The following is a 144,179-nucleotide window of genomic DNA, read 5'->3' as shown; positions in this document are numbered from 1 at the left end:
TCTCTAGTTTTCACAACTGAGTGTTATAATACTGTATATTTCAGGTGTACCTTGAATAAAATTGAATCTTAAATATATTACTCAGAAAAAAAAAAACAGTGGGTATGTATTAGCACATTTCTGATAATATATATGTTAACTCTCATTTACATTTTCTAGAAGGAACAATGGTTTATTTTCTAAGAGTTTGTGATATGGATTTTTAATTCCAGCATAAAATAGATAAAGGTATTGCATTTTGCAATCTGCACAGGAACAGAAATTTAATGTGTGTGAGCCGTCTACTCATTTACCAGAATAATATATCCTAAATGGCTTCAATGTGTTCATAGACAGTGAACATTGAAAGCAGTAATTGGAAAAATACATCACCAGTCCAAATGTTCTTGCAATCTTGAGTTGGAGTCTGGTGATCCTTCTAAATTCTTTGTTGAGTCAGGTTAGAGCATGCTAGAATTATTGACTGAAATTCACACTGTAAGAAATTTAAGCTATAAAAATACAAAGGATGTAGATTAACCCATAGTTTAGTTAAACTGAGGCCAGACAAATAATCGTTGGAAGTCCCTAAACTCAGAGTTTTATATGTGTCATGTTATTTATCTAAAAATAGCTCTTGAGTGAGTAACAAAACTTTGATGGTAGAAATTCAAATTTCTAGCATAAGATAGAACATTTGAGCAACTGTAGTAAACAATTATATTTGTTTTGGAATGAACAGGTATTTTGTTCCAATGATTCAAACTTATCAAAACCATGAACAATGTGACAACTAATTGTGGTAGTTCAATAATCTGAGATGTTGTCATAGAGAATACCCCAAACTAATGGCTTAACATAAAATATTGCGTCTTGCTCATGAAAACACCAACGCAGTTTTCCTTGATTGATTGCAGAAGGTATTGTGCTCCATTTGAATTGCTTGGAATTGTGTAGAAGGGGCTGTGTTTTTTTTCAACATTTGATGTCACATATGTATGTGTGTATGCATTTATGCATGCATATATATCATTCAATATTTGGGGGGTCTTATGGATCTCATAAAACTTTATTGCTGTCAGGTTTTCTGTGAGGGACACCAGATTTCCTCCATGTTACAGAACCTCTGGAAAATTTAGTGCAAAATCTATGGCTTCGACCTGAACCTGAAAAGCGTTTGGCCAATAACCACCACTTTGATGTCAATTTGGATCCTGCTAGTGTTGTTGCCACACATTTGCATAAAGTGTACAAAATGCATGGAAGGTATGGAGATATAAAAATTCCGTAAATATTGACCAATGGAGAAGTACATATATATTTTTACTATTATACATCTATTTTAGTTGCCGCAGCATAGTAAGACAATAGAAATTCACAGGAGTTTTTAATGACTAAATAACACTGTCGATGCCAGGTAGGGATTTGGTTAAACTCTTTTTGCTGTGCTGCTTATTGCTTTTCACATCCATCTGGAAAGTGCTGTCCTCCACTATTCCTCACTTCCCCCAAAAAACCTCATACCCAACATTACTTTCTTATCCACAACCTATGCTTGTAATAGAAAATCTCACACATAACACTGAAGAACAAAGCAAGTAATCATGGCAGAAAGAACACAAAATGGACACAGAAATATTAACTAATAAACCAGGAGGGAAAGAACAAAGGAAATTTTAGAACTCACCTTTTCCAAAGGTATATATCACTTCTCTCACCCCATTTCATTGGCTAGGATAGTCATATGGTCACAACTAACTGCAGGAGAGCCTGACAAAGAGAGGGCTAATTATGTGACCATGAAGAACAGGTTATTAGTTCACTAATTACTTACAAATGTTGCCATATAAGCCATCAGTAGAGAGTCAATATTGGAAAAATTTCATTTTTTAACTTTTAGTATTATATTTGCATGGAAATACATGCATGTGTACAGAAATGGTATAATTGAGACTTTCATAAGTAAATTGAAATATATTGAAGCCTAAGAAATAAACATTGAAATAATATTATTGAAATTGGGTTTGCAACTTAATTTTCCTTTAAATGCATATACGTATGTATGCACATGTGTGTTTATATATATATCATTGAATTCATACATACATGTATATAAATATCTATGTATATATATCATTTGTATGCATATATGCATATGTTCATATATATCTTATTTAATCTTTATAATAGTCATATGAAATAGGGACTATTTATTAAATACACTTTACAGATGAGATAAATTAAGCTCAGACAATCTAATTTGTCTAGTAAAGTGGTGAACTGGAAAACTGATCATAGACATTGTAGATTCAGAATCTACAATCTAAATCAGTAGGAGAAGAAAAGACAATACTACACAGAACCTGAGGGTTTACTCTCTAAAGCTTTTTGTAAAACAATGTACTTTGTATAAGTAGAGCTTCCATATATAAGATATGGTGAAACTTCAAAATATGTTGTTTATATTTACATGCATATTTTCAGGTTCACTATGCTGATCCACATGGATGACAATTCTAACTTCAATATCTCCTTAAGATATCAAAAAGCTGTATTTCCCACTTAAAATGAAGAATCTGTAAGGATATTGATTCATCACTAATGACCTTCCAAGTTATATTTTTTTGTTGTTCTAATTAGTTATACATGATAGGATAGTAGAATGCATTTTGGCACATCATACATAAATGGAGTATAATTTCTCATTCTTCTGATTATATATGATGTAGAATCACACCAGTAATGGAGTCGTGTATGCACATATATATGCACAGTTAATAATGTTCAATTTATTCTATCCTTTATACACTCACACCCCTTAACTTTTTTATTTGTTTTCATTAGTTATACATAACAATAGAATGTACTTGGATACATCATATATAGATGGAGCATAATTTCTCATTGTTCTGACTGTACATGATGTAGAATCCCACTGGTTGTAGAGTTATGTACATACACAGGGTAATGATGTTTGTGATTCATTCTACTATCCTCCATACCCCCACAACCCCCATCCTTCATTCTCCTCTACCTAATCTAAAGTAATTCTATTCTTACCTAGCCGCCCCCCTTATTGTAAATTAGCATCCACATATCAGAAAAAAAAACATTCAGTCTTATTTTTTTGGGGGGAGGATTGGCTTATTTCACTTAGCATGATGCTGGATGCACTGGATGCTACGATGCTGTAATTTATACAGTAGTCTTGATTGTTCTCAGCGTCTTTATTTTTCAACGGGAAATAAGCAATGGCACAGCCCAGAGACATTATAAGTATAGGCTTATGTACTCCTGCTTATATTGAGTTAGATTTTGAGTTCTTATTCTAGGACAAGCATAGTATTAAGGGTTTTGGATTCATTGGCTCATTTAATTCTCATAAGAACTGTACACATTGGTATTATTTTTATCTGCACATGGGGAGATTGAGACTGAAAGTTTACATAGTATGATTAGTTGGTAAGTGAATGAGTCTGGGTTTGAATCAAGAAATTGTGACTCTAGCAGCAATCCATAACTACACTACTCCTTTCTGTAACTCCACTGTTGAGTCAGGCATATCCCAAGGTCATTGCATCTTTCATCATTGATTCTTATAGGATTTACACTTAAATACATACTTGTTATCTTTAAAACCATTATTTGCCTTACTAATTAATGAGTACAGTAGGACTTAGATGGTCAAGACATGAATGATATAGATCATGAAAGGAAATACTAAGTACTTGCCATGTGCTAGGCTTTGGGCCAAGCATCTTATTTAAATATGACATGTAAATCCTCAAAATTCTCAAGTACATAGTAGCAGTGACATATTGAAGATGATACAACTGAATCTCACTGAGAATAACTTTTCCTAGAACAATAAATTCTTAAGTTCATATCTACATTCCAATTTCAGATTTGAACCCTATTCATTAAATTTGAGAATCTTTAAGTACTTTAATAAATAGTGGATTATTTTACAAAAAAATGTTTTCTAAAAATTTATTACCACTTCAGTTTAAATTATTATGGAATTTTAATACAGAGATAAGGGGCAATTTTTAAAAATCACTATTAAGTGTTGCAGCTGGCATAAAAACCTAGGATCTTTTTGACTATTTGACCTAAATCTTTCCCATACCTTATTTCCTCAGGGGCATCTCCCCAGAACCACATTTACCATATTTTTTCATTAATTTATTCGGTCATTCATATATTCATTCAGTACATTTTCACTGTGTACTCACTCTTTTCTAGACACTGCTGTGCCTACATGCACATTAGCGGCTGGAATACTTCCTCTCTCTTGGAGCTTTTGATTTAATGAGGGAGGCAGATATTAATCATCTCATACAAATATATAATTGGAAATTGTAATCAAGAACTGATTTATTTTGAAGTGGAGAGGTCATAAAGGCTCTTTCTGCAGGAGTAGCATTTAAGTTAAGATCTGAAGTGAGAGTAATTTAAATATGACCAGTGGAAGGTAGAACTATGGCGAGCATCCCAAAGAGCTTGTTTTATTAAATCCTGATAAATTATTTGCACAAACTATTTCATTGGCTTATGAGACTCTATTTTAGTGAACTTTCTTGAAAAACAACTCGTGGTTTGGATTTGTAAATATCTACAGGTATTCAGCATCTGGTATTTGGATACATGACATAAATATTTAGAGTCTACTTATTCAGCAATCTTAATTTTCAGGTATCTTAGTCTGTTTGGGCTGCTACTACAAAAATACCATAAACTGGGTAATTTATGAGTAATGCAAACTTATTTCTTACAGTTTGGGAAACTGGAAACTCCAGGATTATGGTGCCAGGACATTTGGTGCTTGATGATGGTCTACTCCATTGTTTATGGATATCACCTTCTTGCTGTGTCCTCAAATGGCAGAGTGTGCACAGTGCAGCCCACTCAGGTCTCTTTTATATAAACACTGATGCCAATAATAAGGCCTTTGCCCTTGACCTAATCACCTCCCAATGGCCTTATCTCCTAGTTGATATTGGTAATTTGATTTCAACATATGTATTTGGGGGAAATATAAATGTTCAATCCATAGCATCTGGAGTGCACTTTTCCACTTGGAAAAAATTCAGTATGATTTATATTATTCATAAAGTAATTGATGAGATTAAGAGTTTAAAATATAGCCTCTGAATCTTAAAAACTTCATCATATATGAACAAATTTTAGGGGGCAAATAGCCCTTTATATTTCAAGAAACATTGAAATATTACTCTTTAATAAAGATATTGACATTTTCTAAATCACATTAATTATCAACAATGTTGAGTATCATACTGAATATATTTATATAATATGTTAGATAAATATTTAATACAAAGGTTTAATATACTAAAATATACATATATTGTTTTTAATTAGTACTTTAAAGCATGTTTTTATGCAGAATTCACTAGGTGAGAGCTTTTATGTTTGTAGCTACAATATTTATCAACATTCTCTGATATAAAAATGCTTTTATATGTAATTCATAATGTGACATTGCATTTGATTTGGAGTGAATTTTTGAAAATTTTTAAAGGAAAACTTGTAACATAACTTTAGGTATATTATTCCCAAATGCATAAGAACTAAAAGTGTACACACATACACATATATATGTATACACACACACACATATATATATATATATATATATATATATATATATATATATATAATATATTCTAAAGTTAAAAGACAGCAAATTGGGGTTGTAACTTAGTGTTGTAGAGCGCTAGCATGTGTGAGGGACTGGGTTTGATTCTCAGCACCAATAAAAATAAGTAAGTAAGTAAATGTATAAAAAAGTTATCTCTGAAAAAACCTCAGAAAACTATGATTACAGATACCTCAAGAGAATGCTTAACACTGAGATGCTATTGTAGTCAGCCCTCTTTATCTTGGGGCTCCATGTCTTTGTTTTTAACCAACTTTGGATAGAAAATATTAGGGAAAAAATTGCATCTGTATTTATACAGCCCTGTGAGGCATTTCTTTTTTTCTTATCATTTTTACATAAATAATATAACAACTATTTGAGTTGCATAGATAATTATATTGGACATTTACTTATAATCTAGAGAAAATTTAAGTAGATGAGATAGTGTGTATTGGTTACTTGTAGAAACTGCACATTTTATATAGGGAACTGGAGCACCTACCAATTTTGGTGTCTGTAGTTGTCTTGAGGTAACCAACTCCCCCCACCCCCTGCACAAGAATACTGAAGTACAGTTATGTAAGCAAACTGTAATTTTCATTTTGGCATCAAGGAAGTCAGCATCTAAAATCATATTCCACAGCATTCAGTTAGCACAATCCAACATGGCATTCTTCAACTGAGAGTTTGAAATATAAGCCTCTTCATTAGCACTAATAATAACTAAGCTCATGTTAGCAGGAGCTTCTTAACTGCTATTCCTGTGGTCACTAAGGAGGCTATATTTTCTGCTATAAAAATAGAAACAAACTTTTCCCAGGCTTCTGCAGAACATCCAACAGACCATCTGTGTTAGAACTCTTGAGGGCATAAGAAAATATGACATTTGGGATACATGGTCAGTAGTTTTGATGTTTGCTTTGCCTAATTGATGGCAGCAGGATTTTCCATATCATAAATTTATGAAGACATATGATATGTTGGTTGTATATGGACAAAAAACCAAAAGTATATGGTATAGAGCAGGTCTGAAGACATCGCTAATTTAAACATGTATAGCTATAGCCAAATGGGAGATAGCTTAGAACAAGGAGAAGGCCCCAGTTTGTCCCTGAACACTTGATGTGCACAATGGCTGATGTGAAGGCAGTGACATGAAGGAACACTCTGAACCTGGGTATTTAGAAGGACTGGCTGACCAAACTGAGCTCCTCCATTATTCCACATGGACTAGTTCATCCCTGCTCACTAGTATTACTATCCCACTGGAGGAGGATTAGCCAAGTTCTCCTTCCCAAAATGAGCATATCAGTTTTACAGTTCATACTAAAATGATTAGCCCTGAAGCTCCATACATGTATGCAGAGAAAAAGCAGCGCTAAATCAGACATTCAAAAATGGTCATGGTAGGCATGTCCATGAGAAATCTATAAAGATCAAACCAATAATGCAAAACTCTTCACATAGTGAACAAAAGAGCTTTTCTTGTATATACCTAAGTTATATGTGAGGCATATGGAAAAGGCATGCTTATTTTTATTCTCTGAATATTCATGTTTTAGTCGCTTTCTGTGCCTTGTAGTATACTAAAGAATATATCTTTTCATATTTCTAGACATTACTGCCTCTGTCATAAACCTTCAAATTGTATGCTACCTTGATACTTGTTATGGAGTGTGGTTATTCTTATTGTCACACAATACCACATCCGCCAATCTTTATTTCAAAGTTCACTTTTCTTGACATGGAAATGTGAATTTTGTTTACTTGAAATAGGGGAAGTAAAAAAAATACATAAAGAACATTTCATTAGGTTTTTATTCCTGACTCCTTGTTTCCATTTCCATCTATTCTATTTACTTAATAGTGAATAATTCCAGTGCAATTTCAGTTACAGCATTTTCTCATTGAGGCACATTCTGACAAAATCCCATTTTCCAAATGTGTGTATTTTAATTGGGCTTCCATGTGGTGATATATGTAGGACTCCTGCTAGTCTCTTTCTGACTTCTATAATTCTCAGAACAGATGGTTTTCATTACACGTCTTCTTCCTGCAACCCTCTACCACCCCAAAAATACAAACTATGACAGCCCCCTGAGGTATCCATTCACTGCTCAGGCCTCCAGACAGACCAGACAGCCTCTCCTGATTGGCAAGAGTGACAGTGGAAGACAGAATCATTACAAGACAGTTGAGCAGACCGAGTCACCACCCTTGGGAATATAAAACAGATAGTGTAAGACAAAAATGGACCAGTTTTCACTGTAGTTTAATTTTAAGAATAGTGCTCCTTACAGTTTTATTTTTATTTTAAATTATCCAGTGTAGAGATGAGATAGAATATGTAAATTAACTTTGAAAGATTCACATAATATGTGCCTTTCAGGTGGGCTGATGGAGAATATGGAAGCTATGCAATTCTAGAAGAATCTGTGCTTTTATCTAGTGGCTTATTGGGAAACACTGACCCTGGGAAAAATATGAAGTCTGACTTCAGGTGTTTTTCATCTCTTATGCTGTGTCTCTCTTTATTCCCATAGCTATCTATCACCATATTAGGGCCCTCGAGGTTAGTTGACTGGCAGATACGATGATTTCATAAGACACCTTAGTGTCAATATTCTGCAAATATTGATTTATCACTCTTTCCTTCCCAAGGCTGAGTATTTCGGAACATAGTGGTGAGCAAAAGCATTCACCACACTTGTGGAATAGTGGTGAGCAAAAGCATTCACCACACTTGTGGAATTTTCATAGCAAGTCATCAAACTTTATCAAATCATAGTTACAAACCAAGATAAATATTTTGACTGTAGAGAGTATATTTCTCATAAGAACACGCGGTCAATGATTTGAGTGGGAGGGATGGTTAATTAAGGTTTTTTTTTTTTTTTTTCCTGAAATCCGAAGGATCAGTGGAAATAACTATATGTGTTTATTTGGCAAAGTTTGGGAAATAGTTTTAGTTATAGAAACCTTTAGAGGCATACTTTTAGGTAAAAAGCAGATAAGAACATTGTAGGTAATGTAGCATTAGAACCAGTAGTCTAAGAAACTAAATATTAAGCAAGGTAAAATGGTTTCTCATATGTATACACGCTCCAAATCAAAACACAGTAGATGAATGATATAAAAAAGTGTGAGGTGCAGACAGTATAGAAAGCAGCATGGAGATTCCTTGGAAATCTGGGAATAGAACCACCATTTGACCCAGGTATCCCTCTCCTCTGTCTATACCCAAAGGACTTAAAAACAGCATACTACAGGGATACAGCCACATCAATGTTTATAGAAGCACAATTCACAATAGTTAAACTGTGCAGCCAACTTAGATGCCCTTCAGTGGATGAATGGATAAAAAAAAAATGTGCCATATCTACACAATAGAATTTTACTCAGCAATAAAAGAGAATAAAATCATGGCATTTGCAGGTAAATGAAGGGTGTTGGAGAAGATAATGCTAAGTGAAGTTAGCCAATCCCCCCCCAAAAAAAAACAAATACTGAATGTTTCTCTGATATAAGGAGGCTGAGTCATAGTGGAGGGAGAGGGAGCATGGGAGGAATAGATGAATTCTAGATAGGGAAGAGGGGAGGGAGGGAAAGGGAGGGGGCAGAGGATTAGCCAGGATGGTGGAATGTGATAGAAATCATCATCCAAAGTACATGTATGAAGATATGAATTGGTGTCAACATACTTTATATACAACAGAGATATGAAAAATTGTGCTGTATATGTGTAATAAGAATTGTAATGCATTCCACTGTCATTTATTTTTAAAAAAATAAAAAAAAAGTGTGAGGAACAAAGATGACTAGCCTAGTAACAGAGTATCCCCAACAATGCTTTGTAGAAAAGGGGATTGTTCACCCTAACATATTTCTGTGTGAAGGAAATTGTTCTATTTGGTAGGGGTGTGGGGTAGATGGAAGTATGGTATTGCATCAGTATCACAAAGAAAAGAAGACTCTTCCTATTTTAAGGCTCCAAAAGATAATTTAAACTTGTACTAGGTAAAATAACACAGAGAATTTTATTTATTTATTATTATTTTTAGTTTTGTGAGGCTGTTTGTTATATGAGAAGCTAATCCTTGAACAGTTAATCCTGAGTAATGCTAATCATTCTTGAATATTGTGTTCCTTGCCTTCACATCCAAATATGAAAAGTATTATGAATAAGTTAATTTTTGTAACACCATCTTTGTGCTAGAAAATGTCTCTGAGAACTTATCTTTTATGAATCATAACCATTCCAATAACTGTTATTTACATTTTCATTAAAATGTTCTTTATTGTTTAATGAAAGAGTCATTTCATGCATTCAGGAGCACTATTTGAAAACAGCCTTAAGAAAGGCAGATAAAAAAATTAGGAAAAGAGAGTAGATTGACACTGAGCCAGTTTAGGAAGAACTGTTATATCTTCAAAGCTATAAATATATGCATGCTTCCCAGCATGATATTATAAATACAAACATTAATGGTATATGGAGTATTTGCAAATGTTATTCATTGTTTGAGAAAAGAAGACTGAGTTTCTGATTCCAGGAGTCTGGAAGTTGCCACTCCACCCTAACAACAAATAAAGCTGATGAAACTGGGGGGAAAAAAAAAAGAAAAATAAATCGATGACTATATAGATGTGTCAGAAATATAAAATCACAGAGTAAACTAATGCCCCCAGAATTGGAGAGACAGCTGGACACAGAGAATCACAACTTATTGGAGCAGAAACCTCCCTTGTAACTGGAGTCTGGTAGGAAAACCTCAATTGTAGTTGAAAATTGCTGGAGGGTTGGTGAGGACAAGTCAGGATTAAAATCTCCAGGGTTCCTACTCAAAAAGGAGCTCTAGCATTTTTGTGAGTTTTACACACAAGATCTTTATTGGGTTTTCACAATGAAGATCAGAGAAAAAATCCTTTCTGCTTTAAGCAGGAAGAGGAGGGGAAAGTAACCATTTTGAAGTACTTCATCTCATTCTGTTCTCATTAGCATTGTCTTCCTTCAGGAAAAACCCTTTTACCAGCACCTAATCTATTGGCATTTTAGCAGATTCCATCTGTTCCAGGGGAAATGAAATACCCAACTCTAGTTTTCTTTTGCCTTTTTTGTTAAGAAGAAAAATAAGAAAGCCCAGGCCCTCTAGCGATTCTTTTCCACTAAAGGGGAAGAGGTAATATGAAATATTTGTGAAGTGCCGAGTCCAGGGGCACATGTTCACTGTGATAGTAGAACTTTAGGACTATAACCATAGGGTTATAATTCCCATTCCCCAACATCCTATCACCTAATTGCTGCAGTTTCTTTTATGAAATGCGTCATGTATGACTAGTAAGAAAAATAAATTACAAGGCATACTAAAAAAGAAAGAATATAGCTTGAAGAAACTGAGAAAACATTAGAACTAGAGCCTAATTTAGCAAGAACTTATCAGCCCAGGTATTTTTATTTAAACCATCCATATTATGCTTGAGATTCTAAGTGACAAAGTAGACAATTTGGGACAGATGGGATATAAGAGAGAGCAGAGCGCTGTGGCACATGCCTGTAATCCTAGTGGCTGGGCAGGCTGAGGCAGGAAGATCATGAGTTCATAGCCAGCCTCAGCAAAAGCGAGGCACTAAGCAATTCAGTGAGACCCTGTTTCTAAATAAAATACAAAATACTGCTGGGGATGTGGCTCAGTGGTTGAGTGCTCCTGAGTTCAATCCTGAGTAATGCCCCCACAAAAAAAGGGAGGGGGGTGGAATTCTAAGAATTTAATAAAGATAAAGATGAAAAACCCTAACATAAATGAACAGTACATTTGTTTGGGCCCATATGTAGACAAGTTATAGCTGAAGAAAAGTATCTCAGCCTCTGCTTGAAATTGTTAAAACAGAAACTTCCAAGCAAGAATTTCGAATAAAACATAGCAAAAAATCTGGAATATCCAAGAACTGTGGGACAATTATAAAAGGTAAAATATTTGCATAAAGAAAATACCAGAAGGAGATGAAAGAAAAAAAGAAAGAAAGAAATGTTTGAAGCAATGATAATTGAGACTTTTTCCCCCAAAATTAATATCAGACATTGAGCCATAAACTCAGGAGGCACAGAAAATAATACATCACTAAAGGCCTGTTTTATAGGTCAAGCTGAATAAATGCAAACAAAACAAAAATACCACCTCCACCAAAGAAATTAAACCCTACATCTATACATATATTTGAATTGCAGGATATCAAGATATGAGACAAAATCTTGAAAAATGCCAGGAGTAAGAGAAAGACCAGAGAAGCCAAGATAAGAAGTGCATCAGGGCTGGGCACAGTGGTGCAGGCCTGTAATTCTGGCTCTGGAGGCTGAGACAAGAGGATCGTGAGTTTAAAGCCAGCCTTAGAAATGGGGCACTAAGCAACTCAGTGAGACTCTTATCTCTAAATAAAATACAAAAAATAGGGCTGGTGCTGGGGCTGGGGCTCAGTGGTCAAGTGCCCTAGAGTTCAATCCCTGGTACAAAAAAAAAAAAAAAAAAAATCATATTTACCATCAAGAACTCAGAAGAGAGTGAAGTAACTATGTAAAATGTTGGGAGATAAAAGATAAAAGAAACCACATTAAACCAGAATTCCATATCCTGTGAAATTATTCTTCAAAAATGAAGAAGGAATGAAAATTTTTCTAGACAAGTAAAAATTGTGGAATGTATTGAGAATGTGTTACAAGGAATATTTCAAAATATTCTTCAGAATCAAAGAGAATGAAATAGAAAGTCTCATCTACGTAACAAAGGAAGTATATTCTATATAAAAGAAAGTAAAATAAAGGCATATATTTCTTATTCTTAATTGATATTAATAGTTTATTCAAAATAATAACAAATACATATTCCATGACTTTTGCATGTGTGTAAGTGAAATCAGTGACAGAAATAATACAAGAGATGGAAAAGAAAAACAAGAGATACTTTATGTAACTTTAAGGTAACCAATCAAAAAGTATAAAGATAAAATAAAGTGGAAAAAAATCAAAGGAAATTGAATTACTATGAAATGCTCATATTCTTAAGTCAGAAATGGACATATTCAGCAGAAAATAATAAAATTGCTTTTTTGCATATGATTTCATTGTCAATGTAGACAATCTGAATAATCAACAATAGCAACAGCAACAAAATTCTTGGAAATAATATGTGAGTTTGCAGAATATAAAAGAAAATTTCTTTCCTATATACCATTGATTGAAAAAAATGAAATTTGATTTTTAAAACCCATTACCCATTATGCTAGTGTCGATATGAGGAAAATTATAAAACTATGATAAAAAAAATCAGAGATTCTATGCTCATGGCTAGGAAGACTCAGTATTGTCAAAATGTCAGATATTCCCAACTTGATTTATAGATTCAATGCAATCTCAGTCAAATTCCAGCAAGTTATTTTGTGGCTATTGAAAACCTGATTTTAAGTTTATATTGGAAAAGAAAAAGACTCAGAACAGGCAACAAAGTATTTAAAAAAAAAAAAAGAACAAATTCAAAGAATGGACCTTACCCAACTTTAAGGTTAGAGTAACCAGTGGGATTTTGGAGAAATAACAAGAAATGTATCAATGGAATAGAAAGGAGAGAACAGAAATATATCACATAAATATATTCCACTATTACGTGTCAATGGAGTAAATGGAATAAAATGGATGCACAATAGTCTCTTCAACAAATGGTGCTTGAACAACTGGACATCAATATGTTAAAAATTTTATCTAGACAACACTATAGTTTTCACAAAAGCTAATTATAATAAATTATTGGCCCAAACACAAAATAGAAAGTTATAAAGCGCATAGAAGAAAACTTATGAGATAATTTATTTGACTTGTGTATGGTAATGACTTTTTTTAGATATAACAACAAAGGCATGACCTGTGAAAGGAAGAATTAATAAGCTGGACTTCATTAAAATTAAAACTTTATACTCTGGGAAATCCAGTCAAGAGAATAAGAATGTAAGCCATAGGCTAACAGAAAATATTTGAAAAGAGAATCTAATAAAATACCTGAATTAAAACAGAGAATTCTTGAATTTCAACACAAAAGAATGAGCCCGATTTAAAAATATGTAAATACTGGAACATGAGTTCATCAAAGTTATACAGTTAGCAAATGAGCATATGGAAAGATCTTTTTCCTCATATGTTACTACAGAATTGAAATGCTTAGTGGAATAGCCATAATGTAAAACAGAAACCTCATCAAATGGGGGTGAAGATACAGAGCAACAGTAACTCTCATTCATTTCTGTTGGGAATGCAAATGGTGCAGCCACTTTGGAAGACAGTTTGGCAGTTTCTTATATATAAAAAAAAAAAAAAAACGTTTTCCTTAACATAAAATCTATCAATTGTGCTCTTTTGTATTTATCCAGAGAAGTTTTTGTTTGTTTGTCTGTTTGTTTTATATCATGGATTGAACCCAGGAGTGCTAAACCACAGAGCCTCATCATCAGCCCTTTTTTATATATTTTATTTTGAGACATATTCTTAAGTCAGAAATGAACTACTTAGAGCCTTGTTAAGTTGCTGAGACTGGCTTTGAACCTGCAGTGTCCTGCCTCAGCCTCCTGAGCTGCTGGGATTACATATCCAGAGAAGTCTAAACCATGTATGCATCAAAAACAAGCCATATGAATATTTTCAGCAGGAAGCAACTGGGAAGCAACCAAGATGTCCAATATTAGGTAAATGGATTTATAAATTGTGGTTCATCCATTCAATGGAGTATTATTCAGTACTAAAAATAAATGGGCTTTCAAAAGATGTAAAATAAATGGAATATGCCATTTTGAAAAGGCTACATTCTGTATTATTCACCTACCTGATATGCCATTCTGGAAAAGGCAAAAACTGCAGAAACAGTACAAAGAGTAGTGGTTGCTGGGCCCTAATGGAGAAAGAAAAGGATGAAGAGGTGGAGCACAGATTCTTAGGACAGTAAAATAACCTGTATGTTATTATAATGGTAGATAAATGTTATTATACATTAGTCAAAACCTGTAGAATATATAACATCAAGAGTGATCCTCAGAGTATTGATTTTGGATAATGATGATAATGATTTGTTAATATATCTTTATCGACTATAAATAATGCCCCTCTCTGGTGTCGAATGTTGATAGTTGTATTTTCTGCTTAATTTTCCTGTGAACCTAAACCCAAAGTGCTCTAAAAAAATTTTTTTTTCAAAAAAATAAAAAAATAAAAATTTTGGAACCAGTCAAGAATTTGATGTGGAAGATTTCATTGTGTTCCTAAGAATTCACACCTACAAACTGACAAAATCTAACTCCAAATGACCTGAAATCACAGAGATTTGGAGGTGTTCCCGATTACAGAACAGTCTGAATATGGTTAAACATTTGATGCTATGTTAGTAGTTGGAAATTAGGATCTCTAGTTTCATTAAAATGGTATGATCATGTTTTGAATAACAGAATCCAAATTTAGAAAGATGTATAAAGACCTTGTACAAGTGTCTTATTATGTGTTTTATAATAAATGCATTTATATTATAAATAAAAAAGCAATGCAAATACTATACTTCCGCCCAATACTATGATGAAAACACATTGGGCGAATTTTATGAAGGTAAGTCAAATCATGAAGAGCCAAAACCCAAGTCATCAACATCGCAGATCTCCTGAAGTTTAACCTTCACATACATGTGTGTATTGACTAAATATGTAGTATCTTCCTGACATCACAAATATCAGCTTAAGAGCCTCCATTCTAAGTAATTAAACACCATGCCACATTTTTCAGATTTCACTCATTATCAAATTTTAGTAATAATACAATTGATAAAGTTGTAACTGAGTTTGACAGAATTTTGCATCCAAATTTCACATTTTTTTTTTGTTTTTAAGCTGTTAAAGCCATGTTATGAAATGGTGTAGAGAAAATGTTGACTGCTTCTTTGAAAGATATAAGACTGTATTTCATCTAAAGTCAGAGAAATCTGACAAAATACTGCAGCAATAAGAAATGCTCTCAGGTTTCTTAAACTGATTATCTTTTTACGGTTAGTTTGATAATATGGATTCCACTTGATAAAAAGACCAGCAGAAGTTACAACGAGGCTGGAACATGACTCCTCAACATGTTGTGTATCTTTTATCTTCCCCCAGTGTTCCTTAATAGTAGTTCTGCTTCTGTAAATGTGGGAAAATATGTCTCCTGGAAGTTTTCTTTTAAGAAGGACCTCTGCTGGAGGTCATTTTGTTAATAAAGAGCTGAACATTTGGATATGAAATCAGCTATGTTTTGGAAAGAGGTGATACCAAATTTTTAATAACTGCTAAAACTCTATGATTTTCCTGACACAGTTTGGAAAAAAAAATCTAAGCACTAGGTAAACTCATTGTTTTAAAAGTAGATTTTTATTGTGTAATGTGAAATTTCAAATTTCATAGATATATTTAGTAAAAATAGGCTATTCCAAGAAGATATGCTGACCGGAAATGCTGGGGTGCTGTGTTCAAGCAAGTAAATGGGAAGCAGGTCTAGACAGAACACCACAAAGAGAGGAAATGAAGGTAGGACTAGGGATCATTGTCTTATATCAAGGTCTCTGATTTTAAATTGAATTTCTTCTCTAGTTGCCTTGGGGGTTCACATGGGGTTCTAATCACTCTGGGAATAAAAGGCTACTTGAATAGACAGAAGTAACATACTGTTCATAAAATTTTGAAAGAATATGAAATCCCACTTCTGCATCCCAGAAGCTTAAGTATGAAGATTATGCAGATTATTTCTTGGCTTCTCTTGAGCATTAAACAAACAAACAAAATCAAGGATATCCAATCAAAATAAATTATAGAAGGAAGTTATTATGCAAATAAATAATGTGAACATGTTACTTTTATTATGAGAAGCCTTTATCACGTCTGACAGGACAGTCATCCTTGTGAGCTCACCTTAATTCTTTTTCAATGAAGTCACACATTTAATTAGTTAAGTAGTTTTCTGACTTGGCATTAATGGTGTCTGACTTCCTATAACCTATATGGCATCATCAATCCCACGTACAGTGAACATTCTCTAGTTATATTTTAAATATACTTCATCTCTGCCTGTCATCTTTTCTTCATAGTATGAATACTAATTTGGTTATTCTTTTATTAAAGAGAAAGCTCATAGAAAACAGGCTCCATGCATTGAAGTATCATCCAAGTTTTACTGATTCCTATTAGTTGCTCAGAAATGATTTCATTGTTTAATGAAGAAAAGATGGAGTCTTCTAGAAGCTGCATTGGATACTTTGAATTTGGAAGTGTAAGTTTGGAATAAATGTAAGAGAACCTTCCACATTTAATAATTCTGCTAGTACCTTCGCAAGTGTTATTCATGTGTAACTTCACATAAACCTAATGTGGGATAACAGAAATATAGCATAATTGCTGTCATTCCATTGCCACCACTTACTACAAGCTATAATGATGGTCCTCCCTAAACTTTGAATCCAGACAATGGAATTTTTATGAGTATTTGTTACAAATGGTTTGGTTTCAAAGTACTGTTTTAATTGCTAGCTGAGAACAGAAGGATAGAAAAGGCTTGTTTACCTTAGAATACAATTGAAAAAAAATAATAACTAAAAAGAAAGAGAGTGAGGTGCAAGAAAGCTGGAGTATGTTATGCAAAGAGAATTAAATTCACAGGTTCACAATAAAAAAAAAATCAAACAAACAAACAGGAAAACAAGAAAAAAAATATTTGTCCCTACTACTTTTTTTTAAAACAAGATGTTTTAGGAGTAAAAATATGCATACATAAAGAAAAAAATAGTGGAAAGAAAAGAGATTCTGATATTGTGTCAATATTTGTTTCTTCTATTGAAAGGAATCAAGTAGTTTATGTATCATCAAATATATATACTGTTGGGAAAAAATGGTATCAGTCGGTGAGGTTATGCTTTTTTATGTTTTTAATTACAAAATAGCAAATGATTCAGAAATATATATGTGTATATATTATAATATAAATATATGTTATATATATACATATATATATATATATATATATATATATATATATATATATTTAGTATATGTTTATTTAAGGGTAGTATCCTCTCTTCTAGAGACTATCTTTTTGAAACGGAAATAAATGATTTTGATACTGCACATATTGTTGTGCAATTTTCTGTGTTCATTCAACAACATTGACAGCTTTATAGCATTTTATTATATGGAACTACTGTAATCTACTTAAGTGCCCAGTTATTGGCAGGCATGAGGGCTATTTTCCAAAAATCACTATTGCAAACTATTGACAATGTGTATCTTTTTATCATTTGATTGCTTGATATCTATCTGCTATCTATTTATCAATGTGTTTATGTTAATGTTTTCCTAAGATACATTCCCTGAAGTGGAATTGCTTGTAATAACCTTTTAAAAAGTTAATGGCTATTGACAAATTATCCCATTAAAAGACTGTACTATGAAAATTTTTGCTAAGATTGTGTGGATACCTATTTTTCTACCTCCTTGCACAAACTGAATATTATCATTTAAAAAAAAATCTGCCAGTATGGATATATCAATTTTATATTCCATTTATTTGATACCTAATGAAGTTGAACATTTTTCATATATTTATTGCTTAATGAAGCAAAAAATGCAATGAATATAATAATTATGTTTTCAGAACTCAATGACATCTTATACAATAAGGTTTGCCCTAAGCTAAGCCTGCCAGTTATAAATAGCGCTGTTCACTATCAAGGCAATCATGACAAATTTGAAATGTCTTCTCCTTGTTCTGTCCTTTTATAGGAATGCTTGATTTTCTGCATCAGAGTTTGGAGCACATAAAATGTGCTGACAGTTCGATTGGTACCACTCACCTACAGTAAATTTATAGGCTGCATGAAGAATTATAGACAGAATAAAATCACAAAAACATATTCAAAGGAGACCATATCCTCTCATTTTACTGGGAATCATCCACAAACATCAGCTTATTTTCCTGCAATTTGGGTTATAGAAGGTTTCGTTGAGCAGTCAGAATTTGAACCAGGCTTTGAAGAACAGGTGACTACTACAAAGGGTTGATACTTCAGGGGATGGATATTTTAATTTTTTAAAAAAATTATTGTTCTTTTTAGTTATACATGATAGTAGAATGTATTTTGAGATATTATATATACATGGAGTATAATTTCCCATTCTTGTGGTTGTAACATGATGTGGAGTTACACTGGTCATGTATTCATAAATGAACATAGGAAAGTTATTTCCAATTCATTCTACTGTTTTTCCTACACCTTCCCCTGCTTCCCTTTATTCCCCTTTGTCTAATTCAAAGTACTTGTATTCTTCCCCCTGCCCCTTAGTGTATAATTGTGTATTAACATACACATATCAGAAAGAACATTTGACATTTGGCCCCTTTTTTTTTTTTTTTTTTTTTTAGATTGGCTTATTTCACCTAGCATGATAGGCTCCAGTTCCATCCATTTACCAGCAAATGCCATATTTCATTTTTCTTTATGGCTAAGTAAATTCCATTGTGTGTATATACACCATATTTTCTTCATTCATCTGTTGAAAGACACCTACATTGGTTCCGTTGCTTAGCTGTTGTGAATTGAGCTACTATAATCATTGATGAGGCTACCTCACTGTAGTATACTGATTTTAAGTTCTTTGGGTATATGTGGAGAAGTGGGATAACTGGGTCAAATGGTAGTTCTATTCCAAGATTTCTGAGGAATCTCCACATTGCTCTCCAGTGTGGTTGCACAAATTTGCAATCCCTCCAGCAATGTATGAGAGTACCTTTTCCCTCACATCCTCACCAACATTTATTGTTGCTTGTATTCTTGATAATTGCCATTCTGACTGGACTGAGATGAAATATCAGTGTAGCTTTAATTTGCATTTCTCTAATTGCTAGAGAGGTTGAGTATATTTTCATATACTTGTTTACTGATCTTATTTTTTTCTTCTGTGAAGTGTCTGTTCAGTTCATTCAACCATTTATTGATTGGGTTATGTGTGGTTTTATTTATTTTATTTATTTTTGGGGGGTACTAAGTTTTTTTAGTTCTTTATATATCCTGGAGATTATATTATATTATATCTGAGGTTCTGGTGGCAAAGATTTTCTCTCGTTCCTGTGGGATCTTTCTTTACATTTATTGTTTCCTTTGCTGTGAAGAAGAATTTTTAGTTTGATACCATCCTATTTACTGATTCTTGATTTTACTTCTTGCACTTTAGGAGTCTTGTTGAGAAAGTTGTTCCTAAGCTGATGTTATCTCTTCTTGTAGGCATGGGGTCACTTGTCTAATGCCTAGGTCCTTGATCCACTTTGCATTAAGTCTTATGCAGGATGAGAGATATGACATACTTAAAAGTATGGATGCAGGGAAATAGAGAAGCCTATATTTGACAAGGAAAAGTTTGGACAGAATGTAAAGTTCTTATCAGGGTCTTAAGAAACAACATAGAAAGATGATAGCAATTATTATTGTAGTTCGGAATTTTCTTAGAGGCAAGAAATCAAAGTAATTCAATGACTTTTTTCCCCTCTAAAGATAATAGCATTATTAAGTCTTTTAATGTAGAACCTAGGAACTGATATGAGGATAGTATAGAACAAATATCAGTTATTGTAAATCATTATTCTTTGAATTATTTTTTTTCTGTATTCATTTCATCATAGCATTAAGACATTGACCTGGAGTAATTTAGAATTGTTATCTTGAGAATGAAATTTTGGAAAAATGGCCTAACTCATTCATGAATGTCTGTCAGTCTTGTTTTGGCAGGTATTGAAAAAATATGCCAAAGAAAGAAGAAGTTCTTCGTTTTAATGCAGTGGTTTTCAAACTGTCTGGGCCTGTGGTCCCTCTTTGGTGATGTGGGATGGACATGGTGTGTGCCAAAGTGTACACTAGATGTCAGATCAGCATTACTCCGGGTTCCAAGTGAGCTCCCACTCATGGTGTCCATATCCCTCCACAATGCCATGCACCATCAACCCTGATTTTTTCCTTTCTAAATACTGAATTTCTCTTTTTGTTTTACTTACAGTAATGGCCCACATAATAAGATGTATTTGACAACAGCACGTAGGGAAAAAAAATGAAGAAGAAACGCTCAGGCTGGGATGGAAATGCAGCTATGAACACTTTTTTCTTGGGACTCATTTCTTTTGAGTGATCAGTGATATTGAATTAGCCAGAGAAAATAGCTAGGTTAAAAAGAAAAACAAAACAGAAAAACACCATATGATGGCAGTGTGTCTGTATATGTGTCTTTTTCAGTGCAAATAGAATTATTACAGTCTATTAATCTTAGGAAGTGAGCTGTCATGATAGAATGGGAAGGTTGTGAGTTTCTGAAAGACTCCTTGCTGGGGGAGTGCAGAAGGAAGGAAAAACTAGAAGGCCAGGGAAGGTGGCTGTGTTAGTGGAAATCCAAAGGGATAAAATGGGGGAGCAAGTGAAAGAGATGGAAATTCCAAAGGCAAAGGACATGTTCCTATTTCATAGCCTTTGATAAGGATCTCCCCTAGAAACAACTTTGAAAAATTGAGAAAATTCACATGAAGGGAAAATGAAATGCTCTAGAAGCTAACTACAATTTTTCCTGATGGGAAATGAAGAAGGCCTGACCCAGGGCAAATGGCAATAAGAAGGGATAAAAGGAGTAAAGTAATCAAATGACATTTTAGAGATTAAGTATGGAATTGGAATTGATAAGTAATTGCCTGGGGTCAAGAGGCTTTTGTAGGAAAATGTCTAGTTTGGGCAACAGATAGGTAATGGTACTAATAACTATGGTGATAGTGCCTTATCTTCATATACATTGTCTTATTTTCTATCACCACTTAACAATTTTAGCTATTTAATATAGCATATGTTTTTATCTCACAGCTTCTCTGGGTCAGCAATCTGGGCATAACTGTAGCTGTGCCCTTTGCTCTGGATTACTCAAGGATGTAATCAAAGTGTTGCTTGGGACTGTGCTCTTATCTGAAGGGTCAGATATGGAAGAACCGCCTCCAACCTCACCCAGCTGGCTATGGGATTCATTTCATTGCAGTTGCAATGATTACAGAACCTCAGGGGCCTGTTTTCCTGCAGGTGGTTGCAGAAGGCAGTGATAACTTTCTGTTGACTGCCTTCAGCTCCTAAAGGCTGCTCATAGTTCCTAATGAGCACCTGAAATTCCTTCCCTGGTGTGGCCACTCACCTCACCAAGGCAACAAAGACTAGAACTAGACAGTCTACTATGAGACAAAGGCATGAAGTCATGGAAGTCACATCCCAACACCTTTTCCATTGCTTGTTGGACTCTTATCACAGGTCCCACCCACAATCAAGGGAACAGAGTTTTTGCAAAGGCATGGATGGGCATTAGCAAACAAGGATCATGGAGGACAACCTGGAGTCTGTCCACTACACACATGGACAAATCAAAATGCACTAAGGGGGAAGAGAAAGTAAATAGAGAATTATTGGAGCATATGGCACAAATAGTTGCACGATAGTGATGAAATGACGAAACAGAACCCAAAACAGGGCTTTAATAGCACCTGTGGTGTACCATAAAGGTGACTCACGGTGGAGTTGCCTTTTTATTCTCTGCTTGATTAGTAGTTTACACATATGTTAGTGTATCTGCCTGCCTGTATTTAGTTGTGTTGACAATACATTAATGTGATAATTAGTTCTCATTGTTTAATGAGTTCATTTTTAAATGAAGAACACACCTTTTAGGCTGTTGAATGGCAGATACACCTGCATCCTTCCTCAGGCAATTTCCGTTAGTGAAACCATGTCACCTGAAGCAGTGACACTTTTCCATTTAAAGCAATGTGGTAACAGATAACACTGACAGCATGAGATTTTAGGTCTAGAAAAAGCCTGAGGCGAATAGATTATGTTTAGGCACTGACAAAACACAGGCACATTATTCAGTTTGTGCCCAAGCAAGCTAATTTATTCTAAACTTGTGAAGCTTTGTTTTGATAACTTCTGAGCTTCTTCTTGGCTCAGTGCATGTTTGACTGAGAAGTCTTCCCTTGTAAAGTGTTCCCTTTTGTCACGACAAATTCTATTTAAGGGATTAATGAACTGAGATCATAAAGTGAATTCCTAAAGGAATTTAATAAGGTCATTATGGTATATCCTGCCAGAAGTAACTTATTTGTGCCTTACAGTGGTTACTGTAGCCTGTAGCAACTCTGTATGCAAAGAAAATCAATGTATATCATATGTGTAATTAGAGAAGTGAGCACTCCAACTGTTTTAAGGGATTAGAGTCTGCTTCAGAATTACAGAAGCATATTCAAAGTTGCCTGAACTTTTTATAAGATTTAAAGTCACTTGCTTTATGCAAGGGCCACTTCTTTCTCTTTCCTATTCCCTAAATCCATGTAGATAACTAACTTGGCAGCTTTTCAGTTTGAGATTTTCATTACAATCCTTATGTGATATTACCATAAGCTATGGTAATGTGTAATCTCTAATTCAGGAAATAAGGAATAGCGTTGACATCAAAATGTCAAATCATTGTATGTTTCCATCAACACAAACCAAAATAAACAAAAAAAAATCACCATTATCATTAAGTCATTCGCATACGAAGTCATTTACATTGAGCCTGCATTGACATATTGAAGGTCTATGTACAAAGAGCATGCAAAGATTAATATGATGGATTGAGCAATAAACACATTGTGGTAAGGTATTTGAGAGAGAAAGAGGGAGAAGTGACCTACAAGTATTGTTTATTCACAAGAATAGTGAAGGGGGCTGACTCTGATACCAACCCCCCCCCCCACACACACACACACATAAACCCTCTGTCTTTCCAGAACATGTTATAAGAGAGCCCCTGTCATGATATTCCTCATAAGCTTTCATTTTACATACTTTCTGATGCTGGCATTTTAAGAATGACTAAGGAATTCCATTGGGCATGACTCTTTAATTGTATTTATTGAAAAATCCAAACATAACACTGAAAACTAATTTAGGATCAATTTTAGTTATTGTAAAAATGAAATCCTATCCCCTTAAATCATTTGCTTATAGTGAAGCTATGAAAAGAGTACCAACTCAGGAAATTTAAGAATGCCTCCCTCTCTTCAACAGTATCTTTCATATTCCTTTCCTATAAAAGAGCCACACTCAGTCATAAATACAAGCTGACATGTTGTCTAGGCATAAATAAATCAGGGTTTCTGGCCCTATATAATATATCCCATTTTTCACAGATAGTTTGTTTGTAGGCTGTAATGTTTTCATTTTAATCAAATTTTATTTCAACTATTTTCCAGGTGTATTTTTGTCATCTTCCCTGACCCCCCACTGAATGTGGTGAATGACATAAACACCATGAGAACTAGTGTAAACATAAAGCAACTACCCACCTCTGTTCAACTGGATACTTGCTACAAGTTTGGCATGGAATTTGAAATGATAAACCTTTTAAAGGCATCATTTTCTAATATTCAACCTGAATTCCACTGTTTTATAACTTGATCCTCAATGGAAAATGTCATTTGAACACTGATGACTAGAAATGATTATTGAAATCGATATAATTCAAGCCAGGGAAACATAATATAACAGCAAAATCAAATCATCAGATAAAAATGTTCAATAAGTGTGAAACTGCATTTAGTGGCTTGCTTTTGTCTCTGGAGAGTAGTGAAATGTATGACTAGGTCCAGAAGTTGACTATTTGTTATAGAAGAGCTCAAGATTAAAGGGCAGACATTTTCCTTGTTGCTTTTATATTTATATTTTGAAAACAGTCCCAAGATTGTAGCTATGGAATACAACCTCACTTGAGGACTTTTGAATATTGATACAAATTGTCCACATGGTATTTTAGTCAAATATTTGTAGTGTTAGTGTTCTGGCTAATTTTGAGATATTAAAAGCCCCCCCCCCCCCAAATTAGGTTTCTATTTTAATGAGCTCTTTGCACTATAGTAATTTTAAAATGTCAGTTTAATCAATAATATGTACAGTACCAGAGCCTTTGGGCACATAAAATGTCAGTTGTTTAATTTTGAAAAATGGATATTGCCCTTATAAAACCATCTGGTCAAGCATTTGCATTATATTACACTTAGCACAGAGACTTACATAGTACTTAAAATGTCTTCATCAATTATTTCAAGAAGATGTAAGGCTTTGAGATCTTTTCCTGGGATATCAAATTACCAGATCTTAGGGCCTGATAAATACCCCCAATTTTTGTTCCTCACAGTGCAACAAAGTGGCAGAAAGAAGAAAAATAAGCTTTTTTAAAGTTGCACAATTTACAGTACTAGAACTTGTGTTGCTCTGTCTCCTTCTTTCTTTTTGCTGCTCCTCTCCCTCTTACACACACACACACACACACACACACACACACACACACCTCACATCAACTATAATACATACCACAGGTAAAACTCTATCATGCAGCCACATAACACTCAAATCTTAATGTGTTCTAGAATCTAGGTCTGGCTCTAGTACTGACCCTTCCGGTGATGGGTGAGTTCCCAAGAGAACTTAAGGAGTGATGAGGAAATGTGTATGTCTTGTCTTACATGCCTGCATATGTGTACTTACACACACAATCACTTAAAATAAATTAAAACATGGAAAATAGGGCTGGGGATTTAGCTTAGTTAGTAGAGTGTTTGCCTTGCCTGCACAAGGCCCTGGATTCAATCCCTAGCAACACACACACACACACACACACACACACAGGAAAATAATATGGATGCATTTTTGCCATATCTGCAGATCAATTTTGAAATTATTACTTAGAACATGAGCCAAGTGGAAACTATAAATTTCTCTTTAAGAAGTTCTAGGGAGTACCTCAAAGGGAATCAGTTGCTAAAATGACTAAAACAGGAACAATGAGGGATTGCTGTTAAGGTCAATAATGAGAGACATAACATGATTCTATTGTATTTACTTTTATTTATTTTTTGACATTTTTAATAATAAATCTAATCATTTTCTGATAACTCCAAGTAGAAAATAAAACAGCTTTTTCTCATGAACAGATCTGTAATTTTATGAAAGCAGAAATTTATTTAATGATCACTAAATACTATCTTGGGGAGATTATCTGTCTTTTATGATATAATTCTAGTTAATATATAAAATTACCATTTAAAAATTCACTATTACAAGCACTATGTGTTGACTAGGCATAAATCAATACCTCTTTTATAGCATAATTCCTCATTTGAAGATGAAAACTTTGTAACTTACCACGGTGAATTATTTTGTCAAAATTACACTACTAGTAAACAGTAGAACTGAGGTTCAAACTCAGGTCCATCCTAACCACTGTGCCTACCACCTCTCCTCCTCCAAGTGCTGTACACCTTGGTATTTCACACTTGGTATTCCTGTTTTTTGGTTACTAATATCTACTCACCTATATTTTTTAACAGTTCTGCTAGCCTATTCCTGTGAATTATTTTGTGACATTTTTGTCTCATGGAAAACTTGAGGGAACCATCGAAGAAAAATGGTATTTGGAAGGAAGAGCAAAATTAAAAAGTATGCAAGAATGATAAAAGATAATTTTTTAAGAACCTGATAAATAGTGAAAATGCTTTTTATTCTGTGCATACAGAAAAAAATAAGTTAGTGGGAGCAAAAATGGATTAAAATAATGTAAAGACCAAAAATATGTTTTTATTTCAAAAGGGATGGAATAAAAATTTAGCAAATTATTATACGCATTTAAAAAGTAAGTGGGCTGGGGTTGTAGCTCAGTGGTAAAGCGTTTATATGAGGCACTGGGTTTTATTCTCAGCACCACATGTGAATAAATGAAATAAAGGTTCATTGACAACTAAATTTTTAAAAAAATAAAAGTAAGAGTAAGTAGTAAGAAATGTATTATTTGACTTCATGTGAGAAAAGGCAATGAATTAATATTTTATGAGCATATATTATGTGTAAGGCACACAGGTTATCCCAGTCTGTCTCTACAGAAACTACAGGAGAGTTAGGCATGTTTAGCACATCACAGATTCTGAATGCATCAATGGCAACATGTTATGATAAAACCTGGTTGTATTCCACATCAGATTTTTATTACAATTGTGTAAAGACATTATAAACAGGATCATTTTATTCAGAAAGCGATAATTCAACTCTGGCTGTATGATAGACATTTGGGAGAGAAGCATAATAAATCATGTTTTATGATTAACAATATTGTATAAACAAATAATTACAGTGTGATGAGATGAGTGTAATAATAGAAGCATGTATCAAATTGCTTGGGGACATAGAAAAGAAAATGAGCAATAGTCTTGTTTCTTGGAGTAGGAGGGTTTAAAAGGACTGACTAGAGTAATATTGTGCCAAATTGTGGAAAATACATAGGATTTTTTCTGTGAAAGAACAGTAGAAAAGTATTTTCAGTAGAAAGAACACAACTAGATAGATGTCAAAGATGTGCCAGCTACATATTGGTATGTAGTTATGGACATAGAAGTGGCACAAAACCCAGGTTAAAAAACAAAATCAGATTGGCTTATTTCTCTTGCTTTTTTTTTTTTTTTGTGATTGCCTAGAACACTAAGAAAGGTGATTAACTCATGAAGTCCCTTTCAGTCCTTAAATTCAATAAGAGTAATAAAATATGATTGTAAAAATTGATTTTAAAATGAAGTGTAGGTGCTGGCAAAAGCTTGGGGATACTAGGAAATACATAAAAAATGCATATCTACTAGAAATAGACTATCCTGTATTTAGTTCTGAGTAGGGGTTCTTGCTCTTACAACAGGAGGAGTACTCAAAAGAAGAGTTAAGAATACTCACAAGCATTTTTTAGTTATTCTTCAATTTTAATCACTCTGTCATTTAGCTGTATACTTTATATTAGAGGTCATGTGTTTTGCTATCCTTAATTCAAAGACATTTCATTGTGGGTCTAGTTAAAATTTGAATTTCTTTTCAATTTATTTTTATTTTTATTTTTATTAAGCTGGGCACAGTGGTGAATGCCTGTAATTTCATTGACTCTGGAGGCTAAGGCAGGAAGTTCAAAGTTCAAGACCAGCCTCAGCAACTTAGGGAGGCTCTAAGCAACTTAGCAAGATCCTTTCTCAAAATAAAAAATAAAATAGCCTGGGAATGTGGCTCCATGTGGTTAAACACCCCTGAGTTCAATCACTGATACACTCCATGTGTGATATTTCCACACATGCTTACTGCATTAGTTGGCCAAGTCAAACCACCCTCTTTCACCCTTCTCCACCCTTCTCATTAGTAATTACTGCTCTACTTCAAATTGATGTTTTTAACTTCCACATATGAGAAAGGACATGCAGTATTTTATCTTTCCGTGTATGATTTATTTCACTTAATATATTGACCATTGTATATAATAATAAACACTTACTTGCCATAGAGATGGAAAACATATTCTATAATTATGATTTATTATAAATTTATTCCTACTTTTCATTCTGTATGACTTACTAGTATTAAAATTACCCAAAATAATCTAAAAGCTTATCAATATTCTTTATCAATATAGTTCAGTAGGCCCTTGCAAATTACTTTAATTTTTAGCTAAGTATTTAGAATCACCAAAATTTCCTAATGTTTTATAAGCTTCCAACCATAATGTTGGTAACACGAAATATAGAATTGCATCAAAAATATGAAATCATCTTATAAAAGTATCTGGAAAAAATAAATAATGATATATAGGAAAGTAAATTAAAACCTCCTCAAGATCCCTAAGTAATATTCCATATTAATAAGAACTATGTAAAAAGCCTAAAAGAGGACCTACAAAAATGAAACCCTACTTTGGTTGTGACTCTTTCATTAATAGAATACTTTCCAAAAGTGAAATTTAAAGCAAAGATCTGACAAGGCCATGGCCATGGAAATCAGATACTGTCCAGCAAATTTGGAACAGTTCAGAAAAATCTACTCTAGTTGGGTTGTATGAGCCCTTTCCAACTTCCCCCAGATTGGACTTCAGTGAGATCCTAGTGTTCAAGTGAATGAGTAGCATTATTGACAAAGACTGCCATCAGTCTTCAGACTCTTTTTTTTTTTTTTTAAGAAAAGTTTTTTTATGTTACTTATTTATTTTTGTGTGGTGCTAAGGATCAAACCCAGTGCCTTGCACATGCTAGGCAAATGCTATACTGCTGAGCTACAGCGTTAGTCCCCAGAATTTTTCATTCTTTTTTTTTTTGGTACCAAGAATTGTACCCAGGCATACTTAACCACTGGGCCACATCCCCAGTCCCCCCCCCCTTTTTTTTTTTCTTTTTCTTTTCTTTTCTTTTTTTTTTTTAATTTAGAGACAGGATCTTGCTAAATTATTTAGGGCCCCCCTAAATTGCTAATGCTGGCTTTTAACTTGTAATCCTCCTGCCTCAGCCTCCCAAGCCAGTGAGATTGCAGGCATCACCACTGCAGACTGGTTTCTTATAAAGCATTGCACCTCTGTTTTCTGGGACATCAGCTAGACTAAAATTGTTTTTTGAGTGACAAGTCAAATTTCCTCTATAGAGAGCCTGTTTATCTGTATTCTGCATTCTACTTTCTATTCATCACTGTTGATTTCTCTTTCAGAATGCTTTAAATACTATTTAGGCTAGATTAGTATAGTTAAAAGAATGCATTTGGGGAAGATATCTTCTGCAGAAATATGACTCTGACTCAGGAATTGATTCAGTTAACATAGGTTTTACCCTCTAAATAAGAGTCTCAACTCCAGCAGCCAGATATTCCTTTCGCTGTTGAAGACTTTCTACCCCTTTCCATATTTGTGTCCCCTTCCTACTTTCCACTGTTCCCATTTCCCATTTTCCCTTCTTCTCTGGCTGCATCCTGTAATAGGACTACCTGTGGTAGTGGAGGCTTGATAAGAGACCTTGATAAGAGACTAGTGGAATGCCTATTTTAGGACATCAATATATACTTTCTTTATCTTTTTCCAGAGGAAGAAGATTAAATGGGGTGTCCCTTACAGTCTTTTGGTTAACAACCTTCCAACAACTTTGTAAGGAGACAACTTTCCACTGCATATGATAAAAGAGACTTTGGTATATGAATTTTTCCAGAGTACCAGCTTTCCTTGTTCATCTCTGTAGTCTCAGCCCTTCCCAAAGTATTTCTGTGATAAATATATGATGAATGAACTAATCCTTGAGAAATATTATTCAATATATTTTTAAATATCTTATATAAAGAACACTTGTGTCAGAAAAATCTAGGATCAGTCCATGATTTAAGTTGATTACATAGGTCAAGTTCCTAAATAATACATAATAACATCTCTTTTTTGAAATTCAAAAAAGAAATAGAAAATTAAATACACCTATTGTCAAAAGGTTGTGTATGTTGACTAAAGATTAGCTCTGAGATATTAAAGAACTAAATCCTAAAATTCAAGTGAAATCACAAAAAGACTCTGAACAACCAAAGCAATATTGTGCAAAAGAACAAAGCTGGAGGCATCATAATATCTGACTTCAAAATATCTTACAAAGCTGTAGTAACCAAAATAGCATGGTGCTGGCATGAGAAACTGACATGTAGACCAATGGAACAGAGTAGAAAGCCGGGAAATAAATCATTGCATTTAAAAGCCAACTGATTTCCAATAAATGTACCAAGAACGTGTGATGAAAAGAACAGAGTCTCTTCATGAAGTTGGCACAACTGGGTGTTTACATGCAGAAGAGAGAAAATGGACCATTTATTCACACCACCTATAAAAATCAACTTGAAATAGATTGAAAACATAAAGATAAGGAGCTGAGGGTAGAGTTGAATGGTACAGCTTACACTTAGCAGGTATGAGGCTCTGGGAATAATCCCCAGCCGTAAAAGGTAGGAAAAAAAGTGTAAGATCTGATACTGTAAAACATTTAGGAAAAAAATAGTAGGAAAATCATCATGAGACTGGCCTGGGCAAAAGTTTTTATATGTGACCCTTAGCATGTGCAAGAAATTGGAAAATATACAAGTGAATTACATCAAAAATAGTCAAAGAAAATAATCAACAGAGTGAAGAGTCACACTGTCAAATGGAAGAAAATATTTTCAAACTGTATATCTGATAAGAGGTTAATGTTCAAATTATATAAAGATCTAAAACAACTCATTAATAAGAACATAAACCTATTAAAATTGAGCAAAACATCTGCATAGATATTTCTCAAAAGAAGAAAAATGATCAACCAGTATATGAAAAAGACTCCACTTTACTAATTATCGGAGAAATGCAAAATAAAACCTCAATGTGATATCACGTCACTCTAGTAAGAATGACTATTACCAGGGACTATGGTTGTGGCTCAGTGGCAGAGCGCTTGCCTCGCAAGTATGAAGCACTGGGTTAGATCCTCAGCACCACATAAAAATAAATAAAAATAAAGATATTGTGTCCATCTATGACTAAAAATATTTTTAAAAATGACTATTATCAAAAAGAAGATAACATGTGGTGCAATGATGGGAAGAAAAGTAAATCCTTGCCCACTAGTAGAATAAATGTAAATTGATACAGCCTTTATGGAAAATACTAAGGAGATGCCTCAAGAATAAAAATAGAATTACTATATGATCCAGCATACCTACTATTGTGTATATAATCAAAAGATCTGAAATCAACATGTCAGAGACAGCTGCACTCCTGAATTCCTTCCAATGCCCCTCACAATAGCCAAGATGGAATTATCAAGATAACAACATATGAAAGGACTAATACAATGAAATACTATTTAGTTTTCAAAAGGAAGGAAATGCTGTCATTTGCAACAACATAGATGAACCTGGAGAACATTACACTAAAGAAATAAGGCAGGCACAGAAATACAAATACCATAGGATCTCTCTCTCACAATTGAAATCTTTAAAAGTTGAACTCATACTAGTAAGAGTAGAATGGCAATTATCAGTGGCTTTGATGTGTGCATGGGGTTGGTAAAAGGATTCAAAATTTCAGTTAAATAGGAAGATAAATTCAGGAGATCTAAAGTACAATACTGGGACTATACTTAATGACACTGTATTATATTCTGGCACATTGTGAATGCAGCAGATTTTAAGTGTTCTCACCATAAAAAATGATATGTATGTGAATACAAATATTAATTAACTCAATTTAGCCATTTCACAACACATTTAAAAGCATGCCATACATGATAAAACTATGCAATTTTGTATATTAAAATAAATATTTATATAAGTAAAAATGTTAAAATATAATAAAGGATCAAATAAATATTTCTAAGGAAGTAGAACAAAGCAACTCAATCACTAGACTTTACTATGCAGACTTTTTTTTTCATATTTTTATTCCCAAATATGTGCTATAGTGGAGTTTTCAGGTGGTTATGAATCATCCTTATTATTACTGTTGTGTGTGGGGAGTGATAGTTCCAAACATTATTATATACACAAATGTATACAGCTTTTTTATGTCAACCATATTTCAAAAAAACATTTAAAAATAGGATATGAACCCTAGGTATCTAAAGTTATTCTTGGCTACAAGATTATATGCCTTTCTATGCTTTTTTTTTATTCTAAAGATTAGATTAGGCAGCAATAAGTTCCTGAGAAGCATCAGCAGGACATGCTTATTAATTATGCATTGGAAGATCACATCTTTAAAACAGCAATTCAAGGAAATCAGAACTAAAGTTACAAGATGAATTATGTTGGAATCTGAGTTTTAAGAGTTTCTTGGAGAAAAGTCTAGCCCCAAGGAACCATGTTGTAGCTTCGATAATGGTGAAGAGTTTTTTTTAACTCAGAAAGATTATATCAGAAACTTTTTCTAAGAGTCATCGAAGTTTTTGTATTCATGAATTACCAAATATGCTAATCATGAAAAGAGATAAGAAAGCCTGCCATTTTTTTTAAAGTTTCACAGTCATTTCTCAAATATCTTTGAATGGAGAAACAGCTGAATGGATACAATATGAAGATTTCTGTTATATCTGGTGAATCTTCCCTACAAGTATAGCAAACTGCCACATATTATATAATTTTATGGACATCAAAAACCTACCTTCCCCCAATGGATGATCTATAGTATATACTCTTTTAAAGAGATCTTTCTTTTAACAATTAGGAAACCTGCATTTAATCAACCAAATCACTAAATAAATATTTTCCTAGTTTTTTTTTTAAGCAGAGTACTGTTAGAGGCACAAAGTTTTTCATAGTAACAATATGGCTGTGGTTCCTGTTCACCTTGTGGTTGCAAATTTATGAGAAAGGCATAAACATAATCAAATAATTATTCAGGTAAATATAATTTTTCTGAATCATGACTGCCACATTTCTTGGACACTTGATGTGTTCCGAGTGCTTAGGCATGTTAATTTGTCTAGTCCTCATAACCATCTCTTAAGGTATACCATTTTCTATCTTTTTTATACATAAGGGAACGGGAGCACAGCAAGGATAAGCAGCTTCCCCACAGGCAAGCAGTCTGGCAGGTGTTTCCTTCAGGATTCACATATAGTACGTCCGGGTAGAAGTCTTAGGCTCAAAACCATGATGTTATTCTGATAAACAACATGGAGAAAAAATCCAGGAAGCCATAGTAGAATATAGAAAGGGCCTTCCAACTAAAAGGAGGTATGAAGCTGAAACCTAAAGAAGGGTGGAAATGACAAGGCAGAATTGAGGAAAGGATTGCTCTAACAAAGACAGCCGACAAGTAAGGGCCTTGAAATAGAGGGAAGATGTCAGCACAGATGGGCACTGGTGAAGAAGAACATGGTGCTGAAAGATTGACTGTGAACACACCAGGCAGGGCCTTTTAGGTCAGGGATAAAATAGAAAGAATAAAAAAATACATAAAGCCTTTATATCCATATATATATATATATATATATATATATATATATATATATATATATATATATATATATCTCCATATATATTCATATATATATCTCCATATATATTCATATATATATATCCATATATAATGGGAAAAAATCATGGAGATTTATGTTTCAACTGATGGTTTTAAGATAATTCTGACTGGAATGTAGAGAATGGATTGGAAAGACAATATGACAAGCAGAAAGACTATCTAGGAGACTTTGGGAGTAATCCAAGAGAAAGAGAATAGATTGTACTGCAGCCAACAGGGAAACGGTTAACAGATAGATGGATTCAGGATGCATCTGGGGAGATGAGAGAGGAGGAGGGACACAGAACAGCTCAGGACATTGGTTTCTGGATTTTTGTCTTCTTGCCTGATGTTCCCAGCGTTAGAATTAATATCAACAGTTTCTCTCAAAATCCTCTGTCAAAATGGACCTATAGTAAATGTAATTACAATAGATTTTTTTCTTTACTGTTATAATTTATTAAATGACTCTTGCATAGAATAAGACTTGAATGAATATGCATATAGGCAGTTTTAGCTAGAACTCAGGTGACTTGGGCTAAATGGAGAGAGTACTGGATGATGTAGTTGATGGTTAGGAAAGAAGGTGTGAATCCAGTGAAAATATATACCACATCTAGCTAGCTTCCCTGCTTAGTGTGCATGCTACTTGTACTTTCCAGCTGAGATGTGCAGAACCACCAAGTGCATGCAAGTTTCCTTATTTACTAATTCCCTCATATGACAGATATTTTTGGAGTACTGGTTTATTACATAGTTGGTACTCTACCAGATGTTGTGAAGATGTGGTAAACCAAATAGGCACAGCTCATGCCTTCAGAGATGGGTCTCTGTTATTTTTCACTAAACTGTTTCTACTACCTCACATATATGTCTATGGTTTGATATGTTGTGTTTAAGTGTGGTTAATATGGTTAAGGATAACTTATGTGGAATTGTTATTAGAATTTCACTATCGATATCTTTAATCAGCTGTCATATAGCAATTGCTATAGCTCAAGCTCTGGAGTATACAGATATTTTGTTTAAATCCCAGCTGTGTCATTTTCTTAATCTCTCTGAAACTGCTTTGGGATTGTGCTCTGTCTCACTCTGCTTTCACTGGGGATAAAAATAATATGTTGGGATTGGTTTGAAAATTAAGTGAGTAACATATTGTTTATTTTCCATGTGATGCAGGATTTTTCCTTCCTTCTTTTTTCATTGATTTCCAGTTTCATTCCATTATGATCAGATATGGTGCATGGTATTATCTCCACTGCTTTATATTTACTAAGAGTTGCCCTATGGCATAATATATGATCTATCTTTGAGTACGATCCATGTGCTGCTGAGAAGAACGTGTATCCACTTGATGATGGTTGATATATTCTATATATGTCGGTTAAGTCTAGGTTATTGATTGAGTCATTGAGTTCTATAGTTTCTTTATTCAGCTTTTGTCTGGAGGATCTGTCTAATGGCGAGAGCGGTGTGTTGAAGTCACCCATAATTATTGTGTTGTGGTCAATTTGACTCTTGAACTTGAGGAGAGTTTGTTTTATGAACGTTGCTGCACCATTATTTGGTGCATATAAATTGATAATTGTTATGTCTTGTTGGTGAATAGTTCCTTTTAACAGGATATAGTGTCCTTCTTTATCCCTTTTGATTAACTTAGGTTTGAAGTTGATTTTATTCGATATGAGTATGGCCACTACTGCTTGCTTCCGAGGGCCATGTGAGTGGTATGATTTTTCCCAACCTTTCACCTTCAGCCTGTGCATGTCTTTTCCTATCATATGAGTCTCCTGAAGGCAGCATATTGTTGGATTTGTTTTTTTGATCCAGGTTACCAGCCTGTGTCTCTTGATTGGTGAGTTTAGTCCATTAACATTTAAGGTTACAATTGAAATATGATTTGTACTTCCAGTCATGTTTATTTATTTATTTATTTTAGTTTGGCTAGTTTTTACTCTTTGGTTGTTTTTCTCCCCCTTGCTAAAAGCATGCAATGGAGAAAGGATAGCATCTTCAACAAATGGTGCTGGGAAAACTGGAAATCCATATGCAACAAAATGAAGCTGAACCCCTTTCTCTCGCCATGCACAAAAGTAAATTCAAAATGGATCAAGGACCTAGATATCAAATCAGAGACTCTGCACCTGATAGAAGAAAAAGTTGGCTCCAATCTACACATTGTGGGGTCGGGCTCCAAATTCCTTAATAGGATGCCCATAGCACAAAAGTTAATAACTAGAATCAACAAATGGGACTTACTCAAACTAAAAAGTTTTTTCTCAGCAAGAGAAACAATAAGAGAGGTAAATAGGGAACCTACATCCTGGGAACAAATCTTTACTCCTCACACTTCAGATAGAGCCCTAATATCCAGAATATACAAAGAACTCAAAAAATTAAACAACAAGATAACAAACAACCCTATCAACAAATGGGTGAAGGACCTGAACAGACACTTCTCAGAGGAGGACATACAATCTATCAATAAGTACATGAAAAAATGCTCACCATCTCTAGCAGTCAGAGAAATGCAAATCAAAACCACCCTAAGATACCATCTCACTCCAGTAAGATTGGCAGCCATTATGAAGTCAAGCAACAATAAGTGCTGGCGAGGATGTGGGGAAAAGGGTACACTTGTACATTGCTGGTGGAACTGCAAACTGGTGCGGCCAATATGGAAAGCAGTATGGAGATTCCTGGGAAAGTTGGGAATGGAACCACCATTTGACCCAGCTATCGCCCTTCTCGCTCTATTCCCTGAGGACCTTAAAAGAGCATACTATAGGGATACTGCCACATCAATGATCATAGCAGCACAATTCACAATAGCTAGACTTTGGAATCAACCCAGATGCCCTTCAATAGATGAATGGATTAAAAAACTGTGCCAGTTATACACAATGGAGTATTACGCAGCACTAAAAAATGTCAAAATCATGGATTTTGCAGGGAAATGGATGGCATTAGAGCAGATTATGCTAAGTGAAGCTAGCCAATCCTTAAAAAACAAATGCCAAATGTCTTCTTTGATATAAAGAGAGCAACTAAGATCAGAACAGGGAAGAAGAGCATGAGGAAAAGATTAACATTAAACAGAGACGAGTGGGGGGAGAGAAAGGGAGAGAGAAGGGAAACTATGGAAATGGAAGGAGACCCTCATTGTTACACAAAATTACATATAAGAGTTTGTGAGGGGAAAGGGGGAAAAAAAACAAGGGAGAGAATTAAACAACAGCAGATGGGGTAGAGAGGGAAGATGAGAGGGAAGGGGAGGGGGGATAGTAGGGGATAGGAAAGGTAGCAGAATACAACAGTCACTAATATGGTATTATGTAAAATGGTGGATGTGTAACCGATGTGATTCTGCAACTTGTATTTGGGGTAAAAAATGGGAGTTCATAACCCACTTGAATCAAATGTATGGAAGATGATATGTCATGAGCTTTGTAATGTTTTGAACAACCAATTAAAAAAAATTTAAAAAAAAGAGAATTAAGTGAGGAAATAGATGCAGAGTACTTAGAACAGTCTTGTGAATATGATTATTCATTCAGTAAATATTATTATTTAAATGGCTATAAGGTACAAAAATTGTTGTGTATGTTACATATGCAATTTAAAGAGATACAGTTCATAGAACTATCTTTTAAGACCAAAGAAAGTATGTGGTCTACTAGCAAAATATGCAATTATAGTAGAATTTCAACTTTTTAAAAGTTCAGTCAGAATGAAAAGTTTTAACTTGATTGACCTAATAAAAAGTGAACAGTTTATTGCTATCACAGTTGGGTTTTGAAAGATTAAAGCAAATAAAAATGCTGATATCCTTATCATGTACATCTCTAAGAAAGCCAAGAACAAAGGGAAATGTGTGCCACCAAAGCAATCCAGAGCAAAATCCTCATCATTCTGTTGGGAGCCATAAACCTGAGCAGTTTAAAACCAGGCAACTTAAAGTAGAATCAAAAATGTCTTATTTTATTACTGTTTTTTCTCTATTGAAAAGCCAGCAATGTGCACTCCATGCTAAAATAGGATACAGTACACTTAAAGTGCAAGATTCTCTTTTGGTATGGTTTGCAGGATTCTATAAGTGGAATATATACAGAGAATCAAACAATGCTGTCGTTATATTTTATTTGTTTTAACTTGGAAAATATGTTTTAATATTAAAATTTTTTATTAATAATTATCAAAATTACTCAGTGAATACATTTTTCTATCTTCTCTATCTTCCCTTTTTGATCTAGTATACTGTATAACTAATATACTATATTAAACTTATAAATATGTAGCTCAATTCTTAGTATAAATTTGATTATTTTGTGACATTATGATTAAGAATTATATAGGTATGTTGTTATGTTAGAATTAAGATTGGATGAATGGCATATTCCATTTTATTTATCCTAATGAAAAAGTAATGTTGAATTAATATGTGTCCAGGAAATGTCATTTCTATTATATCAATTTGTTATAAATGTATTAATTCAATCAGATTTGTGCAAAATTACCTTGTTTAAAATATCAAATATCATATTTTCTTGAACCTTCTAGCATAAATCTAAACTTTAGAATTAATGGAAAAACATGCTGTGTTGTATTTTAATAGCATCCTTTAAATAAAGGGCCAAAATAACAAATAAAAAAAGTAAATCTTTTATTTAGAACTTCACTTTTATTTAACAACCACAAAATGTTGATAACAAAACATTTAAATCATCCAGTTCTTGTTGCCTGCACATTAATTTAATTATATCCCTCAAAATGCTAGAATGGAAGTTTCAAGAAACTAGAAAATAGATTTTGTTTAATAAGTTTCCATATACATACATATATATATATATAATACATGACACATTAATTTTCCATACATAATTTATACATTTAATAATATTCTAAGCAAATTAAAATTATATATCTTAAAATTCAGATGGAAATTCTTTATCTTCTGGAAAATGCTACTTTCAGCTTAGGATTTGTATTCTGATCTATCTATCTATCCATCTATCTATGAGACAATGGTAATTATCTCCAAAGTATGACATTGTGCATGTCCTGATTATTAAATATGGGTAGATGAAAGCACCTAATACAACGCTTGTTACTGTGAGCTTTCATTAACATTGAAGGTTTAACAAAAGGAAGAGAAAAAACTCATAGGAGATGTAGGCATATATATTTATATATTTATTTATATATTTATTTACTTATTTATTTCCCATAAGTAGCTTTTAAAAACATTGGATTGGTTAATGCATTTTGTATGCACCCAGCTCTGAAAGCTTGACTTTTTATTATGGCTTCTCATAATGGAATAAGAAGATGCTCATTTATATTTGTTCTAACATGCTACATGTGCCTTGACAAAGCTATACTTCTTATTTAGGACTAAAATTTTCCCTCAATCATTTCCCTGCCCCTCTTGACCTTCTTTGGTACCAATAGCTTACAGAATTATAGAAATGGATGGGATGTGGACAGGGGAAGTAGAAAGATGTCCATGGTTCTGATTGACTGGCACTTGTGCCTGAATGTACAAGCAAGTATGTGAGACTTGGAGGGGATCAGGATGCAGAAGAGGAATGCAACACATTTCCCAATCTGCCCTAACAGTGTATTTATGGTGTACATTCAGAAGAGAAAATGGAGAGGAGAAAAATACATGTTTCTGTTATGTATCATTTTATTGCTCTTCTGGAAGTAGATGATATTTTTATAAAGAGTTACTTCCACAGATAAATGAAATAAATTACAAAAGTTGAGTTATTATGGAATTTTTACTGTATGTCCTGGATATTACTTTATTATTTTGGAAATTCTTCTTAATTTATATCCCTTAGTTTTCCTGGAGAAGACTCACAAAATGTGAAATATGATAAGTCATCCATTAGGTAAATCACCCGTTCGATAAGCTCATATCAACTTATAAAACAGATGACTATCATTTCCCACATTTTATGAACCTGCTACAGGAAGATTATGGGATATAAAGTAAGAATTCTGCCTAACATCTTGATAAAGAAATCAATGGTAAAAACTGGGTAAGAAGCCCAAATCCTCTACTTCTTATAACACTGTTACGACTAGAAAAATGTTTAAGTGGTGATGCATATATAATAAGAAAGCATTTCAATTACAAATGCTTTTATTTTCATAGTACAACAACCTTCCTCTGTAGAATAACATGAAATTGAGTGGTTTTATTTATTTTTTTTGCAGTGCTTCATAATCTAGAGTCTATTTTAGTGTTTTGGAAGTCCCAGACAGACATAATTTTCATTGCTGTGTTGTACATTTAACAAGAACTACGATAACAACAATACAGAGGGAGTGCTTTTTAAATGGCAGTGTAGAGTGATAATAAAAAATTCATAGTTAATCACCATCATTTTACAAAGACATAGATTGCTCTGAATATTATCTTTCACCTTTTTATTTATAGGAATTGAAGAGTGCCGCTAGAAAGCTGCATCATGAGCTGCTTGTGCTTCTGAAGTGTCCAGTGGATTTTTACTCATAAGACGTATGTGTCATATTTATTTTAATTGTATTTTGGGGACAAAATGAAATATTATTTTGTGTCTTAAAACTTACTCTCTTTACAAATAGAAGGTAGGTAATTTTATTTCATCATATTTTTCATTAAGCAATCCCTTTAGTTTATGAGCCCCAAAAGGACTGGAGGAAGTTATTGGAATATTGGGAATACACTGCTGGGATTTTATTATATATGTCTATGTGAATATATTTCATATAGTCTGTATATTGTTTATATTTGGTAAATGTTACTTCTGTCCTTTAAGACACTATTTTAACATATTCAAATGTTGCACAGAATGTGTGATTGCTGAAAATATTTCTTTATTAATACTATGGCATATGTTTGTGATATAGTAGAGATATAGGAGATAAAAATATTATGTTTACATTGCAAGCTGAGTTACCTCTGGATGTCTTTCTCCCTATTAGTCTTAATGGGACTAGTAGCCTTCAGTATGATGTATATGTGTACGTGGGTGACTTTCTTATTGTTTTTCTCCCTTTCTTGGCTTGTGGTCTTTTACTATGCATTACAGATATGAGTATGTGTAGTGTGTGTGTGTGTGTGTGTGTGTGTGTGTGTGTTTTCAGTTTTTGGATTATATATTGAAGCATTTCCAATCACCTTTTTTCTTCTTACAACCTAAAATTATAGAGAAAGCAATTGAATCCAGTGTTGCCTAGAAAGGTAAGGCATACCTAGTAACTTAAGAAATGTCTCACTTAATTCAACTAAAGGGAGACACATGGAACTGCATCACTACAAACTGAAGCAGTCACATAAAATTTTCTTCTGAAAAAATACATTTTTCTTGAAAGAGAACATGCCTATTTGTAGCTAGTTTCATGAGTCTCAAATATTAGCAGCAAGGAAGGAATGACATGTGCATAAATGGTCTACCCAGATTCAAATGTGAGTACACACAAAAATGTACACACACACACACACACACACACACACACTAGTCTATAGGAGCATATCAGGGTCCAAAGGAAACTGACACTCTCCATGCATATATCTTGAGTGAAAAAAAGAAAAAGAAATTGATTTCCAGAAGTAATGGGGAGAATTTAGATGCAAAATGCATAGAATTGGTCACATTTAAAATAAAAGCATCATTGATAAAATTTAAATCTTGAACTGCACAATGAGGCATATGGTTTCCATTTTACAGGTCTCTATTATGTTAACTTGGAGGAGATAATAGGGAAAGAATTGACTGTCATGTGAAGAAAATTAGGGAAAACTGCTAATTTGCACAGCACAAAACTGTCTGTCATTTGCAGGGCTCTTCCAATCAAAAAGAATATTTAATGGCACTTAAAATATGATAAATGTGAAATGATTTGAAGGCACTGTGAAATGTAATTGCTTCTTTGAATATGTCTTTGAATACTCTTTCATAGTTCCTTTAGTCAGTGTAAGTAATCCTGGTAAGTTAACCTCTTTTTTTCTGCTGTAAAATGTATGTGAAGTTCTACAGTCTGTCTCCTATTGTGAAACCAAGAACACTGGCCATTTTCTGATGTACCTTGACAGCATATAGGAAGGCACTGTTTTTTCTTTATCAGCTAAAAGTGAAACACACATTATTAGTTTATGAAATTATTAGAGTTAGAAAATTAATATTTCATGTGATTTAGAAGGGATTATTAAGTATTATCAAATCCATATGCAAATTTTTCTACACGGAGAACTTCCATTTTAACAAAAGTGTAAATGAAATGAAAAGATTGGTCCCCTATCCTCTAGTGTCTTGTTCTAACAGTTAAGCTCACTTGCACATTCATTTTCAGTCCCTTCTTCCTGAAACACTGGTCCTCTTTCCTTTGTCTACACAGTCAAGTCTTTATATGAAATGATAAGTGAGATGATAACTTTTCCCCTGTCCCAGGTATTGAGTTAATTAGTAGCCTTCAACAATGAGGAGGGGGGGGGATATCTTTATTTCCTCAAAATCTTTGGAGGAGTTTTAAAAGCTACCCAAGAATGCTTTCCCATAATACTAGTTAAGAAATAAAAGTATTGTGAATATTGCAGAGGTATTACATGATTCAAATTTAGAAGGTAATTATTGCCAATGTGACAGCCAACGTGCAATGAGAATGCAGACAGCATTAACATGCGCTTCAGAGAAGGGGTGGTAAAATAAATCAGTATTCTGAATAGAACATGCCCAAAAGCTCAGTACAAACTGAAGAAGAACATAGTAGTGAATTTGAGGATTTCAAAAGACTGGGTATGGCTTATTTAGAGAAGACAAGATTTTAAAGCATTTGAGATAATGATTATTCCCTATAATTATTTTTATCAATATCAGATGAAAAGGAGGTTAGACTTTTTTTTGTTTTTTTATAGTTGTGTCTCTCAGGGAGACCCCAGAACATTGGGATATGATGGGACCTAATGCAATAATTTTAACATCCTTCCTTATGGGTTTAATTTAATTAAAAATTAAAATAATGAAGAAAATGAAAAATCCCATTAAAACTAAAAATTTTCCCTAAATAGTTTGAGAATCCTGACTCTAGAGATGTCAGTTGGTGTTTTAGCATGGCGACTGCTTGCAGACCAGGGTTGGAAAAGATGACAGTTCTTGTCTGTCATTACTCTATTATTCCTCGGTGTTTTTTTAATACAGAGAAATAGCCTTTATACACATTATTATGTCATCAGATAGGAGGCCAAGGAGGTCCTTCAGAAATGGGATTTCAGTTTCATCCTAACAGTTCTTTGTGTGTGTGGTATGTGTGGTGGAGAGCGGTACGGGGGATTTTACCCAAGAGCAATTTACCACCAAGCTCTATCCCCAGCCCTCTTTATTAATAAATTTATTTTATTTTGAGGCAGGGTCTCACTAAGTTACTTGGGACCTCCCTAAATTGTTGAGGATGACCTCAGACTTGAATTCCTCCTGTCTCAGTCTCTGGAGCTGCTGGACTTACAGGGGTGTACTGCCATGCCCATCACTGATAAGTTCTTGACTTATACCAAGCAAAGGATTTCAGGATGTCTTAAAAGAATTTCAAACCAAGATTTATTCAGGGAAGTGAGTAGATTTATTCAGAAAAGCAAGCAATAGAATGGGCTACAAACTCAAAGAGCAAAGGAGAAGGAGTACAGGGAGACATGCCTTGGGCTCTTCTTTTTTAAGGAAACTCTAAATAGTGAACATGGGAAGTAGAAGTGGATGATGTCCACTGAGTGGGCTCAATTGTCTTCATCATGAAGCACAGGGCAGGTCAAGGTGAACTAGTTCTTTCAGGGTCCCTAAATTAATCTCATCCAGCCAACAGATAATGTTTGAAATATACCCATAAGTCTCCAATAGTATTGCCGTTGGCTTTATTTAGTCTAAAGAAAATACATAGTGTAAGTTAGCAGTGTATGTTGGTTTTTATTTATTTATTTTCTGTAGGATTTTAGGCTTGGAAGAAAATAGACTCAGGGAGCAAAGATGAGGGTGTTCATAGAGCTTCTTAGATTTAAAGTTATAGTTTCTTTTTCCTAGCTCTGTTAGTCTCTTTTCTGTCTCTCCTTATGTTTTTCTCTCCTATTTCAATTAGATCATTTTATTTAAGACTCAGCACTATTTATGTGACTCAATACTATTTGACATTGACTTTGTTTTATGCTTCTTGTTTTCTTAATAAGGGGATCATTATGTAAAGAAATTTAATTTCAGGAATAGCGATGATATGATTCTCTTTTAATTCTATCACTAACTACGATATGAACTTGAAGACAACAATTCACTGTCCTTTAGTTCATCTGCAAAATAATAGGGCAAAGTAAAATAAACCCAAGATTCTTTCCAGCTTCTAAAGTCTATTAGTTTTATCTATCTGTCCTAAGTTGTTGAAAGAAAGACAGACTTTTTCACTTATTTCACTCCCAGGTCGAGAGTTAGCATTCCTCCATCCCTACTCAATAGAGATGTCTCTTTGGCAGTTTTCATGAAGTGTCTGAGCTTAGTTTACAAGTCTGTGACCAGAGGAAATTAAAGCTACTGCTCACATCGCAGAGGTTTTTTGAGGTTGATGTCAAACTAATGATTGTAAGAGAGAATGATTTAAAATAAATCATCATAAACTATATGCTTGACTCTTGCTATCACTTTGAATTAGAGCCCAATGATTATTGAATTACCTAGGAATACATTGTTAAGTGTAGATTGAAATTAAATATTTTAAGGATACTCTATTATTTATTTATTTTTTTAGTGATTTAGCGTTGTGACTAGGATCAGATGTTGGCTTCTCGTCAGACTTCTGTGTAAGTTATCCATAAAATCATAGTTTTTTTTTTTTTTTTCCCCTGAGGAAGTCCTTGGCATTATTTTATAGATCCCCTTTTGTGTTCCTCTGTGTAAGTACAGTAGTAGCCTATTCAGGAACATGTTCTGGTGAGGCATCTCAGCTTCTGAGAGTTTCCAAATGTATGTATTTTTTTAAACAATGGCTATGGCCTTAAGAGGAACAACAAGCATTTGTGGTCTGGTACTCATTCTATAATATATACCTCAAAATCTCGGCAAGCCACCTTGGATCAGCAATGTAGTTTCAAAATACAGTTGTGAGGGAAGATTGCCCAAATGACATGAATTCTTTGCATCCATCCACATAGCTTAAATTTTATCAATGGTTTAAGCAAGACTGTTAAAAGCTTTGTATTTACTCTGTAGAAGTGTTTGTACTGAAGCACAGCTTGAATCGATGCCATCAGCTTACATTGATTTGTTTTATAGATGCTAGAAACCCATGCTGCATTTGCTATAGTAATGCTATTCATGTCATGGCTTTCTTCATCCTTCATAAAATTTCTCCTTTGAACAGACTATGGGATATATTTTCCTCAAATCTCAACACTCAAATGGCAGGGCTTTTTCTGAAAATAAATTAATTTTAATTTATGATTCTATTGGATTATGTAATAACTTTACTTGCATGTGTGTGGGGAGTACTAGGAAGCTCAGAACCAAATCTGATGTACATGATTGACAAGTAAATAGTCTCTAATGGCATTCATGGGAGTGAAGCATAACTGCTTTGGAATCAGTCTAGGAGTGTGTTTCATTTCTTTGCTTTGGATGGAGGGCATATTTGATCATGTTGTCACCACATATTTTTCTTTAATGCTTATGTTATGATGTTGTGAAGATTAAACAAGATAATTATAGTATATTGGCATACATATCTGTTAAATGTTAAAAAGATCCCAAATTTTCCATCACTGGTCTTGGCCTACCAAAATAAATATGCATATTTGTATTCATTCAATAACTCTTTATTGAGCAACTATTATGTTCAATTATCACCATCTGTATGTGAGTGAACAATATACAGGATATCATTGTTATAGGGTTTATGCTCTAAGGGAAGCTTCTTAATAATAAAACTATGTGAAAGGAAATCTTCAACTATGGTAAGAAGAAACTGGAAGTAAAACAATTTGAGAGCCTGAGGCACTACTTTGAATTGTCAAGGAAGGACCCACTATATATATGACATTTTAAGTTGAAAAATGAATGATAAGAAGTCAACATAACTGACTACGGTGGATTATTCCTGTAATCCCAGCTACTTTGGTGGCTGAGGCAAAAGGATCACAAGTTCAAGACTAGCATCTACAATTTAGTGAGGCCCTAAGCAACTTAGTGAGATCCTATCTAAAAATAAAAAACAAAAAAGGCTGGGATATGACTCAGTGGTAAAACACCCTGGGTTAAATTCCCAGTACCTAAAAAAGAAAAAGTCAATATCTGCAATATTTGTGTATGCTAAGTCATTTTTTCATCACTATAACCAAAAATACTAGGCAAGAACAACACTTAGATTAGGAAATTTTATTTGGAGCTCATAATAATTCAGAGGTTCATTCCATGACTAGCCATTTCCATTGCTCTGTGCCTGAGGTGAAGCAAAGTATCATGGTGGGAGTGGGTGGCAGAGAAAAGATGCTCAGTTCACAGCAGCTGGGAAGCAGAGGGTGAGTGGGAGAGAGCGAGCATAAAAGGAGTCAGGGTCAAAATATAATCCCCAAGGGTATACTCCCAGGGACCCACTTCCTCCAACCATGCCCCACCTGCCTGGATTCATCACCTAGTTGTCCACTCAAGTTATTAATCCATGAGATTGTTTAATCCACTGATGAGGTTACATCTCTCATAATCTAATGATTTCATTTGTGACCATTCCTGCATTGCCACATGACTTTTTTTTTTTTTTTTTTTTTTTTGCAGGGAGGCGGGTGGTACCTGGGATTGAACTCAGGGCACTTGACCACGGAGCCACGTCCTCAGCCCTATTTTTGTATTTTATTTAGAGACGACAGGTTCTACTGAGTTGCTTAGCACCTCACTTTTTTTTTTTTTACCCTGAGGCTGGCTTTGAACTCATGATCCTCCTACCTCAGCCTCCTGAGCCCCTGGGATTATAAGCGTATTCCACTGTGTCCAGTTTACTACATTTTGGGGGGGATATTTTATATACAAACCATAACACTGTGCAGTATCTGTAGGAAGAGTTTTCAGGGAGAAGGAAAATCTAATCTCCAAGAAGAGGAGACAAGAATCATATATTGCCAAGATGCCAGGGTGCTGTGTTATTCCCATCCAGTGAAAGTTCATCGACAGGAAAGTGGCTCTATTCTTCCTTTCTTGTAAACTTGAAGTGCAGGTCCCTCCCACCTGGAGGAGCTGAGTGATCTTTCTTTTTTTAAACACACTCTTCTACTTTTAGCCTTGGTGTCTAGATGGAAAACTAACCAAGGACTTACTCTCTAGGCTATTCTTTCTATTTTCCTTGAAGGCATTGAACCTAATCAAAGTAAAATTTACAGTTTGTACCTAACCTAGGAGTGGGTGTACAGGTCTCTCAGACTTCTAATCCAGACCCTGGTTTCCAAGTCAGTGTATCACAGCTCTCTGTATTCACATTTAGGCCTAAAGGGAGAGTTTAAGAAATTGAATTTTTCCCTCCTTTATCATTGTCTCTTATAGATAGCTTCCTCAGAAATTATACACTACTGTGGTCTGAGGAAGGAGTCCCAATATTCACTATTCCTCTAGAGGTCAATCTTACACGATTTTGAGTAGGTACACATTTAATCTCTAGCATTATTGTATCTGTTTTAAATTATTTTCTTATTTTTATCCTGTTTCAAAAACAACTTAGTAAGCCATTTGTAAATCCTTTTAGCAATAAAGCAGACAACAATATGCTCTCTCAGTATAAACATTTAATCCTTGCTCCTATTTATTTACTGTCCCATAGTACCCACTGATAGCATTTTCAGTCTGTATGCACATTACTGCCTCATCAGTCTTAATAAGGGACTTGAATTCCTCAGATCTCCGTACACTCACCAATTCAGGTCTGATTTGAAGTTGATTATTAGAGCAATGGGGGCCTACCTTTTGTGTTTCCATATTCATTTCATGAGCATGAAACTAGATTTTTGATTCTTTTATGACTTAGCAATTATCTTCACTGCACAACAGAGACAAGAGAGGAGGTAAAATTTAAAATTACTTTTTATAATATTTCATGTGCTCTTTGTATACCACTTATATTTTCAGTGATCAATGATTTATTGAAAGAAGGCAACATTATTATATAGAGATATTTTAAAGACATGAGGTAGAAGGGTTTTTTTCCCCCAATTTTTGGTTTGCATCCTTTCCAGGGCCCTCCCAGCATTCTGCTCATGGTCAGAGTTGAATTGCATTGATTTAGGTTTGTGTCATTCCTACAGGGCATGCAGGACAGGTAATCAAAATACAACTGCACCCTGACAGGCTGGCAGTATGTTCTTCCACCAGAAAAGAAGCTTGAAGTGAATTTAGGTGACTTTTTTTTCTTGATCTGACAGATACAATTCCTGACCTATATTTATATCTATATCTTCCCAGTTGCAGAAAATACTAGGAAAAAAAACTAGTAAATCTCTTATGAATCCTTGCACTCTTATCCTTGATATGTGAAACTTTGTTCATATTCTTGTACTATAGCTCTGTAAAAGTTGAGTTGACCCTAGAAAAGGCATAGTTTAGTCATTTAGAATACTGGAGATCAAAGTCTTAGTCTGCTGAGGGATTGGAAGTTTAAATGGTTATGGATCTCTGGGGAAATAGGAAGACATATTATTGTGTTAATATTCATTTGGTAACCTGTGTAATTCTTGCTGTGTGACAGACAATGTTTTAAGCATGTAACAATATTTATGTAATTAATCCCTATTATAGCTCCTTTCAGCAGATTAAAAAAAATATGGAAGAAGGATTAGTGATTTACCCAACCAAGATCACATGAGTGATTAAATGTGGTCAATATTTACATGACTCTGGGAAACCTATTTGCATTATGTTGCATATAAGAATGCATTTACATAAAGAGGCCAACAATATAAGAATGTTTCTTGAGAACACAGAGGCAGCAATGACAGTGATGTTGTCTTAGCAGTACTGAAAATGGTCCTTTCTATGTGCTCCTCAAAGTCTCCCATCACTTGGCAGTTATGTGAGGAGTAACTTTAGAGATGGGAAAAAAGTTGATGAATAGGAACTTTTTAAGCCTGCATAAGAAATCCTTAGAGGGAGTAATAAAAAAAAACATCAGTTCCTTTTACTTGCAGGCTAAATAATTTTGCCATCCCATCTAAATTTTCCCCTCAGACAGGGGTATAAGTAAGATTAATCTCAGCAGGACTCTGGTAAACCTATTTGCATCTGGCTCCCTCTGGATTCTTATTACATTTTGCCCTACTGTTGTGTGACACCTAGCATCCTTGGGATCTCTTTATGACTCTGAGTGCATGCTCCACATGTAATTTACAGCAGCATTAACAGAGTTCAACACCTAATTAATTCACCAATCAGCTGTCAGAGCCTGTGATCTTTTCCTAGTTCACTGTTGAGTTCCCTGTGGGAGAATCAGTATTCTCCAAGTGTCATTTCCATTATGCTGCGTGTGGTGTTAGAGCAGAGTACTAAGTTATGCTGCTTGTTCATGGAAAATATGCCATCCTCATGAGTGCCTTGATGACTTTGTTAAAAATACCTTCTGCCACCCCTGCTCTCTCGTTCTCATGAACACTGTGGCCCCACAGTGCAGCAACGCTTTTACCACACCACAAATTAAAAGAAGGAAAATCAGCATATTTCAGTTTCATACCTTTTGCATTTTTCATCGACTTTTTCTATTTTATCCTTAAGAAATTTTATTCCAATTGGATTATGAAAAAAAATTAAAATTTATCTTCTCAGATTTGATAATTTTGAAGACTTTTGCATCTCCAATTTTCCAAAACGGGACATTTTACACACAATAGAAATATTCTTGGCTACTACATGTTTCATAGATTTACAAAAATAAATCAGGTAAACATGTTTTAATGAGCGCTTTCAGAAAAAAAAAGTATGCATAGGAGGGCAAGAAATAGTGCTTGTAGAATCAGTTTCTTTAGAATTGATATCTGCTGTAATGATTGTACGATTAAAATTTTGGATTAAGAAACAGTACCAAAACCCCACTTGTTTAGTTCAACAATCATTTGACTTTTTCTTTTAGGTCTGTGGTCAATGAGCAGGTAGTTTTGGTGAGCCGAGGCTACACTGATTTTAGCTGAGTTTGCTCAGGCATGGAGGTCAGCTTGGGTAGGCCAGGACAGGTTAGTCTAGGAAAGTTTCAGTTATGTGTAATTTTCTCACTGAAGCAACAGGAATGACTGAGCCACATGACTCTCCTCACCCAGTGAATTACCTTGAGCATATTCACATAGTGAATGGCAGTAGTGACATTTCTAGACAAAGAATGCAAGCAGTGAAGACCTCTCTAGGCCAGTGTTAGGACTGACCCAAGGTTACCTTTGTTGCATTCTATTGGCTAAAACATGCTGCAAGGTCAGCCCAGGAACAGAGAGTGAATAAATGGTCTCTACTTCATTTGGAAAGCCACAAAGTAATACTAAAATCAGACTGGATAATGAAAGTGGGGAGTGAGAAATTAGGACATTTTTGCAATCCACCATAATTAAGTGCTTGGTGGAGCTGGGTGGTATTCTAGTCCTGACCCAGGTTTAGTACTGGCATTGTTCCATTTGGACTGGTTCTACTCAGGAACATCTCTCCTCAATATGGTCGCACAACATGGCCTCAGTACAGAGATACAATCCATCCATTCAAAATATTTTTTTCTGATATTTCCTTTTATTGTTCTTATTGAATATTGAGAAATATGAAAAGAATTCAATGTGCAGTGTGTGAATAAGTATAAAATGTAGAACAATTATGTCTTCCATATAGTATAAGAAAAAATATATATAGATATATAGCCTGATAACTTATATATTCCTCCCTGCTCCAATTCCTTTGCCTGCTTTCCCAGAGATAACCTGCCTTCTGTATTTTATTATTCTTTTGCCTTTCATATATATGTGTAGTTATTGTAGAGTGTGTATATAACCTGTAAATTTTTTAAATATCCAGTAATGGAATCATACTGCATCTGCCAGAGTCAGCCACTGCTTTGAATTTTGTGAAGTGTTTAATTTGTTTACATTTATAACAATTCATAGCACAGTAATTAGGCAAGAAAAAGAATCAATAAAGCACTTTATTTCTACCATCTTCTATTTGCTGAAGTGAGTTACTAAGTACAGGCCTCATTCAGAGGAATGAGAATCAGGCTCTACCTGTGGTGAACAGGCATGTCAATGATTTGTGATCATTGACATTTGATGTCATACAGATTTTGCCCCTTTGCCAGTAACATATTCAATAATAATATAAGGTATAAGATCACGGATCTCTTAAGTTTCCTTTAATCTCGAATTCCTTTTTGATACATGACATTGACATATCCAAACTGTTGAATTGTTCTGAAGATTGTCCTACAATTTGGATAAGTATGATGTTTCTTCACAAGTAGATTTGGTTGGGGCTGGGCCTGGTACAACACATCCATAAGCTCAGCGATTAGAAGGTTGAGAGAGGAGGATCACAAGTTCCAGGCCAGTCTTGGTAACTTAGTGAGACCCTGACTCAAAGAATAAAAGACAAAAACAAATTCAATTCTACATTTTGTTAAAAATATTTCAAAGGTAATATTCTCATTTCATCATATAAGGAAGCCCAAGGTGTCTACTTTGTTCTTACTAGTAGTATTATTTGCAGTTATTTGGTTAAGTAGATGACTTCTGGTTCTTTACTATGTAATTACTATCTTTTTTCTTTGTAATTAAGATGATGTTTTTGAAATATTATCTTTTTATCGATTGTAACCAATAAGATACTATATGACTCTGAGCATATTCTGTTATTCATTGAGATTTTAACTACTTGCTTTAGAATAAATATTTGTGAATTTCTTTCCAGATAATTAATGCATTTTGAAAGCATGTTTCATTTTATATTTTAATATTTTACCTGTGCTTAATATGGTCTTCATTGTGAGGGTCAGGTAGGATATCTGTGTCCAGAACCCAAAGTAATGATTCTACATTGACACCCATTTTTATAGCCTGCATTAAATTACTTTCCTGCCTCTCATAACTATGGATTTGTGTTTGCTAATTACTTTTTAAAATTTGAGCATACTGACCTCTAATTATTTATATATTTTGGCTCCTCATATTATCTTAAGCACCATATGATAAGAGCTAATAGTGCATTTTAAACTTTCTTCTAATGATAACTCTGAAAGTTGGATACCCTTGAGAGATGGCATTTTCACAAGGGGGAAAAAAAAGACCTAAGGATTTCATGGCTGATAATTGCCATGGTTGCTAAAATATGATATTCTAGATATATTTACAAAGTATAAACTCATTTAATCTTCCCAGAGTTTTATGATTGGATGATATTATCCCAATTTTACTGACTACAGAGCTAGTAATGGTAAAGCTGTTTGCCAAATCTGACTGTCTCCACAAGTTGTATACTTAACTATTGTGCCTCACTGTTACAAAAAACACTGCCTCTGAAAAGCTGTGAGGTGACTGGAAACCGCTTATTAATGTGAAATCACTGAGGAATGGGAGGCTAGAGTTAGGAGAGAACATCCAAATCATTCATTTACTTCTCAGATTATTTCCAATTTAGGAATAAAGTTGAAGCAAAATTTAGGTCCCCTGATTCCCAGCCACTCAAGTTTATTTTCAATCCTATCAGACTGTAAATGTCTGGTATAATGAAAATAAATACTCTGTACTCAATTATTTCACCAGGGAAAATATATGACTCTACATTGTCAGTTTGTAAACTTAGATTCTAAAAATATGCTAGGTATGCCATACATTAATTAAACACGGATTGCTTTTGCTTGCCATTTTTGAATGTAAAAGGGCTTTGGGGGACTAATTTGTATGACCCATGCATTTTTGCACAGATAATCTGGTTAGTTCAAACTTTTTCTCTTGTCCTAAGCAAATATATTATACATAATTTCTCTACTCATTTATTTCAAAGTAATCCTTGTAAGGGCAATTTGTGCACAAACTTTGAAAGAAGTCTTTCCTAATCAGTTATCAAGTAAAGGACAAACCATTATATACATATTCCTTAAGTAAAGCACTCATATTTTTTTTTCTTGTTTAGTGTTAGCATGAGATACAGATAAACTTACCAGTGTAACTGGAAGTGTACAAGGACATAGCCTCTTTGATGTTTATGGATTAATGGTCATTATCATCATTAAGTATTGCTTCATAATGCATAGATTGTTTTAAAATACTACCTGAGGAATATCCATATTTAATAGCTTCCCTGGGATGTTTAGAAAAGAGTAATGTTCAAAATCTTTTGTTGTTGTTAGTGTTCTGTGTTCTCATTGATACAGTCTAGAATATTCTTTGCATAGTTCTCTTATCCTTAGATTTCTGGTGGTTTTTGTGTATTGTCCTCAGGGTATATTCTCTTCAGGTACACTTGTGCTACAAATAGTTCAATGTAAGATAAGTATCTATTAAATGCCTACAGCGTGCAGACCACCAAATAGGATTCCAGAAAAGCCGTAATTCTATAAAAAATGAACCTTTTGACTCATTAAGTGTGTTAATGCCAGTGATTTTTCTAGTTATATGAATTATCATAGAATAATGACTTGCTTGCACCTCCATATAACTGGGAGAATAAAACCTGTACTCTGCTGTCAGTCTTTTACTTCATCTTCTTCCACATTTCTCCTTACCCCCTTCTCTGATTCCCCTCATTCTGGCTCATTACAATCATGACTTATCCTATGTTGTACCATCTCTGTATTTTTTTTTCCTCCCCTTTACTCTTATTTCAAATGCCCCTTCTCGACTTCCTAGCTAGAATTATTCATTCTCTACCATTCTTTGGATCTGTGTTGTTGTCGTTGTTGTTTAAATTGCTGTTGCATACTAATGTATTTTGCAGTACTGTTTACAATTCTACCTCTATCAGAGAAGGTGAATAGTGAAGTTAGAAAATCAAATCATGACTCAGCTATTTGTCTACCTAGATTGCCTTGGATAAGCTTCTTTTCCCTCTTTTATAAAAGGTGGGATAAATAAAAACATTTCCCTTAGAGCAAATATTTCATTTATTTCCCTTTAGCATGTGACCCTGATGGATGAATTACTAAATGGGTACGTCCTGTGCTCTGAAGAATAAAAAGGGAGAATGAATCAACCAGAAAAGCAATAAGTTAGAAACATTAATAACAGACATTGATCACTGGTCAAATTTCAGCTCTAATATTCATTGCGAAACTGTGAAGATAAAGATACACTTGGATTAGACTCTCTTGTTTTTTTTATGTTGATTTCCTATGTTTATTTTTTCTCCTCAGCATCACATCTCCTACTAACAGCAAAGTCATATTCAAAGAGCAAATAAATCTTAGAACCATGAGTATTAAGTCAGGACAATGGTGGTTGTTTATGGATTGACTGAATTTTTGGCATTCTGTGATGGAAATATCTAGTGCTGTCACCTATTCAATTTCCCACTACTTTCAAGCAACTAGAGGGATATAGTTCATCCACTCACTGTTGGGTTGGGCTTTGTGGCTATTATGACCACTAGAACCTAAGCAGTGAGTGGATTGCAAGGTCCTCCAGTGTTGTTTCTCCTTTCCAAGATGACTGCAGAGAACCCTTCTCTAGGTGGTACCATCACAAGCTTGTGGAATCTTCATCTGCCTGGAAATCCTGATAATGCATGAAAGAATCTCACATGGGATTTTCACATGATACATGCACTATTACTGTGAAATAAACTTCCTCTTTGTTAGGATATTGAAATTTGGGATGTGTGCGTGTGAGCGTATGTGTGTTTAATTTTATTAACAATACCCCAATACATATTACCCCACAGGGGTTGATAAACATCTTTGAATCAAATAATTAGACCCCTTCTTAACATTAAGTGATTCTGATGTTAATTAAAAGTTGTATACATTAATAAATTTTATCTTATTTTAGCTATATACTTTTATCAATTAATTATCATATTTTCCCTATATTCAGTGTATATTCTAACATTGATTCTCCAGGCTTCAGATTTAATATATCTCTGTGAGACTTTTGCCCTTAAATCTGATGTTCTATGATTATTTCACAAGGATTTTGTGAGTAAATTAACAATGAATCAACCTTTCATTTCCCCTCCTTTCTACTCTTTCATAAATTGACATCTTTAATCTGCTTGAGCCTCTATATCTTTCCTTGTATTTTTTTCCCTGTTGTTTCAGGAACATGGATTACTAGATAAATCATAAAATAATACCAAACTTACTGCTTAAAGAATCAGATACAATTTGTGTTCTATAATTCTGTTAGTTCTATAAGAAGTAACAACACATGATTTTGGAGGAATACTCCTCTCATCAGTTGAGAATAACTGTCCATTGTTCAATTAAATAGAAAGGAATTATATAAACTAGAAATCCAGGGATCTGCTCTATCTCTGTAGTAGCCTGTTATTTTATGAGTCTCAGGAGCAGTGAGAGCCTTACTCTAGGCTGATGGAAGCTATTAAAAACCAAACAAACCAACAAAACTTTAGTTTGGGTTTAAGCAGTATCAAGCTTCATTGTGATCACATTTCTAAACTTTTAGAAAATTTAATTCCAAGAGTTGGTGTTTTATAAATAAAGGGAAAGTCACAAATATGGTATATAAAAATACATTAACTTCACATAATTCAGTCAATTATTATTAAATACCCATGTCTTAAATAATATTTGCCTATTTGCCTAGTTGGGACTGGGAGGTTAAAAGCTTAAAATACACTGATAAACCATGTCCCTTTGCTTATATATTAGTAGAGAAAAAGGACATATGCAGATATTATTATCATGTAAGTAAAGCTCTGATATCTTAGGAACAAAGTTCTATGACAAAAAAATATATAAGTTTATCCAAAAAGAAAAATAAGTTGAAATTCAGGTAATTGTGCATGGATTAGATAGCCAGGGAAGACTGAATTTTTACACAAATAAATAAAGAAGTTGAAGAGTACATTATGACCCAAAACCATAGTATAAGAAAAAAATAACTAGATATGGTAAGGGGAATTGTTAGAGATTGGAGAGGCTGAAGAATTAAATGAATATATCTGTGTAGAAATGGATGAATCCAAAAATAGAAATTAAAATCTTTTCAGAGTATGTAATATATGAATTTGCTTTGAATGCTATAAAAATGGGGGGCCATTTCAGATTTTATAGCAGAAAAATAAAATAATACTGAAAACTTTCAAATTTTTTGAAAATAATAAATTTTACAAAAACATAATGCACTAATATTATAGAAATTAGCACTAGACTTACATCTCTCTGCCAGTTTAATTTTGAGTCAGGAAGTGTTGAGTGGAAATTGCTCAATTGGATCAACCTCTCAGAGACTTCTGATGATCATGGTTTATGCTTCATGAAACTTATTTGCTGGTTTCTTTTTTTGATTTTATTAATGGTGAGCATGATGATGGTGCAGGATAGCATCAGTAGAGGTTGTCAGAGAGAGTCTGTAAGAGAGAGAATCAGACATGCACCAAGCAAGGGCTAGTTTTTCCAACTCTACTGATCAGGTGACCCTGGATAAATCAGTTTCTATGCCTATAAAATCCCTGTCCTGTTCGGGAAATGTTATTTCAATGTACCTTGTGTGAGTGAGTTGGACCATCAAGACATTGTGATAAAGCTGTTAAAAACTATCAAATGACAGAATTATAATAGTTTTAAAGAATTTAATTGGTTTCATTTTAATTAAATTTACACATTTACTTACTTACTTAATTTTTTTTAAGTACTGGGATTGAACCCTGGGTACTTTACCATTGAGCTACATCCTACCCCTTTTTACTTTTATAATTGAGACAGAGTCTTGCTAAATTACCCAGGCTGTTCTTGAATTTGCAATTCCCTTGCCATAGCCTCTTGAGTAACTGGGATTAATGTATGGACCATCACACCCAGCTTGATTGGCTTTGTGTTTGATTAGAGCAACACTTTTCTCCATGAACCAGAATAAATGTTTAGATGAGTCAAACAGAAGAGAATATTTTTATAGACAGAAAAGAGCTGAAGAAAATAGAAAGAAGAAAACCCACAAAAAAAAGTTTGGTTATTTCAAAGTTATGTGCCTTTTAAGGTGAAGGTAAGGAAACAGAATGATGACAAAATAACTGATTAACATCAGGTTACTTTACTTGCATAAATATTAAGGCAAAGGGAACTTCATTATTATGCCAACTGAAACTGGCCTGTTTGGGAAAGTTGCTGTTATCCCTCCAATCCTGATTTCTCTGCAGGTCATATAAATATCCTATTTCAGCTGTACAACTATAGCTTTGACCTGAATTACCCCATTTTTATTTTATTCTTGTCTGCTGAGGCCTATAGCAGGGGCTTAGTTCCAAACTATGACTTCCTGTCATTTCTATGTAATAAAACCAAAGTCAGAGTGGCCCTCTTCTGTACTAATCCATGATTTTCAAATACTTCCCTTGTTATTAGAGCCTTTAAATTGGACTGATATGTGAAAAAAGGTGGAGGAACTGTTATTCGCCTTCTTTGAACTCAGTGACAGTGACCACCATGGGTAATAAACATGTAACTGCCATTTACAAACTATGTTTATGTGCCAGTTGGTTTGTGTGTTTTGCTTTTTTTGAGGCCATGCAGAAGAGGCTCATTGAATAGACATAAGTAGAGAAAAGAATATAGCCAGTAGAGGGAAAATGTCAATGAAACAGGAATTTTAGCAGGAAACAGGACTGCAAAACTATAACAGAAGCGCAAAGAAGTTGCAAAAATTTTGGAAAAATCATTGATCCCTTCACAAGGCTATGGCTAATGAAGGAACCAATATAAGTCTCAAAGTACAGGATAACCTCAGCTGAAGTAAGTATTCCATTCTGCCTGGAGAAACCACAATTGCTAGAGGATGAGAACAGGAAGTAGTCAGGCCCCAATGTCATGGAAGAACTTGGAGATGCTGGCATTAATACACAAACATTGTTGGCTGAGCCCTCTGAATGACAGGCTAAAGAGTAACATGCCCTGCCCTCTCAGTTAGGAAAGGGCAGATGAGCTATAGACTTATATCTCTTTCATCTCAGTCTTGGTTTATCTGTTTTGCTCCTACCCACAATTTTCTCTTCTCTCTGATTTCCAATCCAGTGGTTAGTTTACACCTTTTATAATTTCTTTTTTTATTTTCCCAATCTCCAGAACTCTCCTAAGCTTTAAGAGTTTTGTTTTTTTTTTAAATCTAGCTTCATATTCTATAGAAATTGAGGGAGAATGAAAGAAGAAATACTTTAAATTATTTTTTAATAATTTTAGGGATACTATATGATTTAGGATTTTTTGCATTCTTTTTTTTTCTGAGAAAAAACATTTTCAACATTGTTAGGAGAAAGCATAACACTATAATCTTTAGATTGACACCACCTACATTAGAGAATAAGTTAGTTGTGAAAAGTTAGTTAACATACAAAACTTAATTTTCTTCCTATATAAACTAGCATCCACATCTGAGATCATTGTGAGGATTTAGTGAAGCAGTATATTGAAGTAGAAGCAACTTTGTTGAGACATGCCAGTCATTACCATGGTTGCCACTTTTACTACTATTGCCATTATGTTTGAAAGCTGTTATCACTCTTCCATCTTAAAGGATTCCCATTGTCTTTGGGTGTGCCTTTTAGCATAACAATTATGGTTGCTGGCACTTAAACATACTACAAAAATATATGTGCTTTGCTTTGACTGAAAACATTGACATTTAAGTTGAAAAATTTTAGAGCCATGAACTTTACTGCATCAAAGAGTGTGTTTGTTTGATTGCTGTTTTGTGAAGTAGGACACAATTGAGCTAAGATATCAATTACTTCAAGTCTTAAGAGTATCTGAAGAGAGAGCCTGGAGTAGATAGTGCCCCCAAAGTTTCCTCTGGTTGCAAGCAGTCTTATCTCTTTACTGGCCAGTTTCTAGACATGGTATGATGTGAAAGTCAAGAGACATTGATTTAATGGAATTCCACCAACAGAAGATGAATTTTAGTAGATTCTTTATATATAACTAGGATGTATAAACACACATATACACATGCACACACACTTTCTTCAAGAATGTTCATTATTTTCTTTTTCTAACTGAGGAATGACTGAAGGAGTAGCTCTGGATTCAGGGCACCAGGATTTAGAGGATCTCAACTTTATACTCTACTGTAAGAATGAAGGGAGTTACTTTCCTTTAATTTTTAAGACATGATTCAATATGAAAATTCAAACAAAAACATTTTAGATAATTATTAGTTGCCTCCAATAGAATAGTTAAGTGATAATTACTGTACTTAATGCACAAATAAGAGCATGTTCCAGATGTTCACTGGGCTCACTACATTACATAAGCTGCTTAATAAGTGTTCCTTATATGAATATCCATACCTTATAAAGATGCATTAGCCTTTTCTTGGAGAAATGAGACAAGTGGACAATATATAAGGTAAGGGTTTAAGTTTTACTAAAGCAAATTTAGTGAAAATAATCATCCTGAAAAGAGTCTATGCTCTTTCATAAAATAACTGGGGCAATTGTAGAAGCAGAATTCTAAACCAATTGGAATATATAATATGTTTTTTGCAAAGCATAATCTGGACCGATTTGTTGTAAAGTGCCTTAGCCTTCTTAGAGACACTATTCTGTCTGTATTGACATATGGAAATTGCAAGTCACTGTCATCCTGCAGTGAAACTGTGCGGGCAAAATCATTGAGTGCTTTACAAATTATCCAGGATGCTATTCACTGTGTTTTGTGCTAATGTATCTCGCATCATATTTCCACTATTATGTAGCCCTGTTTAGGATACAGGCATCTACATCTTGCTCTCACTTTATTTAAATATTCTTCTAGGGTCAATTAACCATAAGCTATCTAGAGTGTAAAAAGAAAGAAAAAGAAATAACTTCATAGAGAGTTATTGTCAATAGAAGGTGACACAGGCTGAAGTAATAATAAAAGTTAAAAGGAGAATAAATCAAGTTAATGTATACTATAATCTCAAACACTGTGGAAGGTGGAAGGTTTGGTTTATTGTGATGTTAAGAGAAGCAAGCACAATCTTGAAAGGCTAGTTATTTATGAATTCCTGAAGGGCAAACTAACCTTTACATAAATGTAACCTACCGAGAAACTAAGATGAGATTTTAGTACATCTGTGTAATTTTCTTTGTAATAATGGTATAAAAATCCACATTTTTAAGAAAAATATATATACAACCATAGTTTGAGAAACAAAATATGTCATTTTTTACTATTGGGAGCTAGTAGAAAATAAGGTACATTATAAAGCATTATTTATAAAGCCATATGCTGAGACGGAAAACAATTCCAAATCATTGATACTGATTGTGTCAGTCACTCACAAAAACTCACTGAATAGTATAACTGTCAGTGCATCTGTTAAAGCTCAAACAAGGCACTTATAGGTAAATAAAATGATATATTATTTTACTCAGTGGGGAGTAAACATGAGGAAACTATTATCGTAAGAGTTATAGTAGCCACAGTAAGTTATGGGAAGTGAGAGGTACTTAGGGCCTACCCACTAATATTTTGAGTGTGATGGATTACAGGGCAACCACACAGTACCATAATATATCTCTACATAGTTGCCCTCTGTATTGGTAGGTACTGTGTCTGTGAATTCAAACAACCACAGATTGAAAATACTCAGGGGAAAAAAATGATATCCATATTAAGCATGAACAGACTTTTAAATGTCATATTTCCCTATAAAAAAGAGTAACAACTCTTTACATAATATTTAGATTATATTATGTATTATAAGTAATCTAGGAATATCTGTATTGAGCATGAACAGACTTTTCATCTTGTCATCGTTCCCTATAAAAAAACATAGTATAACAACTTTTTACATAGTATTTACATTACATTAGGTATTGTAAGTAATCTAGAGATGAAGTATACAGGAAAATGTACATATGTTATATCCACTTGCTACACCATTTTAAATAAAAGCCTTGAACATTCACTGATTTGGGTATTTTGGAAGAGTCCTGGAACCAACCAACTCTCTGTGATACTGAGGGATGATTACATATCACTTTTTGAGTTGGATTAAAAGACTGAATGATCTAGGTATCATGGCAGTAGCAACAGCAGCAATGGCTGCTTGGAGACAAAGGTATGACTGCTTGTTTTTTTTTTTTTTTTTTTTTTTCAGTTTGGGGAGTGGTAACAAAGGAATGGTCAAGAAAATCCAGGTGTGGTATCTCTCAACTAAGTCACCACCATTCTGAAATGTGTTTTTCAAATTTCCTGAACCAGAAGTTGTGTCTTGTCAGTGAATTCACTGATTAACTCAGATTTATTAAACTCTCAATGGGCCCCTATATAAATCAGAAATACTAATGAGAATCCTTTGTAATGATTAGAATTTTTATATACTCCACCAAGAGCAAACTATTCTCTCCTCAGAGAAAACTTATGTAGCAAAGTAAATTGACCACTATAACTTTCTTTAATGGTACTAAGGGAAGTATAAAAATGGATCGAAAGTAATATTTCATGAGAGATCATTTTCCAATGGAGAACTGGAGGTATTGAGTGCTCACAGTACTGTCTTTTCCCTTGAACAGTGCTGGATGCTTGATCAAAGAGGGCTTCTCTGGGTATCTCAGTAAAACCTTTCTTTTCTGTCTGATTCTTCCTGTTGCTACATATGCCATTCAGATGAGTTAGCATTAAAATTAATCAAAATCTGCTTTTACTGGTCTGCGATTCACTGTATTCTTCCACTTTCTCAATCAGTCAAGTTTTCTACATTGTTGAAGTTTTTGATTTTGCAAAAGTCAATTTACATATTATTTAAGATACCAGACTAATTGTCCTGATTCGCTTCTTCTCATACAGCTTTCTCAGTGATGTGTGCATCATAAAATGACTGTTTCAACATCTCAGCTTTATTTCTCTAACTTCAAAATAGATTCCAACCATTAGCTAGCTATTAGAGATACAGTGTTCTGGATGATGCAGATGGAGAAGTGGATCATTCCATGAATTTCTCCCTTTGAGGAAAATTGTAAGAATGTTGTCGTTCAGGAGTGTTTTCCTAGGACTCCCCAGAGATTTTCATGACAAAATTGAAAAAATGAAGAACATGTTTTAGGCCAGTTGATGTTACTAAGTAATTTACCTATAGTTTCTAATTTGATGTTGACAACAACTGAATGTGATAGGTATTATTAAACCCACTTTTAATTTAATAAACTGAAGCTTGGAGAAATTCAAATTGTCAAGGTTACTAAACTCAGTGAGAGCCACAACTCAGCTCAGGTCTGTCTCTGAAGTGTGGTGTCCAGTAGTCTGTGCTGTGTTCTAAGACTATTAATTAGTGAGACTTGGAGCCCAGCTTCACTGTGCACTTTTGAAATCTGCAAGGATGGGCCTGGCTGATCTGTCCATGGCAATCCCTTATCTGAGAAGTTGGTTAGGGTCTAATATTAGGCATTTTTTTTTAACTAGACAAGGTGACTTTGGTCTTTTAAAGACTCGGTAGTGCTTAGTTTGTCTTCCTAAACATCAATTACTTGCCATATTTTATCCAGAGGGTTGCCTTCTAATGAAGTCTTTGGTCTCTAACTGGATGCTATGTTCTCATTCGACCTTGAACTATTTGATAACTCTGATTTTAGATGGGATGAAATAACTGGGTCTCTTTCCTCTTATCAAACTGATACTATTAGTTGTATCAGAAATCATATTAACATAAATAGTCCCACAGCTGGAATTTGTTTTGCTTTAGTTATTGAATTTTTACAGGCTTTGGGCTTTGCTATGGAATAAAGACACTTCACAGTCTTTTCTTTATTCTAATTTACATGATGAATTATGTTTGTGTGAATTACCTACTCACAATCCATAATGGGCTCTGCATAGATAAGAGAGCACTGGGTTATGTCCAATTCTCACTGCAGAGACTATACCTCAGTCCCTTTTTCTCTTATCAATTAACCCACAATGACTGAAAGACACCAAATTAAATGATAGGGCATGAACCTACAAGCTAGGTTTTAGAATCATCTGATAAGGGAATATCAGTGTTCATTTTATTGGCAATATTGGTCCCCAGGGTTCTTATCCAAACAACAGACAATCTCTAAAATTAGCACAGCTTAAAAGTACATGCCACCTTCAAATTTCTGTAATTTAAAATCTTCTTGGATTTAAAAACAAGTTCTTTCTTCATATTATATAGCAAGGATACCTCCTTTTGAAGGATCAGGAATTCTTTAAAATATTGAATATTTCTTCTTAAGACAGTGATCTTTCATTAATTCATTCATTATATACATATATTAGTAGTTATGACTTTCAATAATTTTTCTCTGATAAAACACAGTAGGGCACAAAATCCACCATGAATTTAACAATAATTTTAAATAGTTTAAAGTTATAATGATCACATCAACTGTTTTATATAATTAAATGATAATAGGCCAGGTATATGCCAGATACTTTTATTCCTATGCCAGTATGATAAACATAGTCATAGATCTCTTGTTGTATCTCTTGGACCCATGTTTATCTTCTTTAATCATATGTGAGGTTTCCATTCACAGTGTTCTTTGTGTGTGTGGTAATGGTGCAGTGGAGAGCATAGCTACCTTCTACAAAGGATTTTGTGATCACAAAATTGTGATTGTAGGTTTGGACTATATTATGACCAGTCACAATGTATGCATACAATAAAGTTCTCTGCTTTAATTACCATCTAAAGAATTGGCTCAAAAGACATCAAAAGCTATTTTCATGTTTTTTTCAAAGTCAATCATCATTTTTTTTGTTATATTATGACAGCATTGTTATTATTTTTTTAAACAGTGCAGGTGATAAAATCTAGGGTCATAAGCACAGTATTACTATTTTTAATCCAAATAATATGTGATCAAATCCAGAAGGTTTGAATTGAGATAATGGCAAAGGTGAGAGTGAACAGGACCAGAAGAGGCCCAAGAGATGGGATAAAACACAAAGAGCAATTCTAAAAATATAGTTTTCCCCAGAATTCAAAAATTTTAGCAAAATCATTTTACTGAAATTTGGGGTTTCCTAAGGACACATTTTCATTTTTCTTAAAAGGAAAGCTTTTTTTCCTCTCATTTTCAAAACAAACTTTATAGCATATTGAAGACATTTAATATGTGTACACATGTCTGATTAAATGTGCCTGTATATTAAAATGTGTTTAAAGGTAAGAAAAAGAGATGTATGCTAGCCAGTTATAAAAAGTGGAGATACTATAAAAACACAAGTAGAACATATGGGAGAATGGAAATTATAGGAACCACTAAATATATATATATATATATATATATATATATATATATATATATATATATATATATATATACCTTCTAGGAGTGGAAACTAGGTCATTCTGGGAATGACTCTCAAGATCTCCACTGCCTGGCCGGGAATCACAGGTCTTCACTCTTGTGTTTTACTTTACTTCTGTTAGAAATCAAAACTGCTTCCTCTGTCCTCTTCCATCTGACTGACTCCTTATACACACCTGACTTGTCCAGGACCTTCAAAGTGATCTGTGAACCAGTCTTAACCTTTCCCCATAATATCTTTTGTTTCTACTTCTGCTGAAGCTAAAAATATTCCATCATATTGCCCACTACAAATACAGGTTAAATCAGACCAAACTGTCTCATTTTCCTACCACCTGAAAGTGCTATAATCAGAAAGCAGAGGTCCATTACTCACTCTTGTCTTGGGTCAATTCTGCATGGAGGCCCTTGTCTTCTCCAGTCTGTGGCAGCAATGGGAAGCTGGGACATAGGAAGCATTCCTTTCCCTGGGGATTTTCTTGAGGTCAGTTTTCTTTATCAGGTGATGGAAGTGACACAGGCTTTGTAATACATCTAATTTAATATTATCTCAGAAGAGGAAGTGTCAGAAGATATTTCTTTATAGCCTTTGAAAAATAATCCTTCAGATTATTTTTAATCATCTGAATAGTATCACATTAAAGGCAATATATTTTGGGGTCTTCCCTTGTGGTTCTGTTATTTTAATCCCTTTAGAATCACTTTTTGTCAGAAGGTTTTATACTTTAACTTATGTTGGCTTTGAATCCAAAGTTATCCTTATTTAGTCAAGGTTTATGTGTTTCCTGATATGAATTCCAGATCTTGATGGCTTATTTCTTGCTTTACTCTCGCTATGCCTTTCCCATTATCTGTTCCTTTTCTTCTTCAAATACCTCATCTAAAATGTTATTTTCTTGCCAGGCATGGTGGCCCACACCTATAATCCCAGTGACTCGGGAGGCTGAAGCAGGAGGACTGCAAATTTAAGGCCAACCTGCACAAGTTAGTGAGGCCCTGGCTCAAAGTAAAATATAAAAAAGGGCTGGGGATATAGCTAATCCCTAGGTTCAATCCCTAGTACCACAGACAAAATAAATAAATAAAATTAAATGTTATTTCCTCCCACACCCTACTCAGTTATCTGAATATTCTCTGTACTTTTCTACCCCAGATCCTTTAATTAAAGAATCTAAATTAGTATTCCCTACTCCACTGATGATACCACTACTCATTAAAACTGTATATCAGAGAGAGAAGAGGGGAGGGGAGGGGAGGGGAGGGGGGATAGTAGAGGATAGGAAAGGCAGCAGAATACAACAGACACTAGTATGGCAATATGTAAATCAATGGATGTGTAACTGATGTGATTCTGCAATCTGTATATGGGGTAAAAATGGGAGTTCATAACCCACTTGAATCAAAGTGTGAAATATGATATATCAAGAACTATGTAATGTTTTGAACAACCAACAATAAAAATTTAAAAAAAAACTGTATATCAAATGTCTTTTTTCTATTTATTTTTTGTACTGGGGATTGAATCAAGGTCACTTTACCACTGAGCTATACCCCAGCCCTTTTTATTTATTTATGTACCATTGAGACAGAGTCTCACAAAGTTGCTTAGGACCTTGGTAAGTTGCTGAGCCTGGCCTCTTGCCTCAGCCTCCTGAGTCACTGGGATTACAGGCATGAGCTACCACACCTGGCTCAAATGTTGTATTTTTCTAGGACCATTTCCTAATATCACATTATGAGTAGAATTCTACTTTTTTATTTTTATTTTTTACCATTTATCCTTCTGATTTAGTAACTGTGTTTTGAATTTTATTATAGCAAATATAATAGAAAGATTTTATTATAAATGACAGGCAATCCAACACAGAATAACAGTAGCAAACTTCATATATTGGATGTATAACTGAAAGTTTTAAGGATGGGTGAATCTGGGTTCTCAAACGTGGAATCAATAAACTATTTCTTAGCATATTTTTGTTTTTCTTTTCTACTGCTGGATTCTGTTGTGAGGCACACTCTTCCCTCTGGGTATTCCAGGCTTATATCCTCACATTTTAATTTCTTTCTCGAATAGTTTCATCTAGAATCTGATAATTGATATCACTTTTTAATTTTTTTCTTTCATCCCATATCCTAAGCCATTTATTAGGAGAAAGAGAGAGAAAACAGTGAATTGCTACTCACAGGCTACATGTTAGTCCCTAAAGTCAGGAAGAAAATATTTTACTCCATCAATAGTACTGTGTCTAAATGTGAGGAGGTGCGGTACCACAGGAAGAAACAAGATTCTGTTCTTAAAAGAAGGGATAGTGCGAAAAGTCTATTTGTATCTGTTTTCTTTCTAACAAAAAGAACAAGTTGGTTTTATAATTTCTGAGATAATTCCTTGTATCCCAATCCCCCTCCAAATTAACCCTTATCTAAATACTTTTTTTATCTTATTGCTTAATCCATCAGAATAAACATGTCAGTCTACCACAAAAGCAAAAAGGAATAAAAAGGACAAAGTATATGTTGAATAAATTACAATTCTTTGTGTATTCATTCCCCATTTATTATTCAGTGCATTACTTTCATATCCTTTTACAAGTGGTAATGAATTGATGAGCACATGGGGCATGCCTGTAATCCCAGCACCTGGTGGGGTGGGGACTGCTAAAGCAGGAGGATGGAATTGGTGTTCAAAGCCAGCCTCAGAAACTTAATGAGGACCTATGAAGATTAGCAAAGACTCTGTCTCTAAATAATACATTTTAAAAGGGCTGGAGATGTGGCCCAGTGGTTAGGGGCCCCTGGGTTCAATTTCCAGTACAAAAAAAAAGTCCTATTTCCCATATAATAGCCTCTTCAACAAATGGTGCTGGAAAAAATGAAACTCCATATGAAGCAAAATGAAATTAAGCCCCTATCTCTCACCATACACAAAACTTAAGTCAAAGTGTATCAAGGACCTAGGAATTAGACTAGGGACCCTGCAGCTAATAGAAGAAAAAGAACACCCAAATCTTCATCATGTCAAATTAGGCCTCGACTTCTTTAACAAGACTTTTATATACAAGAAATAAAATCAAGAATCAATAAATGGGATGGATTCAAGCTGAAAAGCTTCTTCTCAGCAAAAGAAACAATCAGTGAGATGAAGAGAAAACCTACAGAATGGAGCAAATTTTTTACCACATGCACATCAGCTAGAGCACTAATCTCTAGGATATATAAATAACTCAAAAAACTTAATGCCAAAAATGCAAATAACCCAATCAATAAATGGGCTAAGGAACTGAACAGACATTTCTCAGAAGATGATATACAATCAGTCAACAAAACTATGAAAAAATGTTCAACATCTCTAGCAATTAGAGAAATGCAAATCAAAACTACTCTAAGATTTCATCTTACTCCAGTCAGAATAGCAGCTATTAAGAATACAAACAAAAAGTGTTGGTGAGGATGTTGAGGGAAAGGTACAATAATACATTGTTGCTGGGACTGAAAATTGGAGCAATCAATCTGGAAAGCAGTATGGAGATTCCTTAAAAATCTTGGAATGAAACCACCATTTGACACAGCTATCCCACTCCTAGGTCTATACCCAAAGGATTTAAAATCAGCATACTATAATAACACAGCCAAGTCAATGTTTATAATAGCATGATTCACAATAGCTAAAATGTGGAACTAACCTAGATGCCCTTAAATAGATGAATGGGTAAATAAACTGTGGAATATATACACAATGGAATCTTACTCCGCATTAAAAGAGAATAAAATCATGCCATTTGCAGGTAAATGGATGGAGTTGGAGAATATAATGCTAAGTGAGCCAATCCCCAAAAAACAAGTGTCCAATGTTTTCTCTGATATGTGGATGCTGATCCATAATGGAAGTGGGAGAGACCATGAGAGGAATGGAGGAACTTAAGATAGGGCAAAGGGGAGTAATGAAGAGGGGACACAGGGTAGGAAAGATGGTGGAATGAGATGGACATCATTACTCCAAGTACATGTATGAAGACACATAACTACTGGAACATCCATGTTTCACAGCAGACCAAGATGGAGTTTTAAAATGGTTTCATTATAAATATAATATAAAATTTAAGAATGTCCATTCTGAATGTCTTACAATATTATTTTTAAAAAATAGAATCTTAATGTTTTTCTTGATTTAAAGTGTGTGTGTCTGTATTATTCATATATAATGCCCCTTGTTGGTGAGGCATCATGAAGGTGATCACTAGTAAGAAGGCAAATGATAGAAAGGTTATGTTATGATAAACTCATACACATACTCATAATTGAAGACCAGAAATGTAGACATGAACATTTGTTTGCAAGAGTGCCAGTATCCATGTCTTTGTCTTTACCTGGCATTTTTAAATTTCTTTATGGTATCATTAGAAGTCATGGTGTTTATGATTCCCAATGCTTAGTAACTTTGTGATTAAGGAAGTAGGAAGCATTTAGTATACCAGTTACAACTTGGGGATGTGAATTTTAGTTTAATATATTTATTTATTTCACCTCTGTATTTTACCTTTTCAGAACTGTGCTGCTCTGTTATTCAGAAAGTGTATAATCATTCTGGAATGGTGTATATGGGCATGTTGCTATCATGCAAACATGTTATTCATTCATCCATGCAGCTATATATTAAGTTTTATTGGCTGAGCTAATGACAAGTGACAACTGAAACATAGAAGACAGAAAGAAGGAAGAAGCCAGTGTTTTCCCTCATCCTCTCCCCTACCTGAAGTAGAATCTTAAACAGCAGTTGTATTTCTTGGTCACAAAGAAGTGAATAAGTGCAGCCATAGTCAACTCCAATGTCATAGTGAAAACAGTTTGGTGAATTGTACTTTCCTCACCAAAGCATAGTTATACTTTCAGAACAATGCCTTTTATTGATAATTATCTCTAACCACCTGAAGCTTGATATAAATCCCAAAAATACTCAGGAAAAAGAGGTAGGAACGGCCAGTTTGAAAAATCGTTTGTACAAAACTTCCATACTTGGCAGAGGCTCCAAAGATTCTGCCAATTCTAGTACCTCCATTATCTCTGTCCACAGATGAGGATCCAGCAGTAAGAACCAGTTTTTAATGCATGCATTATTATATCTTTGGGACTGAGTAAGAGATAAGCCAGCCCTCTCCAGGGGGATATGCTGTCAGCTTCTTCGTGGGGCATGATACATCCTGGGATTTTGAAGCACAAAATGAAGGGCTGTAAGGTTACAGAAGCAGCTTATCAGTTTTTAGGAAGTTACATTGTTTTTCCGTCCTCACTCTGCAGTATGGCCATAAGCTTAGCTTTTGCCAATCACTTTTACCCCATCCATGGAGGGTAAGCTCTTTGCAGAGTAGCTAGAGCGCTCTCAGGGAGAAAAATCAGCAGGGTTCTAAAGATGTTGCCAAAGGAATAAAACTAGCAAGAAATAACCCTCCCCTGAGATGCACAGTAAGAAGTTCAAATAATGTACTCGACCACAGGGAATGAAAGGAATCAGTATTCTGTTCCCTTATCACAACTGGATCTGCTCTTAAAATGTACTATTTCTTATAGATAAAAGGCAAAGGAAGAAAACTATCATGGGTTTTATTTCCTTTTTTTAAGCACAGACTGTTTTCTTCAGTTAGAGAAAACAGGAGTATTGGTAATATATTTTTAAAACTTTTTTTTATTTTTGAATAATTTTAGATTTCTAGAATGTTGCAATCATGTGACAAATAGAGTGATCCCCTATGCTACCAGTTTCTGAAGTCAGCGTGCTGCCCATGCTTAAACTCCAAATGAGCATATACCTACCAACCTCTGGGATCTCATATGGGTTTTGTGACTGCTTGAAAGGTTCTTGTGATAGAAAGATAGAGTACATGTAAAACATTGGAGTAGTGCTTTCCATGTAATAAATACTTAATAAGTGAATAAATGCTACTTATTGCATAAAATAAAATAGTAGACTTATGTTTTTATGAGTGTAAACTATAAGGATTCTGGGAATCTGCAGAGATTTATCCCCAAACCTGAGAAGTTAGTTAAGGATCTACATGCCAGCACCTCTGAAAAGAGGCATTAGCTGATACCACACTTTCAGCTATTAGTACAAAATTACCACATTACTGCTGGCTCATCATTGCTGACGAAGCTAATTGCAGGAACTAATTTTATTGAGACAAACTTCATTGTGCAGAAATAAAATATTGAGCTGAGTTTATGAAGGCAGAAATCAGGAGACTGGGTGTCAGGGGTATAGGATAGATAATACTAAACACTGGTGCACTCATTTATCATTCTTCTGTCATTGAATGCCATTCACTTCAAGTGAATTTGTGCTTTGCACCCTTTTCCCGTTCCCTCTCCACAAGAAAATATAATCAAAGAAACAAAAAACAAACAAACAAACAAACAAAAAATCCTTGGAGAATCAGCCACACTACAGGACAGTAAATATGAGTTTGTAAAGTATAAAGTACTGAGAAACCATCTCTGTAAATCAGTACCCTATAGTGCACAGAACTGAAATACACACCGCCAATGTTTTTTTTTCTCTGCAAGTAGCATTTTTTTATGGTTATGTGAATTTATTGCCTGCAAACTATGCCACAGCCTCAAAAACTGAACTCCCATATTTATCCATAGAAGAACATGGTGATAATCTCAACTCTGTCTTCAAAGATATATTTTATGCAGCCTTCTACAAAAGGAAGGAAATGTATTACTTTTTCTATGCTAGTTAAGCTTGGATCTTCCTGGTCTATAAAATGTCAGTAGCTATGAATTGTATTGAAACCTGCTGCATGGTTTTGAGACGATTTTTTGTACACTGGGGATTTGACTTCGAAGACAACATTCTTTTTCTGCTTGGGTGCCCAGCCTGCATTTTTCATAACTCCACAAATAAAAACTTGTGCTACAACCATGAAGAATGGCATTATCGAGATAGAAAAAGATATCAGACAATAATTATTTCAAACTTAGTAGCAAATATGGATAAAACTTTTCCCCCATCATCAAAAAAAATTTAGAAATATATTCTTCCAAAGTCAAAATGTCTAATAACAAAAAAGGAAAGAAAATATCTATTTTTATCTCGTTGGTGTTAGGATCATCTTCACTTTAGAAGAAGATGCAGACATTTTGTGTATGTTTTTAATTATAAAATTAGTATTTTGAAAAAAAGTTACATATGTAAAAATAGCATTAACGACTTCAAATTCTGTTTATGTTTCCATAACTATAACTTGACTTTTCTTCATCTTAAACAGTCAGAAAACTGACAAAGTATATGAAACATTTAATTTCAAACATTATACAACAGGTAACACAAGACTGAATTAGAAAAGATGGAAAATAAGAGGAGATTTGTAATCAGCTTGGCTTTCTGTCTAGAGACATTTTCCAGATTATTTTTCAGGGATGGGGGTGGGGTCAGGGAGCACAAGGAGAGCATTGATCAGTTGAGAAGACATATAGTGAGGTTTTCAGAGATAAGGCCTATGAAATTTGTGGTGCAGGAGGTAAAAAGAGGGAGAGGAAGAGAGAATTCTAAAAAGAATGCATCAACAGAGAGGGTCCCCTTGGTCTGTGGGCGGACACAAAAGTTTGCATCAGTATGGTTAAAGTTCACAAGATAAGCAAAGGTCTGTTGAAGAAATGTAAAGTAAATGGTCAATGAGTTTGCCTACAACTAAGACACAAAAGAGATCTGTCCATTCAGAGCAGAGAGAACTTCACAAATACCAAGGACACTCTATAGAGACTACTGAAATGTCTCACCTCAGTAGAAGGCACAAATGATACCTAGAATAAAGATTACTCTTCAACTGCCTACTAAAACTATTCAAAAAATCACTTCATTATCTGTCAACACAAAGTTCAGTAAGTACTTTCTTAAGAAAGACAGAAAAACAAAACAAAACAAAAAAAATTGTCTTTTGGTGCTGGTCTGAACCCAGGACCTTGAACATGCTGGGCAAGTACTTTGCCACTGAGCTTCATTCCCAGCTCCTAGAAACTTAAAAATATCAAGCAGTAATTATCAAATGGAAACACAAGCAGGGAAACTTGACCTCTATCTTTCACCCTGCACAAAAGTCAACGCAAGGTAGATCAAAGACCTAGAAATTAGACCAGATACTCTGTAACTGCTAGAAGAAAATGTAGGCCCAACCCTCCAAGTCATGGATACTGGAACTGGCTTCCTTAACAAGACCTGTATTTCTCAAGGAATAAAACCAAGAATCAACAAATGTTTTTTGGCATCAAATTAAAAACTTCTGTATAGTAAAGGCAACAAAAGCATGAAGATAGAGCTTACAAAGTAAGAGATCTTTGCCACATAATTCTCAGAGAGGGCATTAATATCCAGAATATATAAAGAACTTAAAATTCTTCACACACACATACACACACAAAACAATAAATGTGTAATAACCCAATAATATTAGTAATCCAATAAATAACTTAATTAATAAGTGAGCCAACTTAATAGATTCTTGAAAGAACAAATACAAATTGCCAATAAATACATGAAAAAATATTCAACTTCTCAGGGTAAAAGAATTGATATATATGAATATATTCCATTTATAGAAAATTCTACAAACAACAACAACAACAACAACTATAATGACAAAAAGTCATTGATTCTCTGTGCCAGTTGAGGTGATACATGTGAAGAAAGAGTACTGTGGAGTTTGTTGCATAGGGTAGGAGACACAGAAATATTCTTTATCTTGATAAAGTTTGGTTATATTTGTTAAAAAGTCTTTGAAATGGTACACTATTATTTTATGATTATCATACTTCAATAAATTTGAGTAAAATAACTGAATAACCCATAATTTATACTCAGTGGTAATACCTATTAATACTTGTCATAGTCTTATTTAGATTTATTTAAATACATCTTTATGTTATTATAATTACAAATATTACTTATATAGGAAAATATTTTTGTTTTGATAATTGACTGATTTTTGTGTACTTTTCTCTTGAATGAAGTAGTGGAATTAGTTCAAAATAGGGAAATGCAAATCAAAATTACATTGAGATTTCATCTCATTTCAGTCAGGATAGCCATGGGGGTAATGGAGGAACTTTAGATCTGGTAAAGGGGAGGGAGGGGAAAGGAGGAGGGAGCGGGATGGAAAGATGGTGGAATGAGATGGAAATCATTACCCCAAGTACATTTATGAAGACACAAATGGTGTGACTCTACTTTGCATACAACCAGAGATGTGAAAAATTGTGCCCTATATGTGTATTATGAATTGAAATGCATTCTTCTGTCATATATAACAAATTAGAATACATTTTTAAAAAATTTTTAAGAAAGAATACAGAGACCTGGGACCGACCGGCAGACAGGCCCAGCGGACCGCCGGCATGGTAGACACATCACCCCAATTGGAGGAGGGGCAGAGCTGCCGCCTGCGCCTGCAAGGTCGGCAGACTGGCAACCTGGAGAACAGGCCCAGCGGACCGCCAGCAAGGTAGACAGGTCACCCCTATTGGAGGAGGGGCTCAGCCGTTGCCCGCAAGGTAGGCAGACCAAGCGACCTGGAGAAGGGGCCCAGCGGCCGACCTGTATGATAGACAGATCACCCAAATTGGAGGAGGAGCACAGCCGCCGCCCGACCCTGCAAGGGAGACGTTGCAACTATACAAGAGCAATATAAATATATAGGTGGAAAATTCAAGAACACAACAATTTCACCAAGCAGAAAGAAACTCGAGCAGTATGAAAAGACAAGGAAAGAAAGGACCACAAGCAATGCAGGTCAACTCAGCCTTAGAAGAGGTAATACCTGCAGCAGATGGAATGTCAGATAAAGAATTCAGGATTTACATGCTTCAGATATCTGGAGTCTCAAGGAAGACATTAGACAGCAAAATCAGACAATGAAAGATCACTTCAACAATGAATTACATAAACAAATCCAAGAAGCAAAAGATCAACTGTACAGGGAGATAGAGGTTATAAAAAACAAACAAACAGAAATCCTAGAAATGCAGGAAGCAATAAACCAACTTAAAAACTCAAATTAGAATACTACCAGCAGAGTAGAACACTTAGAAGATAGAACATCAGACAATGAAGACAGGTATTTCAACTTGAAAAGAACATAGACAGCTCAGCGAGACTCTTAAGAAACCATGAGCAGAACATCCAAGAAATATGGGATAACATCAAGAGACCAAACTTAAGAGTCATTGGGATACAGGAAGGTATAGAGGTCCATACCAAAGGAATGAGCAATCTGTTCAACGAAATAATACGAGAAAACTTCCCAGACTTGAAGTATGAGACAGAATCCCAAATCCTAGAAGCCTACAGGATGCCGAACGTGCAAAATCATAAGAGATCCACACCTAGACACATTATAATGAAGATGCCCAAAATACAGAATAAGGAGAGAATTTTAAAAGCTTCAAGAGAAAGGAAGCAGATTACATTTAGGGGTAAACCAATCAGGATAACAGCTGATCTTTCAACACAGACTCTGAAAGCTAGAAGATCCTGGAACAACATATATCAAACGCTGAAAGAAAATGGGTTCCAACCAAGAATTGTGTATCCAGTGACATTAAGCTTCAGGATGGAAGATGAAATTAAAACCTTCCATGATAAACAAAAGCTAAAAGAATTTGCAGCTAGAAAACCATCTCTTCAAAACATCCTCAGCAAAACATTACAGGAAGAGGAAATGGAAAATAACAATGAAAACCAACAGTGGGAGTCAGTACAGTAAAGGGAAAAAATAATCAAAGAGGAAAAACAAACCATGTTAAGTAACATAAATAAACAAATATGGCTGGAAGAACAATCCATATCTCAATAATAACCCTAAATGTTAATGGCTTAAACTCACCAATTAAGAGACACAGGCTAGTAGAGTGGATCAAAAAAAAAAAAAAATATCCAACAATATGCCGCCTACAGGAGACGCATTTGATAGGAAAAGACATACATAGGCTGAAGGTGAAAGGTTGGGAAAAATCATATCACTCATATGGTCTTCGGAAACAAGCAGGAGTGTCCAAACTCATATCAAATAAAATAGATTTCAAGCCAAAGTTAATCAAAAGGGATGAAGAGGGACACTACATACTGCTCAAGGGAACCATACACCAACAAGACATAACAATCATAAATATATATGCTCCAAACAATGGTGCAGCTATGTTCATCAAACAAACTCTTCTCAAGTTCAAGAGTCTAGTAGACCACCATACAATAATTATAGGAGACTTCAACACACCTCTCTCACCACTGGACAGATCTTCCAAACAAAAGTTGAATAAAGAAACTATAGAACTCAATAATACAATTAATAACCAAGACTTAATAGACATATATAGAACATTCCACCCAACATCAAGCAGTTACACTTTTTTCTCAGCAGCACATGGATCCTTCTCAAAAATAGATCATATATTATGTCACAGGGCAACTCTTAGACAATATAAAGGAGTAGAGATAATACCATGTATCTTATCTGATCATAATGGAATGAAACTGGAAATCAATGATAAAAGAAGGAAGGAAAAATCATGCATCACTTGGAGAATGAACAATAGGTTACTGAATGATCAATGGGTTATAGAAGACATCAAGGAGGGAATTAAAAAATTCTTAGAGATAAATGAAAACACAGACACAACATATCAGAATCTATGGGACACAATGAAAGCACTTCTAAGAGGAAAATTCATTGCCTGGAGTTCATTCCTTAAAAAAAGGAAAAACCAACAAATAAATGATCTCACACTTCATCTCAAAATCCTAGAAAAAGAAGAGCAAAACAACAGCAAAAGAAGTAGAAGGCAAGAAATAATTAAAATCAGGGCTGAAATTAATGAAATCGAAACAAAGAAACAATTGAAAAAATTGACAAAACTAAAAGTTGGTTCTTTGAAAAAATAAATAAGATCGACAGACCCTTAGCCATGCTAATGAAGAGAAGAAGAGAGAGAACTCAAATTACTAGCATACGGGATGAAAAAGGTAATATCACAACAGACACTTCAGAAATACAGAAGACAATTAGAAATTATTTTGAATCCTTATACTCGAATAAAATAGAAGATAGTGAAGGCATTGATAAATTTCTTAAGTCATATGATCTACTCAGATTGAGTCAGGAGGATATAGACAACCTAAACAGACCAATATCAATTGAGGAAATAGAAGAAGCCATCAAAAGACTACCAACTAAGAAAAGCCAAGGACCGGATGGGTATACAGCAGAGTTTTACAAAACCTTTAAAGAAGAACTAATACCAATACTTTTCAAGCTATTCCAGGAAATAGAAAAAGAGGGAGAACTTCCAAATTCATTCTATGAGGCCAACATCACCCTGATTCCTAAACCAGACAAAGATACTTCAAAGAAAGAAAACTACAGACCAATATGTCTAATGAATCTAGATGCAAAAATCCTCAATAAAATTCTGGTGAATCGGATACAAAAACATATCAAAAACATTGTGCACCATGATCAAGTAGGATTCATCCCTGGGATGCAAGGCTGGTTCAATATATGGAAATCAATAAATGTTATTCACCACATCAATAGACTTAAAGATAAGAACCATATGATCATCTCGATAGATGCAGAAAAAGCAATCGACAAAGTACAGCATCCCTTTATGTTCAAAACTCTAGAAAAACTAGGGATAACAGGAACATACCTCAATATTGTAAAAGCAATCTATGCTAAGCCTCAGGCTAGCATCATTCTGAATGGAGAAAAACTGAAGGCATTCCCTCTAAAATCTGGAACAAGACAGGGATGCCCTCTCTCACCACTTCTGTTCAACATAGTTCTCGAAACACTGGCCAGAGCAATTAGACAGATGAAAGAAATTAAAGGCATAAAAATAGGAAAAGAAGAACTTAAATTATCACTATTTGCAGGTGACATGATTCTATAACTAGCAGACCCAAAAGGGTCTACAAAGAAACTATTAGAGCTAATAAATGAATTCAGCAAAGTGGCAGGATATAAAATCAACACGCATAAATCAAAGGCATTCCTGTATATCAGCGACAAATCCTCTGAAATGGAAATGAGGACAACCACTCCATTCACAATATCCTCAAAAAAAATAAAATACTTGGGAATCAACCTAACAAAAGAGGTGAAAGTCTTATACAATGAAAACTATAGAACCCTAAAGAGAGAAATAGAAGAAGATCTTAGAAGATGGAAAAATATTCCCTGTTCGTGGATAGGCAGAACTAACATCATCAAAATGGCGATATTACCAAAAGTTCTCTATAGGTTTTATGCAATGCCAATCAAAATCCCAACGGCATTTCTTGTAGAAATAGATAAAGCAATGATGAAATGCATATGGAAAAATAAAAGACCCAGAATAGCAAAAATAACTCTAAGCAGGAAGTGTGAATCAGGCGGTATAGCGATACGAGACTTCAAACTATACTACAGAGAAATAGTAACAAAAACAGCATGGTACTGGTACCAAAACAGGCGGGTGGACCAATGGTACAGAATAGAGGACACAGAAACCAATCCACAATATTACAACTATCTTATATTTGATAAAGGGGCTAAAAGCGTACAATGGAGGAAGGATAGCATCTTCAACAAATGGTGCTGGGAAAACTGGAAATCCATATGCAACAAAATGAAACTGAATCCCTTTCTCTCGCCACGCACAAAAGTGAATTCAAAATGGATCAAGGAGCTTGATATCAAATCAGAGACACGCCGTCTGATAGAAGAAAAAGTTGGCTACGATCTACATACTGTGGGGTCGGGCTCCAAATTCCTCAATAGGACACCAATAGCACAAGAGTTAATAACTAGAATCAACAAATGGGACTTACTCAAACTAAAAAGTTTTTTCTCAGCAAAAGAAACAATAAGAGAAGTAAATAGGGAGCCTACATCCTGGGAACAAATCTTTACTCCTCACACTTCAGATAGAGCCCTAATATCCAGAGTATACAAAGAACTCAAAAAATTAAACAATAAGAAAACAAATAACCCAATCAACAAATGGGCCAAGGACCTGAACAGACACTTCTCAGAGGAGGACATACAATCAATCAACAAGTACATGAAAAAATGCTCACCATCACTAGCAGTCAGAGTAATGCAAATCAAAACCCCCCTAAGATACCATCTCACTCCAGAAATATTGGCAGCCATTATGAAGTCAAACAACAACAAGTGCTGGAGAGGATGTGGGGAAAAGGGTACACTTGTACATTGCTGGTGGGACTGCAAATTGGTGCAGCCAATTTGGAAAGCAGTATGGAGATTTCTTGGAATGCTGGGAATGGAGCCACCATTTGACCCAGCTATTCCCCTTCTTGGTCTATTCCCTAAAGACCTAAAAAGAGCACACTACAGGGACACTGCTACATTGATGTTCATAGCAGCACAATTCACAGTAGCAAGACTGTGAAACCAACCTAGATGCCCTTCAATAGATGAATGGATAAAAAAAAAATGTGGCATTTATACACAATGGAGTATTACTCTGCATTAAAAAAATGACAAAATCATAGAATTTGCAGGGAAATGGATGGCATTAGAGCAGATTTTGCTAAGTGAAGCTAGCCAATCCCTAAAAAACAAATGCCAAATGTCTTCTTTGATATAAGGAGAGTAACTAAGAACAGAGTATGGAGGGAGAGCATGAGAAGAAGATTAACATTAAACAGGGATGAGAGGTGGGAGGGAAAGGGAGAGAGAATGGAAATTGCATGGAAATGGAAGGAAACCCTCAGGGTTATACAAAATTACATACAAGAGGAAGTGAGGGGAAAGGGAAAAAAATAACCAGGGGGAGAAATGAATTACAGTAGATGGGGTAGAGAGAGAAGAGGGGAGGGGAGGGGAGGGGAGGGGGGGATAATAGAGGATAGGAAAGGCAGCAGAATACAATAGACACTAGTATGGCAGTATGTAAAAAAGTGGATGTGTAACCGATGTGATTCTGCAATCTGTATACTGGGTAAAAATGGGAGTTCATAACCCACTTGAATCAAAATGTGAAATATGATATATCAAGAACTATGTAATGTTTTGAACAACCAACAATAAAAATAAAAAAAAATAAAGTTACCATCTAATTCCATTTCCTTGAAAAAAAAAAGAAAGAATACAAATAATAATAAAAGTTTGCAAGGATGTCTGGAATTTAAAATTTATGCATATGTATGATATATACATTTATATTTTATATATTTGTATATAAATATACATATTATTCTCCCTGCCCAATAAGAGCCCATCAAGAAAACAGATCCCTTCCTTGAAAGGTAATTGATACATATATTACACATTGCAAAAGCTGCCTTAGGTTGTCTCTAGCAACTAAGTATTGTGAACCTCATTTTCAATATAAATTCTTGTGTCTTATGCATTAGAGCTGAGTGATGATATTCTAAGGAAGATCTAAGGCATAAAAATGCATCAAAAAGAAAGGGGGACAGAAGATAACGGAACCAGATGCTGAACAGGAATAGCTGGGCAAACTGTTTTTTCAAATTATTGTTTGGACTATTATTGTAACTCTGCTTCTGAGGAATGCATTTTGACTAACACTTAAGAAATGACAGTGTGCTTCCCTGTATTTTCCAGTATTTGAGTCCTAGTCATATACCTGGCAGCTTGAATCACCTGGGAAGAAAACAATGCAAAGAGAGAATTTACCTCACTTAGGAGAACGCTGCCCTGAGAGCTGTTGGAAACTCTGCAGACTTTTCTCTATGGAAAGACCATTGATGCAGCTGAGTTGAGCAATTTGCTCTTTGGGCATTGTAATAGTATGGTTATATGCCTGTACATGCACAGCCTTCTGATGCAGAGACATATTAAGATTTTTAGAGTGTGTTTAATGGACCATAACAATAACTCATGTTCAAATTCCTCATGATTTTGGGCAATATTCCATTTTCCAGGTTTGTTGCAAGTTTGTGGAAATAGGTACATGTTTTATTTAAGAAACAAACTGTCAACAGTACAGTTTTTCTTTCATTTTTTGAGCAATTACCTTGTCCGTATAAGACATCATTATTTATCATTCATTTTATCATACATTTTGATGTTGTGCTTCAAATTAAATGCCATGACTTACACAAAGACTGCATTATATAGTTTTCAAACAGTATCACTAAAAATGAACATATGCATATGCAACACACGTATGCATATGTATATGACTGAGTGGACAGTATGACCACATTAGTACCCCCAGAAATAGAATTTTAAAAAGTTAAAGAAAGCCTAAATAACAATGAAATTAGGCAAGCTCATACAGAGATAAAAAGCCATATGCTGTTCCCAGAGTTATTTCCCACCATCACACTTATAGGAAAAGGACTATTAAGTCATATTGATCATATGCTTAACTATTGTGCTGGGTGAAGTATAATCATTATATTATTCATCCTACCAAATAAGGCTGTGGAGATGTTGCATGAGGAAATTGAGGCTCAGGACACAGAAGTTGTGATCCCAAGCTTGTCAGCGAGTGGAAGAGACTGAGAGTGAATCTAGATCTCTTTGACTCCCAACCTACCTCTATATTTTCTCAAATTCTCATCATTCATATTTTTCCAGCTCCTTCTAACACACAGAATAAACAAGTGCAGTGATTTTAAGAATCTCAGGATGGTAAAAAAAAAAAAAAAAAAGAAAAGAAAGAAAGAAAAAGAAAAAAAAGAAAGAGTAAAGGATTTTTGTATACATCATTAATACTGTGGCCCAGGTTTGCTTCTAATGCTGAAAGCCATTCACTCACTGGCCACTTATGCAAAAGTACTGTTTTAATATTTTGTTTGAAAATGGAAAACCTTCATCTTTCATATTTAGGAGACTATTGCTCAACAACAAATCCTTTGCAATCAATTAGTATAGTCATTATTTTAACAACAAAAACAGTGACAAATATGCCCACATTGCTAATAATGATTTGTGAAGTCCTACATTGTCCTGGGCACTGTGCTACTCACTGTACATATCTTGCTCATGAAGTTTCTAGTAGTTCAGCACTGACAGGTAAGTAAATGATGTGCATTTTATAATAACAAAGTTGTTTTTCTTAAGTTCATTCATTCATTCAAAAAATATTTGAAAGGCACGTTTTATGTGTGCAGTACAGAAAGCATAGAAGTGAATAAAACAGAAATAAATAATATAAAGTAATATTGTGTGTATATTGTGTGTGTATGTGTGTGTGTGTGTGTGTGTGTGTTATAGGGATTAAACCCAAGGCCTCGTGCATGTCAGGTGAACATTCTATCACTAAGCTACATCTAAAGTCCTTTATATTTTGTTTTGAGACAGGAGGTCTTACTAAATTGTCCAGGCTGTCCTGGAACTTGTGATCCTCCTTTCTTAGCCTGCTTGGGTAGCTGGGACTACAGGAGTGCCCAGCACTGATAGGATTTTCAGGGATTGGTGTCTCTTTCAGAGGGGACAAGGAAAAGGTGATGGTTAGTTTGGAATCAGAATAAAAAAGAAGAAGGGCATTGTACACAGATCTACGTGGCTGGGTCATAATCAGTAAGGAGGAGAATATAAGCCTGGCAAATGGATTTAGATATTTAATTCATGATGGAGAGTTCATATAGAGTTATAAGCAGGGGAGTAAGTGACTTCATTTAACTTTTAAAAAAGAATACTCTAGATGCTGTGTGTTGAATGTTGTGGAAGAATTCAGAACATTCTTGCAGGAATTTGAGCACTCTATGGGTTGGCAATTTGGGTGAAATGGTAATGGCAGAAAGGTAAAGAGAGAGGAAGCCATTTGGGAATGCTAATGATTGAATGTGTAGTGAGGGATAGAGGAAAAAAAATCAAAGATTTTTGACTCAATAACTGGGTATGTGGTGATTCTTCATCTAATTTACATGGTAAACACTAAAAAAGGACCAGATTGGAAGTATTATTCTAGTCTACCTTTCTCAATTTGGAAATCACTACTTTGCCCAAGGTCACCCCAATGGTTGAGCTAGGATTAAAATCCATTTTTCTCTCATAACCTTAGCCTGAGTTTCTGTGCTACTGCATAAGCTTGCCACTAACATTCAGCTCCTCCTTGAAAGCCCCCAGTTCTTCAAGCTACATTAACTGAGTGGTCATCTTGACTTATGTGGGAAAAGTTTCAACTTCAATGCTATCTCCATCACTAGAGAAATCTTCTTATGCAAATATATTTATACCATAAATTTCGTTTTCATTCGAAAACATTATCCAAGAAGCAACTAAAAGAGCAGAATGAGGAAAAGGGTAGCTAGAATTTTTATCTTACCCAAACTTAGTTAATAGGAAATACAAGTATCTTATTAAAAGTACATTTCTTGTTCTAACCAAAATTTTATGCAAGCTTAGGGTTATGTAAATAAAACATATAAAAATTAAAACAGATGGTTTTGTCCTTTCAGGGTCAAACTATATAGGGAAGAGTTTTATGGTAAAAACATATAAGTAGCTTCTGGCTTCTAAATGACTTCGGGAATAATTAGAAATATTATTTAGAATAAACTAAGGATAGGCAGACATGGCCTTTTAATGCTATCACCATAAAACTAACCACTCTTATTTTTATTCTTTATCACAAGTATGAAATAACATCTTTATTATACTATCTGCAGAGTTCTCTGTTTTCTAATTCAGAGGACTTACTTTTTCACTTAATATTCTTGCCATGGCTAATTTACTATTAAAACGGGAGGAAGATCACAAATATCATATTCCCATGACATAATGAAAGGAAAATGTCTCTTAAGTGGGATATTTTTTCAGTTTTAAAAAGAAAAATCAATGTATGCCAGCGATGGCCTGTTTTGCATTTATACTTGTGATGAAAGAGGTTTCTGAATCTGATCCAGAAAAGAGAAACTTTAAAATACAGGAAGTTCAAAACTCACATGGGTAATGAAAGTACAAACATCCTACCAAACTGGAAAAATCTTGCATGTAAGCAAAGGTCATTTAATTCTTCATTTTATTATTTTGTTTCTGTCATAGATAACAAACTTTTGACCTGTTCAGTCCAAATGATTGCACAGTGTCCACGCAGCTAAAAGTGATGTGGTTGATTACAGCCTGTTTTTATTTAAGGACAATAATCAGGGCAGAGAGGTACATTTCTTTATGTTCAAAGGATGTTTATGACCAGGAGGACTTCATTTTTGTGTAACCTCAAACACAGAGCACTCACTTGCAGAGATGCCTTTCAATTTTAGTAATGCACTGTGGCAGATCTGGTGGCTGATTACTTAAGGGCATTTGTTAAGTGGTGACCTCAACCATCTTTTGTCACCTTGAGACACATCACTTCAATCTGTTTTGATAACAACTGATTTGAGTCAGATATAGCTCAAGGCCTAAGGGACTTCCACTGAATGGAAATCTATTCAGAAAATATTGCATATGCATGTGTATATGTATGCATGCATGCACATATATGCAACCTTTGCTTTTATTTATTCATCTAAATCCATGTATTTTAGTGATCATGACTATACATTTATGTGCAATGTGTTTTCACCAGTAGAACAGAAATATGTATGATGAGTATTTTAAAAATTAAACTCTTCTTTGCAATATGATTTATACATAGAAAAATGGAAAATCTAGAGTATACATCTTGATGAACTTTCACAAACTGAACACACCATGCAACCGCAACCTACATCAAGAAACAGAACATTACACTGGAGAATGAAATTGAGCAAATTATATTATGTGCATGTATTGAAAATGTCACAATGAATCCCATTATTATGTATAATTATAATGCACCAATAAAAACATAAAAATGGAATAGAACATCACTAGGACCCCAGACACTCTCTCATCCCCACTCTCAATTATTATCTCCTTTCTCCAAATTAACTTCTATCTTGATTCCTATGACCATAAATTAGCTTAGTTTTTCATGTTTTTTGAACTTTACAGGAATGGTCATGCAGCACATGTTCTTTTCTGTAAGCCAGGGTGTGTGTGTGTGTGTGTGTGTGTGTGTTCTCAACTTGTTTTGTTTAATGAAGAAATATTTTTGTTATTTTAATTTTCATTTTGATGCACCAGCAAAAATGTCCCTCAGAAAATTTTAACAGTGTATAATCCCCCAAACTGTAAGAAAAGTATCAGTTTTCTAACACTCTCACCAACACTGGGCAGTTGTCAATGCTATAAAAATACCCATCTGATAGAGAAAACACAATGGCATAAGTCTGTTGATTTTTCTGGTTCATCTTATTGCTATAAATCGCCAGTTAATGTACTTTGCCTTTGGGTTTCTACTGTGATATAGGACTTTTTCCAAAAAAAATATACTATTTTTTGTACATTAAGGATTCAATGATTTCTCACTTATTCTAAAAATAATTATTGGGTACATTTCTGATGTCTAGCAATGTACAGGCATCAGGAGGTAAAATAATTATCAAGCCTGGGTTATTTCCTTCTTGGAACTTATGTTACAGCCCCTTTTCTGATATAATAAACAGATACTTTGAACCATAAATTTTTATTGCACTTGCATAGTCTTTTAGATTCTAGTTTCTTATGAGGTTTTTGTATGTATATGAGTGTATATCCATACATACATATAATTGAAACCTGCGACACTTTACCACTGAGCCACATCCCCAGTCCATTTTATTTATTTATTTGTTTATTTTCACTAAATTGCTTAGGGCCTCACTAATCTGCTGAGGATGGCCTTAAATTTGTGATTCTCCTGCCTCAGCCTCCCAAAGTGCTGGAATTACAGGTATGCTCCACCATGCCTGGCTTTCATGTTTTAAATGCAATGTTCTAATCATCTTGGATACACTAAGTGCATTTTTCTGTTTTAGTATTATCTATGGCCCTTCTGAGAAGCAGTCAAGACAAATGACTAAGATATTCAAAGGATGAGCATCTCTGAATCCTCAGTTCTTCCATTTTTTTTCTCCTTTCTGCCTTTCATGAGGAGGGAAATTTGCTCTTCCATTCAGAGTACAGGAAGATTAAAATAACCTCCCTTAATATCATCTTTTCTGCAAAAAGAAGATGAAAGGCATAATTCTGATTGATGTCACTGAAAGTCATGTTTATTCAATGTTGAAGAAACTGGGTGAGGAGCCTGCAGGGCTGAAGGCTCATAGAAGCCTCTGCAACCTCTACCACAGGAAACAAATTAGTCTAGTGCTTTTTTGACTACCATTGTTGTAGGGGAAGACAGAGTTGACCCCAGTTGAGTTAAATCCCTAAGTGTAGCATTAAAATCTGTTCCCAGTAAAGAAATTAGGCTAATGACATAAAAGGAGCATTAGATCACTCTCATTGTCCAAGGCCTTAATCTGACCTACATGTTTCTATCATATGATGACTTACACCATCCTAATAGGTTTCATATGCAAATTAATTTACATTCACTGTGATAACCCATATTTTACTCTACCTTACCTCTATCAACCATACGTTTTTCCTTGAATGCCAAATGGAATCTAGATGCCTCTTCAAGGATTACAAATTTAGTTTGGGGGGTCATATTGTCAGCATCTAATTTGAATACACAAATATCAATGTAATTTTTATTCACTCCTGACCTTTACTTTGGCAAATATTGGGGGGTGGTGGTGTTGGAATGAGGCAAAATACTTATCTACTTAAATTTTTTAGAGGCACAATAGGCAGATTTTTGTTGTTGTTATTTGTTTGTTTATGGTCATCCATAATCAGGACATCCTCATAAATATAAGTTTATAAATTTAAGAAATTTATAATGAATAACGTTTAATAGTTTTCATTTTTATAATGTAAATATTATTCATACAGACATTTGGACATTACATCTACCATTTTTACATGTCAAAATATTGTTATATTCTTTACAACTATTTAAAATTTAAAAGTCATTTTTAACTCCCAACCATTCAAAAAGAGGTAAGGGGCCATACTTGACTCAAGACTTACAGTTTGTAAGTGTAATACATGAAAAACGTAATAGATCATTTTTAAAGAGTGTAAATGCTTCTCCTGGCCATTATTTCAGATTTGCTCAAAACACTGCATGATATTTGAAAATCTATGTGTCTTAGTGGTCACCATATTTTCAACGTATCAGAAGCTATTTGCCTTTTTTGGATGCAGATGTATATATACACACACACATACATATATATTATATAATATATAGATAGATATTTATAGATATAAATATATTTCCATCACAGAGGTATAGATCTATGAATTTCTGACAGATGAATAAAGAAAATGTACCATATATATCCATATCCATCATAAATACATATATATGACATATAAATATGTTACATGTGATATAGGCTATTATTCAGCCTTTAAAGAAGGAATGTTATTTGTAACAGCATGGATGACCATGGCATACAATATCTTAAATGAAATAAGCCAGTCACATAAGGACAAATGTTTTATATTCTCCCTTATATTTGGAATTTAAAAATGTCGGATTCAGAAGCAGAAGACACAATGGTTTTGGTCAGAGGCTTGAAAGTGGAAGAAATGGAAAATATTGGTCAAAGGATAAGAGTTTTATTTGTACATAATGAATATGTTCTAGAGATCGATGTACAGCATAGTTAATGTTGCATCTTTTAATTCTAATGTGTTGAGAAAGTAGGTATTCGTGCTCCTATCACACACACACAAATTGGTAACTTTGTCAGATGGTGAATATGTTTATTTGCTTGATTTTTGTAATCATCTCAGAATGTATACATACATCAAAATATCACATTTTACACCATAAATATGTACCTAATTTTTATTTATCAATTGTACCTCAATAAAGCTGGGGAAAAAGTCTTGTCTGCTTTAAACATACTTTGCCCTCCATCTGATAATTTATTTGAAAGCAAAAGGAATAGGATTTTTTCTCCAAATAACCCCTGATTCCACCATGCAATGTGAGCTTGCTCCTGTATGTCAGGTAGCTCCACAGTAGGCATCACAGCAGCTGCCTTAAAGAGGAACAATTTTCCTCAGATTTTTTGCTGTGCATCTGACTTTTGGTGTGTACAGAGGTTATGGTATGGTTTCCTGAATATATTTTACAATAGTAAAACACAGGATTTTAAAGGCTGAAGTAAAATAAGGGATCTGAGATCTATGAAAACAACTTAAAAGTTGTTGAAGACTTGGAGAAAATGATTAATGTACAACACCTGTTAGAATTCATCCATATTTAGTGAACCTTCTGCCCATTTTCTCCCATTTTATATGTGTCATAGTTCATTTATGCTGCCATATCGAAATACCAGAGACTGATTTGTAAATAATAAGATTTTGTAAATGTTGTGAATCTGTTACTTCTCACAGTTCTGGAATTCAGGAATTCCAAGATCAAAACTTTTGCAGATTCCCAGGACCTCTGCTTCCAAGAAGGGGTGCTTAGAGTTCTGTGTCCATTGAGAGAGAAAGGAGGAGGGAGAAAAAAGGGCTTAGCTAGTTCCTTGTGGCCTTTTATAAGGTCATTAATCCCGTTCATGAGCACTATAACCTCCTTACATAATTACCTCCTAAGGTGCCACCTTTCAATATAATCACATTGGAGATCAAATTTCAGCATAAAAATTTGGGGGAACACATTCAGGCCACAGCAGTATGTGACAATGCTAATTAGAGAAGGTGAATTAAGTTGTTTTTCAAAATAAAAAGGGCTAGATTTCACATTGAGATTTCTTACCTGAGGAAACAGTATTTTGCCTTCACTTATGGCTCTATTTATTTTTCTCTATTTACATTTTTTTCAAAGCATTTGTGAATATAGTTAGCAATTAATGTTGCTCTTATTTTAAAATTTTGGAAATGCTCTTATTTCAAAAGTAAAATATGCTTATTGTTTCAAATATAAACTATAGCAGAATCAAGTAATGTAAATGAAAATTTCTTCTTCTCTTCAGTCTCTTCCCAGTTTCTTCTTTCCACAGGAACAGCCACTATTATCCTGTTGATGCGTGTCCTTCTAGAACTATTTAAAGGACGTCACTTTATAATATATTGTTCTGCATTTTGATGTTTCCACATAACAATGCATCATAATACATCTTTATGTGTCACATCAGACAGACACATATCAGTCCTTTGATAGGTGTTATACATATTCTAGTATGGACATGACTTACTTCAGTTATTTTTATATTGAAGGACTTACATAGTTTTCCCAGGTTTCTTTATTATTGTTCTTTGCTAGTTGAAATTATGTCATAATACACATGTGCAAGTTTTTTAATATATCAGTCTTAAAAACAAGTAAATCTGAAATTTTGACAGACAGAATTGCTCTCAGTATATCTCTTATCCATCTACAGCATGAGAACGTTTGAAAGACAGCTCTAACATCTTTTTTCTTCCTACAAATTGTTATGAAAAGTGTTATTAGTGAAAACAGTATTACTTCAGTTGTTGGCAAATGAATTACCCAAATTACAAAGTTGTTGAGTGTCCAGTTTAGATTATAAATTGGAGCAATGCAGGCAAAACTGTTTGAATTGTATATTTTACATAATGATTTTTATAAGCATATGTAATACCCCTGGATATTTAATTTAATTTTTATTGATTAATTGGTTGATTGTTCATTCTGGCCTCAAATTTGTGATGTTCCTGCCCCAGCCTTTCAAGTATCTGGGGTTATAGGCATGTGCCACCATACATGGATCTCCACTGGATGTTTTATTTTCATATCTCTGGAGACTCTAACACAACATCAGATATTTTGTTTTTCAGAAATCCCTGTTTTAGGGGAGAGATTCTGTCTGTACTCCATGTACAGTTTTTTGCTTTTGTTTTGTTTTGTGTTTTAAATCTTGGTTGTAAATGGACACGATACCTTTATTTTGTTTATCTATTGTTATGTGGTGCTAAGGACCCAACCCAGTGCCTCACAGGTGCGAGGCAAATGCTCTACCTAACCCTTCATGTAGTTCTGATGGGATTATGTGATGCATATTCATTCAATTACATTGTTCCACCCCTAAACTTGCCCATAATAATTGCTTTAAAGAGTTGGCTTATGTTCAAATAAAGGTCAGTAAGGATTTTTCCTAAATCCTGCATAATCTCACTCATTAATGGTATCCAAAAAGCAAACTTTCATTTTAAGATGTAGAAAATAGTATAGTCGTTATGGAGTCTGGGGAAGGACATGGAATTTCATTTGGCTAGAAGGGATAAATTCAATAGCTCTATTATATGACAGTGATGATAGTAAGAAGTATATTATATTCTTGAAATATGCTAAGAAAGTGAATGCATTCTCACCACAGAAATGTAGACTACATGAAGTAATATATATGATAATTAGCTAGAGTTAGTCATTCCCCAGTGTAAATATTCCACAATGTTTGTGTACCTATATCACTCTCTATACATCTAGATATATAGATATCCATATATATCTATAATATGTAGATATATATAGATATAGATGTATAGATATATGGATATGTGTGTCTATCTATCTATAGTACAAGGTAAAGACACAATTATATCTGTCAACTTATTCATTTAATTACTTATTTATTTTTACTTTTTACTTGTTGCTGAGATTTGAACCCGGGCCCTTGAACATACTTAGAAGGCACTCTGAAACTGAACTACAAACCCCAGCCCAACTGTCAATTTTTAAAAAATAAATAGTGCTGGTGTTGTATCTCAGTAGTAGAGTGCATGCCTGGAATGTGCAAGGCCCAGCTTTGATTTCCAGTCCTGCAAAATAAAAAAGCAATAAAGTAAGTAAATATAGAAAAATAAGTAAGCATCCTTCCACGATATTTCCAACATGTGAAAGGTGAGGAATTTTGTTCTGTTTTTTTTTTTTTCTTTAGAATAGATAGGTATAACATGCTGGCTATTTGGCCAGTAGGCATTTTTTTGATTATTTAAGGACAATTTATTTATAACATGAAAAAATAAGAGAATTTTAAAGAGACTAATAGTGAGAAGAAGAGCATGGAAATATAGAGATACAGAGTGATAGTACTATGGCATAGCTTTCAAGCCACTTCTAAAAGATCTAGTTAGTGAGCAAATAATTCTGCTATATTTCTCAAGTTATTCTGAATTCTGTTTATACCATTTGCAACTAAGAAATGCATTTCAGTTTCTATGAATACTTAGACTTGCAAAAATTCATAACATATATATAAACTGGTATATTGGTAAATAATAAACCACATGTATGTAAAAGGATGTCATTGTCCAATGCTTACTATCATTACAGCTCTTGTCTTTCTTAATAACCTGTTTTATAAGTGATCCTTGGGAAGGAATGAAGATCTAGTATCAACCAATTCTTCAATATTACTAATGCTTATTAATCACTTAAAAAAAGTTGTTTTCCTTTTGTTCACAAATTGGTCATTTGTGCTTAGTCTAATTGGAGAATTATTGTTTTACAACAGAATTCCTCGGAATTACAGATTTTTTTTTGTTTTATTTAGCAGATTACATATTTCATGAAAAATTTTATTCAAATATCATAAAGACTTACTGGGTTTTAAAGATTATTTTCCTCTAAACGTACTCCAGTTCTCCATTAAATAAATAAGGAGGCAGTAATGAATGGAAATTTACATATATGAAAAGTATATATACACATACATACACATGAAATACCCCAATTCATATTTAGCATTTTATTTGTAAGAATGCTTCTCAGAACAAAATAATTCATTGCAAAACTTGATAAAAATATTTGAAGATTTCCATGAACTTTCTATACTGTTTTCTTGCTTTATGACCCAGCTTAATGGTATGCACAGTACTTGTCAATTGGGAAGGTGATATGTGGAAAGTTCACCAGAGCTACTTGTAGAAGCATGGGTAAAAAATAAATGTTTCTCTATCCTTTCTTGATATACTTGGTTAAAAAAAATGTATGCCTTGTTTAATAATAATTTAAATGTTACTTCATCTTCGACATCTTGAAAAATTGGGATAAATTGATCATATCAAGACAAATATGCTCTCGAATAAAATGACAATTTCCTTCACTGTCTGTGACCTTTAAATTACCCACCTGGTGCAAAATAAAATTTAAAAATGCAAAGTTGTCTTGTATTGATAGTTCACATTAGTAATAGTTATTATATCTGCATTGGTTTTCTTTGTTATACAGAAAAGTTGTTTTAAAATGCACTCCCTATTAGGAAAGCATCCTTTTTTTTTTCAGTGAATTTACTGATATAACAAGTACATAGTAGCTGTTTTGGACATGGTATTATAAGTTTTGAAACCTTGAAATCTAGGGACCTCAGCTGAAATTAATTTTAAGAGATAGCCCCTATTTCATGTCATCAGCATAGAGGATGTATGTATCAAAATTTCTTCTAAGCCTCAATATCTTAACGGAGAAATAGTCACAGAGGATTCCTGGATTGCTATTATAGAAATGTTTATTATAATACAAACATCTTTGAAACACAATATGAATAAATTGTAGTTATTGAAAGCTTTAAAAGGATTTCTGCATTTCTTCAGATGAAAATGTAATTGTTACTTGAACTGGAAAGTATAGAAGGAGAGGAAGATTGAGGGCTTAAATTGCCTAAGGATGTACAGACATTTTCTATGAAGGGCAAGATACCAAATACTTCAAGATTTGAAGGTCACAGCTCTAAGTTCTACTATTATAGCTAAAGCAACCATAGAAAACACATAAATTAATGTCTATGGCTCTGTTCCAGTAAAATAATATTTATAAAAATCAGTGGTGCACTGGATTTGACCACAATCTGTAGTTTTCCCACCCCTCATGAATCTTTATAGAGTCCTTTCTGACACCATTATGGGTACTCAGAAGACAGCTCATGGGGAAAAAAAAGAGGCTAATTTAGGCTAAAAATGTTGAGATTGTTTTTCACTTAAAAACAAAAACAAAACCCTCCTTTTCCTTGTTCCTTAGCTTTGCAAGTTGAAAATTCTGGGTCTTGACTTCTTGCAACTTATGTTTTAGTGAGAAATAACCAATATTTATATAAATAACTACATTTAAGTCAAATAGATAAAGTTGGCCATGAAAGAGACACAAAAGAATGAATAATTGTCAGAGGATCTCCAAGAAGAAGGTTAGCATTTCAAAGCCTTTCACCTAATTTAACCAAGAAAAATGGAGGCTATGTAGTTTTGTGCAGCACTGTTCATTAGAAATAATGAGAAGCCACAGAGAAAACTGCATTAGTTATTCAAAATTTCTGGAAACCACATTGAAAAGAAAAAAGAAACAATTGAAATTAATTTAAATGATACATATTTTAAACCACATAGCCCAAGTATTATGATTTCAGTATAGAATTAATATAAACCTTATTGAACCATTTCTTTTTCTCATGTGACTGAAAGCCACTGTGCACTTTACATTAACAGCTCATCTGAATCAGAACTAGCCACATTTCTGTTTCTCAGTAGCCATGTGTGAGTAGCTATCACATATAAGCTTCACAGCCAAGAATGTGACTTTGGATTCAGACATCATTCAGTTTGGGTTCCTAATTTCACTATTTATGTATCGTATTTGTACCTTAATTCACTAATATACAAAATATGGATTAAAAATGGCCTTTATCTATGTGTTTCTAAAAGTGCTGAGTATGGTGTCTGGCACATTTTAAAAGTGCTTAAGGCACCATAACAAACAGTGCATTTCACCAGCCTCATGTGCTGGATATCTCCATCTGAGTACAACTGGGTGTGGGTTGTTTGAAATGTGGGAATGACACAGGGGTATAAAAATACACTTCTTAAAAAAAAGGATGTATTCAAGGATTTTAGAAATGCTTATTTCAAAGAATTATTTCTCTATGGATGCTTACGGCAGATTAATTTAGAGCTAAAAGGACAACTTTCAATAATAGTAGATTCCTGATAAAATCATTCACCTCTAAAAGCTTCTATTGTTAAATTAAAAGGCCTCTTATCCCATTTTAGTCTTTTGAAAATAATTATCTACTGAAAAACACATGATTGGGAGTATGAAGTTTCATTGTTTTTAATCTTAATTTAAAATAAATTATATTTTTTACATTCTTCAGGATTCTCATTTCTCTGAAAGGTAATACAAATTGAACTGGAGTTCCTGTGAAGAACAAAGATTATGCTTCATTGGGACACATTTAATTTATGAGATGCTTTTGAATTTGAGGATTATATATGTATATTTTCAAATCTTTTTTTATGCCTTCCATGAGTGCATTTAGGTTCTCTCTATTGCTGACCACTGTCATGCCTGGGCTTCTGTTTTGAAGGGCCGAATTTTGCCCAACCACAGTGAGGTTGGGTGTCACTTTGCTAAGCAGCCTGTCCTGCCACCTGGGATTTAGATAGGTTTATGTAAAAAGTCACATTGTAATGTGTCATACAGAACTTAAACTGTTTAATTTTCAGAAATATAAATCTTCAATAGGAATGTTCAAAGAGTTTATAGCTTTTTGTGGGGATCGGGGAAAATCATTAATGAGGTATGTCAGAAACACTAGGACTATGCCAAAGGAAAAAGTCAAATAGCACTGTCCTGAATTGTCTGAGCCTGATCCCAAATCACTGGCAAGTCTTCATGGAGTGGGAAAATACTGGATTATGAAGCCAATCTAGTGTCAACAGAACTCCATTCTTAAAGTATTTTGCTCTTTTGTTTTTCCCCGAAAGAGAGCTCTGAAAAAGAATGGAAGATTTATAATCATACATTTCACATATGAGAATATTAACTGAATCTTTAAACAAATTGACAGGCTAACGTGGGTTATTTACACTAATGCAGTCATGATTTATAATAATTTGCAGTGCAGAAATCACTGTGATTCCTAGATTTTCTTTTGCAAATAGTTCTGTATGTATCTACTTCTTGAACCCTTCCCTGGATTCATTCATTCAACTAAAGATATTTATTGAGTACTTACCATGTGCCAGGGCCCGTGGCTTAGTATTTGAGACAACAAGACTGTGATTGGGGGTCATAGCTCAGTGGTAGAGCACTTGCCTAGCATGTGTGAAGCACTGGGTTTGATTAACAGCATCACATATAAACAAAAGAAAATAAAGGTACATCAACAACTAAAAAAATTAAAAATGGTTATTTATGGAGACTCTGTACCAATGGGCAAACATATTTACATTGCTATTGAATTGTCTGTTATTTCAAATGCCTCTCATAAACTTTTTTCCTGATTTCATATAGACTTTCACTGTCAACTTACTATAGAGGATTATGGTAGGAGTGCTGGAAAACTCCAATGCCTTGCTTTGTTTTTTGAAGGATTTGTTTGCTACTGGACATTTTCTTTATCCAAAATTGTGCTTGCTAGAACTAAACTGTATAAGAATAGTTGCTTTCTATAGTCTATGTGACAGTCTTTATTTGCATTTATGACGCAGAAAACTAGATCATATTTGGCCATATTTGGCTCTCAGCTGTAGAGTTCTGATCAGCAAACCTTTTAATCATGCCAGATTATGTGATTGTTTTGTGACACAGATGTACAGTCACTAGGGATTAGGGCTTGTTTTAAAATTGTTATTCCAGACGTCTGTATGCAGATAGGTACAACATTGCTTTTAGAAATATAAATATGGATCTTTCTGAAAGAACTAACAAATATGTTAGAAAAGGAAGATTCCCTCCAACACAACTCTCTGGAATAAAATAAATACACACTGACACATTTATAAGTATGTCTTTATGAGATTTATTTACTCTTTCTGAAAAATATAACCTCTAAGTACTGATACATTTTAAATAAACAGGCAATTGAAAGAAAATCACTCAGTTTAATGTAAATGTAGTTAACTATTAGAAAAATTACTGTAATATAAGCTTGTAACTTGATGTATTTATGTATAATCTCAAAAATTTAAGGATAATATATTGTGTGTTAAAATACATTAGGCTCATGATAAGTGTCTCTTTACCACTTTAGAGTTCTTACCATTAATAGCTAAATGTAGTGTTGCCTAAATCCATTTATGTTTTTATTTTAAGGTACATTTATTTAGTATTTGTCCTGGTACATCTCCCTACATGCCAACCTCTGCATGGCCCTAAGCCAAACAATAACTGATAAAAGAAACACAAAAGCCGACTAGGTTCCTTGCCTTGAAATAAGGCAAACACAGGTGCATAATGAATTCTTTAGAGTTTCGCCCAGGGTAAGGCTGAGGCTAGGATTTTACCTGAAATCACATCTTGCTTGGTTTCACACCTTCTTGGTTTGCTTTCCTATTCCCTTGCTCATTTCTCTAGGAGCATTTCCTTAAGAAAGTACTTACAATTGAATCTTTACTTTAGAATCTGTTTCTTGAAACTGTGACCTAAGAAAACTGTTAGGCCTTTGAAGATCTTCTATCTAAATTCTACAGCTTATTTTTCTCTTCCCACACTGTCAACTGTTATTCTTGCATGCTCTCTATCTGCCTTTTTCCCGATAGTCTTGAATAACCCATTCCAGGGTCTCCTATTTTGTTGTTTCTTATGTGTCATAGACAGAAAAGGCAAACTTGGTAGATTTATGTATACAGAGAGAATGTGTAGCTGCAAGTAAGAACTTGAGTTTGTTTTGGAGTTTTTTATTTTACTTTTGGAAGGTACTACTTTTTTCTCAGCTGGAATTTTTCATAGTTTTATTTTATTTCTTTTTTGAAAAGTGACTTCCAAATAAATGAATGCTACACGAAGCAGCTAAAGAGCATGAAATGGTATAATAAAGTACCAAATTATGCAGTACAAAAAGAGAAGAAACAAACACTATAATAAGATGCTAATTGTGCCATATACTCTGATTGAGTGACACTGATTAGACAGCAAGCACATTAAGCCCTATTCACCCTGACACCCTCTTCTCCTCCAATCCCCCCATCATCAAACCATTAAGGTGAATCAATACATATTTTCAACAAGAGACCACAGAATTGAATCAATTTGGTCCCAGTGTTTAGGATCTCAGGATTTGTGGGCACCTGGCTATCTATTTAGTGGAGAAATTTAATCTTCTGGGAATAAGCTTAAACTGGAAGAGTTTGCTTAAGTGATAAACACTGGGCACTCTCTCTGAATGTCTTTTCATTTTTCTTTTGTGTTGTCAGAAAACGTGGTTATATAGAAAGACATGGCTATTCACACTACAAGCTCCCTGAGGTCTACTACAAGGTATGCAGTTCAATACAGCAAAATAAAATATGGAAATATGGGCCCCCCTGGGAGATGATGTGTCTTCTTAAATAAAATGTCCTCAAAAAATGCCCTGCTGGGTGTGTCATGGAGGAAACTATATGTAATTTTCTTTTCCACAAAGCTCAGCAAGCTCTAATCGATCTGTTTGGAGAAAACAAACATGCTTCACTTTGGAGCAAAACATATTCATCCTTATTTTCTATTCTTTTTAATTTTCCTGCTATTTCCATAATGACACTCTATAGACTGAGGATCTACTGTGCAGAATGTGTTACCAAGTGTCATGATATCTTTATATATAAAATGCTCCCTGTTTACATTAGGAGTGTAAAATGGTGGTATAACTAAGCCTTTTGGGGAGGGAATCTTTAAACTGGTTAAGTGAACAGCCTATTCTGGTGCCTTTAAGCACTTCAAAACATGTATTTACCTTTAGATAGTCAGTATGCTAACTGCAGCTCGTTATTATGTAGGTCATTAAACTTGTTTCCCCAGAGAACTTCACTAAGCAGCTCCTTGTTTTGTATCCCACTTTGACCTACTGTATATTCTTAGGTGGAATCGAATTCTGTTTCTTAGGAATTACTATTTGCATTACTCTATTCATGATTCAGACTGGTCTTCCTCACAAATATCAACTTCAGCGACATCCACTTGATTAAAGAGTTGATACCTGCTAATGCTTGTTATAAGAGTGGTATGGCATTTTTGATATCATGAACACATTGATTTTTTTAGATTTTAGGAAAATGGTATTATGTCTTTAGCAAATATTGTGGATTCATTGATATAAACATGTAACAGTGAAACAATGTGAATTATAATGTCCTGAAAGCAATATGCCATGTTAAAATAGTGCAGTTAACAATAAGCTCATGATTTTGTCTTTCTTACTGGAGAAAACAAACAAACCAAAAGCCCCTTAAGCTGTTGTCTGTGTTATATGGTTTTTTTTTAAGAAATCTGCTTTATTATAATTAATCACCTTTCAACTATAAACTGGTTCTCATTCCATAGTTCCCTTGGTAAATTTAACACCAATATTATTCTTTCAACTGAGTGATATCTTTTTTAATAGCAATGGTAGAGTAGAATTGCAGTATTCTTAGAATAAAATCTAATGATATTAATTATTGTATAGTATATTAGATTTTCAAAAGCATTTTATATTAATTTACTTTATTATGAATAGTTGTAGTATCAGAAGATGGATTTGCTCCAAATCTATGCAATAATACTTCATTTCAACAAATAGCAAACACAATGTAACATTTAGTTTCCCTTATTGCCTTGGCTATTAGGAACCTCAGAGCTAATCCTATGATTAATTGCTGAAATTATCCTTATCAAGAAAGAATCATTTCTGTAAGTCACTTAGACTTATTTTAATGCTCCAAGTAAGTATGACTTCTAAAATTAAAGAATATGCTTTTGGGACCAATAATAGAAGAAATAATAAACTTCTGCATAATCATTGTCTGGAGTTAAAAACGAAAAGACAATAGTCTTTAATAAAAACTTTTTTACAAAAGAGGCTGTAGAGAGACAAAGAAAGCATTTGAAAATCTGTGCTATCTTTATTATCCAAATCTGGGCTATCTTTATTATCCAAATCTGATTTGTACCTGAAAACATATTGAATATTGTGTTATTTAAAACAGTAATAAAAAAAATCTTGTTTCTCATTCATACAAAAACAACCAATTTTTACAATTTGATTAAAATGTTTTTAAATACCTATTTAAACTGATTTAAGGATTTTTGTACAATGTACAGCATACAAAATACCAATTAACTGCTTATATAATACTTAATGAGCTCATTGATGGGTATATTTTTGTGCAGTTTGCAATAAGGCTATTCAGTATTACATATAAATTATATTTCAACACTGCAGGAAACATGTTCTATAATGTAAACAAGGCAGGAATCATTAAGGTAGGCAAGATATTCAACTGCTATCATGACAGAGTAGTCCAATTTTTGAGAGCCATGAACAGACTGAGGAGCTGTTGGCAGAGGCAAGGTTTAGGGCCTCATGGACAAATGCCTCATAAGACTACAAATCTTTGAGCTTTGCTGAAAAGATTCTGGTATCATTTGGTAAAAGGAAGAATGAAAATTTGAAGCAACTTTGAATAAAGCTAGCTATGCAGTTTCTGTGTAACAAATGTACCCCAAACCATTCATATCACAACATATCTGACAGCAGTTGGCTGGAAAAAAAAATTAACTGTTTGAGTTACTATTCCTGAGCTTTAATGAAAGCTTCCTATTTATTAAAAAAATGCTATGAAAGACAATTTGTGTTCTTGATCATACTGGTTTCATTAGGCCTCCATCATCTATATCACTTTGAGGAAATAGACCAAGCAAGGTAGAATTTCCGAAAGCCTAGATTTTTGAGGAGATAGTGAAGTCTAGCATAGCTGAGAATTAATGCCTTTCTGTAGGTCACAGGTCAGATAAAGGATGAGGACCAGTGGGGCTTGTATCCTTGTCATGTAGCTGTCTGTCTGGCTAACTGCCACCACAGAGCTGGTAAGCAACCCTGAGCTGTCCTTCCTTCTGCACAGCCTCCCTGCTGTGTTTCTGATAGGCTCCTGTGGCAGGCTCCTGACTGCCTTCTCTTTTCCACTGAATATAAAAATCACATGTGAAAACAAGCCACATTATTATTTTTTTTTTTGCCATAGTGAATTCTATCTTTATCCATACAAATACACTCAACTAATGTACAAATTCATCTGATTTATTCACTTTTCCCAATTAATAATACTTGGTTTTGGTCATTTTTTTTTAATCACACACACAAAAAAGGCACTTCTGTTTGCACGGTTTTGTGGTATCTGTTTTTGAGGATGTTTACTACTTATTTAGTCTTCTTTTAGGAGAATTTCCATTGGACTTATGTGTGACACTTCCCAGAGGAGACCTGAAGCTGCTGTTCATTGTGGATATCTATAAACTATTTACCAATTCATTCATAATGGAGAGGCTCTTAGAAAATGCAAACTGGTTTTATAATTTTCAAATCCCAGCCAGCTAGCTTTTGGAAATTATGCTTCTATGACTTCAATAGCTCACTGCTTTGGCAGAAGTCCTCCTGCTATGTATGTAGTTGGCTACTAACTTAAGGATTCTTGATGAACAGCTGCATGTCATAGCAGTGAAGATAAATGGCTGAAAGAGCTTTGAACTTCTAAAATGCTATTACTAGAGTTGCTTTTGATGAAAAATTTTGTTTAGGAAGGATATAGGTTATTTATAGCCTTGACCAACACTTGGTCTAATTTTGCAGATACTACCATGTCTAATAGAAGTGTCACTGTAACAATGGTAATGGGGTTACAATGCTGTAATCTTTGAGGGATTATTCAGCTTTCTTATTGTTCCATTCTGGATTGTCATACTTTCTGATAACTTTCTCAGCTCACAACCTCCATTCCAGGAAGTGTTGCCATTTTAAAGAATATAAAATGGATATGTGTGGCTGTGTGGAAGAGAGATGTGTGCCTGTGGGGCACATGTGACCTGCATTAGAGCTTGGCTTGTTTACCAGCTGTTCAAGAGTGGGACTGACACTCTCCTGCTTCTCTATTTATCTGTCCTAGTTGGAGCAGAAATTAAATATTTTGATTGGAAATTATAATTAATGGGTGGTAGGAAATATACTGTGAGACCATAAGCATATGCATATAAAAGATAAGGCATGTATTTTATTTCTTTGTCCAAGAAAATGCTACAGTTTTAAACCAAAGACATTGATACCATGTATGGCCAGAAAATAAACAAATTTTTTAAAAATGATTTTACAACCAGGGTCTTATATGTACTACAAGAATATAATTGATTGCCTTATTTCTTATTCAGCACTGAAACCTACAATGAAAATTTAAAGCATTCTACATAACAATTTTATATGAAGTATTCTTGCCTGATACATTGTTATTATAGAAAATATTCTACTGGGAATTGAATTTTCATATGATCTAACTAAGAAAAGAAGTCAATATTTACATTTCTTAAGAAACATCCAACTGAAACCTGGACCTAAGATTTGGCAAAATAAATAAACAAACAAACAAACAAACTTTTATTGCATTCACACACATGAAAATCGAGCAACTTTCAAAATCAGGTAAAAAAAAATGTTTAGCATCAGTTTTATTGAATAGACTGAGTTACTTGATTGTGCTAATTGAAGTGTTGTGACCAAGTTGTGACCAAGATAATTACTTGGTCACAATCCTTTCTACTCTGCAGACACCATTGCCTGTTATTTGATATGCAACTCTGTACCACAGATTAAACATAAAAAGGGGAAATTGCAAAGTCCTATGTCCCAAAAGATAATGTTATAATGTCTTTCATTTTCAAGTATATCTCATCTTCATTCACCAAAAGTCATAGTAAAAGTGTCATTAACCTGTTGCTTTGAGCTGGGTCTTTGATGCAGAATTAAGTTTTATAGGTAATCTCTGAATTGAGAATTATAGTAATCACTTTATGGTTTTGTTTAAAACAATATGCAAAGTATTTTTTAAAATAATTTTATTTTCTTTAAAAAGAAAATTGTCTCTTCATAAGCAGTATCCTAATTGAACTAATGTGCTTCAGCTCAGTTGTCCAAATATCTCTAAATGTTATAGTTCGTTCTCAGCTACACGATGGTTAGAAGAATTTGCACAAACACACAAACAAGTGTACATGCAAGTACACAAACACAGCTCCAGGTATGGTTGCCTGCTACCATCCTGAGTCCCTAACTCTGCTTCAGTTCCTCCATCCTTGCAAGATCATTTATAGGTGCAGACATTATAGTAAACTGTATATTGCCTCTTTTCATATTATATTACATATTACTTGTTTCCATGGAGAAAAATCTTTTTTGTTTTATTTACCAAAACTTCAAGCAATTATTGAACACCCACTTTTGTTTTATAGTACAATAAATGCTACAAACAATACCAAGTACAAGATTATATAGAGACAAGAACTTAGACAGCAATTGATTCTTTAAACCTTGAGAAATTAATTACATCTTGAAAATTAATAGAATTTTCAGGCTCAAGAAATGACTTCTTTGTATCAGAAATACTTACAATGATGGGATGGGAAAAACATTATCTTGGCAAAACAATTTGATTAGAACACCTATGAAGACAAATACCTGCAATGTAGATATGGGATGAGTGAAGGGTGGGTATTACATTGAGAAGGCTGAGCTCAACATACATTACAAGAGTCACTGAAGAATAGAGAATGATATTCTGTGTCTGTCCCTCAAAATTGGCCCATCTGCCTATTATTGGATGAAATACACTTAACTTCTCCTAGTTATTCACCATTTTTTTCTGTATCATTGAAAGAATCCTTTACTTGCATGTTTGAAGTGATAAATGCAAAGCTTGAGAAGACAGATAGAAGAAGATATATGGTAGATAGATAATGGTGGAGTTATAGATTTCATATAGTATTGACTGTGTATGCTCATGAATATCAGTTCTGATCATGATGAGGTTAAGCAAGTTTTCAGGTAAATATTCTGTGTTTTTATCCACAGAATTACTTAATAAGTCCTCTTCAAATAAAACTATATATTTTAAAGACAATAACTGGCTCAAATGTCATTTCAAATTTATAAACCACATCTCCAGTGTCATTTCACACATGAAAAATCTGTAATAGAATCATTTGAGGGATTATTATTTCATACAGGTTTTAACTTGGAATCTTTTTCTTGAGTAGTTTTTGAAAATAGGATATAAAACTATCTTTTTGGAGTAGGTGAGATGGAAATCAGATGGACTAGATAATCCTCATCCTTTCCACACTATGCTTTCAGTATTATGCTCTCCACTCCAAAACTATTTAGGAAACTCATTAGCTTAAGCCTTCATAGCTTAATTAAACAGAGAAATAGTGCACCTTATGTACACTGTTCTTCTATAATTTGTAAACAGAGCCTCTCTTTATAAAATAACTGAGAATGCATAGCCATTACTTTAAAAAATAGCAGTTAGAGAAGAAGTCAAGCTGAAGCACAAATGAAAAGTACAAGTAGGCATTCCCTTAGTGCAGATTTTCTGTAAAATGTGTTTGCAAGCAGTTTGACTTAGTGGAGGATTAAAGGAAGAAAGGAGCTCTGAACCAAATGTAAAGATTTGAAGCCAATGAACCATGATTGATGATAATTTAGGCAAAATAAAATCTAAGCTACATACTGTAGCAAAATTATACTAAACATGAGTTGACTAATTATAAATAGCTCATTACTTAGCAAAAAAAGTCTAAAAAAATGTGCTCCTATCTAGAGAGCACCTTAAGTGCCATCTCAATATGTGCTTCTTATAAATAATATGTAGATGATGAAATTGTTTTTGCTGTTTAATATGCAAATGACATTCACTTCTAACTATAGATATCCATCATTGTAATACAGTTAACATTGGTCCTTTGTGCCTCTAAGTTGAAATATGCCACATGTTGAGTATATTGCACTGTTTTGTATGGTTATTTATTTATTTCTGTTGTACTGGGGATTGAACCCAGGACCTCTCTAACCTGAGCTACAACCCCAGCCTGCTAGCTGTCATTTAAAATAGAGTATCTATACTGATTTATATTCTCTTAAGACTTGAGCTATACCCTAGAAATCTAGGTATGGTAATAGCTAGTTAACTTTTTCATGTTACTAACAATGATGTAGTGTTCCTTAGATTCAAATATGTAGGGTTAGGAATTACAGATGTGACACCTCAAAGTGAAAGCACATGACTTAGGTTTGTTCTGACTATGGAATCAGAGAGAATAAAGTTTAAATCCTGACCCCACTACTTCCTGGTCATATGAATTTGAGAAAGTAAATTTTAAGATTTTGATTAAAAGATATATATATATATATATATATATATATATATATATATATATATATATATATATTACTTTTGGGGCTTGGTCTATAAGAGAAATTACAAGGAAAACTTATGTATACCATTAGTGGTAGAAAGAACTAATACAAGAAAATGAGTACACTAGGAATTTAGAAATTCAAGCAACTACATAGTATATCTCTTTCAGTCTTCTCTCTTCCTATCAAGATCAAGTTATATATTATAAGATATTTGAAAGGCAGGAGAGGACCACCACCCAAGAGAATGAGAAAGGGAAATAATAGCTTTATAATCTGGGAGGAAATATCAAAAGGTGTCTATTATGAATAGCCAGAATACCCTCCTTTGCCAAGTAGGGATAATACCTTCCCTGTAAGTCTGTTGTGGGGAGTAGTAGTTATGTGTGAAGCCTTGTGAATAGGCTCATACTAGATACTCAATGAATACAGTGTTACCATCATTCTGAGCAGGAGCAGTGAGCCTAAAATTGGCACGTATATGTAATGCTACCATCAATCTGTCTCCCTGTCCCTGTTCATACTTGAGAAGCCCAAGTGTTTTATCTCTAAGGGCTATAGTTGACTCCTTCTTCCAGATTTCTAAGACTATCTACTAGTATATTACAAATACAGCACATATAGTACAGTGCTCAGCTACTAGAAGGACAAATAGATTTGGGAAGAATAAATATAATAAATATTGTTGGTTGGGAGAAAACGAAAATATTGAGAGATAAGGGAGTATTACTTACACAATAATGGAACAGATTTTTAAAGGCATAATATGCAAATACTATATTTTGATTAATATTATTAGTTAATTATTTTAAAAGATGGTTTCATGAAAGTGGGGATGACTGTGAGAGACAAATTCTCATCATTTTTAGGAAGCAGCCAAATTCAGTGTCAAAATGTAATAAGCAATGAAAACAACAACACACTTAAAATAAGTAAACCAAAAATGATTGATATAATTAAAAGTGTAAAGTGGTTGTCTCTGAGATGGATAGTATGTGATAGAAGAATGTAGGGTTTAGAGAGTGCATTTTTATTCTTATAAAATATAAAGCATTTGTTGATTCCTAAAATAAAATTCATATATTACTCTGAAAAAAAGTCAAAATTAAAAGTAATTTTGGTTAAAAGAAATGCCACAAATATTCCATAGGGACTATATTTTAACATTTTCTAGTAAACTTGATATGACATTTCCACTGCCACAGTTTAACAAGAACAGATATTCTGAAATATCAAACCCATCCCCACAAAACAACAAAACATTGAGTAAATTAGAGCAAACATATATTGAGAAGCATTATAGAATTAAGGATGCTAGAAGTCCTCCACAAACTACAAACACAACAAAACTCTCACGAAACACAAAATTGCCAATATCATGAAAGTGGAAAAACACAGAGGTCAGGTCTGTCCTAGAAGTATGACCATCCCAGAAACTTCAAGTTCACTGGCTATTGGTGCCAATGTGGCATACGGCTGCAATTTGACAAGCTGGAGAGTGGAGGCTGAACCTACCACCCTCCCCCCAAACACACTCACACAAGTGCGCGCGTGCGCGCACACACACACACACACACACACACTCTGCTGTTTCAAGTTGTACATTCAAAAATGACAGTCTTCAAATGAAAGAGGAAATGATTGCCAGGTGAACCAATAACAGCAACAAAAATATCAGTTCATCTCTGATAAGGCTTGATAGAAAAACACCTTAGTATTCTTTTTTTTTTTTTTTTTTTTGGTGTGTTGTGTTGCGGGTGCTGGGGATTGAACCCAGGGCCTTGTGCATATGAGGAAAACACTCTATCAACTGAGCTATATCCCCAGCCCCACCTTAATATTCTTAACATTAATAATCTTCCCTAATTACTACCTATAGCCCTGCAGTCCTGGAACTTGAATTATACCATATCCCCACTCTATGAAATCCCACTCCAAGAAATAACACTAAAATGTTCCAAGTCAGTTTTGATCCCAAGAGAAGGTTCCCAGAGTGTCAATAAGGATAGAGAATGCTAACCCAGTTAAGTCAGAGTTACTTCTATTTGCCTTTATATACACACATTAACATACACATACAGATTAAAAATGCTCTATGAGAAATATTAATACTAAAAAATACTTTGTTGTTAATCCAAAATGAATAATAGGTATTTAAATTACAGACTTTTTCGTATACTTCTCTGATAATTTAGCTCTTCCTAACAGATCTATATTTTGCAGAGTCCACTTCAAAATTTCTTGCAATTAGTCTATATTCTATTTACATTGTATCCTAGCTCCACATTGGTCACATACACCTTATTTAATTATTTTGTCTGTTGAGCATTCATTATGGGAAAGCATACTTAAGATTGGCATTATCAAACAGTATATTGAACATATATTGGCATAGAGCTAAAAAAATCTGAAAATTATTTTTCAAATTGGGGTTTTGATGAAAGTAAAGCCATCTTTATGGCCTAACTTACTTTTCCATTTTTCAGTATTATATTGCATATTTTGATTAGTGGCATTTAAAAATATTGTCCAGTGACAAAAAGTAGCATTATGATGAATTTTAATTTCTTTTCAACATTGTACATAATAATCCCTCATGTTCTTATGCTGATGATTATTTAGTAACACCCATGTAAATAGTTGAATTATTTAAGGAATGAAATTTCTTCTAAAATATAGTACTGACAAAAGCTGCAATAATTATCCATTTTAAGTTGGAATTTATTTTCCTTTCATAAATAACAGTATCCATTTTAATAATAGCTCTGACACTTAAAGGAATAAGTTTTTTGTGGACTCTTCCTTTAACATATTCAATAAATCATTTTAAACAATAGACCTCCTCAAGAATACTGTTTCCCTTAAAATTTGCTATGGAGATATTAGGAACTGTGAACATACAATTAGTAGGCTTCACTCAATGGATTATTAAAATAGTTAGACAAGAATTTTGGGCAACTTTTCTTCAGAATTAAAGTATGATTTGAGTGCTTCAAGTAAATTGAGATGCTCTTAAATGCATTTGTTAAAGATCCAACAGGTTTTTGAATGTGAGAGAATTGAATACTGAATATACACAAAAATCATTTAATTGCTCAGTTTGAATAGTGTAGATGCTAAAGAGAACAATTTCATTGTAATCACCACAGTGTCAATAGGAAAAACATCAAATACTGTTTCAGCAGCATTTTGCAGAATATCCAACAGCCCACACTGACATTTGTGTTTTGCTTGTTCTTTGAATTAACATTATCTGCACTTTTGCATAAATATTCACCAATTTTTTATTTGTATCGTGTCCACCAAATGGAGTATTATGTTTTTTTTCTTTATTAACTTCAATCCAAATAAAAAAGTCCCTGCCAAAATTTTCTACTGTTTCTGAAGTCTTATCTGGAAATGTTTTCCTTGCAGTAGTTTATAGACAAGACTTTTTAGCAGTATGTTTAGATATTTGAGATGTAAAACTCATGATTTACATAGTGGATAGTCATTAAACTTCTGCTGTGATTATTTTATCTTCTGAATTTTGTTTATAAACATTTTTCCTTGATACTAGTTGAGAAAATCATATTTTTCTTAGGCCTAACCATAGAACATGCTGTTTTTTGTTTGCCCCTCGATAATTTTTTATATTCACTGAACAGTTTTATCTGCACAAATGTCTTCAAAAGTATTTATTTCCTTTTTAGTCCTTTCTAGTGTTTTTTTAAAAAAATATTCATTGTGAAAATCACACTTGTATTGTGGCAAAATTTTGCATTCACTTGTGCACAAATTAAAATGTTGAAAAAACAACAAGAATTGGAGAAAATGAATATGATAATCTTATATCAGAGAGTCAGTGTCTGTGTCAGTATTAGAGTCCAATATAAAACCAATTGTAACTAGGATTGAACTACTAAAATTCTTGTGAACTTTTAACTAATAATAATTGAACTTCATAGCTGATGCAAACTTCTCATTGGCTGCTGGCAAGAGCTGTTGTTATTTGTAAGGCCCAGTCTCCCTTAAAGAATCCAAAATTGGTCTTATGCCATTTTTGGAAGTCCAGTGTATAAGGGCTTGTGGACTTTCTGAAGCAATCCTGCTTTCAGAAGCAAGATTGATGCTCTCTCAGCTGTGTTACTGTGCTCAACAGAAAAAAAGGACAAGGGGTTAGAGGAAGGTTGAAAGGGGAGAAATGCTGAAGGTGATGTTGACCATATTATATGGTTATATTTTGTGCATGTTCAATATGTAACAACAATCCCACCATTATGTACAATTACAATGGACTAATTAAATAATGGGGAAAGAGAAAAACGAAAAGAAAATGGCAAAGTGATGATGTCACACTTATACTGAATACTTCTTAAAAGAACAAAGTTTATTAAATCAATGTGTATTATTAAAACTTATTTCAGAAATAACATTAAATAAATGAATACTTGTGGAGTATTATCATCAAAGGAAAACTATTGCTCATTTAAAGTTATAGAGAATCTTTTTTTTTAAATAGAAAAATTGCCTGAGTTGCTGAAATAGGTGAATTCTTAATTGTGTGTATATGTGTATGTAGGCATTATATTAGCATCTATATTCACAGGAATCCCTTTTAAGCAAAATATTCATTTATATGAGAATTGACAAAACTGATAATTGACATTTATTATATTTCTCATGGATAAATTTTCTTTAGAGAACCTTCTGTATGTTTCTCTCAATATGTATATGATTTTCTTGATGATGCTTTTATCTACATTAATGTTGGGTTTAGACTTTGGAATTTTCCTCTTTTGCATGGCAGGTGATGTTTTTCTTTTATTTTCGAAAATTTTATTAATGTTCATACAAGATGGTAACTTTCTTTTTTGTAATTTGTTCTAATTAGTTACATATTACAGAATGCATTTTGACACATCATATATAAAGGGAGTACAACTTCTCACTCTTATGGTTGTACATGATGTAGAAGCACATTGGTCATGTAATCATATATGCACATAGGGTAATAATGTCTGATTAATTCTACTATCCTTCCTACCGCCCTATTCCTTCCCCTCCCTTCATTTCCCTCTGTTTAATCCCAAGTACATTTATTCTTCCCTATCCCCCACCCACTTATTGTGAATTAGCATCTGCATATCAGAGAAAACATTTGGCTTTTGGTGGATGATTTGATTTTTGCTTTCTGAACATAGCTAGAAAAAGCAGGAGACAGAAGAATCAGTTACTATGTACCCACAGGTATTCATGATTATCTTATGGAAATTTTACTCTAGGATGTGTGACTCCAATGTTGAATGGTCATACTTCAAAGATAAGATATGCAGATGCAATTATTGGTCACACATACACACACATACACACACACACATACATCACAGAGAGGCACGCAAATGCACACAATATTCTGTCACTGAAAGAAACATCTAAGAATATATTTGTTTAATAGATAGATTTCAAGTGGTAAAGCAGCTAAAATTCATGACAGGAACTTATCAAATGCCAGCTGCTTACATGTCCTCCTGTTTTCCTCCCTAATGGTTACTATGGTCCCACCTTCAATGCCACCACCCTGAATTTTGGAAAACAGAAGAGAGATGTTGCTACCCTTTCTCTCTTCCTACCCAGCCACTGTATTGGTGTATTCATCTATTTAAAGTGTCTAAGGGGCAGCAGGAACCTATTTTATGCACAGGGAAAAGAATGTTTACTTTCTAAATGGTTGAAGTGTCACTCCAGGACAACTTTCACCCACTGCTGCGTAGTGAAAAATACAAGTATTTGGAGTGTCAACATGAGTCATGGCTCAGTTTGCATCTTGAACTCTGAAATTGTTTTCCTTTCTTGGTACCCAGAGCTTACTGAATGTTGATCATCAAAACATAATAAAGATATATTTTTCTGTATCTTATAATAAAATACTGTTTGAATCCCAAAGTGCTAGGCATTCTTGACCTTAAACATGTTGTACATCTCAGTAGATTTAGTGGTGGATTTAGTAGACTGTGTAACCACACAACATTCTATTTTTTCAGTTAATGTGTCACATTTTTTTTCCTATGGTGGCAGTGATTTTTATACCAAAAAACAGCAAGTGTTCAAGAGCTAAAATAGATTAACCAGCATGGTTCTTCTATAGGGATAAATGATTTTCAGTGAAAGGGAAAGAGGATAGGCAATGGAGATTGGTGCCAGAGAACTGTAGCCATTTTTTTTAAATGGAGACATTGCTGAAGCTAGTAAATTTTATGGTTCTGCTAAAATTGTTTTGAAGTCTCATACATTATACTCCACCTACCCCAAAATCTCTCCACCCAGTTAACTAGAGATATAGAATAAAGAAACATGATTCAATGAATGAGTCTATTACCTGTGATTCAGAAACATATACATACTAATCTGCTGTTGCTTGTGCTATGACAATTGGGTCATGGATCACTTGTGTATCCATCTTGCAGAAATAAAGATAAGCTTTACCATGTGAATTTGAGGAGTCTTGACAGTCTGCCCAGGTCCATAGAAGCAATTTTGGGGTGATATATGATCATACTCTTAATGTGCTTTAGTACTTCTCTTTCTGACGTAGAAGACTGATTCTAGACAGAGTATTCTTGGTATTTCTTGACTCATCTTCTTTTTATTCCTTAAACCAATTCATTGTTACTTCTGGAAGACATATAATCAGAAATCCAATAAAGTTCAGTTAATTCTGAACATTGAAATGTTCTAAAAGATACTAAAATATGAAGAACTAGATTCACTTATATATTTATATATGTTGCCTTTCAATTTGGCACCTTTTGTGTTTTTGTGATTGTTTTTGACTCATTAAAATATATTAATCTTATGGCTTAGGCAAGATCATATACTATTTCATGCAAAATAACACATTATTAAAAATTTTGAGACTTACCAAATTCACTTGCCACCTTCTCATTTCCTCCTTTATTGCTGAAATATGACTCTTTAGTATTATGTTTTATATATTTTCACAACTTTCTCTTTTCAGGTTCACAGTTTAGTAGACAATTAGCACTGAAGCATTGTTTTGTCAGTATGAAATGCTAGAATACTTTCATCAATATTATGGAAGATATATGTGGTTTTATATCATTACCCCTCCCTTAGAAATGTACCTCTATATCATTCCAGTGAAGTTCATATTTTCTGAGAGACTAAAATAATAAGCCTAACAATGAAAGTATCAGATAGAGGCCAAGAGTCAGATAAAAGAATCCCAAAGGTTGGTGATGGTAATTCTCTGGTTCTCATCTTCCAAAGTCTTTTTGATGTGATATGTGATGTACAACACCCAGCAAAGCTGGAAACTCAAATTAAGGCAAATACTCAATATGTTGATACTCTGTGGCAACAAATAGGAACTTTTATGATTTAAACATTGATTTACAAATAACCGTTTCTTTTTAAAAAATATTTTAGTTGTAGATGGATATAGGAACTTTATTTTGCTTATTTTTTTAATGTGGTGCTGAGGATTGAATTCAGTGCCTCATATGTGCGAGGCAAGTGCTCTACCACTGAGCTACATCCCTAGCCCAAATAACTGCATATTAATAAAATAAATTATACATTCTTTCTTCCACCTTTTCCTAAATTCATTCTTTCTATTATTTATTTATGTTTGGCATCCTTAGGTCATTTAGACATAATACATTGGCTGAGGAAACAACCAATCCCACAGTCACCAACACATAACAGGTTCTTAGCTTACCTCATTATACTTACTTTAAAAAAAATAGGCTATGTCAACCATTAATCCAACTATGGATTTATACATATTTCTCTTTAAATAGCATGTTGACCTTCAGAGAGAACCATCAAATCACAGTTAAGGTTATCTGAGGAATGTTAATTAGCATTTGCCAAGAAATCTAGAGAAGACAAAGACTGATCATTGTACTTAGAGTGGAATAGTTGGTTTTCACTGAATTTATAACCAGAATGTCCAATAACAGAGGGACATTCTCCTCATTTAAGTTAAAATTGTTTCTTTTGTAGGAGAAACATGTGCTTGTTTAAGAGCAAGGAAATTGTTTTCCCTAGTCACAAATTCTGCCATGTTATAAATTGAGTCTTATAAGAAAAGTCTTATTTCTGATCAATAATTGTACAGCACAAAATAAACAGAAGAGAAAGAATTTTAAAAGTGTCTAAAACACCAATAAATGATTTTTAACCTTTAAATATAATGCCACTGTAAAATATTGATGCTCTGAAATTAAAGAATTACATAAAGGTAAAGATCAATTATATAAATTTAATCTGATATCTAAACTTGTCTAGAGAATGAATGAGACTTGCTAAGATACTTGGGTGACGAGATTTTGGATTTCCTACCACCCTACCCAACCCCCATCCCATCGTAGGTACCAACCTAGAGCCATTTGAGAATTTTTCTCTATGCTTTTGACACTCTTCTTTTGAGATGTAGTTCAAAATATCTAGCTTGTCAGCAAGGCACTTTCCTTTCATGTGTAGATTTCCTTAATATCCTGCCTCCCATCCGTTTTCTTCCATTCATGTACCATTCCAGTTACATCAAAGTTTTCTTCATCTTCTGAATATACTTTGCTCCTAAGTACCTTCCAGCTATTGCCACTGCTGGGAATTGCTTTCCCTCCTTCAGCAGAAGAAAGTCTTTGTTTCTTCCATAGGCTGTCACCTTCTCTGTGAAGCCTTAATCAGCTTCTCTATTCACAATTAGCTGCTATTTTCTTTGTGTTCCCACAGCAGCTGGGAAAAAATCTGTTCACAAGTCTGTCTTCTCAATTAGACCATGAATTCCCCAAAAAGAGTGACTTGATAATCATTGTCTCCGTATTGCCTGGTACTGGTTTACATTTATTGATTCCATTTCACTTCAAATGAGTAAATGAATGGTATACTGACTTTATTTTGATTTGAAACATTACTGTTCATCTATGTGCAAGATCTTGTATTCATGAAAATATTTTGACCAGTTCCTAAATATTGGGAAAAGATATAGGACTCAACTTCTCTGGTGACTTGAAATATCATTGAAAGAGATTTTATGATTTATTTTTTTTCTATCAAATAGCAATATATGTTTTGGAAACTGCTGTGATGCTTTAAAAAATAATATGCAAATTTTTTTCAAAAAACCCTAAAACCTATTCAATAGTGAATGTCTTTATTATTATATTACCATGTGTACTATTCTTAAACTGGATTCCAATTACAAGTCTGATATTTAAGAAATATCTATATTCAATCATTCTAGAATATCCACATAATGGAAAATTTTAACAAGTTTGTTTTGTATACAATCTTTATTATGATATAGATATTATGAAATATCTATAAATTATAGCATCTATAATATATAATAAGATATATAATAAGATTTTATATCTATAATATATAATAGGATATTATATTATCTATAATAAGATATTATGAAATATCTATATTCAATTATTCTAGAATAGCCACATAATGGAAAAAAAATCATGTTTGTTTTGTATTCAATCTTGCAATCTTTACTCAAGATTTTGAAATTTCTATATCAACATTTTTCTTTTGCACTTAAGGGATGAAAATATCTATATATATATCATCCTGTTTTCCCATAGGAATATGTATATACTGTTAACAGAATTATTGAATTTTCTATCATTCATTGTATTTTAGTAATTAATTCTGTAATAACAAGCAATTCATCAAAATTAACACGTTAAAAAAAGTTAGACACCTTCAGAGTCCTAGGCAAAGAATTCAAATGATATTATTTAAAAAAAATAAAATACTTTTCTATCTCATCTCTCCCAAATAAGATCTCTTTACAGTCTTAAGGATTTTACTTTGAAAAACAAATTTTATATATGCCCTAATGAAATAATTCCTTTTAAAAATGAGGATTGAAAGTCTGGGATGCAAGGAAGTTGCATCATACCCCTCAACATGGGAGAGATGGAGTTGGGATTCAAATTCAGGTATTTTGACCCCCTGTTCACAACTATTTCAGACCTTTCTTGGGGAATGTTCAGGAGATTCACATTACCATTTCTAAATTATCAATAGCTGCCCATGTAGGGTTACAGTGAATATCCCTGAAATATCCACCTGAATAAAATAAATTAGAGAAAAATATCAAATACTCTTCATGGTGATCTCCTGAAAATTTGCTGTTGTATGCAGTTCTCTCCTGCACTGCTAAATGTTTAGTAGACTATAGGGTATAGCTTATTTACATTTTTTTTAACTTTCAAAACTTTTGTTCTGAAAAATTAAGAAAAAACTCATGCATAGGCCTAGGCCCATAAAGTGTCAAGATCATCAATGTCTGCCTGGAACCTCACATCTTGTTTCACTGAGTGTTCTTCAGGGGCAATAACATGCATAGAGCTGTCATCTCCTATGATAACAATTAATGCCTTCATCTGAAATCCCTCCTGAAGGGCCTGCCTGAGGCTGTTTTACACATTTATATCTGTAAATTTTACAGATTTTAAAAAGAATGGTAAATACATAAACCAATAACAAGTTGTTTATTGTCATTATAAAGTATTATGCATAATACATAACTATATGTGCTCAACTTCTATTCAACTGGCAGCACAGTAGTCTTATTTATAGGAACATAACCACAAACATGTTAGTAATGCATTTTTCTATGTTGCTGTGACGGCTATGATGTCACTGGGCAATAAAGATTTTCAAATTCATTATAAATTTGTGGGGCCCCCATCATATATATGCTCATTTATTGATCAAAACGCCTTTGTATAGTGCATGACTACATTTACCTTTTCTCAGATGCTAAGTTATTATTGGAGTTTAATTATTGCACAAGTTATATTTAGCATACAATTTCTGAGGATTAATCTAGCCCTTAACATGTATCTCTCTCTCTCTGTCTCTCTCTCTCTCACACACACACACACACACACACACCCCACATGTACCAAATTCATAGTTTAGGCTTAGCAGTCTGTGGTGAAATTTATGCTACATTTCTATGAGTTTTATACAAGAGTTGGATTTTCATTAAATGTCTAACAGTGACTTAGTGGGAACTCTTATTAATGTGAAAACTGCCATTTTCATTTCTGAATTATAATGTAAAAATAGCATTTTGAGGGTAATAGCTGACTGTCTTCTAAATTACATCTTAATTTTTCTTCTATATTGTTTATTTCTAGTTTTTTTTCTATTAATAAAAAATGTTGACTGTTCATTGCAATATTTTAACACCAAAAGATGACTATCTTAAAGATTTGCAGTCTATTCTTTATTTTCATACTTTAATTGTCAAATAAGTAGTTCATCTGCTTTCTGACTCTGATAGTATAGGTAGGGATGTTTATTATTCTTGAGAACAAAAAAATAGTAAAATATTCAATAATATACTTCTGCCACAATTAAATTTCTGACTGCAAAACTAGCTCATAAACCATTTTAGTTCCAAGCAGAAAAATATGACAAAAACATTTGAAAGTTCTGAAGTGGGCCTATCTCTTAGCAGACTTGGGAGTCTTGGTGCAAGGGTGCTAATTGTGCATTTGAATTGAAAGATGTCAAGGCAAGGTGAATTTATTATTAGATATGGAATTGGTGTACATATTTAAAGAATTTCATTTGGTGGAGGAAATGTAGCAAAGCTGAAAGAAATTCCATTCATACATGAATAATCTGGATTCTCTTCTGAAATTCCTGAGTTTATTAAATAATTGTTTTAATCTCATCTTTACTTATGACATATTTGAAATTTAGATCAATTTAAAATTCATGTTTGCTTAAGATTCTTCAGGTTTTATTGTGTCATTATTTTTTCACTTTCTTGGAAGCAATAAGCAGTAAAACTATTAAAACAAGACAAAGCTGTGTGGTACCACCGTGTAAACCAGAGCTGTACTGGGCCAGCTCAGCCTGCGTTGCCTTATACCTGACCATTTTCTCAAGGTCTTGTGAGCCATTATTACACAGGATGCATAGGATCTTCTAGATCTCATTGCATTTACTCAGTGCGATTTTTCCCGCCTTCATTTAAATTAAATTTATTTTAACTGAAATATAAAATCATAAAATTGTACACAATAGTGCAGTGACATATGATGATTTGATACATATATACAGTAAATCTTTCCTTAAAACTCTTCCTTTTCTTTTCCCCAGAAGAAAATATCCCAAGAATGAAAGTAGTCATAAGGATATTTCTTTATGATCTTTCATAAAGCTTCTTTTTCCTAAGTTGCTCAGATTATTTTACATATCTCATTTATTTTTCTAAGATTCCGGTGAGGCATTCTGATTTATTTTGATTGATCTATCTGTATTTTCCTCATTTACTTCATAATTTTAATATTTTTATTTTTATGATTCTCTTTTTTTTTCAGTTGAATGTTACTGAAAGTTTTTCTTCAGCTGTTTTCATGTTACAATTTAAAATCAAGCATCTTTTAAGTACATTGTGGGCTTCCAGTCTATTTAGAAACAACCTATACAACTTTTCAATGAAGTAGCATAATAATAGAAGACTGGTTTTATACTATGACAAAAAATTAAGGAGTATTTTAAATTTTTGTTCTTATGCTTGGCCAACCCAAGGATGAACCATGCCAATTGCTAAAGCCAAATCATAAAAAGACCTGAACAGTAGATGTAATTTTGTAATAGATATTCTCAGGCAAAAAGGATTCCCATTACAAAGGCACACATTGCTGATCCCCAGGATGAGGCCAATAGTGTGTTTTGTATATGATTGAGATATGATTGGCAAATACAGATTTTATATATTTAAGACATACAGTGTGATGTTTTAAAATACATAGTGAAAGATTACTATAACCAAATTAAAATGTCTTTTACCTTACATAGTTCCCCTTCCTTTTTTATGGTGAGAGCATTTCACTTCTAATTTTCTAGCAAATTTTACATATACAGAGCTTTATTATTAACTGTAATCACCATGTTGAAATAATCAATGCTGTTTATAACCCACCAAAATACACATTAAATGTCCAGAACTTACTTACCTTATACATGAAAGTTTATACCCTTTGGTCAGTATCTCCTGATATCTCCCACTCTCTCAGCCTCTGGTAAACATCTCTTTATTGTTTCCAAGACAATAACTGTTTCAGATTACATGATAGGTGATATCATACAGCATGTGTCTTTCTGTGTTCGGCATTGTTTATTAAATATAATGTCCCCCAAGTTAATCTATGTTCTTACAAATCACAGAATTTTCTTCTTTTATGATTGAATAATATTCTATTGTATTTGTCACACTTTCTTTATCCATGCATCCATAAAGCAACAGCTAGGTTATTTTGTTGTGTTTGCTATTATGAATAATGCTTCAATGAACATAGGAACATAAATAGCTTTTCAAGATACTGATTTCATGTTCTTTAGATACACATACAGATGTGGGGTTATTGATGCCTATGGTAATTTTATTTTTAGCTTTTTGAAGAACTCCCATGCTGTTTTCCATAGTAGCTAAGCCAATTTACATTCTCAATAACAGTGTTTATATATTTCTTTCCAGCTCATTCACATCAATACTTGTTATTTTCTCTCTAATAATAGTTATTCTATGAGGTGTGAGGTGATATCACAACATTATAGCTCAGTTTTAATTTGTGATGTTAAATATTTTTAAATATGCCTGTTGGCCTTTATATGTTTTCTTTGGGGAAAAATGTGTATTAGGTCTCTTTGCTCAATTTTTCCCTATTAGGTTGTATGAATTCCTTACATATTTCAGATATTAACCCCTGCCGTATATATGGTTTTTGAATCTATGTTCCCATTCCACAGATTGCCTTTCTATTGTGTTGATTGTTTCCTTTGCTGAACAGAAACAGTTTAATTTGATGTACTCCTGCTTGCTTGTTTTTGCTGTTCTTGCCTGTGCTTCTGCTTTCAGATTTCCAAAAATCATTTCCAGCACCAATGTCAAGAGCTTTTACCTTTTGTTTTCTTTTAGAAGTTTTATGGTTTCATGTTTTATGTTTAAGTCATTAATCCATCTTAAGTTGATTTTTGTGTGTGGTGTAAGCTGAGGGCCCAGTCCTTTTTCATATGGATATCCAGTTTTCCAACACTACCTTTTTAATAGATTGTCCTTTCCCATTTTGTGTTCTTGGCAAATTTATTAAATTCGTTGACCATAGGTGCGTGCATTTATTTCTGAGCTCTATATTCTGTTCCATTAGTCTATGTGTCACTTTTTGTGCCAGTACCACAATGTTTAGATTATACAACTGCATAGATATTTTGAGATCAGGAAATATGATGGCTTTATTTTGTTCCTTTTTTTTCTCAAGATCGCTTTAGTTTTTCTGTGTCTTTTGTGTTTCTATAAACATTTTAGGATTTCTTTCTCGATTTTTGAGGAGAATACCTTTGGAATTTTGATTGCAATATTCAGATTCTTTGGTGAGTTATAACACCATTAATTATTTCAAACCATGAACTTGAGTTACATATATATTTATTGGTATGGTCTTCAATTTCTTTCATCAGCATTTTATGATTTTCAGTGTATGAATCATTCAACTCCTTGATTAAATTTCTTTATGTTTTGTTCTTTTTTATTTATTCTCAATATGACTGTTTTCTTGATTTCTTTTCCAGATAGTTTTATTGTTAATGTATAGAAACACACTAGATTTCTGTATTCTCATTTTGTATCCTGCAAGTTTCCTGAATTCATTTCTTAGTTCTAAATTTTTTTTGTTTTTTTTTAAATTTAAGTGTGTAGGAATTTTATATATTAGACAAGATGTTTTATATCATTAGAACTACAGACAGTTCTGCTTTTCCTTTTCTAATTCCAGTGTATATTTTTTGTGTAATTTCTCTGGCTAAATCTTCCATCATTATGTTCAAGTAATGAGAATGGCCATCCTTATTTTATTCCTGATATTACAAAAAATCATTTTAGCATTTCATTGAGTATATTGCTCACTATACTCACTTATTAAGTGGGAATTATTATGCTTACATATATTACTTCTATACTTATATTTTGAAAATTTTTATTGTATGAGTTTGTTGAATTTTATGAAATATTTTTTTCACATTTATTGAAATGATAATGATTTTTATCTCTCATTTTGTGGTATATCATATATTAATTTGCAGATGTTGAAACATGCCTGCATCTCAAAAATAAAGGCCACTTGATTATGCTGTATAATTCTTTTGATATGCTGTTCAATTTTTTCTTAGTATTTTTTAAAGTATTTTGACATCTATGTTCATCAGAGATATTGATTTCTAATTTTCTGTTTTAGTAGTGTACTTCTCTGACTTTGGTATCAGTTGTTATATCTTCTTCATAAACTCATACCTTATAATTATTTATTGACCATTTTTTATGGTTTTTGGTTCAATTACTATTTCATCTAAACATAGCACTCCTGAAGTCTTTTTATTGTAATCTGCATGAAATATTACCCTACATGTATCCTTAAAGCTAAAGTTAGTCTTTTGTAAACAGCATATTTTTAGGTCTTTATAAAAAGTTATTCCCTATCTACCTTTTGACTGGCAATTTATTTCATTTATGTTTAAAGTAATTATTGACATGTGAAAACTTACAGATACTGTTTTGCTAATTGTTTTCTAGCTATTTTGTAGATTCTTTGTACAAAGAATCCTCTTGTACTGCCTTCCTTTTTGTTTTTAATCATAAGCTTTGACCCTTCCCTTTATATTTTGTGTATCTACAATAGTTTTGCTTTATGATTACCATGAGGCTTACAAAATGTATAACAGTCTATTTTAAGCAGATAATAACAACTTCAATAACATATAAAATCTCTACAGTTTTTCTCCCTTCCCCAACATTTTATGTCTTTCATTTTCTTTTCTTTTGTTTTTGCTGGGTAGTGAAACCAGTGTAGTCTACCATGGAGGACACTCCCAGCCCATTAATATTTTTGATATCAGAATTCACAGGTTTTGATGTTGTGTATCTTTTAAGAAATATTTTATCTTATAAAATAGTTATTTTTAAAAATCTACCTTTATACTAGATTTGCAAGTGAGTTGCATGCCTCCATTACAGTATTTTGAATTAGAATTATATACTGACCTTTACTAGTGAGTATATATTTTCATCAGTTTTTTAATTACTAATTAGCATCTTTGGTTTCAGCTTGAAGAATTCCCTTTAGCACTTATTTTCAAAATGGAAGCAGAAATGCCATCTTTAACCCTGTTTTAGCCATCCATTGGACATTTGCAGACGAAAGTGATGAGTCGCTAAGTTCCTATTGCAGTTCTTCCCTCTAGTCCATTCCTCACTCTTAAGGAAATTAGGGTGTTGGCCAATCTGGCTTTTCAGATTTCTTGGTCAGGTGAAATAGACTTTTTGAACAATGGCTGAAGTCTATAAGTGAAAAGAGTTTGATGTTAAAGCCTAGAAGTAAAAGTATAATTATAAATTGTAAAGCAGAATACAAAGGAAGTTAAAGCCAGAAGATATTAAACTGAAATCCATGTAGGGTATACTATCTCCTTTTAAAAGATCCATAATTATAAAAGACTAAAAAAGCATTTTTGGACTCAGAAAAAGAATAGTCACTTTATAGTTTCTATCTAAATAGAAGACCTTTGTCTAAGTTATAAGTTCCACCTTGTGTTCAGGGTGCCCAATGGAAGAACATTGACTGTTCAGCAATCATGGTTAAGAACCATTCTTCCTTGTCTTCTCAATTTTACCTCATTTTTGTAGGGTTGATGCAAGTTAATATTTCAATTTACATTTTTAAAAGCCACCCTCTTTCTCTTTTAATTGTCCATGAATTTTTATATTGAACTTAAGCAGATGTAATATGTCTGTGAAAATCAGTTTTCACCTTCATTTCTTATGAACAGTTTCGCCCAATAAGTATTCTTTATTGATATGTTTTTCTTTCAACATTTTGAATATATATTCCTGCTTTTTCCTATCCTGCAAAGTGTCTGCTGACAATTTACCAGTAATATATTGGTAACACTTGTATGTGATAAATCTCTTCTACTGATTTTAAAATTATTTTTTGACTCTGATTTTACCATTTGATTAAAAAAGTATCCTCAAAAAGTCCTCCTTGTACTAAACTTAATTTTTTAATCATTTTTAGTTGTAGATGGACACAATATCTTTGTTTTATTTATTTATTTTTGTGGGTAGTGCTGAGGATCAAACCCAGTGCCTCACGCATGTGAGGTGAGCACTCAACCACTGAGCTACAACCTCCAGCCCTTGTAATGAACTTATTTGGAAACTTTTTGTTTTATTTGGATGTCCATATCTCTCCCCAGATTTGGGATGTTTTAAGCCATTTTTTTCTTTACATAAACTTACTAACTCATTCCCACCTCCCTCTTTCTCCTCCTTCTAAGATTCTTATTATTGTCATATTATTTATATTATGTATCTTAATGTGCCCCATAAATGGTATATACTAGACTCTTTTTTTTTCTTTTCTTTTTAGACAATTTCAAATGACTTTTCTCCAAGTTCACAGATCTTTTTGCTTGCTGAAGTAGAGTTTCCAGGCTATTATATTTTTTTTATTTCATTCATTGTATTCTTCAGCTCCAGCATGTTTCTTTTTAAAATATCATTTATATCTCTGTTGAACATACATTTTAAAAATATATTGTTTTCCTGAATTCATTTAGTTTTGTATTGGTGGTCCTTTTTAGATCACTTAGGTTTCCTAAAACAATTATTTTTTTTTTTCATGAAATCTTTGGTTTACACATGTTGGGGTGGATACCTAGAACATTAATGTGTTCTTTTGGTGGTGTCATGTTTTTTTCTGGAATAGTGTTTATTAAAGTATTGCATTGTTGCCTTTACATCCAGACAATCAATAATTTCCTTCAGTCTTTGCTCACTGGTTTTAAAAAAGAAATCTCTTAATCAGTTAGCTGCACTAAAGATTCTGAGTCTCTCAGATTTTCTCTGTAGATTTGCATGTTCTTCCTCTCTTCTTCTCTCTTTAGAAAAAATTCCTAAGATTATATGCATTCTCTTGATCCTACAAAGCAGTGGTAGATGCTGGAAATTTCTTGTTTGCTTTCCTTAGGTGTGGTACCTTAATTGCTTACATTTTTGTGCTTTCTCCCAATCCTATAGAGTCAAGCTAACTGAATGTGTGTGCTAATAACATATCTGTAAATTCACATACTGACTATTCATGGAGCATGTGCAACACAATGAGAACTATAAAATGTCTGTGATTATATTTAGAGCAGAAACTATGTTAGCAGGAAAGAAGAAAAAGAAGCCCATTTATCCTCCATGTTTTCAATCTAGAAGTAATTAATGGCTCTCCTTTTAAATGAAAACAATGCTTACTATGAAATGACCACCTAGGTTATTGACAATCTTACCAATGAATTATATTTGTTTTCTGTGTGGAAAAAAATCAATAGAGAAGTAAAGTTTTATTTACTTACAAACTAAACATTATTTAGAACTGGAGCATTGAGGCAAAAAAAATGATATCACATCAATTACTGATTTTATGCTACTATGACTGGCTGCTTTTAAAAATTAATAACTTTAAGTGTTGGTAACAATGAGCTATCAAACTTTTTTTACATAAAAGCAAGTTATTTCTCCATAAACATCAGGCATTTTATTATAGGTGCAAGCTTTTTTTAAAGAAATGAAATGATTTTGTGCATTAATGTTAAAAGCTGTGCAAGGCATGACACATTCTTTACTTGTTTATTTGTTATAAACTACTTTCATTTTATTAGCCAATCACCCAGGTTGAAAAGTAATTTTTTAGAATTGCACCCCTTGAAGGCACTTCTGAAAATAAAATTGTCAGCTTATTAAGATTTTTAGGCCTAAAGCATCAATTACCCCAACCACAACATCTGAGGGAGTAGGTTTCTGGAATTTTGTAATCTTGATACAAATGGATATGACATTATGCCAATAGTATAAAGATCACATGCCAATTTAACAGTTGAAAAGCTTTTACTTCAATATCCCAGGAGGTGGGAATCCCATGTGGCACAGTAGTTGTATTCATGAAAAGTTGTTTTAAAATTGTCTTAGGGAAAATTCTACCAATGTGTGCAATAGGGACAATTATATTATGAGAGCTGTTTAGTAAACACAGGTATGGTCCCACTTACTGATAAAATATTGAATCACTATCATTATAGTAAAAAAAAAATAGCTACAGCCAGAAGCTTCTACATTTCCTTATCCAACATTTTTATAGCTATCCCAGTTCTTTGCAGAAATGCTTGGACATTTCCAGTGTTCAGTAAGGAGAAGGACCTGTTTGTGTGCTAAAATCAGTATCATTCTGATGAGCTGGTGCCATATTACTTATTAAGTAGTTTGATTTATCACCTATGCGTACATATCAACTCTGTGATCTCAATTTCCCCCAGCAAATGAAAATATTTGATAATATGGCGTTTTCTTAAAATTGCCAATTTTTTAAAATGAGAATTATATTTTCTTATTTAAAATATGCTTTGAGCATATATAATGCCCAAGACATTCTGAAAAGGGAACATAACTATTCAGTCTTTCCCTGTGTCTAAGTTAGTGAGAAAAAAGAAAATTCTTTCCGAGATTCCTTTAGATTACAGCAGCATTGTGAGAGCATGTGAATACTATAAACAAAACTCAAAAAGGGTTCAGAAAAATTGAAAATTATTTCTGACTAGAACATATGAGTCAGAGGGATAGATATGAAATGCAGTCTACACTTAAAGATATACATTTTTAATGTAAATTTGAAGGGTAGATAGAAGTGCAAGCATTTTCACATAAAGGGAATTGTATATACCATAGTTTGCAGACAGATTTCTATGACGGGATTTCATGTCCAGTAAGCAATAAACCTATACAATAAAACTCTCTGTTCCTCCTATGCTTCCCCTCCCTACCTCACTATGAGTCAGTCACCTTATATCAGAGAAAATATTCGACATTTGTTTTGGGGGGATTGGCCAACTTCACTTAGCATTATCTTCTCCAACTTCATCCATTTACCTGCAAATGCCATGATTTTATTATCTTCTATTGCTGAGTAATAGTCCATTTTGTATATATGCCACATATTGTTTGATAGGTCAGAGGGTTGGGAGGGGAAAGAAAGGGGCAGGGAGTTAGCAATGATGGTGGAACAGATGGACATCATTATCCAAAGTACATGTATGAAGACACAAATTGGTGTGAACATACTTTATTATATACAACCAGAGAAATGAAAAATTGTGCTCTATATATGTAATATGAATTGCAATGCATTCCACTGTCATTTATTTTTTAAAAAATCAATAAAAAGAACCCTAGATTGAAGAGAAAAATCATAACTGTAATCATTAAGTATTTTTAATTAAATACTCTGATTATTACATAAAATGGAAATAAATGAACTCAATAAAAAAAAAAAAGAACTCTCTGCAGTGTTCTGCAGTGACTGGTTCAGTAGCTGCTAGATACAAGTAGCTATTGAGGACTTGAAATATGGCTAGTGAAACAGAGGAGCTGAATCTTTGATTTTGTCTAATTTAAATTTAAATAGACACACATGACCAGTGGCAACCATATTAGACTTTGTAGACTTTCCCTATGGTCTCCTCTGATTCTCTTTCTCTCTCCTTCCTGGCCACAAATAATGGAACGGTCCTCCTCTACCATAGCTTTCCATCATGATGTTCTGCCTCACCTTGGTCCCAGAACAATGGACTTTGCAGACCACAGATTAAATCTCTGGAACCATGAGCTAGAAGGAACTCTGCCTCTTCTAGGTTGTTCTTGGCAGTTTTCAGGCAAGAACTAAACAGCTCTCATAATATAATTGTCCCTATTGAATACATTGGTAGAATTTTTCCTTACTGCTTACTGGTCATGTAGGCTTATTGGAGGAACACAGAACTTAGAAAGATTAGTGTGGATAAGATTGGTGAGGTGTCACATATAAAATGGATTATGGACATTAAGAAAATTATTGATTTTATCTAGAATTATCTCCATTGCATTTCACCTGTTTGAAGATCTAGAATTTCCTGAAGTTTTCTGTTTCTGATTTTTGGAGACTGACTATAATTCCTATTGGATATTTCAATAATTTAATAGTGTTTTCTCTACATGCATAAGGACTTGTTCTGTATGATATCAAACCAAAAAAATAGATAGTTATTTTACTTGCTTCCTTCCGTTTATTTTTGTTTCTGATATTTGTCATGTTTTATGTGCCTAACATGAAGTTCTGAAAATATGGTGCCTCATAAAAGAGCTCTATGCCATTGTCATTGATTTAGACATGCATGTGCAGACATCGATTCTACTTATTAGTGACTATCTGTAGTATATGTCACTATACTCATAAAAATTGGGCCTTTCCTAATATACTTGACTCATTATTGTACTCAGGCAGGGCAGGTGTAGCCATCTAGAAAACCTGTTGGTGTAGATATCACAGATTATACAGAAAACAATTCAGGAGGTGGCTACTTAGCCCAGCAATAACAATTCTGAGCCCTGTGTGTTACATCAGCAGTGTAGTATGTTAGCCAAAATCTCTGATGGAGCATTATGGTCTCCATAAATATATTCAGCTGATATGTTATAAGGAGTAATGTCAGAGGATCTGAGTAGTCTTAAGAGTTCCAGTAGAGAAAGCACTCACCAATTAAAATAACAACAACAACAATAACAACTTCAGAAAAACGAATTGCAACATGTGCATTTCTTTCTCTTTCAAGGATTTCCTATTTTCCATATTTTCATTTGCATGGAACTTCAAAAAACAAAGACAGTTAATTTCAGATTTACATGTGTTTCTATTTTTGTAATACAAGCAAATTAGACCACATTTCTCTTGCCAAAATTTGTCTTTAGAGAGGCTACTCTTTTATTAACCAGAATAGCTTTTGGACTTAGGCATAAACAGAAAGCTTTATTCTGATAACTAAGTGTGGAAACTCTCATATTGTACATTATGTTGTTCTAGTTTAGGATGCTTTGAGCATCCTATTTTAAATTATTAACATTGCCAGAAAGGAGATAGTAGAGATAAGTAAACAGTAGTAAATCTAATTTAATTCCTGGCTCTGCCCCTTATCAATTAGGGATCTTGGTCAAAATAGTTTGCCTCACTGAAACTTAGTTTCTTCACCTCTGAAATATGTATAGGATTTTTTTTCCTAAATAGCTATTTTAATGATCAAATGTGGAAATTATATGCAAAATGTAGTAAAAGTTAGTTTGCTTCTGTCTTGCCTTAAGAATCCACAAATCACATTTAAAAGTATGGATATGGATCTGTCAGTGTGTAGTTAGATTTGCATCACTGTGACCAGAAAACTGGCAAAAACAACCTAGAGGAGGCAAAGTTCCTTCTAGCTTATGGTTCCAGAGATTTAGTCTGCGGTCTGCAAAGTCCATTGTTCTGGGATCAAGGAGAGGCAGAACATCATGGTGGAAAGATATGGTGGAGGAGGACCCAATTAATGGTGGCCAGGAAGCAGAGATAAAGAGAATGAGAGGAGACCTCAGGGAAAATGCAAGCCTCTAGTAACCTTCCTCCTTAGGCATATCCCACCCATCTACAGTGACCACCCAGTTTATCCATTCAAACTAGGATGGACTGAATAGGTTATGGCCCTTGCAATCCGATAATTATTTTTAAAATTTATTTTTATTTTATTTTATTTTTTCCATTTTCTTTCTTTATTCTAATTTGTTATATATGGCAGCAGAATGCATTATAATTCATATTACACATATAAAGAGCAAATTTTCATATCTCTGGTTATACACAGAGTCACACCATTAGTGTCTTCATACATGTACTTAGAGTAATGATATCCATCTCATTCCACCATCTTTCCTACTCCCATCCCCTCTCCCTTCCCCTCCCTCCCCTTTGCTCTATCTAAAGTTCATCTAATATATCCATGCTCCTCACCTGCAACCCCATTATGAATCAGCATCTTTATATCAGAGAAAACATTCAACATTTGTTTTTTGGGGGATTGGCTAACTTCACTTAGTATGATATTCTCCAGCTCCATCCATTTACCTGAAAATGCCATGATTTTGTTCTCTTTTAATGCTGAATAGTATCCATTGTGTCTATATACCACAGTTTCATTATCCATACATCAACTGAAGGGCATCTAGGTTGGTTCCACAGATTAGCTCTTGTGAATTGTGCTGCTATAATATTGATGTGGCTGTGTCCCTGTAGTTTTTAAGTCATTTGTGTATAGACATAGGAGTGGTATAGCAGGTCCAAATGGTGGTTCCATTCCCAGTTTTCTAAGGAATCTCCATACTGCTTTCCATGTTGTCTGTACCAATTTGCAGCCAATTTGAGTTATTTCTCTACTTCTCTTATTAGGATGGCTAAGGGTTTGTAGATTTTATTTATTTTTTCAAAGAACCAAATTCTTGTTTTGTCAGTTTTTTCAAATTTTTCTTTTGTTTCAATTTCATTGATTTCAGCTCTGATTTTAAATATTTCCTGTCTTCTACTAATTTTGGTATTGGCTTGTTCTTCTTTTTCTAGGGCTTTGAGATGTAATGTTAGGTCATTTATTTGTTGACTTTTTCTTCTTTTAAGGAATGAACTCCATGCAATGAACTTTACTCTTACTACTGCCTTCATAGTATCCAAGAGATTTTGATACATTGTATTAGTGTTCTCATTTATCTCTAAGATTTTTTAAAATTTTCTTCTTTATGTCTATTGTTCATTCAGTAGCATATTATTTAGTCTCCAGGTGTTGGAGTAGTTTTTATTATTTAGTTATTTATTTATCTTTTATTTAATTAATTTTTTAAAAAAAAATAAATGACAGTGGAATACATTTCAATTTTTATTACATCTATATATAGCACAATTTTTCATATCTCTGGTTATATATAAAGTATGTTGACACCAATTCATGTCTTCATTCATGTACTTTGGATGATGACATAATCATATTTGACCATCCTTGCTAATCCCGTGCCCCCTTCCTTTCCCTCCCACACTAGAATTCATCTATCCCTCCCATGCTCCCCCTCCCTACCCCACTATGAGTCAGCCTCCTTATATCAGAGAAAACATTCACCATTTGTTTTGGGGGGATTGGCTAATTTCACTTAGCATTATCTTCTCCAACGCCATCCATTTACCTGCAAATGCCATGATTTTATTCTCCTTATTGCTGAGTAAAATTCCATTGTGTATATATATATAGCACATATTTTTTTATCCATTCATCCACTGAAGGGCATCTAGGCTGGCTCCACAGTTTAGCTATTGTGAACTGTGCTGCTATAAACATTGATGTGGCTGTATCCGTGTAGTATGCTGTTTTTAAGTCTTTTGGGTATAAATCGAGGAGAGGGATAGCTGTGTCAAATGGTAGTTCCATTCCCAGATTTCCAAGGAATCTCCATACTGCTTTCCATATTGGCTGCACCAATTTGTAGTCCCACCAGCAATGTACGAGTGTACCTTTTTCCCCACATCCTCACCAACACTTATTGTTGATTGTCTTCATAATAGCTGCCATTCTGACTGGAGTGAGGTGATATCTTAGACTAGTTTTGATTTGCATTTCTCTAATTGCTAGAGGTGATGAACATTTTTTCATATATTTGTTGATTGATTGTATATCCTCTTCTGAGAAGTGTCTGTTCATGTCCTTGGCCCATTTGTGGGTTGGGTTATTTGTGTTTTTGGTGCTTAGCTTTTTGAGTTCTTTATTTACCCTAGAGATTAGTGCTCTATCTGATGTGTGAGGGGTAAAAAATTGCTCTCAGGATGTAGGCTCTCTGTTCACCTCACTGATTGTTTCTTTTGCTGAGAAGAAACTTTTTAGTTTGATTCTATCCCATTTATTGATTCTTGGTTTTAATTCTTGCCGCTATAGGAGTCTTATTAAGGAAGTTGGGGCCTAATCCCACATGATGAAGATTATGGCCTACTTTTTCTTCTATTAGACACAGAGTTCATTCCATTATGATCTGATAGAATACAGGGTAGTATCTCTACTTTTTTGTATTTGTTAAGAGTTGCTTTGTGTCATAATATGGTCCATTTTAGAAAAGGATCTATGTGCTGCTGAGAATAATATGTATTCACTCACTGAAGGATGAAATAGTCTATGTATGTCAATTAAGTCTAAGTTATTAATGGTATTATTGAGTTCTATAGTTTCTTTGTTCAGCTTTTGTTTGGAAGATCTATTTAGTAGTCAAAGAGGTGTGTTAAAGTCACACATAATTATTGTGTTGTGGTCTATTTGACTCTTGAGCTTGAGAAGAGTTTGTTTAATGAACATAGCTGCTCCATTGTTTGGGGCATATATATTTATGATTGGTATGTCTTGTTGGTGTATGGTTTCCTTGCACAGTATGTAGTGTCCTTCTTTATCCCTTTTGATTAACTTTAGCTTGAAGTCTATTTGATATGAGGATGGAAACTCCTGCTTACTTCTGCAGTCCATGTTAGTGGTATGATTTTTCCAAACCTTTCACTTTAAGTCTGTGGATGACTTTTCCTATGAGTCTCTTGGAGGCAGCATATTTTTGGGTTTTTTTAATCCAATCTGCTAGGCTATGTCTTATTATTGGTAAGTTTAGGCCATTAACATTCAGGGTTATTATTGAGACATGATTTGTGTTCCCAGCCATTTTTGTTTATTTTAGTTATTTAATTTGACTTAGTTTCTCCCCTGATAAGATTTTCTTTTAGTGTAATACCTCCCTCTGCTGATCTTCATCATTGTTTTTCATTTCCTCTTCATGGAATATTTTGCTGAGGATGTTCAGTAGTAAAGGCATTCTAGTTGTAAATTATTTTAAATTTTGCTTATCATAGAAGTTTTTTATTTCATCATCAAATCTAAAGCTTAATTTTGCTGGATATTAGATTCTTGTTTGGCATCCATTTTCTTTCAGAGCTTGGTATATGTTGTTCCATGATCTCTTGGCTTTGAGGGTCTGGGTTGAAAATCTGCTGATAAGAATTGGTCTCCCTCTATATGTGATCTGATTCCTCTCTCTTAAGGCCTTTAAGATTCTATCCTTCTTCTGTATGGTAAGAATTTTCATTATAATGTGACTTGGTGTAGATCTGTTGTAATGTTGTACAATTGGTGTCCTGTAAGCCTCTTGCATTTGGTTTTCCAGTTTGTTCTTCATGTTTGGGAAATTTTCTGATATTATCTCAATGATAATTCTTATATTATCTCTTTCCTTTGGTTTGAAACTCACTGTCTTCCTCTATCCCAATGACTCTTAGATTTGGTCTTTTGATGCTATCCCATAATTCTTGGATGTTCTGTTCATGGTTGTTTACTATCTTCACTGTGTGGTCAACCTTATTTTCTAGATTGTAACTCTGTCTTCATTATCTGACATTTTGTCTTCCAAGTGATATAGTCTGTCGGTGATGCTTTCTATTGAGTTTTTTATTTAGTTTATTGTTTCCTTCATTACAAGGATTTCTGATTTTTTTTTTGAGTTTCTATCTCTTTCTTGAAGTAATCTTTTGCTACCTGTACTTGCTTTCTTATCTCTTTGTTGAGGTGACCAATTTTTACCTGTATTTGCTCATGTAGGTCATTCTTTAATCCACAGATCATTTTAATTATGAACCATATGAACACCTTCTCTGACATTTCATCAACGTCACTGTTCATGGGTTCTGTTATTGTAGTATTCTGGTTTGTTTGGGGGCACTTTTATACCTTGTTTTTTCATGTTTGTCTTCCTTTCTTGCTGTGTGGATTTGATATATTACAGTTTCTACCTTATAATCTTGTAGTATTCATGCAGATTATCTGTACCTCACCTTGATGTTGGGCTTCCAGACCCTGCAGCTATCCCTTGATGTATGCTACTGCAACTAAATTTGGTGATGACAATAGTGGAGGTAACTCAAGATAGCAGTAGAAGTGTCTCAAAATGGATGCTGGTCTTTCAGAGATGAGGCTGAAAGGGTGGGTCTTACACTGTCTTTGGGATGCCTGTTCTGAGATGCAGCTGTTTCTAGGCCCTGTCTGTTGTTGAAAGGTAGAGGCTACTATGTGGGGAAGGCTTTGGTGATGTTTGCTGTGTCCCAATATGGAAGTGGGTTAGGGCTGGGCTCTCAGGTGTGGGAGGCGCTGGTGGCGACTCAGACCTACCATGGGCCTGGGTCCCAAGCAAACCACCAGTCTGAGCTCCAGTGGGTGTCTGCTGGTCAGAGGAGGCGGTCCTGTGCTGGAGCCTGAGCTCTGGGGTATGTCTGCCAGTGGTGGTATGGACCAGGGCCAACCCTGGGCCTTGGGCCCAGCAGGTTGGTGGAGACAGATCTAGGCTGGGCCAGAGATCACATGGGTATCTCACAATCCAATAATTGTATTTCCAAAGATTTCTGAATTAACATACGAGCCTGTGGGGGACACCTCACATCCAAACCATAATACTCAGCATGATGGGAAGGTGAGGGATGAAACATCAGCAAGAGGATTACCTCATTATAAAGACAAATTTCTTTGCAACTTTAACATTGTAAACCTTATAACTTCATCAATAACACTTTTAGCATGACACAGAAAAGCTTTGTGGGAATTTATTTTTCTAAATTTTTGTGAAATAAAGATACATTTACCTGGTGGAATTTGAATAATGGGATCAAATTTTCTTCTGTTTTTAAAAAAGTAAATACATTTGGTCAGTTGCTGTTGAAGAACATTGAAATCTTAGCATTCATTTTGACCTTCTACATAAGAATTTAGGAATGGGTAGGTAGAAGGTTGTGAAACTGTGGATATCAGGAAAACATAAAGCTGTCTGAGGATAATGGACAAAAAATAATTTTAATGCAGTGCCTATTTTCACTACTTTTCATAGTCCATTTTCTGTTGCTAAAATTAAACACCACAGACTGGGTATATTATAAACAATATGAATTTGTTTGGCTCAAGGTACTGGAGTCTGGAAGTCCAAGACTGAGAGGTCACATCTGGAGAGGGCCTTCTTGCTCATTCATAACATAGCACAGGGGAAGGAAGCATGCACAAAACAGAGAGCAGACAGGGCAGAACCCTTAATAACTAACCTGCTCATTCAATATAGGCATCAGTGCTTTTCTCAGAGTGGTGCCCTTAGGGTCTAATGAACTCTTAAAGGTCCTAGTCTCAATACAGTTATGAGGACAATTAAACCTCAACGTGCATTTTGGAGGGGACATTGAAACCATAACACTACTTGTATGGCTTCTGAAGAGGCTTTCTACCACCTGGACAACTGTAAGTTATACCAATAAGAAGACCAATCAGCTTGGCATAGTTTATTATTAGAGCATTTAGGTTAACTGTTTAACATGCTATTTCATGTGTATCATTCACATTTCCCCTTCAATCTGTATAGACTGCCCACTCTATGGGGTCTTTTGCTAATGGACCAGGAAAGTTCAAAGTAGCTATTGTAGATACTTCAAGGAAAAAAGATGAGAGTGTCTTAATTAGTTTGCAGTGGAAAAGTAAATTCAGTGAGTGCAAATTGAAAGTAGACAGCTGGAGGTCTCATTAAGTGCATTTTAGCTTGTATTAGCATACTGAAAATCTGTCTGCAGTGCTTCATTCTCACTGTGTAAAGGTATGTCTGCAGAAGTATAAAGCCTACATCCATCAGCTTCTCATTGTTTTTATCTTCTAACAGCATAACAATAACCATATATGTGTATTTATATAATTTTCCTCAATTTACTAAACTGCTTACTTATGCATAACTTATAAATATTTTTCTGGAAACCAATTGTAGAAACATGGATAAATCTCCTTTGGTAAATTAAGAAAGTGATTACCCACAAATTATTTTGTCTATTTTTCATGTTTATTAAACACTTGTAAATGTTTATACCACTGATTCCGTGTGATCACCAGGTCCACATCTTGTGGGTTTCAGGGCTGTTTTTTTTTTGAAAATGACTCTAAAAATAGCATTGGGTGATTTTTTTTTTTTTTTTAATAAGGATTTTACTAAGTCTTAGACAATGTCTTCAGAGTTCACACTCATTTTTTAGAGGCTGGTTGGGAGTTTTAAAGGGTGTTGGAAAATGAGGCAGGCAGCAGAGTCCACATAGTGAGAGAAAATTAAACAGTCTGAGTTAGAAAAACGTGAGTGTGCCTGTAGGTATCATACCATGTGCTACACCTTCTTTCTTTCCTTGTGTGTCACTTTTATTTCATATGAAGAGCTTACCAATTCTTTTGCAAGAACACAGGGCTGTAGACTCATTGGGGAAGGGTTGAAAATTCTTATCATACTGATCCATTGTGTGATTCTGCACAGAACTAATGTGTCTTGGAAAAATATCACACAGTGTGGTGCAGGGCCTCAACTTTTAGTTTTCAATCAATGCATTCAAAAATACCTGTTTGTATTTAGTAAAGGTTCTCCAAAGAAACAGATGCAATAAGATAGATAGACATATATTTAAAAGAAGATTTATTATAAAGATCATCGCAGGTAATTATGGAGACTAGCATTTCTAAAATCGGTAAAGTAGAATGATTGGGTGGAGACCCAAGAGAGAACCAATGCTACAGTTCATGTTTGAGTGCCCTCAGGTTTTGAGAATTTCTCTTTCTCAGGTCAGTCTTTTGTTCTGTTTAGGACTTCAACTGATTAAATGAGGCTCACTCACATCAGGGAAGGCAAACTGCTTCACCCAAAGACCACTAACTTAAATGTAAATTTCATCTAAAAACACCTTCACAGAAGCATCCGGAATGATGTTTCATTGACACACAGAATTAACCATTAGCATTTCCTAAACGATAAGGAAAAACAAGAAAATGTAAAGGTAACTTCATCCACAGCAATGAGCCTTCTTTTACTCTAATTATACCCACACCATCTCCCCCTATCCCCAGATATGGTTGGTAAGCTTAGGACAGACCAAAGGCAACTTTGAGCAGGGTGTTGCATGTGGCTAGATAGAACTTTCCCAGTCCTCCTGGCTTTTCTTCTAATCTGAACAGATTTTGAAAGAAAGGATTGTTTTATACTACTTTCAAACTAGTGAAAATAAGTTCCTAGATTATTTGTAGTCTTTCCCAGATTCTAACCTCAGAATCAATTGGGTGCTCTAAATTTGTTTAAAATGAAAAACACCCTGTAGATATAAATCCTTCCCACAAACAACTTAAAAAATATTTGCCAACAGAAAAGAACAATTTTGTACTGAGTAAAAAGAAAGAAATTTAACAAAGGACTGACATAATGAAAGAAAGAAAATTGCGTTGTATTTCTCATAGAAATTGTATGGGTTGAAAGGGGAACATAATATCTATCCCCCAATTTTGGATTAAGAAAATAGCTTCCATTACTTTGCAGTAATATAGCAAAAGATAGTAGGGCCATCAGCAGCCCTATCCTAAAGGAATCTGGATCCTAAGGTGAGAAGAAGGTACTACAGGTTAGAGGACTTACAGGAAATGAAAAATGTGGATGATGACCTATTATGCCAGAAATTCTATATGCAAGACCACTGAGAATAGACAAAGTGTTTGCTACCTGGAAGGAAGATTTTACTGGGCAAAATGGGACATATATCCACTTGCCTTAATTTGAAGACACTTCAGTATAAAGATCTGAGCAGTCTTCTGATGAAGAGAAACAGAAACTTTGAACAACAGTTATAAATTAAAAACTGAAACAAACACACAAACAAACAAAAAAACAGAAAGTCCCTTTCTAGTAAATGTTAATAAGTATCTGGAACAAATACTGGCAATTCCCTGGATAAAGTGCTGACAGTATGTGTTTACTTGATGACAGTTTTTAGAATAGGTTTTATTGTAGTGTGAATATATTATATCAAGTGCATCCTGAGGAAGTAAACAACCTAGTTAATATTATCAATTCTTATATTTAAACAGCAGTGCATATGAATTGTTCTTTCAAAAATTAAGAAAGTAACACATAATTTTCTTCTGAAACTTGCAAATACATTACTTACATTTTCCTTTCAATACTTACATTTTGGGCATTGTATTCTATTTAAATCATCATCAAATGGGCATTATTTGATTATGAAGATTCTTCAGTGAAGAATACCACTTTTGGCGGTGCAATAAAGCAGTAAGAGTGCTAAAAAGTATAGGAGCCTGCAATTTAAAAAAAAAAGAGGGAAATAACAATTGAAACTCTGAAGGTACAAAGTAAGATATAGCTTATTTATTTATTTATTGGCTGCTAAAATGAAAGTGCAAAAAGTCAAGGATCTTCACAAATTTCATCATGATAATTTCTCCATAAAAACTGCAAGTTGTCCTACCAAGTACTTCTGTCAAAAGATAAAACTATGGCTTAAAACACAGGATGGGTTTTTGGTGTCTTTTTAATAGCTGGGAGTCTGTGTTGTTGCCCCTGCACTTCAGAGTCAGGCCACTACATCACTCCCCCAGGTAGAAGAGAAGAGGTTTCTTCCCTGGAATGAACCAGAGCCTAGAGCACATCAGGACACAGGAAGTGAATGCCAAAATGGAAGAAAAGATAAAGAGACTATATTTTTAATTAACTCACTCATGCCTAACTCTCTCCCTCCACTCAAGCCCCTGGTAACACCTGGCAGCCAAATTCCTTCCAAATAAGAAAAATCTCTTTGAGGGAATCTACCCTATCCAAGAGAGGGAAAAAAAAAAACTAATTGTAATTTTCATTAGAATTTCTGGGATTCCTTCACTAAAACCAAATCAACAAGATGATAGTGAGGACTGGGATAAACAGGCTTATTTAATAGCACAAATCTAAGAATTATCAGATATTTTAAGAAAGCATCTTGCATTAAAGAGAAGAAAGCCAATAGGAAAAATAAAAAAGAAAAGAGTGGAAAAAAAAGAAAACTTCAAAACAACAGTGATTAATAGTTTTGCATACATAAAACAAGAAACATGAAGTTTTTTTTAAATGTTGGAAATAAAAATATGGTTAAAAGAAAAAAAATGTAGTAAAAGTTTTAGAGCATAAAGTTGGGTAACCATTCCAGACTGGAAAGCAAAATGTCAAAGATGGAAATTAAGATAAGGAAGTACACATCCATACATACATGAAAATAAGAAAACAGTAGAGAAGAACTTTAAAAAATAAGCATGCCATAAGATGAAAGAAAGTGTGAAATTAGGAAATCATCAAGGAAAAACATTTCATGACAGGTTCCCAGAATGAAAGAACATGTTTCCATATTGAGTAGATCTATCCTGTTCCAGTACTACAGATGGAATTAGACACAATTCAAGATATAGAACTGAATATCAGCTCCAATGGGGAAAAAGAAGATCTCTAATATTTTAAAGGGGACATTAATATGAAATAAAGTAGAATATCAATATCACATACTAGAAAACATAAGACTAATCTCCATGCCTCTTAAGAGATGTCATCTACAGCTGCATAGCTAATTATATCTAAAAATACATGAAAGGCTTGAACCCCCATGCCCTCATTTTCATGACATTACTGGAATAAGTTTTCCACTAATATTAGGCAATAAACATAAACAACGGCAGATCAAGGCAGCAATGGGCTAGAAGAAAGGTGAACTGAATCAACAATCATAAGATCACAGCTGCAGAGCAGTTTAGAGAGCACTCCAGTCAATTTGGAGTGGGATTTTTGTCAGGAGGTATTTGCTTATTAACAATATTATGATTTTGTACATATTTACATGTCATATTAAGAGTCATATTCCTAATGGGAACAAGACAAGGATGCCCCCTTTCACCACTTCTATTCAACATTGTCCTTGAAACTCTAGCTAGAGCAATTAAACAGAGGAAACAAAAGGGGTATGAATAGGAAAAGAAGAACTCAAACTATCACTATTTGCTAATGACATGATTCTATATTTAGAAAGAGCCAAAAAATTCCACTTAAAAAACTTCTAAAACTCAAAAATGAATTCAGCAAATTATCAGGTTATAAAATGAACACCCATAAATCAAACATGTTCCTATACATCAGTGACAAATGTATTGAAAGAGAAATTAGGAAATCTGCCCCATTCATAGTAGCATAAAAATAAATAAGTAAATAAAATACTTGGGAATCATTCTAACAAAACAGGTAAAAGACCTCTACAATAAAAATTACACAACACTAAAGAGAGAATTTGAAGAAGAACTTCAAAGATGGAAAGATCTCCTATGCTCCTGGATAGGCAGAATTAATATTGTCAAAATGGCCATACTACCCAAATTGTTATACAGATTTAATGCAATTCTAGTTAAAATCCTGGAATTCTTCATAGAACTAGAAAAAACAATAATTAAATTCATCTGGAAAAATAAAAGTCCCCAAATAGCCAAAGCAATCCTTAGCAAGAAGAATGAAGCTTGAGGTATCACAATACCAGAACTTAAACTATATTACAGAGCCATAGTAACAAAAACAGCATGGTATTGGCACCAAAACAGACATTGTAGACCAATGAAACAAAATAGAAGACACTGAGACAAACCCACATAAATACAGTTATCTGATACTAGACAAATTTGCCAAAAACATTCACTGGAGAAAAGAGAGCCTATTCAATAAATGGTGCTGTGCCGCAATCTGGCTGGGCACAAAATCATGAGCCACTCACAGCCTTGTAGATTCAAATAGCAATTCTTTATTCCCGAACTGTCACCGGCAGTCTACACACACGTTCTGGGGAAAATCCACCCGCACTCTGCTCTGCATCCCAAAATACTCTCTGAATCCCGCAAGAACTCAATGGGAACTCAAGGAGCGGGCGGGCGCCTGAGGCTCTCAGCAGTGCTGGAAACATTAAAAATCCACATGTAATGAAATCAAATTAAACTCCTGTCTCTCACCTTGCATGAAAATCAACTCATGGTAGATCAAAGACTTAAGGCATTAGACCAGAGACCCAGAGCCTAATAGAAGAAAAATTAGGTCCAAATCTTTACTATGTTGGCCTAGGACCTGACTTCCTTAACAAGATGCCTAAAGTGCAATAGGTAAAATCAAGAATCAATAAATGGTATGGATTCAAACTAAAAAGCTTCTTTTCAGCAAAGGAAACAATCAATAATGTGAAGAGAGCCTACAGAGTGGGAGAATATCTTTACCTCATACACCTCGGAGCATTAATCTCCAGAATATATAAATAACTCAAAAAACTTAACAGCAAAAATAGTTATAGTCCAATCAATAAATGGGCTATGGAACTGAACAGACACTTCACAGAAGAAGAAATATAATCAATCAACAAAGATATGAAAAAATGTTCAACATATTTCATGATTAGAGAAATGCAGATCAAAACTACTCTAACATTTCATCTCATGCCAGTCAGAATGGCAGTTACCAAGAATATAAGCAATAATAAATGTTGGCTATGATGTAGGGGGAAAGGCACACTCATACATTGTTGGTGGGAATGCAAATTGGTGCAACAATCATGGAAAGAAGTATGAAGATTTCTCAGAAAACTTTAAATAAAACCACCATTTGACCCAGCTATCCCACTTCTCCATTTATACCCAAAGGACTTAAAATTAGCATACTACAGTGATGTAGCCACATCAATGTTTATAGCAGCTCAATTCACAATAGCTAAACTATGGCACCAACCTAACTGCCCTTCAATAGATGAATGGATAAAAAAATAAATGTGGTATATACATACAATGAAATATTACCCGGCCTTAAATAAGAATGAAATTATGGCATTTGCTGGCAAATGGATGGAGCTGGAGAATATCATGCTAAGTGAAATAAGCCAATGGGGGGGGGGGGGCAAATATTTTCTCTGATATGCTGAAGCTAATTTGCAATAAGAGAGGTGTGGCTAGGGAAGAATTGAGTTACTTTAGATTAGATAGAGGGGAGTGAAGGGAGGGGAGGTGATAAGGGGGTAGGAACTATAGTAGAATGAATCAGACATTATTACCCTATGTATGTATGTATATAACTGTATGACCGGTGTGATTCTACATCATGTATAACCAAAAGAATGAGAAATATACTCCATTATATATGAGGTATCAAAGAGCATTCTTCTGCCATGTATAACTAAATAAAACACTTACAATATTTTTAAAGTTACAATTAAAATGATCTTTATTGATTTTTATTGATCTTTGTTGATTCTTGATTCTTGATATTTCCAGTGCTAAGTTATGAGAACAACTTAAATGCTATGGCAAGTTCTGACCAGACAGTGTCCCCAGGTTATGGAGTGGAAGGCATCCTGACTTGGACACTTGGTGTGAAGATACATCCTTCATGTGGATGCTCACATCCATAGTCAAGACATTATCTTACGCCAGCCAGATAGTGCCTGGATGCTTTTCACATGCCTTGGTTTTTCTTAGAGGAAATAATGCTTTAGATGATATCATAATTATGTTCTTTCTTATTTATCTCAGAACAATTTTAAATGCAAGTATTTAATCCACTAGGCACTTTGAACTAATAGGCTGGGCAGGGTAGTTCTAGGAGAATATTTTTTTCAATTTCTAGCTTAAAATAAATATCTTAAATACAATATCACTTTCTACCTGTACAGGTCATAGAAACCTTATGTAACCATAGTGAGTGAGCAGCAAAATAAAAGTCTTGTATAGTTTTGGTATTTTTTTTCTATTTTCTCTATGAACACATGTGCATATACAATTGTTCTCTGTGTAGATGATTTTAAAGTATACTCTTCATCATACTGTCAAAAAATAAAAGAATCATATTCCTGGGGGAAGCAGTTATTTCTAGAAAACTAAGATAACATTAGCAGTACAAACCACACAATAAGTTTTAAAAATTTAACAATAAACTGAAAAAAGAAAAGAGACCAACTGAAGAGTAGGACTAATAGATGATATTTCTCTGTTGCATATAGTATTTGTATTGATGGACAATACATACAACTAAATATCCATCCAAGTCATAACATGGTCTAACAACTGAGAGGAAGAAGACACAGGAAGTATTTTAGGGGGCCAAGACTGTCAGGGTAATGAGGAAGAGAGTTAAATTTGTACCTTTCAAAATAGAATTGATGTCAATATACAATGTCACAATCATTGATTTCCCCTCCCCCAGTAGGAATGAGTAATATGATCATGTTATGGAGAGATGCACATGTAAATACCAGTGGAATAATATAAAATATTTGAAAGTGGTGGCTTCCAAAAAGGTGAAGTATGTGGCAAGAGCTGGCTTCTGCATGCAAGCAATTGAATTCTGTATATTTTAACCCATGAGAATATAATTTCAATAGAAGTTAAAAATAATTTTAATATGTTTTTTATTTAAAAAATAATAGTGATAATAAATAAAGGTAACACTAAAACCCCATCTCTATTAAATCAGTTCTGATAATGCTTGGTTTGTTTCTTCCTAAATTGATATTATTAAAGTATAAATATATAGGTATATAGTTAATCATAAGTATACAAAATTTTCATAAGAAGAAAACATTATACAGATAGTTTGATGATTATGGGTCATTCATAATTCTGTGAACTATCAAATTAGGTATCTTGTCCATTTTTTTGTGATAGTCTATTGTTTTTACATAGTGACTTCTAATGAGCTGATAGCCCATTTCAAATCATCTATTTTCATTAATTTATGGAGTGTTTACAATATTAACACAGGACTTGTTTTAATGATTATCTCTGTATATAGTGTTTTTTGGAAGACTGCCTACACAGTCAATGACATTATTGTCTTTATATTATTATGAAATATTTTTAACCTACAGAAATATATTGGAAGCATTATACTTAACATTAATATACTCTAAAGGTGTTCAATACTTGCAAATTCTTTTTTAAGTCTCCTAGGCATTCATCCTGGATCTTATTCCATTACCTCTTATTCAGAGGAAACTATTGGTATGAATATTTAGTACTTTCATATGCTTCTTTAAAGTTTTACAACATGAATATATATATAACATCAATAGTATATGGCAAGGTTCACATATTTTACATTCCTGTAATTGATATAGGGTACAAATTGCTAAGTCGAGAACATTTTAGAAAGTTATTTTCATGAATCTCTTTATGGTGATGCCTGTAGCTTTAATTCACCTATTTTCACTGCTCACTTTCATTTTATGAAAAATAGATAAATATTTGGATGTACATTTTGGTCCCAATTTTAATGATGCTAAATTGATCATTTTATAAATGTTTCTCTTACATACTTGAAAGATTTTGTCCAGGTATGGAAATTTTAATGGATATTGCTAGTTTTATCTTTCAAAGGTTTTTTTTTTTTTTTTTTCCAATTTATTTTCCAAACAACATTGCAAAACCCTGTTGTTACATATCTTGTCTATCAATATTTAACTTCTAAAACTTCTTCTAAATGAGGTAGATCAGAATGTCACCTTTTTTAATTTTTTAATTTCTAGTAATGTTTTATGTTTTGTTTACATATTTACTAGTCATTCTTATTAACTCTTCGGTAATTGCCAGTTATTAACTTTTTTACATTTTTCTTTGGGCTTATGGACCTTTTTCTTACGTTAAGAATTTCTTCACGTTCTGGATATAGATTCTTTGTATGTTTCTTAATTTGTTAATTCCTTCTCCCACTATTTGTGTAGCTTTTTTTTTAGTATTTTGTTACTAAAGAAGTCTTAATTTTTAATAAATTTATAAAATCAATTTCATTGATTATCTTTTGTGTATCTTAAATAAATTTAAATATAAAATCATACAGTCTATGTCATTGTAATCATGGTACTGATTTTTGTACATGAGGCAGGTGTGAGTCAACTTTTATATTTCCCCTCATGGTCAAAATCATTGAATAGTCCATCATGAACCCACATTTCTCCTGTAATTTAAGTTTTCATATATACATAGAATCTTTTTTCTTGTATTATCTTTGAACTATTTATTCAGGAATATCATTTTTATTAATTAGTATATTCCATGTATTGTAGGTAGAAGGGCACATTTTCTAATGGAAATCATCTTGGCTATATTTGATTCTTTGTTCTTCTTAAATTATAGAATCATGTTTTGCTAAACTTCTTTAAAACTGGTTGAAGTGTTTATTACAAATTTACTAAATATATAGCCTTATTTGGAGAAAAAATTTAACTGTTCAATGTTGAAACATCCTTCTCATGAACTAGTACATATATCTCTCATTTGTGTATCTCTTGATTAATATGAAAAGTTATATAATACCTTTGAAAACTATAGGGATATCAGACTATCAGGGAGGAAACACAAAATAAGGCTCTAGTGAAACTCTGACTTTAAGGATGCAGAGGCTTATTGGGCTTTTTTTAAATATTCAAAACTAAGTTCAATTACAGCACTTCATACCTATGAAGAATAAACTTCCGTGAGGGAAAGTCAGACAGTACAGCACATAGATGGAGTAGCCACTTGGCTGTTATAGACATAATAGGCAGTTGGAAAGATATAATAAAAGTAAATATTTAAAGTAAGAAACTGAATGAATTAAAAAGAGAAAAATAAAGAAGGCATATTTGAAAAATCAGAACTAATAAAGAACTAATATAGATGAAAAATATAGTCATTGAAATAAAAATTCAATCAAAGAATTGAATAATATGTTAGAAAAACTGAAAAACATCATGAGTAAATTAAAAGATAAATTTGAAGAAATTACATAGGATGAAGTAATGACAAAAGAAATGAGTTGGAATTTAAGAAACATGCCAAATAAATTAGAAGAATAGATAAAAAGATACTACACATAAGTTAGAACAATGAGAATTTTAGGAGAAGAAAATCTAGAGAATAGAAATCCTGCATACTGATATGTAGTACCTAAAATGGTTTGTAATTTAATGCAAGTCCTCAAATAACCCATAAATTCTTGAGAGGGATCAGTAAGAATAAATCCAGATGTACACACATTGAAATAAACATATGAAATGCCAAGATAAAGAGATATTTTTCAAAGTAACTATAGCATTGCCAAAAATTAATGGCAATTAGAAAAATAAAAAGGTTTTTCTCTTGTTCTTATAAGAGAATCTGAAGATAATGGAAAAACATTTATAAACTGCTAAAGAAAAAGAAAAAAATATCTATCTAGAATACTATGCTCTATTAAATGGTGATGAAGAATGGAGATTAAAATAAAGATATTTTCAGAGAACTATTATGAGTATGCAGGGGAAAAATATACCAAGAACCATATGAAAAATTAAGCCATTGATTGGGGAGAAGATATTTGAAGTAGTTATATCTGACAAATAAGTTTATTTATTATGTATAAAAAAAACTACCCAATAAGAAAAGGTAACTAAATTTTAAAAAATGACCAATGTATATGTGAAAATATTCAGTCACCATTAAAGGAACACATAGTACTTTCTATTAATAAAAAAATCCTGACAACTAAATTATGAAAAATCATAATACACATCATTGGGAAGGACATCATATAAAAACAGTGTTTATGCACTATTATTGGGACTATAAACTGGAACAACTATTCTAAAAAACAATACCTAGTAAAAACAAAGATTAACACATCTTATATATCAACATTTTTTTCATTTTTAATTTTGTTCCCTACATAAATTCTTGTGGCTATGCTCAAGTAGCCCCATCCCAATACATCTATTGCCTCATTCCTTTAAATAGACAAGCAGACAGGCAGGAAGTAAGGAAGTAAACAACATGGATATCTATGAATACATATTCTAATATCATACAATGGAATCTGTTTAGTGTTTAAATTGAATGAACTTAAAGTACATTCATGAATGTGACTCTCTGAACTATGCTATTGTGTGATAAAAAACTAGTTTGTGATAGATACTGACAATATCATAAAATCTGTACAGATTTTATGCAAATACAAAATGATATTTTCTGTGAGTACCTAAGTATATGAGAAAAATTCAAAATAATGAAAGGGAATAGTAAACACCAGCTTCAAGAAAATTACCTCTAGAGAGTAAGGGATGGTTCCATTTTATAGGGAACTTTTATATTTCTTTAAAAATAATATATGAAAAAACTGTATCAAAAGTTTAGCATTTTGCATTATAAAATATGGGATGGGTTATGTCTGGATAATAAAAGCAGGTATTTATTACCATTTATATTTTTAGAATATTATCTAGTTAAATAAGTTAAGTATATAACTGGAATAAATACATTTAAGAGTGCAGTTAATATCCCTTGGGTGAAGATATTAAATGAAGTGGTAATAACTCCATGTCCTTACATTTACAATAACTCCACTGGGTGGTTAGTTTGCTGATAATACTTACATAATTGTGTTTTTCCTATATATTAGCAATGTAGATAATTCTTGAATCAGAGACTCAATGTGATGTTTGGGTATTGATTTTTGGTTTGTTTTTGTTGTTGTTGTTATTGTTCATTTGTTTGTAGTAATTATTTTTCTGTGTAGACAATGCCAGCTAGATACCTGTTATATATTGGGGAATTTTTCCTCAAAGAAGAGTAGAGGGATACCAGTTGCTCCATCTGTTCTTCATGGTTTTCCTCTGGATACAGCTGTCAATCAAAGGATGTACACTTAACTCCAATGCAAAACTCAGATTTGAGGTATAAAGTGACTTGGACTTTCTGAAATGCTGGCAAGTTTATTTGAAATCACTAAAGAAAGTTTCTATTTCATCTCTAGTGAGAACCTCTGGACTCTTAAAGTTCCTGCTTTTCCTATGACTTGCCTGGCCTACTTTTCATTCATTGTGTTCTATTTGAAACCTCAACTGTTTCTAATTCTTTTTTTTGCAGGGGGAGGGAGGTGGGGGAAGGGGGAGTGGTAAAGGTAACCACAGTCTGGTTTTGCTACTGTTAATCAAAAGAACTACAACATACTAATGTAGAACATTTTTATTTTTTGAAACTTACCTCAGTTTTCTTTGAAGGCAGTGCAGATGAAGATACCGAGTTCAACTTCTTTTACTTCCCATTCAACCTACATATGCCCAGCATTTTGTTGTTCTCAGGTTTTATCTTATATTTTTCTAGGCATTAAGCCTAGTTCCCTAGCCCTTCCCTTTTATTATGAGTAATATTCCATTTTCTAGTCTTGAAACTGAGAATAAATTCTTTT

The sequence above is a fragment of the Marmota flaviventris genome, chromosome 13, assembly GCF_047511675.1.
Source record: "Marmota flaviventris isolate mMarFla1 chromosome 13, mMarFla1.hap1, whole genome shotgun sequence".
Lineage (NCBI taxonomy): Eukaryota > Metazoa > Chordata > Mammalia > Rodentia > Sciuridae > Marmota > Marmota flaviventris.
Note: the sequence above shows the minus strand (reverse complement) of the source record.